A 144,179-nucleotide genomic window follows, 5' to 3' on the forward strand; every position below is an offset into this window, starting at 1 on the left:
GCTCATTCAGCCAATCACACGGGGGCTGTGGCACTGCTGGTGTTCTTCTCAGTATTTGTGTATCTTTAGCTTCAATCCCCATCCTGTATCTGTCTCCTCAAACTGAGATCCTAATTTTTACATGTGAAAAAGTTGAAGAAATCGATGGAGGGCCTATTAAAAAATGCCTCTTCAATGTGTTTAAATGGTTGTCCACCAACCAACTAAAATGTAATCCCAACAAAATGGAGAATTTGTTTTTTGGCCCCATTCTGCCAGACTTTCGGAAGAAGTGCTAGCCTAAGGACACTCCCCCAGCCCCCAACAGAGTACGGTAAAGAAATTGGACACTGCCCTCACCTTCCAAACACAAATCATTCACTGGCTGGCTCCTGTTTTGGGTTGTTACGATCCTTGAAAAAAGATCTACCTCTCCTACCTGTTGAAGCGAAGAAAACGGTGTTTCAAGAATTAATGGCTTCCGGACTTGATTATGGCAGCGCACTTTACGTGGGCCTTTGAGATTACCTTCTCCATAGACTTCAAGTGATTGCAGAATGTGGCAGCGCAAACTTTTCTCAACTTTTCTCCATGAACTCATCTTACCCCATCTGAAGATGATGCAGGATTGAATAACAAAAAAGTTTACAAATATGCTTGGAATGAAAAGCATGCCGAGGTGTCTAGTTATGCAATGGTATCGCCTAACGACTTTCCTGGATGCGTCATCGCCTTCCAACGCCCTTCTTCCTCGAGCAATGAAACATTCTGCCTAGTCAGGCCTTCAAGGCCTCCTGACTGAGACATCTCCCTTTCAATGTACTTTCAAAGCAAATATCGCCCCATTCTTGTGTTCTGAACAGCATGACTGAACAAGCATGAGCATAGCCAATAGGTCTCGCCTTTGGGACCTTATAAGTGTTTAGCCATGCAACAGTTGATGTTGTTGCACCAAGGATATTGTGCTGGATAACTAAACACTTATAAGGTCCCAAAGGCGAGACCTATTGGCTATGCCAATGCTCTTTTAGGTAGAGCCTAGACAGTGCATATGCTGCCTCTTCGAGACATGTTGTATATACTTTGTGGGATTCAAGCATGCCCATTGTGTCCTTTAACCCCTTCGCTGCAAGGCCCCCCCACGATAAGTCTTTTATTGGCCATTTGGGATAGTTTAGGCTTTAGCCCCTGTAACTTTTTGTCCACATAAGTTATCCATGCCACATTTGCAGATGCTAAAGGTAACCAGGGTTTGTGGATTCCTCTGTAAGGGGACCAAGAAATTAGCCAAAATACAGCTAAATTATGTTTTGAGGGGACAAAGTGCTGCAGAAGAACATGTCTTGGTTTTCCCTGTAATTGGTATCAACAAAGGGTTTGCGGTTCTAAAATCACCATCTTCCCTGATTTCAGGAACAGGCAGACTTTTGTCTGAAAACCAACATTTTGCACACAGTTTTGCCATTTTAGTGGGACAAAGGCTATTTTTCCTATTTTTGTGCTTTTAACCTCCTTCCAGTTAGTGGTAGAAATGAATGTAAAACCAATAATGGATCTTGGAAAACTATACATTTCTATAAATTAGACAAAATGCCAAATTCAGCAGGAGGTCATTTGTGTAGATTCTTCAAGGTTTTCCTATTGAAAGTAAAAGTTGAAATAAAAAATATTAAAATTCATGTGTGCCTACATTTTCAACTGTAACTTCTTCTAATTATAGCAGATTTTTAAAAGAAACATACTCTTACATCTGTGGGACCCTAATGGTTGTCGGGAAATAGAGGACTTGTAGGTTCACCAAGAACCTGAGGTACCCAGATCCAATAACTGAGCTGTGATTTGTAATGGTTTTTCATTGTGTACTGGGTATGCCAAAACTCATTTTGTAAAATATAAAGTGAAAAGCAGCTATCAAAGAAACCTATGTATTTTTGAAATGGGAACAACATATGGAGTTTAGATGCAGTGGGTACATGCACATTTCCGAATGTATGGGTGCCTATAGTAGCATGTGAATTAAAGGGCATTTTTGAAAATTACTTACTTTTTACACACTCTTACATCTGGGAGGCAGAATTGCATAGCAATCCAATTGGTAATAAACGTGTTCTACAATGTTGTGTTCCACTAAGTCTCCCAATACAAATTATACCTCACTTTTGTAGGTAGCCCTGGTGCCCAAAACCCAAGTGGACACGTCACATTTTTCCAAAGAAAACTGATACTTTTTTTGCAAAGTGCCTAGCTGTGGATTTTTGACCTAAGCTCATTGGCAGCCTAGGGAAACCTAGCAAACCTGTACATTGATGAAAACTAGATAACCAGGGAAATCCAGGATGGGGGGATTTGTTTGGCTCACATCAGGTTCTGTTACCCAGAATCTCTTGCAAACCTCAAACTTTGTAAAAGAAAACACATTTTATACACATTTCTGTGATGGAAAGTTTTGGAATCTGTGGGGAATCAAACACTTCCACCCATCCAGTATTCCTCTACTCCACTCCACTCCACTCAATGTCACTCTCCTTTACTCCACTCCACTCCACTTCTCTTCACTCTTCTTTACTTCACTCCATTCCACTCTGCTCAATGCTATTCTGCTTATCCCATGCCACTCCGCTTTACTCCACTCTGCTTTACTCCACACCATGCTGCTTTACTCGACACCACTCTGCTCAACTCTACTCAGCGTTACTCCTCTCCACTATTTTTTACTCCACTCTGCTTTACTACACACCACTCTGCTTTACTCCACACCACTCTGGTCAATGCCATTCCGCTTTAATCTGGCATACTCTGCTTTCCTCAACTCCACTCCTCTCAATGCAACTCTGCTTTAATCAGTCTACTTTACTCCACTTCACTCTGCTCCATTCAGCTTTACTCCTCTCCGCTCAACACCACTCTGCTTTACTCCACGTCACTCTGCTTTACATCACTCAACTCGATGTCACTCTGCTTTACACTACTCTGCTCCAATATACTCTGCTTTACTCCACGCCACTCAGCTTTACTCCACTCAACTCATTGACACACTGCTTTAGTCCACATCACTTTGCTTTACTCCACATGGCTTTACTCCACTATACTCTACTTTACTCCACCCCACTCTGCTTAACTCCATGCCACTCTGCTTTAACTCACTCCACTCAATTCCACTCTGCTTTACTCCCCTCCATTCTGCTCCATTCTATTCTTCTTTACTCCACGCCACTCATCTTTACTCCACTCCACTCATTGCCACTCTGCCTTACTCCACTCTACACTGCTTTTCTCCACTCTACTCTGCTTTGCTCTACTCTGCTCTATTTTACTCCGCTCTACTCAACTCCACTCCACGCCACTCTGCTTCACTACATGCCACTCTGCTTTTCTCCTCTCCACTCCACCCCACTCAGCTTTACTCCAAAACACTTTGCTTTACTTCACCCGCTTTACTCCACTCCACTCTGCTTTACTGCATGCCACTCTGCTTTACCTCTCTCCACTCAATTCCACTCTACTCCATAACACACAATCCCATCCATATGATTTCAGTACACTCAATACCATATATTACCTATCCACATAATTCCACAAATCCAATCCACACCACACAATTCCATGCCACACAATTACACAGCTAACTAATCCAATTCAACACACATAATTCCACTACACACCATATACATTCCATAACACATAGGTAAAAGACACTGCCATTTACAATGCCAACAGCTCTAACTCAAACAACTGCAAGAAAGATTGCATTTTCATTGCTTGTTTCACAATGTGCCTAGCTGTGGATTTTGTCCCTAGCTCAGCCGGTACCTTAGAAAACCTAGCAAACCTGTACATTTTCCTAAACTAGACACCAAGGGGAATCCAGGATAGGGTGACTTGTGTGATTCTCACCAGGTTCTGTTACCCAGAATCCCTTGCAAAACTAAAAAATCACAGAAATGTGATCAAAATGTGTTGTTTTTTTTATAAAGTTTGAGGTTTGCAAGGGATTCTGGGTAACAGAACCTAATGAGAGCCAGACAAGTCATCCCATCCTGTATCCCCCTGGGTGTCTAGTTTTCAGAAATGTATAGGTTTGCTAGGATTCCCTTGGTGCCTGCAGAGCTAGGGTTCAAAATCTACAGCTATGCATGTTAGACCCGGCCTCGTGGCATGGCCATCCCTGTCCCCGCACCACATATCCTGACCCATGCACCTCATGCAGCCCCCGAGCACACGGCCTAGCCGATCCTTCCCACCAGAACACACACACACCCGACCCGGACTTCCCCGTCCGTGGCCTTCCTCCTTTCGGCCACACCGGGCCCGCGTGCCCACTTCATGCACCATGATGGCCGCCCGGCCCCAGTGCGACCCTGACCTAGAGGCGCCACTCCGGCTGGAGGACATCGCGCTCCCATTGGGATGAGAGAGGGAGGAGCAGTTTCCATCGCACCTCTGAGCTCCCCTGGGAAGGTGGGTTTCGATCGGCCCTCCAGTCTCCCCGAGGGCTGGCTCCACGCCTGCTGGGTGTCTGGGACTCCTCCCGACCCGGCCCTGAAAGGATCAAAAGACAATGGCAGGAAACCCGACAAGCGACCCCCAGGTGACAAGACCCCTGCCTGCACAGACTCCGGACATCAAAGAGGAGTCGACCTATAACAAGGGGCGCTCTGGGACTATCCGGCAGATTCGCCTTTGGAAACACCTGAGCCCTGCTGAGTAACTCGCGGCTCCCTGAAGATCGTAAGACCTCCGAACTTGTGCTTGAGCCCTGCTGAGTGACTCGCGGCTCCCTGAAGATCGTAAGACCTCCGAACTTGTGCTTGAGCCCTGCTGAGTGACTCGCGGCTCCCTGAAGTTCGTAAGACCTCCGAACTTGTGCTTGAGCCCTGCTGAGTGACTCGCAGCTCCCTGAAGATCGTAAGACCTCCGAACTTGTGCTTGAGCCCTGCTGAGTGACTCGCGGCTCCCCGAAAGATCGTAAGACCTCCGAGCTTGTGCTTGAGCCCTGCTGAGCGACTCACGGCTCCCACAGACTCTCCTGGTCCCGCTGGACCCCGACGATGACAAGCGTATCCCCCAGCTCGAGGATTGTGAGCTGGGCGCCGGGTACGCCCCTGCATTTGATCCATATCCCCAAAGACTGTCCCGCTACCTCCTACCCCCCCGAGACTCTGTGAGCCCATGCTCTACTTGTATATATTTGCCTTGCTGATCATAAAGATCCTACGACTCCGAGTTGATAAAGATTTGTTCTTAAGAACTCACGGTGTGGCGTCTCTTTGTCGTGTGGTGCCGAGTGTACGATCCTAGATACGAGATTCCTCCCCTGAGGAGTCCCCCGCCAGTGCCCGGCTACCATACCTCGAGGGTTGGTCTCAGGATAGTCAGGGCCCCCTCCGGGCTCCTCTGAGGTCGCCTTCTAACATTGGTGGTAAGCGACGGGATTCGGGCCCATAATCTAGAGATCGTACCGTGAACGGCTGACGCACCACCGACAAAGATGGCAGAAGGAAACGCCATGACTCCCACAGAAAACGACACCAGTACCGTGTTCCAGGCGGAACAACTGGAAGAGTACACGCACAGAGAACTGAAGCAATTCTGCAAAGAACTAAAAATCGCTACCACTGGTCTCAACACCAAAGAAGAAATGCAGAAGGCACTGAAAGCTTGGGTGGATTCTGGAGCCCCCCGCCCAGAAGGAGCGGTGGAGCTCCACGACGAAGCTGGACCCTCCCAAAGAGAACGCAGCAGCAACCAGGTGCGAAGCTTCGTACCAGACGGGGGCCTATCTCCGGAGGAACTCGCAGACAGAGAAAGAAGTCGCCATCACGAACTCGAATTGGCCAAACTTAAAATCGAGGGCGAGTTGAAATTAGCCGAGAAAAAGCTAGCAGTGGAACAGATGCGAGTACAAGGAGAACTAGAAGAGAAGAAACTCCAACGGGAACACGAAGGAAGGGGACTTCAACTGGAGCACGAACGCAGCTTGAAGGAAATCGAGCTAAAAGCAAAAAGCGGAGATGCGCGGCCCCCGGGAAACCGAGAGGCGGCCTCCCCGGCGGAGCTGAAGGTCCACATTCCCAAGGATGTGGTCAAAGAATATTACAAAAACGATGACATCCAACAGTGGTTCAGGGCATACAAGGTCGCCATGACCTCCCATCGGGTCCCGCAGAAGGATTGGGGGGCCGGGTTGTGGAGACGATTTCTGAGCGAAGGGAGAGACACCCTGCTCGACCTACCAACCTCCATGCAGACCTCCTACAACCACATGAAAGAGGCCCTCCTCACAAGGTACGGCCTCACCCCGGAGATGTACCGCCAGCGGTTCCGGGACTGCAGGAAGATCCCGGGCACCACCTGGGTGGAGTATGTAAACTTCTTCAGCCGTGCATTCGATGGGTGGATCAAGGGCAGCAAGGTAACCACCCTAGAAGAACTAACCGACCTCATGTTGTGGGAACACCTGGCTGCGAACTGCTTTGTGGAACTACGCCAGCATCTGCTCGACAGCAAGCTCACGGATCCGAGAAAGCTGGCTGTCGAGGCGGATCGCTGGACCAACACCTGGGTCTCCCGGGGCCCCGTAGGAGAGTACCCCCGAGCCAGTCAGGGACCACCCCGCCAGAGAGGGGGGGGGAACCAGGGAGGGCAGAGAGAGTCCCAGTCCAGTCCCCCGAAAACCCAACCTCCGCCTTTCCCGGCGCCCCCACCAGCGGTATCCGGCCCACCCGTGAGACGGGGGCACCGGGTGACCATCACTTGTTTCCGTTGTCAGAGGACCGGGCATTATGCCAACGACCCTGAATGCCCCATGGCCCCACACATCACCCCGACAGCACGCCCCGCTAGACAGATAGCCAATGTAGCACTGGGGGAGGAGGTTGAGGAGACCGTAGAGTGGGAACCCGCCGCCATGGCCCTAGTATCATTAGGAGATAGAGAAATGGTCCCTGGAAGCCTCCTGCCCTCCAACACGAAGAAATATGGGCAGCTCGTAACGACCAATGGCCACCAAGTAGAGGCCCTTCGTGACACCGGGGCCAGCATCACCGGTGTCCTCAGTCATTTAGTCAATGAAGACCAGGTCCTCCCCAACGTCTTTTGCCCTTGTAATTTCCGCTGACAATACGGAAAGTCTGTGTAAGGTAGCCCTGGTGCCTTTTGAATGGGGAGGGGTGGTCGGTAAACTGAAAGTCGCAGTGAGAACCTCCCAGCCAGTCGACTGTCTCCTGGGGAACGACCTGGAAAGTTCCCCCTGGAAACAAGTCGAGCGCAAGACCCACCTAGGGATGATGGGTCTCCCTGAGTGGGTGTGCGCCACCACCCGATCTATGGCAGCCCGACTGACCCCCCTTGGGGAAGTCAAAGACGCCCCGACCACAGAAGACAGGATGGTCCCCGCCGAGGGTCCCCACATCCCCCCACAAGGAGGGTCGGTCGCCAGTGACGAACCCCCACCTTCCGACTCTGCACAGGTCACCGAGTTAGGCGATCTGCCCGAGTTGGCCCAGTGGCGCCACGAGGGGGGCCCCTCCCGAGAGAAGTTCTGCCGGGAGCAAGCTACCTGTCCTTCCCTGGTCGGGCCCCGGCAACAAGCAGAGGCCCAGGCCGCGGGCGACCAAACTGGAACGCACCGGGTGTATTGGGAAAATGACCTTTTGTACAGCGAGCAGAAGTCGGTGGAGCTAGGATCCGCCCGGGTGCTGGTGGTACCCCTACGCTTCCGAGACCTCCTCCTGGGCTTGGCCCACGACGTCCCCCTCGCAGGCCACTTGGGCCAGGACAAAACCTACAGTCGCCTCGTGACTCACTTCTACTGGCCCAGAATGAAAGCGGATGTAGAAGCCCACTGCAAGTCCTGTCCCACGTGCCAGGCTAGTGGGAAGAGCGGAGGAAAGCGCAAGGCTCCCCTCCAACCCTTCCCTGTTGTCAGTACCCCTGTTGAACGGGTCGGGATCGACATCGTGGGGCCCCTGGACCCCCCAACCTCCCAAGGTCACTGCTTTATCCTCGTCCTGGTGGATCATGCCACCCGATACCCTGAGGCCATACCCCTGCGCACCGTCACAGCCCCCGTGGTGGGCCGGGCGTTGATGGGAATCTTTTCCCGTATGGGTTTTCCCCGCGAGGTCGTGAGCGATCGCGGTACGAACTTCATCTCCAAATACATTACGTCCCTGTGGCAACAATGTGGAGTGTCCTATAAGTTCACCACCCCGTACCACCCCCAAGGAAATGGCCTGGTAGAGCGATTTAACCGGACTCTGAAGGGGATGATTGCGGGCCTGGAAGAGCCCCTCCGGCGTAAGTGGGATGTCCTGCTCCCCTGCCTCCTGTTCGCCTACCGGGAAGTCCCCCAGAAATCCTTGGGGTTCAGCCCCTTTGAGTTACTCTACGGGCACCCCGACCGGGGGCCCCTCAGCCTGGTCAAGGAAGGGTGGGAGGCGGCGGCCCGAGGCCCCCCCCCCCCCGAGATGTGTTCCGATACGTCCTGACCCTCCTAAACCAGACTAGGAAGTTCCGAGAGCTGGCCGAGGCCAACCTGGAGGCGAGCCAGGAAGAGATGAAGCGCTGGTAGGACCAGAATGCCACTCTGGTCGAGTTACAGCCGGGCCAGCAGGTATGGGTCATGGCCCCCGTGAAACCTTGCGCCCTCCAGGATAAATGGACCGGGCCCTTCAAAGTGATTGAGCGGAAGAGCCAGGTCACGTACTTGGTGGACGTCCAGTCACCACGGGACCCCCTCCGGGTCCTTCACGTGAACCGCCTCAAGCCTCACTTTGTGCGGACGGAACTGAGCCTCCTGCTGGCCACCGATGACGGGGCCGAAGAGGAGTCGGATCCCCTCCCTGATCTCCTGTGTACCAAAGAGAAGGATGGCTCCGTAGAGGGAGTGAACCTCTCCCCATCCCTCACTTCCCAGCAACGTGAGGATTGCCGCCAGCTCCTAGGGCAGTTTTCCGACCTATTCTCTCTGGTCCCCCAAGTCACCGACTGGTGTGTCCATGACGTGGACACCGGAGACAGCCCACCGGTGAAACACCGAGCCTACCGAGTCCCTGATCGGGTCCGGTCCTGCATTCAAGCCGAGGTCTCGAAGATGTTGACCTTGGGAGTGATCGAACCCTCAGACAGTCCCTGGGCCAGCCCCGTGGTCCTGGTCCCGAAAGCAGCTGCCCCCGGTGGCACCCCAGAACTCCGCTTCTGCGTGGACTACCGGGGACTCAATGAAGTCACCCGAGCCGATGCCCACCCCATTCTCCGAGCCGACGAGCTCATTGACCGACTCGGGGCTGCTCGGTTCCTCAGCACATTCGATCTCACCTGCGGCTATTGGCAAATTGCGCTCACAGAAGGAGCCAAGGAGCGATCTGCCTTCTCCACCCCGGATGGGCACTATCGCTTTCGCGTGATGCCCTTCGGGATGAAAAATGCCCCGGCCACCTTTCAGCGACTGGTAAATAGAGTCCTGGCCGGGCTGGAAAAGTTCAGCGCTGCCTATCTAGACGATATCGCAGTTTTCAGTTCCGAATGGAGTGAGCACCTCCAGCACCTCCGGAGGGTGCTAACCGCCCTGCGCCAGGCAGGCCTCACCGTGAAAGCCAGCAAGTGCCAGATTGGGCAAGGTTCGGTAGTCTACCTGGGGCACCAGGTCGGAAGCGGCCAGGTCGCCCCTCTACAGCCCAAGATCGACGCCATCCTAGCCTGGGAACCACCCACTACCCAAACGGAGGTCCGAGCCTTTCTGGGCCTCACGGGCTACTGCCGGAGATTCATCCGGGGGTACGGCAGCCTGGTCGGTCCCCTCACGGAACTCACGTCCAAGAAACAACCCAAGAAAGTGCCTGCCAAGAGGCGTTTGATGCCCTGAAAGCGGCCATGTGCACTGCCCCCGTCCTCCAGGCCCCCGACTACTCCAAGGAGTTTGTGGTACAAACGGACGCCTCCGAGCATGGAATTGGGGCCGTCCTGTCCCAGGTGAATGACCAAGGCCTAGACCAGCCCGTAGCCTTCCTCAGCCGAAGGCTGTTGCCCAGAGAACAGAGATGGAGCACCATCGAGCGCGAGGCGTTCGCAGTAGTCTGGGCCCTCAAGAAGTTACGCCCCTATCTGTTCGGCACCCATTTCAAAGTCCAAACCGACCATCGCCCCTTGCGATGGCTCATGCAGATGCGAGGAGAAAACCCCAAACTACTGCGGTGGTCAATCTCCCTCCAGGGGATGGATTTCACCGTGGAACATCGCCCTGGTACTGACCACGCCAACGCCGATGGCCTCTCCCGGTTCTTCCGCCTCAGCGAAGAGAACCCCCAAGAAGATGGGTAGTTCTCTCCGGCTTTCAGCTGGGGGGGACGCGTGTTAGACCCGGCCTCGTGGCATGGCCATCCCTGTCCCCGCACCACATATCCTGACCCATGCACCTCATGCAGCCCCCGAGCACACGGCCTAGCCGATCCTTCCCACCAGAACACACACACACCCGACCCGGACTTCCCCGTCCGTGGCCTTCCTCCTTTCGGCCACACCGGGCCCGCGTGCCCACTTCATGCACCATGATGGCTGCCCGGCCCCAGCGCGACCCTGGCCTAGAGGCGCCACTCCGGCTGGAGGACATCGCGCTCCCATTGGGATGAGAGAGGGAGGAGCAGTTTCCATCGCACCTCTGAGCTCCCCTGGGAAGGTGGGTTTCGATCGGCCCTCCAGTCTCCCCGAGGGCTGGCTCCACGCCTGCTGGGTGTCTGGGACTCCTCCCGACCCGGCCCTGAAAGGATCAAAAGACAATGGCAGGAAACCCTGACAAGCGACCCCCAGGTGACAAGACCCCTGCCTGCACAGACTACGGACATCAAAGAGGAGTCGACCTATAACAAGGGGCGCTCTGGGACTATCCGGCAGATTCGCCTTTGGAAACACCTGAGCCCTGCTGAGTGACTCGCGACTCCCTGAAGATCGTAAGACCTCTGAACTTGTGCTTGAGCCCTGTTGAGTGACTCGCGGCTCCCTGAAGATCGTAAGACCTCCGAACTTGTGCTTGAGCCCTGTTGAGTGACTCGCGGCTCCCTGAAGATCGTAAGACCTCCGAGCTTGTGCTTGAGCCCTGCTGAGCGACTCGCGGCTCCCACAGACTCTCCTGGTCCCACCGGACCCCGACGAAGACAAGCGTATCCCCAGCTCGAGGATTGTGAGCTGGGCGCCGGGTACGCCCCTGCATTTTATCCATATCCCCAAAGACTGTCCCGCTACCTTCTACCCCCCCGAGACTCTGTGAGCCCGTGCTCTACTTGTATATATTTGCCTTGCTGATCATAAAGATCCTACGACTCCGAGTTGATAAAGATTTGTTCTTAAGAACTCACGGTGTGGCGTCTCTTTGTCGTGTGGTGCCGAGTGTACGATCCTAGATACGAGATTCCTCCCCTGAGGAGTCCCCAGCCAGTGCCCGGCTACGATACCTCGAGGGTTGGTCTCAGGATAGTCAGGGCCCCCTCCGGGCTCCTCTGAGGTCGCCTTCTAACATTGCACTTTGCAAAAAAGGGTCAGTTTTCACTGTGAACATGTGGTGTGTCCATGTTGCGTTTTGGGCCGTTTCCTGTCACAGGCACTAGGCCTACCCACACAAGTGAGATACCATTCTTATTGGAAGACTTTGGAGAAAGCGCAGTGGGTGGAATTTTGTGGATCCACACAGATCCCAGAACTTTCCATCACAGAAATGAGTTTTTTTAAATCTAAGTTAGAGGTTTGCAAGGGATTTTGGGTAACAGAACCTGGTGAGAGGCACACAAGTCATCCCATCCTGGATTCTCCTTGGTGTCTAGTTTTCAAAAATGTAAAGGTTTGCTAGGTTTACCTATGTGCCGGCTGCGATAGGGCCCGAAATACACAGGTAGGCACATTGCTAAATACAAGACCGTGGCTAGTGGGCTTTCTGCCGTCCTCGGGGAGTATCGGGGGAGTTTGCCCTGGTATGCCCCCGAGGGGGGCAGAAAGACTGTGGCTATTTGTTTCGGGGGTGGGGGCATTGGTATGCTCAATCTGGGCAGCCCCCACGCAGAGAAAAGCCATTGTAATCCCTGGTGCCTAAGGGGCTCTCTGACGCCCCCAGGGGGCAGATCAGAGGCTACTGCCCCATCTGTCTCCTGAGGGGGCAGAAAGACTGTGGCATTTTTTGGGGCATGGTGGGGGCATTGACATACCCATTCTGGGCAGCCCACACCCATGAATTAGAACAATATATATTCCCTGATGCCTATTAGGCTTTCTGCCCCCTGCGGAGGCAGATAAGGGGCTTGTGCCCCTATCTGCCTCCTGGCAGGGGCAGAAAGACTGTGGACATTTTTTTTGGGGTGGGGGCATTGGCATGCCCATTCTGAGCAGCTCCCACCCCTACGAATATAAAATAAAATCCCTGGTGCCTAAGGCGTTTTCTGCCCCCGGGGGGCAAATAAAGGGCTAGTGCCCCTATCTGCCTCCGTGGGGGCAAAAGTCTTTTGCCTTCTTTGCGAGGGTAGGGTGGGGGTATTAGGATGGTCATTCTGGGCAGCCCCCACCCCTGGTCAATAAAAAAGAATCCCTGGCGTCAAGGGTGCTTTCTGCCCCTCCTGGGGGGCAGATTAGGGTCTACTGCCCCCATATGCTTTCCAAGAGCAGGCAGAAAGACTGTCTCTGGCAAAAATCTATGAGGGGAGCAAAGGCCCTTGCTCAAGGGGCTTCTCCCCCCACGGGGCTAGTGGGTGGATCTCTGCTTGGGGATCGCCCTCCTGGGGTGATCTCCAAGCAGGGATCCACTAGGGAAGGGTAGCATTGGAAAGGGAAGATTCTCCCCTTTCCAACGATACCTCTCCCATGTTTTTTGGTGTTTGTAGAGCTGAGTTAGCCCCACAAGCACCGAAACTGAGAAACTGAAACTGAGTTTCAGTTTCATTTTCATTGTAATGACGACAGCGCGCCATACGCGCGATCGTCATTACAATGAAAACACCTAGTATGCTTTTGGAGGTTGGGGAAGCTCTTTCCCACCTCCCAAAGCAAAGAAAAAAGGGAAATCCCTCTGCTGTTTACAGCAGATCGATTTTTTTTAAGTGTTATCATGACGGAATGGTTTTGTCATGAGCACACTGTCACTTATGCTCATGACGGAACCATTCCATCATTAACATAGAAGGGGTTAATAACTGTCTTTGCCTCTGCTTATTTGTATCCAGTCCCAGCATTCAGAAAGTCCAAAATCTTTCCATTTCCACCATAGATTATGATTGTAAATGTGTGAATCGTACCTGGAAGTAGCACATCTTAGATGACCTCTTTATTTTTGGATGTCATTGTAGAAAATGAGGCAGTCTTCTGCCCATCATCTGCTTTCGTTCTAGATGTTCCGCCCACTAAAGTTTCAATATCGTAACAATAAGAAATGTGATTGGTCAGGCAAGGGGGCAAGCTCCATCACTCTATGCTTACATGTCACTAAAATCAATTCAACTATTGTTCGCAAACCCATCCCCTTAATTTGTATTCATAATTTTAGTTCTCATACGCATTCATATTTCTCTCGCAACAATCTATTAAAATTCTGAATGCAAGTCCTCATCGTTGAACTCTTCACCATCCGTTCCCAGAGTATATCACTTGTGTCCTTGGCTTCCGTTCAACATCCAAGTCATCATTCCGGGTTAACTTTCAGTGGACATGCTCAGTCTTCTCATTACTCAGCTTTATTCAGTTATACATGAGAGGCCCAAATGCGCACTAGTGATAAAGTCAGAAAGACAAATATAAATTCGACAACTAAAGTGGTCACACTGTATACCACCCACCTTTTCTCTATTCCCCTTTACTTATTAATACTTTTCTCGCATTAGCGTTAGTAGAATAGCTTGTTTTCATTTCAGCTAAGGAGATGACATGCACGCCAGTCTTCAATACTCCATTTTAGTGTCTTTTGCTCATGCGCAAGAATTTCCCTCCAAGTGAAAGCTCGTCACCCTACGTAGATGTAGTTGATGCATCTGCAGAAAAGATTTCCTGTTTAAAGCAGTTTTAGTCCTTCGTTCATGTTATCCACATTAGTAAACACATAAGCGAGCTTCACTGACCCGCATCTTCATGCGGTGCGCAATTAGTTTAACATGAAACAATTTTAATACATTGTTAGTGAGTTAAAGGAGCGGCGTGTTTGGCAGATGTAGATGGTGTGGGCCTATATACTTGTGTCATACTGTATGACATATGCGCAACACAATCATACAAGTCACACATAATGAGACCATCTATGCCACTGTTGGCCACCTGTACAGTTGAACTACACTGCTGGACCATCACTGTCAATGATGCTCTGGTGGAGCAGGTCTCTACTCATATCAATGAGGCAATGCAAAGTCGGCTTGCATGCCCTTGCATGGCCTCGTAGATATTCAGCAAGGCAAGCCAGAGCAAAGTGCAGCATTAATTCATCCTACATTAAAGATGTGTTTCATGGGCCTTGCAGGGGTTTTTCCCATGCAACACCAATGTAGATTTAACTTTTTCCACCTATCCAAGGATCAGGGACCCTGGGACTGTTTGCAAACAGTGTGCCTCCAAAGGGGAGGTTAAATGAGGATAAAGAATCACATGTCTCTTTGTCATGTCCAATTACAATGTGTTCTGCATTGCCCACATCACATAGGAGGAAATAGCATAGATGTTTGCTTTTGGTGCAGGAATGTGCCCCTTAAAGCATATTATTTAAGGACACTTTACTGACACATGTGCACCATAGAGCAAGGGTGGTGGTGGCAATAGTCACTACTGTGTGATGGCGCATATGCGGACACACCTTGGTTGTGCTGTATGTTAGGATATTGCACATTCCAACCATTTACTTTGGATACAGGTCAGGCCAGCCATATTACAAAATGATGACACCTGTAACTATATATATTTTCACTGAAAAAACCATAGGTTTCAGGGGGTTTATAGTTAGCTGGACATTTCCCTCGTACAAAACCCTAGAAATTCCCCCGTTATAGTTAGTTCAGCTAACTATAACTCGCGCGCCCCCGCAATGCACTGCTGATGACGTCACATATTACATCACTCATGACATGGTCAGTGACATCACTGATGACATCACTGATGACATCTCAAATGACATCACTGATGACATCACTGATGACAACATCCATGTAATAAATTAGTGCATCTTCTCACACCCTAATATAACCTTTGATACACCGACTCAAAATTTCAGACAGCCATTCTCAAAACCATAGATACTCCAATACCAATAACTACATACCCACTCGTTGACTCTTAGGTCTACACACACCTCCACTCACTCACCTGTAGAGTCACTCATACTTACAGTCACTCAGTACAGGACTATCATGTGCATTTATACACCTATATAGACACTCAGACACTGCCAATCATCCATAGACATACTCACACACCTAGTCAATCATGCAAATAATTAATCACACTCCAATTTACTCACCTATACAGTTATACACACACAAGTTCACTTACTCATAAAAATACTACCACATTCTTACGCTCTTATACAATTACTGATACAAGCACACACTCATCCATACAGCCACTCTCACAATCACACACTCTCACATATACCCAGTTGTATACTCTTACACACATATACCCTTCCTTTCACATATGTAGTTACTCACACATGTACCACTGAGATATACATTCAATCACTAACACACCCATACATACACTCACCCAACCATACAGTCCATCACAGATGCACTCTTAAAACCATGCACCCATAGAATCACCGACTCACACATCTATGGACTGAGTCACACACACCCTACCCACACAAACACTCAGGCACCCATACAGATACTCAGACAACCAATCAACAACCCATATAGACACTCATATAGCTATTCACAAAACCATGCAGCCACTTATACACCAACAGACAGACAGATACAGACATTCACACAGTTTAATCACTAGTCTGCAGTAAGATACATTTAATGACTCACTTATAGAGTCAGTCACGCACCTGGAAAATCATCCATTCACACACTTATACACCCACTCATTCTTCCATAGGTCTTTCCCTATATATGTTAAACATACTAAAACTCTACAGAAACACAGACTCACTGGATGATGTCATCAGTGATGTCATCAGTGATGTCATTTGAGATGTCATCAGTGATGTCACTGACCATGTCATGAGTGATGTAATATGTGACGTCATCAGCAGTGCATTGTGGGGGCGCACGAGTTATAGTTAGCTGAACTAACTATAACGGGGGAATTTCTAGGGTTTTGTACGAGGGAAATGTCCAGCTAACTATAAGACCCATGAAACCTATGGTTTTTTCAGCGAATTTCTAAGGTTTTTTAAATGCCAATTCCTAACTATAACGTGCATGAAACCTATGGTTTTTTCAGTGAATTTCAAGGGTTTTTTAAATCTAATTCCTATCTATAATTTATCTCTAAAGCTATGATGTTTAATGATTTTCATTGAATTTTTTAATTTTTCAATTTCAGTGTGTCAATCCCTTTAATTATGTTTTTTTTAAATACTTTTTTATCACTTTTTTTAAACTTACTTTTTCAATTAATTCTTTTAAAAATTAAAAAATATTATTTGTTTTTATTGGGTTTAAAAAAAAAATAATGTTTTAAAATATATTTTTATAGTTTTTTTTAAATATTTTTTAAACTATATTTTCAAAACTTTAATTTTTTTTTTTTTTTCAATTTTTTGGGGATCCGCGCACCCATTGCGTTAGGAACTGCGCACCCTGCGCACATTTCGCAGTTTTAAAAAAAATAAAAAAGGGGGCCCCAGGGGGTCCTTCTGGGACCCCCTAATCAACACTAGAGGGTCAGAGTATTTCTGCCCTGCCCCCTTTACATCTTTCACACACTTATTTACCTTACTTAATCAGCCTCGCTTCTACCGAGGCACAAAATGGCTGCCAACAGTTCCTGGTTTCGAATGTAGACAGACACTTGACAGCCAATTAGCATTCAGCGCCTGATCGGGAGGGGGCGCGCTCGGTTCGGGGAGGGTGCGCTTAGGGTGCGCGTAGGGTGCGCGGATCCTCCGCGGCCATAGACATATCTATCTTTTTTACTCTAATTTTCTCAGGAACTACTGAACGGATTTACACCATTTATGCAAAAGGGACGAGTCTGAACTGACGACTACCTCTTTGCCAAAATTGGTGTAATTCCATTCAGCAGTTCGGGCTGTAGCTGCATCAACCACGTCCTATGGGAAATTGCATGGGGAAAACGTGTTTTGGGACCCCCCCCTTTTTTCTCAGCCCCTGCTTGACGAATCATCATGAAACTTTCAGGATAGGAGCGGACCGGAGCTGGCCAAAAGTTCGGAAAATTTCACGAAGATTCGTTAACCGGCGCCAGACTTATTGGGAATAGAATGTTGCCGATTTCCTATGGAAAATAGGTCCTAACTATAACTACCTACTGGTGGTAATATATATATATATATGCAAATAAATATATGAGCACTATCACTGTGTATGCATTTTGATTCCATAGTCACAGTAAACATCAAACCATTCACATCACACCTGCTACTAATTTCCGCACAGAAAATGTATGTAGCTATGTTTAACAAACAGCATCGAACAACATCTGGCACAAATAAAATAGTGTGCATGCCAACTACCTGTTGCAAATAGTCCTTCATTGCCATCCCCATTGTAGATAGTATGCTATGACTTTGTGTGTGTCTCTTCTACAGCTAGTAAAGTTTAATAAATGTAGGATGCACACCATGTCTTCAACGTAATCCAACTATTCCTTGAATGCGTGCACACCGGAATGGTGCCATTGCCCAAAGACACCCGAGTAAACAGTAGTAAGGAGCGGGGCGACCTGTTGCCCCGTGCCGGTTGCACTGCTAGTTGCGCCACATTCGGCGTTTAATAACTTCTAATTATAATCCAGCTAATGCCAATACTAGACAATATTCATTGCTTTCTTGAGTTCAATATCTTTTTTCATCCACACGCGGTTTTCTATGCTATTTTCCAGGTTTCTACAGTTCTATTTGTGCCCATCCGGACCTCTTGAAAGAACTTGATAAAGGCAAAGTCCATTTAAAAAGGCAGCGTTTATTTTGTACACCCAATGCATTTCGAGCTAACAAGCCCTTCGTCAGGGGTCACTGAAAATAATTGAACATACACTAATCAATAACAAGCATAGTTTATCATCATATTACAATTACCATCAGTTTCATTTATTATGTAAGAATAAAATCGCGTTAGGCTTGTCAATAACTACTATGGGATTCAACATCCATGATATTGTTTGATTTTGCCCCTTGAACTGAGCGTTTAAATATCCCCGTACAATCTTCACCCCCGTTTATCACTGCGCACCTCTAATTTACGTTACCGCTTCAAAATCTCTCTCTGTTTTTCACCATAAACCCTCTTCCGTCTCAGCCCCCACTGGTTGGTTCCCTTACATAAATGTTCCTTATCTTTACCGTATTTTCTAATACTGATCTTATTTCTCACATCCCCGTTATATAATCAACCTCCCAACAGTCGGCTGCAGGTAATCAACAAAACTAAACCAAACAACATATTTGTTCGCATACCTGCCATAAACGTAAGAGACCATCATATCATCATTTTCTCTTCTACAGCTAGCCATTTGTACGGCCTCATACCTGTGGACGATAGTAGAGCCCACACATAGTATGACGACTGTATCCACATGTCAAATCCATTAGGGGATCTCATGTCACACATACAAATGCTACATACCACGCTTTGCCAGCGCAAAAGTGTGTACCTAGTGAGAATGTAGCCACACTTACCCCACAAGGCAAAAATGCAAATGGGACAAGCAGTGATGCAGCCAACCCTCTTGGTGTGTTGCACTCAGATATAACCAATGGCTTCACTCCTCTCAGCACACTCTCAGTGCGTAGATAAAGACACAACACACAGATTCTAAATATGTAACAATTGAGAATCAGAAATCGCATAAAGCAAGGTGAATACAGACAAGGAGCAATGCACAATGCATCCCAACATATGGTCTTCAAATATGATGAGAAAATTGCAAGGGAACTTCATGTCTAAATGCATAGCCATCACCAAACTTCCATTTGCGACACAACCTAGAAACATATTGGGATAGGTCCCACTGGCAAACATGTTTATGACTGTATTACACCCGAGTAATTGTGGCTGGACAAGCTGGCCTTGTGATCCACAAATCGTAGGCTATGCTTGGTGGTAAAGACTATGAGCAATTGCATTGTGCAAGGCCCAGGAATATTCTTCCAGACACAAGGCCATAAATCTGATGTATGTGAACCACAACATGATCTGGTGACTTCTCTCCACTCTTCCTTGCACATTAACCATTCATGGAATAGTTCTAAATGTCCAATGTGAGCAACAGCATGCAGTGAACATGGACACAGATGAGCCAAACTTACATCAATTGATACATCCGTGTTCAGGCTCTACTTGGGACAACTGTCAAGTTTTGGACTGTGCCAGGTGCATGTATGTCTCATCACCTGTTTCAGTGTCAAACTACATGAGTGTTGCATGTGAACACCCACTGCTGTGCACATGCACCACCACCTTCATGCAGAGTGTAGTTATGGTGTAATTTAAGCAACCTTACTATTAACAATATGTAGGGGGTCACACAAAGGCATGCATGGGGATTTAGCATAGCACCATCAGCATGAGTGAGAATCATGTTGCCTGAAAATGCTGGCACTGTCACTCTCCTGTTGGATATGACCCTTGAATATGAATGGCCTAAGCTCAACCAATCATCTGGCGGCATCCATACCGCCACTCCCAGTTGTTTGCATCCAATCACAGCACTCACCTGCAAGTGAAAATATAACCTTCCCAAGTATCTTCACAGCCTCCTGCCTGCACTGTGGTTCACAACTCAGATTGGCAATAAGCTGCTCTGTTGAAGATGTCGGTGCACTGACCCCATGGCAGTGCTAGTTTGTTGCATCCCTGGGGGAAGCTGAAGCAATGTCTTTTGGTGCTAATACTAATTAAGCACATGGGGCACCTCTTGTAAAGTGTGCCCTTGTGCTACTCGAGGGATTAGGCCCTATGCGGAGTATGATCCCCAAAAAGCATGAACTGACATATATGAACACAGTCAACACACATAGTGAACAAATGCACAGACAGTAAGCAGGTCAGCTCCACTATTCACAATCAACACAGCAATCCCGGTAAATGATAACATGCACTGCACGTCACAATAGTCCAAAATACAAACATTTTCCCTATTGCGGTAAAAAAAAAATGACGCATGAGCCGAAAGTTGAATTTTGTAACCGTTGCATCAGCCGAAAATAATGCTTCTCAGCCACATGGGGCCTTGTCAGGTCTTGCCTTATGTGAATTTGAAGCATTGACTGGTAGAGTAAAAAAAAAGGCACATGAGCCTAAAGTGTACATTTTGCAGCCACAGTCAGCTGAAAATGACGCTTCCCAGCCAACTCGTCTGAATGACCGCATGGTGCCTTGTCAGGCCTTGTGTGAAAGCAACGCATTGACTGGTAGCATAAAAAAAAAGATGCACCGGATGAAAATGTGACATATCTGCCCAGGAAGTGATGTCATGGATCTTGCATGCTGCAAACAAGGAAGTGTGAAGTTGCTTTAATTTTCAGGTTAAGTCACAGATTTACTATCTGTGCTTGAGAGTGGTTGTGTGTTGTCTGTGCTGGAGAGTGTTTTGGTGTATCTGGAGCTGGTTTGTTGTGTATGCTGTCTGTCAGAAGCACACTGGAATCTCCATAGAGGCAGATTGTTGCTTTTTTCCCAATGCCCTCCTCCCGGAGCTCACTGCGTAAAGCAGCTTCTCCAGGCCGGGCTAAAGGGGAGTGGACAGAGAAGAGACACTCGTGCTGGACCTGAACTCCTTCTTCGCCTTTCTTAGATGATACGGGAGCACCTAATGCACAGAGGGAGACAACACTTCAATTCTAACATTTGTACCTACTTCTGCCTTCTTCCGCCTTTTCGAACTCTCTCTATTTAATCCTACCAGGTTCAGCGTGAGTATTTGCTTCTCTTCTAATATTATGGAGATCGCAGCTGGGATTGAGGGACAGCTACTTCCTAGTGCACATGGGAGAGAAAAGTAACAGTTAAACTCCCTTCCTCACCTTCTACTCTAATACTTCTATGGGCCTGTCTTCCTACCTTCTCACTACACTGCGACTATCTCATGGAAATGTATGAAATACAATAGTCAGCAATTGGATTAGACTTCTTGGCGAAAATACCATCTGTTCTCTGGCTCCTCGAAGGAAGTTCTAATCTCAAGGTGAATTCTTGAATGAAATCAGATATCCTATGCTCAGCTCCTTAGGATTTTACGCGCAAAAAGGAAACCAGGTAAGGAGAAAAGGTGGGGGGACAGAATAGGGTAGCACGCATGGAAGGAGGGGAAGAGGAGACTGAGCATGTATGATAGAAGACTTGTAACTTTCTTAGTTCTCGACGCAGTCTTAAATTCTGTCTTGTGCTTACTTGTCTCTGGGCGACGAAGATATTCCCACTCGCTCACCTAATGCTCAACGGTAAGCCTACCGGAGCAGTAAGCAGCGGAAAGCTTCTCAGGATCTCGACGAAAAGGTAACCTTCAAACTTCTCTGCTGAAGAGGCAGCTCTAGAAGCAAACAATGTTCTTGTCTAAAACTGCCCAAAACTATGAACTGTGGTTAGAGATTTCTAGTTCAACTTCTTCGCTTCACTTCTGAGAGAAAATGTGGAAACGCTATGAGAGACGCTACCAGCTTTGACTAAACTGTAGCGCAACACAGGAAAAACAGCTTCTTCTCAAGTCAAGGCTCAAATTGAAGTGCGCAGTGGAACGCGCGCGCGCCGAGGATGAAATCTCGAATCACGCGAGATCCACTCCTTCAGTACAAGTACATCAGAGGAACTGGCAAATAGGGCGGCCATCTTAAAGGGGTCAATTCCTGCCTAAACGTTTACCCAGCAATTGCAACTAGAGGGCTTCACAATAACCCTACGATGGCAACCTTGATTCTTCATTACAGAAACAATGTTCACAAAATTCCTGACACTGTCCCTGTCATGCCTCTTAAGTCCTTTTTTTGCTTTCTTGTAGTATATTGTTGTGTATTGTCCTGTGTTCTATTTGGATTTTGTCTTCTGGATTATTGCTGTTATAGGGGTAGTTGTGGGGTTTTCGCTGGGTTCTGTTTTGCTTGAGGGTTTGTTGTTGTTGAGTATGATCATGACTGAAAATTGTGGGGCATGCCCCATGACCAAACAAGAGTTTGGGAGCTTCCTGTGGCTAGTGACCTATTACCTGCCCAACATGGTTGTTAATGGGGGACATCTGATCCTGGGCTATCCCATGGTGGTGCGGTGGCAACGTTGGGTGAGAGTGCGACAACAGATGCAGAGGCTTTCTGTATGGACGGTCAACCCAAACATTGCTGGCTGGATGTGATTGGCAGGGAATATGGCCTACTCGACTACTTTGGCATCCAAGTTGGTAGAGAAGTTGCTAAGTACACATGATTTGTGTGTTTTCCTATGTGGCTCATTTACCCATTGATGAATAGTGGTAACATTAAGTATGGCTCACATGACTTTTGACTCAAAATAGCCATTCCCGATGCAAAAAAGAGAAATGCCATGGCAATAGTTCTGGCACCATCTGTGCACCAGTGCTATCTATGACACTGAGTGGGCCACACAAGTGTTTGTGTCCCTTTAGGGGATACAAATGAGTCCCAGGGAAGCACTGAGCTGATGCACATACCTGTAGCCCATCCAGACAACTCATATGATGAAAAACCAGTTAGTGCCTATGACCTTCAGAGTCGCTTCTTTCACCACAAGCATTTTTCAGGTAGAGCTGTGGTGGGCCATTACAGAACATATGTGACACATAAAAGGGCTTATTTACAAGCCCCTTGCACCTCTGGGACTTTTACCTTATTAAAACTGATGAACTGGAGGAGCAAGGCTCTTGTAAATAGGGCCCAAAGTCGTCTGCAAGACTCTGTGGGAGTGCAATTAACAATGAGGATCAGAGAAAATGCAGATTTTGGCAGGAGTCATTGATGAAGGGGCTGTCCGTTGAGGTAAAGCGGACCACCTTGCCAATAACAGTGCTTATTTAGAAGTCCATAGTGGTGCTAGTGCATCATTTTCATATGTAAAAACAGGATGCGTCAGAGGTGCAAGGGTCTTGTAAATTAGCCCCTTGGTGTGCTTAGCATACACATGCACCCTTGACCTATGGTGCACATACGTCTGCATTGTTGATGTGATTAGTATTGTACTGGAAGGGACAGATCTCAGCACAGAGAAATGCTAAGGTAAAGTATGACACTTTTGAAAGCTCGCAGTGGAAGGCAGCACACATACAATACTGAATGACACATAGTGGTGTGCTGATGATCCTCCTTGGCGTACCTCCCCTGGGTAGTCACACATTAATGAGGTCTGCCATGGCTTACACAGCTTAGCTAACCTGTGAATGTGGCAAAACACATATCACTGGTCTTGAACAGCATTTCCTATGTAAAAGGTATGGTTCCTTGAGGGCTACTATGGCTACTGACTCCGTACCTCGGGAATGCATTGCAAATCCTACATGCTGGCTTTGCATGGCCTCATGGAGGTGTTTTTGAGGTCAGAGCCACAGGAGCTGTCCTTATATATGAGACTATCACTGCACATGCCTCTTGTGTAAGAGACTCAATGTATGTCAGACTGGGGCCCACTCTCATGGTCCTGTATCCAAGGGTATGTAAACCTGAATCTGACAAATCTCTTCACATCCCATACGTTATTGTTCAATTTTGCAAACACAATCTTAGGGAAGCATGGGACATGCTCGAACAATGTCTGGCATTCTGCAGCACTGACAGGTACAGAACTGACTTAACTGAAGGAACAAGTACTGTTAGAAATGGTTCAGGCCAGGCTCACTCCAGGGGGTGGAGACAGCATTGTGGAAGGCAGACACAGTCCATTCAGATGCAACAACTCCTCCCACTACTCTAAATGCAGCCAGGTATATTCAGCCTGGCTATAATCACCCAGGAAAGGCAGGACACAACTCAACCTCCCCTTGTGTCTGTCTAGTCTAAACTAGGGGTGGGCGGAATTTGCGAAATTCACTTTTGCAAATTATCACGAAAATGTTAAAAATCTCCGCAAACACGCAGAAATATCGCGAAGATGCGGAAGTTTTTTTCCCGCCCGTTCGTGGTATTTTCTGCATGGTCGTGGCTCTCCAACTTACCCATGCGGTTGCTCGCGGGTGCGGCCATCTTGTTTTCACTTGTCTCGCGGTGCATGATCGCGAGAAGAAAAACGTGATCGTGCGACGAATTACATTACTGCGGGCGCGAACTGTCGCGAGACAGCCCAAATGGCTACCAACAATCCAACATCTCGTGGAGAACGCGACCGGACAGGGAAAGCTTGTCGGCGAACGCGGGGATTCAGGTTAGGCGATCGCGCGCACGCAAGAATGTATTATTTTACAGCGCGAGCAAGCAAAAAATTTTCGGTAAAATGAGGATTGCGGAAATTTTTACATTTCCGCGCTCACTGCGGAATGCGAAAATGTCAAATTATCGCAATTTCCGCGAGCGGAACGGAATTTTAGCCCAGGCCTAGTCTAAACGCACAAATCAGGTCCTGTCAGTTTAAAACACACACAGCGAATACACAAGTGGCAGAGGCACACAGGATGCTTAAGCAAGAAAATGCCCACTTTCTAAAAGTTACAATTGCTTCATTTGGGTAAGAACAATTGCTTATACAATCAAGGATTAATCGTAAACCATTGTTTTAGGAAAATAACAACATTACTTATGAGAATGAGCTGGAACACATGAGATCAACAATTTATGCAGAGTAGTAAGGGGTCTATTAGGATGGCGGTCAGAAAATCACTCCGACCACCATGGTAGCGGGAAAACACCGCCCGCTAGGACCACGGCATAACCGCCGGGTTCAATTAGTATGCTCCGAAGTCGAAATCTGACAGCATCGGTACGATCGCGGTATTTAACATTGCAGCGGTTGCTGCTGCCAGCAGCACTGCCGCAATGTCCAAAAAAGTATGTCCAGCATATCCCTGCACTGTGTGGCAGGCACTGCACAGTGTCTGCCACCTGGTACAGGGACATGTAGGGGGGTACCATGGGTACCCCCCAGTGCACCCACACACCCCCAAACACATTGGGGGCCTGTAATGGGCCCCCGGAGACATTCTCCGCATGCCTTTCATGGGCGCGGAAAGGCTGGCTACCGCCGGCATCATAATCATGCGTGCGGAGCCTGACCCAGCACCTGCCCCATTTTAGCGGTCCAGCTCCGCCTGCCAGGCAAGCGTGCGGACTGCAACCGGCAGAAAAGTGGCGGGCGGAAAATCTCATGTCTGCGGTCGTCACCACCATTCTAATGGGAGCTGCGGATTTCTTGGTTGCGATCGCGGGTGGATGACCGCCGCCGGCCCGGCGGCAGCCATTCGACCGCCATCCTAATAGACCCCTAAGTGTTTACTTTTTCTCCAAGTCAAAATATTCTTTCATACGGCTGTCAACATTTCAGCAAGAATGAAGTGACAACAAATAAAGTGAAAAATGCTCAGGTGACATTCGTAAATAAGTTTCATTTACACATTGGTGAGACAAGGTCATATACTCTATATGCAAGATATACAAAGGAGGAATTTTTGGTGTGGCCAGAATGGAGATGAGTCAAGTGTCTCTAGCAGATTGCATAATTGCTTGGCAGTTTGAACCCAAAACACCTGATAGGACTGGACCAATATTGAATGTCAACTTTTCAACTCTGACGTGTACGTGATTTAAAAGAGCGTCATGGCGTGTCTTCTTCAGGACAAGATAGCAAGAGGTAGGACAGCCTAAAATTAAATTATTCCATAGGTATCAGGTGTGTTCCAGCTAATAGAATCTGAAAGAATCTGGCAGTGGTACCAAAGTAATGATACTCACCGACTCAATGAGGAATTAATCAATCACACATGTGGTTTCAAAGCGTTGCCTCAAAAGTTCGGCAGAGAGCGACTAAGGATCTAAAATGAATTAAAGAATGGGGATTACATCACTGTCTGTAGGAGGATAGGCTATAGTGTTAGTTGCACTTAATTATAACCTTACCTAATTTTCCCAGAGAATTCCCAGTAATGTTCGGGTATCAATCAACCTGGGCTCAACAGGCAGACGTGTGATGGCACTCAATGGTGGCGGGAGGTTAATGTGGGAATCACACTAGGATCTGAAACTGAAGAGTGGCACTAGGAGATAAAACATCAGAGGAGTTAGAAAAATCTGACTTCAAACACACACGTTCATTAACTGTCCTTTGAGACAAGGTACTATGGCTATTCTGAGTGGAATCTGAGCGATCAGCCACAGTATTATTTGCACAATTACTAGATCAGCTCTGAGGGGACCGCACAAAAGAGCACAAGGTTTCATTCTCCATTTCTAAGGAGGCTAACATATAAGTTGAAAGTAGTCTTCTACCGGTGATTTAGATTCCCACTTGAACTATGGGTTATAGTTTTTTAACAGAGTCTGAAACATTTTATTCCCTTGTTGTAATTCCAGAATCTTCGATTCAAATATATCCTGTGAAGAGTGTAGATCTTTTTCTACAAGGACAGTGGTTGGCTTGGAAACTTCACAACAAGCAACAGAACTAAACTGTGGATTTTGTTCAAACTTGTTACTAGCTGCATGTGTTTTAATAGGTCTTCTCTCTCTGATCAGAGTTTACTTTGAATGTGGTATTTAACAAGTTGCCTTTAGTATCCAGGACTGTGATCTTTACTGGACTACAAGACTGGGGAACATTATTTGAATGGAAAACAGAGGTTATGAAATGCATCTGCTCTTTCTTTGGTTGTGTGGTTGAACATTGTATTTTACAACCACTTACAGCAGACCTGTGAGCATAATAATTCTTGTTCAGCAAACGGAGTATGGTATCCTTCTCCTTTAGCAATGCTGACACAGACATTAAATCTGGATCAGAAAAGAAGATTAAGTAAGGATCTGGCAAAGAGTTGTTTGAATGCCAATGAGTAAAATATTCTAAACGTAAATGTCCATTTCTCAAAAGAGGATTAATTGTTTCAGGACTAGGGGGAACATTTTCAAATTGTAAAGTAGACACTAAAAGCCTCTCATTGTTGGGCACTGGTGAAGTGCCCTGCACAAACGTAAATGATGCACTGGTGTGTTTCTTTCTTAAACTTCTCATTATGACACACCTTCAATATTTTCACACAAATGTAACAGAAGAAACCTCACAAGAGACCCTGGAAATCTGAGTTGGTGATTTTGTCAGGGACTGCACTGGACTATGTCTAGAACAGAGTCAGGGACTTGGGATGGCGACTGGGTAGAAAACGTACACAGAAAGAGGAGCACAGAGCTGCCCAGACCACATAGGAAGTCAGAGGAGAAAAGGGATACAAAGTGGAAGCCTGCATGAAGGAACAAGATGGTTAAGACTCAGAAAGGATAGGCACTCATGAAGTGATTCAGAATAACTACACCCAGGACGAATGTGCAAGACATATATATGAAACAGCATTAACAACAAAGGGGAGAGTGGGGTAAAGCACTCAGGAGCTCCAAACGGTAAGACTGAAGCTCAGTAAGTTCCTCAACCACAATTGCTGTTACAGATACTGACTGCAAATACCCACATATACATGCAAAGGCAGGGTCTGGGGAGCTTATAACTATGGTAACGTTATAAATGTAAATCAAAGACAATACTCACAGTTAATAGGAAACACCACCTAGGTAGACAGCTGTGCCCACGGATCCTGGCGATCAAACAGGAACATGCAAGGCAGTAACAGCAAGGGGGTAGAACTAAAGGCCTTTTATCTCTTATACTCACCGAATACATCCCCTACCACTTGAACTCGCTATCTGTCCTTCTCACCCCCCCCCCTGCAATCCAAAACACACATTATGGAACCCAAGGGCCAACACACCTACTCTATCAAATACCCTCCTACCCTCTCAAAAAAGGCGGCCAAAGGATTTAAACATAATCTCCTAAAAGCACACCCAGAAACCCCAGTCTCTGACCCCTACTTCTCAAATAGCACAGGACACATAGCGAATGACATTATATTCTACACCAAGAGGCGGAAAGCCTTTCTTACCCTATTCTCAACAGCATCCACTAGGAAAACTGCACACGGCATCACACTATCTATCATTCCCTCTCCGTTCTTCAACGCTACTGCCACAATCACCATTTACCATAACGGGATCATACTCATGCAGGCATCAGACCATAACCTTAATATATTATACAATATCTTCCCAATCATCAAAGCGAAGGTTACAAGACCCCATACCACCTCTCATAATCCTACGAGTGTCCCACCACCGATTCGCCCCTCTAGACACTCTCCCTCGGTATCCCATTGCACAAATACACCCACCACTGGTCCTACTATGACCCCTCAGAATAACGGACATCTGCATTATACCGACTCCCCCCCTAGCTCCACCACTATCTCCACTATACCCACCCCGCCTCACACCCCTCTCACCTCATCCACAGCCTCCCCACACACACCCGCCCTTCTGCATACAGCCCACACCAATGCACCATCACGCCCCCACCCCACTATACCCCTCCCCAGTGATTTCCACCCCACAACAATGCAACACATAGAATCGGGCACCCTATTCTCCACCCCTCCCCATGGGACCACCACCCTTCGAACCAACACATGTCAAACCCCGGGACACCACACAAGCCACTACACCTCCTCACTTATCCACAGTTCAAACCTTCAAGATGACAAGCCCCACATCAGACCCCAGACTAGACGAGATCCTACTTTCCCTACAACAAATAAAAGATGACCTACAAACCCTTCATGACCTGATCCGGCAACCACCCAAACCCCAAGCAAAACCCATTCAACAGGCTTGCGCAAGCCCTTCACCTCAGAGACCCCTCAAATGGAAAACAGTACCTTACCCCAATGCATCATCCAGGCCAACCAGGGAAAAGAACACCTTATCACCAAGTGACATTACTTCCCTACTTCACTCATATGAACCTCCATCCCTACCATGTGGACCTGCACACTTAGAGAACACACAGACATGGTCCTTAATCCAACCCATCAACCCCAATGCCTCAAGACTGACAAGACACACTCCCAGAGGCATTGTTGAAAGCAACCTCACAAGAGTACCCACCCCTCATGACCAGACCATCACCCCGACCAAGGCCCAGATAAAATGTATCCTTCTAAACTGTAGATCGGCAGCACGTCATGCCACTGATATAGCCGACCTCATTATACCTAATGAACCCGACCTTATCATCTTAACGGAAACTTGGCTAACTGAATCATCCACACCCATTTTAGACATACTAGTTCCCCCAAAGTACTACATTACAAGACTAGATAGACCAGATAGGACAGGTGGTGGTATTGCCTGCATTCATAGGAACAACCTTTCGGTGAGACGCGCAAACACCCCGGTGCTCTCATCATGTGAATACCTCTGCCTACACATTACGAGCAATAACAAGCCACTTTGCTCACTACACTCTATCTACCATCCTCCTGGCAACAACCTCACCTTCATCGAGCACATGATGGATATTATAGCGACAAATGTAGGACAACAGAATACACAGGTCTTCCTGTGGGACTTCAACCTCCACTGGAACGACCCTGATGATCCAGAGGTCAATAGCCTCAAACTTTTCCTATCCGACCTCAACTTGTCCCAAATATGTGACAGCCCCACCCACGGAAAAGGCTCAATCCTTGATCTAGTAATTTCCAAAGCGGACTCTACCCAGCTAGAATCGATTCTCCCCTGCGACTGGTCTGACCACTACATTATCACCTTCCATATCAAGGAAGTAGTTAAACTACTCTCTGTCCAACCTAAGAGAACGAAAATCTGCAAGAGGAACCTAGATAACATCAATCTGGCTGATCTTGCATCCGCTAGTCACATCATCACGCCAGCTCCGGATGGATCAAACGATGTACAGGATTTGGCCAATCACTACTTTAATTCTATGAACAGGGTTCTCGACACCTTAGCCCCATTACAATTAAAAAGAGTCACCAAAAAGAACTCAAACCCTTGGTATGATGGTAGACTAAATGAAGACAGAAGAGCACTGAGAGCGATTGAAAGACAATGGAGAGCAGATCCATCCTCTACCCACCTCCAACTACTAAGATGCACCAGAAATGCCTACTACAGAAGGATTAGACGCTCAAAAGCTGACTTCATAGGTGTACAACTAGACCAAGCCAAGAATCGCCACAAAAATCTGTTCAAAATAATCAATACTCAGTCTAAGGGTGGCCCCCACTCCCCCCAAGCCAATCCAGATGCAATCCCCAACTGTGAGGATCTTGCCTCCTTTTTCACAACAAAGACTGACAAATTAAAGACAGACTTACTTAATGATCTATTATCCATTACCGATACACAATCAATCCCCTCACGGTCCACACCAAGGACCCCGCTTAACGGTCCCATAATACTCGACCTCAAGAACAATGCCTCCTGGACTACCTTCAACCTCTACAGCGAAGAAACTATCCTAAACACGCTCACCACTCTGAATCCTTCCAATCATTTCACAGACCCCCTTCCAGCATCCCACTTAACGACCTTCATGCCACTGCTAGTGCCCCCATGGACTAGAATCATAAATTCCTCTCTCTTGCAAGGAACCATCCCTGACATCCTCAAAGCTGGTCAGGTAACCCCCATTCTTAAGAAAGTATCAGCGGACCCATCAGACCTAAACAACTATCGCCCAATATCCAATATCTCAACCTTGGCCAAACTACTCGAAAAATGTGTCCACACGCAGCTTAGTAAGTACATAGACCACTTCAACCTGCTCGATCAATTCCAATCAGGCTTTCGATCAGGGCACAGTACAGAATCAGCCCTGACCCACATAATTGATGACGCGTTACAAATACTGGATCAAAACAAAGCATGCTTGCTAATCCTACTTGACCTCTCTTCAGCGTTCGACACTGTCAAACATGACAATCTACCGGACCTCCTGAAGCATAGAATGGGGCTATCTGGAACAGTGTTAAACTGGTTCACCTCCTTCCTCCAAAACAGAACACAAAGATTCAAGATCAACCAATCTTTATCCAACCCCACCCCAGTCACCTTGGGAGTACCCCAGGGCTCTTCCCTCTCCCCGACACTCTTCAACCTGTTTATGGAACCACTCACAGAGCTTCTCAGCCACGAAAATATCCAATATCACATGTACGCAGATGACACACAACTGTACATTAAGATCCAATCTCTTGAAGACATCAAGTCCCTTAACGCAACGCTCCAAAAGACACAGACCTGGCTAGCTAAGAATCATTTAAAGCTAAACACACTAAAAACAGAATTTCTCCTAATCACTCCCCCAACCAAACAACGATCATCCGTGAGTGGATGAAGCACCTAACTGCACTCGACGGTCAACCTCTCATCATTGACTCCGCTAAATCTCTAGGAATAACCCTGGATAATAAGCTAAACATGTAGAAGCACATTAGCACTGCAACAAAAGGAGCAAACTTTCAGATTAACACTCTGAGAAAATTGAAACCCTTCATTCCCGCAAAGGACTTCAAACAGGTGGTTCAATCCCTAGTAATTCCCAGAGTTGACTATGGGAGCGTCGCTCTCTGTGGTCTCCCCAAGGCAACGACCGCTCCTCTCAGAGCATCAATCAATACAGCCACAAGACTCGTTACAGGCACCAAAAGAAATTGCCACATCTCCCCTGACCTGCATGCCCTAAACTGGCTACCTTTTGAGGCCAGGATCCAGTTAAAAATCGCCTGTATGACTCATAAGGCACTACACTACAAACCCCCAAGGTACCTAGCCGAAAAACTGGTACTATCAGGTGGTAACAGGTCTACCAGGAGTTCTAACAACCTTTTACTGAAACCGCAACGTTTCTCCAAGAAAAATACGTACAATCGTACCTTCTCAGGAATGGCCCCCAGGATATGGAATGCCTTACCCCCAGAAACGAGACTCAATCCATCTACGGCTTTTTTCAAAAAAGAAGTGAAATTGATTCTCATGTCCAAATTCACATGAACTATAGCTATCTGCCTTTCTATGTATTATGTATCTTGTATACACATAATTCTGTATTTATATGTACACGTCCTCCTTCTTTCCTATGTTTGCTATGTGAAGCACTCTGATACCCGCAAGGGTCTTGTTCGCGCTATACAAAACCGTCAAAACAAATAAATAAATAGACAAGGAGCGAGCAAGGAGGAGAGCTTAACAGGAAAGGAAGGAAATCACAGGGGACACTTGGCAGAAAGCAGGTCACAAACAAACAAGGCAACAGAAGCAAGACAGAAGAATAGAAAGACAGCAAACTAGAACTGTAATCAAGGAAATGGGAAGAAAGGCAAGGACTGGAAAAGGAAATAAAGAAGGGGAGGCTACAAGGGTATACTAGAATAGTGCTGGATCAAGAGTCCAGAAAACAAAAAAGCACTGATAGCTGTGCCGGAGCAAGAACAAGAATTTAACAAAAGCTCAAGAACCAAGGTACCACTGCAGGCAGTGCTAGTTCAGGAACAATGGAAACTGTGGTAGCTCTGGAACAAGGAATGCTAAGGATCAGGAGTCAAGGTACCACTGCAGGCAGCAGCAGGGAAAACAGCAGCAGGACTGGAAAAAGGAATAACTAAAGCTCAGGAAACACTGGAAACAAGGATAGCAAAAGCTCAGGAAAAACTGGAAACAAGGGTCAGTCTCACTGGTACTTAGCTACAATGACTAACCTTGGCCTGAAGGGAGCTGGGGCTTAAAAGAGCTCACAGTAATCACATGCATCAGGTGTGAGCAGGCTAGCAGCAGCCAGCCACAGGTGAGCTGAATTCCTCCACCCATCCTTGGCCTGCAGGGTTGGAGATGAAGCAGTGAGCAGGGAATTCTAGATAATAGAGTTTCAGGCATGAGCAGGATGGCTTCCACAAAATCCAGCAGGGATTGGGAATGGATGTCAATTCCCAAATGGTGCAACACAAACAATCCACCCTGGGTCAAAATTGTGACAGCGGAGTGCGGGGGGGGTCCCTTTTATAGGACGAATTTTCACACCCACCCTGTGTGGTGTTACCCCCCGTCACTCATTACAACCGGTGGGGCCCCATTACCAATATTTTGTACATTGATAAGATGGCTGCAAGCTCCCTTCACCAGCAGGATGCGTTTGGAGCCCTTAATTTGTTTCCATGTCTCCCTGGAGCCATGTAGACTCTGTCCATTTCCATTTCCGGGTAGGTGGAGCTCTCTCAGACGCTATTTACTGGGCGAACCTGCCCGTATTCCATTCCACGTCCCACTTGCACAAACTGGCAAGGAGGATCTTACCACGAGATAGGTGGTACTTTATTCATCTGCAGTTTAGTAAGACATAGTCTCCCTTCCGGAGCGACTTGAGGGCTTCAATTCTGCCCCCCTTTGATGTACTGCCAAAATGCATATGTCTCAGACAGTTCCCGCCTATGACATCATGTCAGATCATGTATGTACTCCCCTCATGTAGCAGCGAGGGTGTAGCTCTTTTCCCAAGATCGCCAGTTTAGTTAGCGTCTCCCATCTTAGCCCTATGGAGATTGTCTGACTGTCTGGCCTCGCTCCCTGCCTAGCCTTCGGGAGAGAGTTTTTCACAAACGAGGTCTGTAGAGATCGATCTCTCTAGCTAGATCGACTGATCTGTCCTGTGCAACTAGCTCTACACTACCACCACTTTGGATACTTACATCGCAGTGAGGGTGTAGTTTTACCACATTTTTTGACCTATTTACCATAGTCCTTGACCTATTATCCAGTGTTATCGCCAGAATCTTGGCATCTCATTTATCTCTGAGTACAACCCCACAGGCATTTATTTCTTTGCCATCCTGACTCTCCTGTGATATGTGTGTAATCTTTGTTAATTTTCTGTTTTGTTCATTACCACTCAGGACAGCCTGAGATAGAGGTCATTTCATTTAATGTTGATATTGGGTATTGCCATCTCACACCCTGGTATCAATACACGGTCCTTATGGACAGCTATGAATGCATTTTGACACTGTTGCCTACTGTCATACCATTTCTCCTTGTCCAACGGCGTGGACTTGAGTCTGTAATGGGACGTAGAGCAGACATCTGCCTTCCACCCTGAGCATGTGAAGTCAACTTTTTGTTATGTATTTGTATGACTGTACATTACAGTCAACTCCTCCCCCCCTTTTTTTCTGCCCCTTTCCCAATTTAGGTTTTGGAAGTCACCTCGAGTGCGTGTGCCGAGGATGAGTTGCCACGGGCTTCCCTGACAAGACGGGTAAGCACTGAAGGATAATTCTGCTTACCATTCCCGTAGCCACATTTTTGGGCATATTTACAAGCTGGTGATAAACAATTATCGCCGCTTTTGTGGCCGTTTCGCCCGAAAGCGGCGATAATTTTATCGCCTAATTAGCAAGGCCACGCTAACGCGTGAAACCTTGCTTTAGCATCGGGACTCCTAACGCCCAGCTTTGCATCTCTAATGAGATGCAAAGTGGGCGTTCCTGACCTAACATGACAGGAGAAATGTCGCTAAGCGACATTTCTCCTATCATCAAGCCCCACGCTATGAAGCATAGCGGCAGGAAAAGTAGCGATAACCCCTGTTAACGCTACTTTCCTTACGCCTGCTTCAGGACTGACTTAGCCATGATATCCTATGGAAGGTGGATATCATGGCTAAGTTAGTGAGTCCCTATCAGCAAGCTAACGCCACACTACGTGAGATTATCGCTGGGTTTCCAGCAATAATCTCACGTTAGGCATTTAACGTGAGGATTTTTATCGCTGAGGAGATACACGTTGCTAATAGCACGCTATCCCAGCGATAAAATTCCAAGTTACCCGGCGATAATTATCCTCACGCTAAGAGCGCTGAGCGATAATTATCGCTGGTTGTTACTGATATGCCATATCAACAAGGGCTGGCGATGTAATTATCGCCGCTTTTGCGTCCGTTTTTGGGTGAAAAGCGGCGATAATTATATTGCATTATTTACAAGGACAAGCTGTCGCGTGTTTCCTTGATTCAGCTCCTGTTTAGTTCACGCCTCGCTTTGCATCTCTAATGAGATGCAAAGTAGGCGTTCCCTGCAAAAACTAAGGGAAAATGATGTCTAACTGCCCTACTCCGTATTTACAATACGGCCCAGGACACCTATAGCGATGTAAAATACAGCGTTAACCGCTGTTATCGCCGGTATTTTACGTCTGCTATTTTTCATGACTACCCTATCTATGAAATGGGAGGTGGATTCAGTGGCTGAATCCACATCTCCTTATCATCAAGGTTTCTTCTATCGCTGTGGGAATATCGCTGGTTTAACAGCGATATTCCCACATAACGCCACTTTTGATGTAAAATTTATCACCCTGGAGTAACGCATTGTTAATAACGCGTTATCCGGGCGATAAATTACAGCGATAGGCGGCGATAAATATAAAAGCGCTAAGCGCACTTTGCGATATTTATCGCCGTCTGTTGCTGATTTGCCCCCAAATCTGGAGCATTCAACCCACCTTCTAAATACGGTTTTATTAAGATGTTCCATTTAATTCGGGGATGCTTCCCGGCCCAGACGAGCTGCGTCAAAAAAGTGCACATGTTATGGAAAAATGACTTAGACAATATGATGGGAATGTTTGCGAAGAGAAAAGGAATCGCAGAAGGACTATCATTTTCATTAAACCGATGCTTCCTATAAAAGACAATGGTTGTTTGATCCACTTGTCAATCGATCCTGTCAGTTTTTGTAGAGCGCACTCATAATTTTCAGACAATACTACCTCGGGGTCAGTGTGTATCTTTATGACCAGATATCTTACTGGGTGGAATGTCCATTCAATAGGGTACTCGGTATAGATGGGGTAAGTTACTGTTGTAAGGATAAATATTGTTGATTTATGCCAATTATTAAGTAAGCCTGAGTGTTGTCCAAATCGTTCAACCTCCTGTAACATGGGTTTAAGATTGTGGTCGGGATTACATATATAGAGCAATATGTCATTTGAGTAAGCAGCGATGACCAGGTTATAATGCGGGGACCGTATACCTCTATGCCTATTGTACTCGGGCATAGCACATGCCAGGGGTTCCGCCACAAGGGCATACAAAAAGGGGGAAAGGGGGCAACCCTGTCTCGTGTCTCTGGTAATGTCCTATTACTTACCGGTAATCTTCATTACTCCTGGTCCCGTAGTCCTCGTCCCATTCCTTACAAAGTGGAGATTACTATCTCCGCGACAGAAAAAAAGAACAGGAGCATGCTGGGATACCTAACCCACTCCCTCCCGCTGGGAGTACATAAGCGGTACCAGCCCAGCATGCAGCCTGAAAATACCAAGCCAACAACCGGAAGGCCGGCCGCCAGGGAGGGAGGGAGGGAAGTAAGGAATGGGACGAGGACTACGGGACCAGGAGTAATGAAGATTACCGGTAAGTAATAGGACATTACCCCCAGGTCCCTCCGTCCTCGTCCCATTCCTTACAAAGTGGAGAATACCAAAGCAGAGAACCCGGCCTACCGGAACCCCACCAAAGCCAGGGTCACCAGACCGAGAAAAACGGACCCCAACAGAAGCAATAGGGAGCCCACAAGAAAAGCAGGCAGGAGAACACAACCAGCCATGCCTCCAACCAAGCCGAAAAGAACCCAGACCCCAAAAGAAGCAGGGGACTAGCAAGAAAGGACCGCAAACGAACACAAGACCCCCCAGGAAAGCCCGAAGGAGGCCCCGCACTCAGAAGCAAGACCCAAGGAAACCCCCAGAGGGGCAGAAAGAGAAACCACCACCCCTAACCACCAGGGAAAGGGAACCCCGGAGAAGCGGAAGCGCCCCAAAGGAGCAATCCAACCAGGAAGGACAAACAACCCGGGAGAAAAACCACCAAGGGAGAAGCCCACAGCCCCAGGCAGCACCAAGCAGCTGCAGCAAATGGGACAAAACAGCACAACCAGGCCCAACGCAGAGCACCCGAGAGCATGACGCACAGGGAGACACGCCAAAGACCCAGGAAGGAACATAGTAGGGCAAGCCAGAGAGCGAACCCCCCAGAACAGAGAAGAAGGCGACCCACAGCCGGACCAATCCACAAACACCACACCAAGAGGCGAGGGGAATGAAGAGGAGAACGAAGAGGCACGTCAAACTCGGAAAACACCGAGCGCGACCATTCACAGGACCAACCCCAACACATCAGGGGAAGACACCCGCAGAGCCTCAAAGACCGAAGAGGAAAGGACAGAAGGCCCAGGCCAAGAGGCAGGAAGACAAGCCGTCAACCCCAGCAGAGACACCGGAAGGCCGCAGCCAAGGCCGCCACGTCGGGGGAAAAAAAACCCGGTCACAGGAACCAGTCAAAAGGCCAGGACCGAGGCAACCAAAGGCAGGAGACACAGGGACACGAACCCAGGAACCCACCTAAGCAAGGCCAGGGAGAGCAACAAGCGCCACCCAAAGCAGACTCCACACACGGTCAGCGAACAGCCAGGAGAGAACAACCAAGGGCTGAACACAGAATCGGGGAAATAAACCCCAGAACCGGAAAGGAGAAACCCCCACCAACCAAGAGCCGACCCATAGGTCAGGAGGACACCAAGGAACCTCCTAAGGCGTACCCCAAAAAGGGCGAAACAGGAACGACCAACAAGGAGGCCAACAGCCCAACAACGCAGGCAGCCCAGAAGACCCAAGAAGCCAACCGGACAACGGACAAGCCAGCCAGCCCGGAGGCCCCAAATTGGAGCAGCAGAACCCGAAAGGAGAGGCAAAGGGTCAACCGACCCAAACCCAAAAACCCCAAACAAGAAGGGACCAGGGACCGGCACCAAAGCAAGCCAAGCCACCAAGAGAGGAGAAGCAGCCGGGGAACAGAGAGGGAGACCGGCAAGCCACAACTGGCAACCAACACAGAGGTCACAGCACACCAGCCAGGCGCAAAGGAGCAGCTCAGGAAAGAACACAGGACCAACCCGGCACCCAGACCAACAGGGCCAGAACCACCGGCCAGCAATAGGCCAAAAGAGGCCCAAAGCACCAGAGAACGAGCGGCCAGGGAAGAACACAGGCAGGGACCCAGGCAGGGAACCCGCAAAGGCAGGCCCAAAAACAAGGACCGGAGGGAGGAAACACATCAGCACCCCGGAACACCCCCGGCACCCCCAAACCAAAGGAGAGGAGCCCGGAGAAACCAAAGGCGCACAACCCCCAGGGGGAGCGGGCACACACCCAAAAAGGGAAGAACAAAGCACGCAGAGCCAGCAAGAGCAACGGCCAGAGACACCACAGGCCGAAAGCAGGCCGTACGGGAGCGAGAAACCCCCAAGCCCAAGGAAAAGGCCCACAAGGGGAAAACCAGAGCCCCAGGACCCAGGCAAAGCCAACCACCAGCACAAGGCCGAAAAGAGGAGCGGGGACGTAGCAACATGGCCCACACACTACGGGAGGCTAGACCACAACCGGCAGTCCCACCAACAAAACCACTGGCCAAGCCCAAGATAAGGCACGGCGAGGAGGACATCGGGAGCGGCACCCAAAGCATGAAAGAAGGGCACAGGGCAACCCGAACCCATAAACAGGGAGAGGCCCAGAAGCAGTGCACCCAAGAAACAAGGAACCACCCAGGCAGAAGCCAAGGAAGACCCACAACCCCCAGCCACCACAGGAGGCAAAGGAGCGGCAGCGAGAGGCAAACGACCGCAAGCCACAAAGAAGAGACACGAGGGGAAAGGAAACCACAACAGGAAACCAAACCCCATCAGTCAACCCAGCGCACCACAACACAGCACCAGGCAAAAGGGAAGAGGCAAGCAGCAACACCAGCCAGAAAGCCCACCAGGAATGCCCCGGAGTCAACAGCCAACCAAGGCCAAGATCCACCGGAACAGAGGGAAGGCACAACAGCCCCTTCCCCCCCCCCCGAGAACCCAAGAAACAGGGAGTCCGGAAGCAACAAGGACCCAGAAGCAGGATGCAAGGAGCAACCCAGCCAAACACAAGCAGAGGCCAAGCGCAAAGTGGAGGATCCTCAGACGGGGGAACACCGGGGGCCACAGGCCCACCCCCCCCGACCACAACCAGCACGAAGCACACCCACAGGGAACCAGCCGGGGAAGGAGCCCACCAACCCAGGCAGGAATATACGCCGGAGGGCAGGAGAGAGCGGACACAAGGGCACCGGCGTGCCCAGCCGCAACACCAAGACAGGAGCAGGCGCCAGCAGGGAGGGAAGGCCACAGGCCAGGAAACCCCACACGTTGAAGCTCAGAGCACCGGACAGGCACAGGGGGGCAGAAAAAAACAAGGCACCCCGAGCACGGGCCACACCAACACCCCTGGAAGGACGCAAGAAGCGCCCAGCAGCCTGAGCCGCAGGCAGGCACCCAGACAGGCACGCACCAGGGCTGGCCATAAAAGAACAGCAGGAACCAACAGGGCGGACAGGCAGCAGGCTGAAGAATCCGTGCGAACAGACAACCAAGCACCAACCAGGGGGAAACAGAAGCACGTAGGGCAGGAAGGCAGGAAGCCCACAGGACAGAGGAACGAACCAGGACGAACCTCACCAGAAAATAAAAATAGCCCAGGGGAGCAGAAGCGAGCACAGGGGAACGGGGGACAGCCACAGCACCCGCCCGCCCCGGCACACCCCCAGCAGTGGAAAACAGGGAGCCAAGGCCGCAGGCCAGCACAGCAGAAGAGCGCAGCACATGGAAGAAAGAAAAACGGCACCCACCAGGGGGACAGGCCAACCCCATAAAACAGAGACCGTCCCCCAACCCCTCCGCCCAGACGCCATTCAGCAACAAGCGTCGAGCAAGCGGAAACAAGGAGCTTTAAAGATGAGAGAGAAACTTTGCCACCTTATGCCACTCAGACAGAGTGTGCGGGACTCGAACCCTTGTCCTGTGAGACCCTTTACAACCGTAGGCACAAGACTCACCATTGAGCTATAGCTCCTGATGACAGGGAACCCAGAACCGGAGGAGGAAGCACCACCCCCCCCCCGCAGCATCGGGAAGCAAGGCAGGGACACAGCGCAGAAAGCCACGCAACGCCCCCAACCCAGCAAGCAGGAACAGGGAGCGCCAGAAGCCAGCACGGACAAACCCCAACAGGAATCAACCAGCAAACGGTGAGACCAGAGGACGCCAGGCCCCAGAGTAAAAAATCGCCAGGCAGCAAGCACGGCGAGAATACCCCCGAAGCAGCCAAGCAAGACCCCCAGCCAAGACCGCCGAAGCAGCCCACCGTGCACAGCCAGACCCAGCAGGCAAAGCACAGAGACAGAGGAACAAGCATGGAAGAAATCGGAACCGCTATGCGGTACTCACCACAGGGGCAGGAAGAGCACACCAAAAGCGCCCTGCCCCCAAGACCCAGCCCAGGCGCCCTCCAAGACACCAGCGCCGGGCGAGGAAGAGAGCTGCAGCCACCGATCAGACATTGACCCCCATCAAGCATCATCCCTGCACCAACCTCAGGAACAGCAGGGGCACTGGTAGGAAAGGAGGCGAGCAGCACACCAAGGGAGACCAGGAGCACCGCCCGGCGCAGCCCCTGGGCTCCCATCTCATCCACAGCAGCGCGTCTTCCAGCCAGGCCAAGCCGTAGGAGGACGCGCGCGGTAACCCGGAAGGAATCCGGACATCCGGCGCCCCAGCCGCAAAGGTCCGGGCGCCAATCAACGCGACTCCCAGCAAGCCCAGCAGGCCAGGAGACGCGGAAGAGGATGTCGAGGACAGCCCAGCAGCCCCACGAGACATCCAACGAAGAAATCACAGGTAAGATCAGCACGTCCTAATCTGTCGGAAGACAGAAAAAAAGAACAGGCTGCATGCTGGGCTGGTACCGCTTATGTACTCCCAGCGGGAGGGAGTGGGTTAGGTATCCCAGCATGCTCCTGTTCTTTTTTTCTGTCGCGGAGATAGTAATCTCCACTTTGTAAGGAATGGGACGAGGACGGAGGGACCTGGGGGTAATGGCTATTGGTTGTGATAATGTGCCATTAACGCACATGTGCGCCAAAGGTTTAGCATATTGAACCTCCACTAATATCAAGAAAATGTCCCCCACTCCCACCCTTCTCAGAACTGCATACAGGAACCGCCACACCACCGAGTCAAATGCCTTCTCAATATCTATAAATAGGGGAGCAGCTTTGACATTCGGGTCAATTCGCGCCATGGTACCAAAAAGGGCTCTCAAATGACATGTTAGGGAATGCCCCGGCACAAATCTTGTCTGCTCTAGACCTGCCCATTGCGATAGTAAGGGCGCCGGCCTGTTCTCCAAGATCTTAGCAAACAGTTTATCATGTGTGTTGAGTCGGGGTCGAGGTCTGTAGGAGGAGCTTTGGTCGGGTTGTTGCCCTGCTTTTAATGGAGTCATCAGGGTGGCCTCGCTCCCTGATGGTGGCATTATCTGCTCCTTTGCCATCTCTCCAAAGAGATTCATTAGGTGTGGGCGGAGTCTATCCTGATGTGCTTTGTAAAAGGCCATTATCAGGCCGTCCGACCCTGGTGCCTCCTCATTGGGCATGTCCTTCAATGCTGCCACAAGTTCAGTTGGACGGAGGGGGGCCACAAGCCTCTCCCTGTCCGGGTTTTCAGCCATTTTATCGCGATATGAGCCAGACACTCTCCGCCCGACTCTGATGCTGTAGGCTCATGCGAAGTGTATAACTTATTGTAGTAGTTACTAGAGGCCTCCGCTATCTTGGGCGTGCTGCTTATCAATTTGCCCTGTTCAGCATGTGTTTGTGAGAATCACTGTCATTCCTGGTGGATCTAATTAGCGCTGCACCATAGCACTGGGCCTTTCACCCTCAGCATACACCCTAGCTGGGCCATATTTTCCTCCTAACCATTTCACATCAGCGTCTGCCAGCTCATTACATTCGTCTATTTGCGTCCTTATTTGTGAAAGTAGCGGAGGATCCCACTCGCCTGAACCCGCCTCTCTAATGTTTTAAGGGCCGTCTCTACCTTCTGAGGTTGTGTTCTGATCGATTTTAGGACTCCCGCGTGCTTAGAGATTGCCATACCCCTGATATGGATTTTAAATATCTCCCCTATGGTGCACATAGCAGTTACACTACCCAGGTTTTTGGCAAAGAATAAGTCAATTGCCTTACCCAGTTTATCCCGAAAGACAGGGTCTAGCAGTGAGTACTGTGGGAATCGCCATGCGTGCTCTACAGTGCCTGTTACCGAGTGATATACTTATCATGATCGGTGAGTGGTCTGATAGCGTGCGGGCCAGGTGTGCGCAGTCCCTTATAGAGGGGAGCAGCTCACGTGAGGCAAACCAATAATCTGTTCGAGTGTGCGTATCGTGCGCCGAGGAATAGTGCGTATATTCTCTGCCCAGAGGTGAACGGTGCCATCTCAGAGTCCCCCCGCCTCTGCAATACTGGCTCCAGCTCCAGCAGCTGTGACGGCCGTCTAGGGGCACCTTTCCATCTGGCTAAATCTGGATTCTGTATACAATTCAAGTCCCCCTCCCAGTGTCTTGGCATATGTGAGTGCCTCATTCTCCTGTCGTGGAGCGCATGATAACTGCCGCTGGCCGCGTCCCACGCAGGGGGACATTAGCAGGTCAGCCTTCTAGTGGCCGCCATCGGAGCCTCCCCCCCTGGTTCCACCTATCTCAGGATGCCGCGCCTTGGGAGGGGAGGCCCCCCCTATCATTGGCCCTGCCGGGGGAGGCGGGCCACTGGGCGGGCGGGGCCAGCCCTATTTATGCCTCCCGCCCCTGCAGTTCGCCCTCTGCTTCCGGTTCGCTCCTTCCCGCGCGAGATCCTCCCCACGTCGCCGTTTTGAACGTCCTGGTCGTTTTGTCGTCCTGGTCTGGCGTCGGGTTTTTGTGCCCCCTGTTATCCCGGTGAGTGTTGGTCATCCCCTGTCCCCGAGCCTCACTGGCCTGGATGTGTGCTGGGTTGCCTGGTGGGGCTCGGGAGGTGGGCAGATGGGATTGGGACTTGTGCTGAGTGGCGGGGTGGTGTGCAGGGGGCGCCGGGTGTGGGTGCGAGGCCGGGGGGAGGGGCCTTTGTGGTGCGGGGCTTTTAAGCCGTTGGTCTCCTGTGCCGCGCGAGTGCCTGTGCCCTCTGCTTCCTGGTCTGGCGTCGTTCACGCGGTTGTGTCCCAGGTCTAGCGTTGTTTTCCTTGGGCGGGGCAGTGCCGCCTCCCGTCTTTCCCCGATACTGTGTGGCTCTGGGCCCCAATTTTGGCAATGTGTGTGTTATGGGCCCGCGGCCGGGCACTGCCTTTGTGGTGTCTTTGGGGGCCGGGGCTAGCTGTTTGGCTCGTGGGGGGCGAGCGCGGTAGGGAGGAACAGTTTGGCGGTGTGGTGGGTGGTCCGGAACGCTCAGATCGAGTGGGTGTTGCGGGTTTGCTCGGCGTGCGTCCGGTTGAGTGAGCTGCATATGGCAGACGATTGCAGTATTTTGCAGCCGAGTGTCGACTGACATCTGCCTTTGTGTAACGGGCACTCTTGGCGACTCGCCCTTGGGGTGTAAAATTGTTTCGAGTCTTTGGAGGGAGGTCGGGAGGTGTCTGTTGTCAGCGAGGGTTGCCACAGGATGGTCGATTCCCCCGTTTCTGGTTTGTGGCTGAAGTGCTTTAGCGGTGGTTGTTTCTGTTTTGTTTGCATTTTGGGCGGGCTGCACTTTTTTGTCACCCCGTCTTTTGCTGCTTGAGTGACGTTTAGCCTGCGTTGGATCGCGGGTGCGGCCATGTGGATACGTGTGCGAGTGGAAACGGGGATGTTCATGCGTTGGGCGTTTGCCTTGAATGTACGGGGGAGGTCCCTCGATGGAGAGGCGCGTAGAGCGGTGCCTACATTGTCACGGGCTCGTTTCTGACTTCGGGACTTTTGTGCGTTGTTTCAGTGTTTGGTTCCGGATGGTGCCGAGAGAGGGGGTCTGAGCTGCTTGGTTGGCCCTCCTGGTGATGGGGAGGGGCCCACGGCTTGAGGTCGCAGGTGTGCGGTGGTCGCTCTTTCAGCTGGGGATTGGCCGCGTGTAGCGCTGTTGGGACTGCGTGCCAGGGAGGCGAATGCTGGGGGGGCAGAGGTCATCGCTTGATTGCAGCTGAGTTGTTGCTCGCTTGCCACGCTGTTGCTGTTGGGGAATCGCGTTTCATATGGGTTGCTAGCGTTTGGGCTGGGAACGGGACGCGGTTGAGAGGGATCGCGTTCCTGCCCGGGAGGTCGCGTCTGTTCGCGGGTGGTTTGCATCTGGGGAGTCCTCATGCTGGCCGCGCGTCAGGCAGCACCGGATGCTGCGTTTCTTTCATCGGCAAGTACCAGGCCTTAATAAGGGTCCAGATAACTTGTGTGATTCATTATCTTCCTGGTGAGAGATCAGGTATTGGTATAGTGGAGGTTTTGACTTTGGTGTAGTTAGTGCAGAGGGTAATATGCCTGCTGCAAAGAACGCGTGCCAAGCAGATTGCAGAGTGCGTAGGATGTAAATAGGTCAGCAGGTTACTGTGTTCAAAATAGGCATCCTTTTGTTAATCGCAATGTATATCTTAAAGCCCTAATAGTCAACAGTGAACTACGAACGCTCATCCTAGAGCGGCATACACACCGCTAAGCATACATTATTAGAACATTGATTAATGTTGCTAAGAGGGTTAATTGGGCTAGAAATCGACTGAGCTTGCGCTTCTCCATACCAAGCAGCCTTAAACTATACTGCCTGCCAGTAGGGATGAGATGAGTCTCCTACACTTGAGTCCGTTGGCTCAGGTAACATTTCCTATACACAGATTCACATGCATAGGATTGATTGGCTCGGCGGGTTCTGTGTGGGATGCAAAGTTCTCGGACACCCTACACTGGTAGGAGTGGCGCTATATAACTAATTCAATGCATCTGAGAGTGTGGTTACGGAAATGTGGTCGACTGTGAAAGGGGGCTAGTGAGAGAATCTGTGGGGGAGGCGCCAACAACATTCTTGCACAGGACGCCACCATCGCCAAGGCCGGCATCGCCGTGTACCGCGAGAGTGCATGAGTTCGACAACACTTTTACGGCGTGCCGAATTACATTCATCATAACCAGCATAGCGCAGGATACAAACCAGATTATTTCCGGCAACTTAGTATAATTTTCTAGTGATACCCAATGAAACTGGTATATCGGGCAGAAAATAACAGATTTCACAACTTTAGCTACTGCAAATTATGCTTTCCATGCACAACTAGCTAGTGCATGGCCCATTACGATAGGCTGGGAAAGAACCAGGCCCGAAGCCTCAGCGCATGTAATGTAACTTAATGTGCAAGAATATGCAATAAAACTCGAATTATCTGGTTAGTTAAGATAGATCCCGAGAATGCCAGGTCATTATTGACAGTAGGGAGGCCAAAACCAGGAGATGTTGCGGAGATATTGGTCATTTGAAGTAAACAATAGGATTATAATACAATGTGAAAGGAAGCAAAAGCAGGGAGCGTGGGCCGGAAAGGTAAATACGGCAGAGCTAGCAGGTTTATCTATTTTATTGCGTGCTGTAGGAAGGTGAGATTGTCTCAACGAATCACTTGCCAAGAATGCTGTCACTGGCGAAGGGTGGCAGTAACCATTCAGAGACAGTGTCATGAAGCAGCCAGGGACAGCGAGCATATGTAAGTCTGCAGCGTGCGCTTCACCTATTTCGGATATTGGGGGTCCGTAACAAGATAGCACTCACACATAGTTTCAGCATGAGCACCCCCCCTGTGCCAGCCGGTTAGTTGATAGCCCTAGCCTGGACTGACACAGCTAGATCTCTACAGCAGCCGCATGTGTCTCCAAATACCGTAAAATAAGTTCTGTGTGACACCATAGGTGTTTGGCGGCAGTATTGTATTTTCGGTGACTTTCTGTGCTGGCCGGGATGTGCGGGGGTAGCGAGCTTGGTTCTTACTAGATCAAAGTTGGAGACGGGTGGTGTCAGGGAGGGCCTTGACACACTAAGCTAAGTGTGAGTGTGTGGTCCTTGGTGCATGGCACCACCTCTTGTTGTTCAGCTCCGGCTCTGGGGACAGGCTAATTTTAGAGTGTACCACTACAGCATGCATTGAGGAATTCAATCTCATTAAGATTGATATTGCCTGCTGCCCAGGCCGTTCCATTAGCAGTGGGAGTATGGAATAGTCTTTACTGTCGGGCCTCTAACGCTGCAGCGGGCCTACTAACAGCTGGGATAGCCCGCTGCGGCGGGCGATAAGGCTGTCATATGTTTTCCTTTGTGGAAGGGTTTTATTGGAAACATTCTGAATGAGACAAGTATTGGTATAGAGACATGTTGTTAGTTGCAGGTACAGGAAACTGGCTACTTTTACGACTACTTCCTCGAACATAACGGCTTGCCAAAACAGCATGGTTTTCAGAGTCTGATGTAAGATATATAGGCATGGTTGCCCAACATCATGCTCATATTGGTCCCTGTAATGTAATCCTTATTGCAGCCCACACGCTGGTGGGACTACAATCCATGCAAGCAACCTATGGGGCAGTTTCCCAAGCTCGAGATGAGTTAGTCGTCTCTCTTAACTTGACGGATGTTTCATTCCTGAAGGCCCTGAACCAGAGGCCCCCACCACTATTCACACTATTGTCCCCAAGCTTTCCTTCGATTCCTGGCTTCATGTTGAAAAGGCATGGCTTTATATTTCAAAGGTACTCTTTTGCGGGCCACCCGCCAATTTACTAAGGAAGTAGGCCCAGGCTGATGGTGATTAAGATAGTCACATGTGATCAAATATTGGTTAAAGGTTTGGATTTGGAATACCGATGTTATTAGTGTGAGTTCCACGCTTAAGTCAAGAGGCGCTGCTGTCTTTCATCTTTGCCTTGCTATTCGAAAACAGCTGGTGTAATGTTTTCTTTCAAATCAGTCATAGTGGCAGCTTAGTCTATACAGAAAAGTCAGCAGCTTGTGCTGTTTTGAGACAAGCTGAGGGCCTGGGTTTGTGGGTCATACATAACATCTTGAAGGTATTTATTAGTATTTATTTTATGACGGTGACAGATGCTATCACAGTTGTTTGATAGGCACCAGGGCCAGATGACATTTAAGTGCATTGTGTTCTGGGAAGTAAGGATCAGGTCCATTTTAGTAAGCAAAATATGCCCTGGGTGAATGATATCTGAGAGCTGTACTCCTTCAAAAGGACATTGCCAAATAGGCAAGCCAAGGGCACATCAAGTGGTCATGGTGCAAAATCTCGAAAGTCATTTTGTTCTGGAATCAATAGCTCTCGGGGCCATGCAACTGAGCTATAATGGGGGAATTATTTCACTATATGCAATTAGCAGCACTGATTAACCAATAGAGGGGCTTGTTGCATGTTGTGCCCAGTGTGTAGTAAATATAGGGATGCGATGACGTGCTTAGTATGGTACGTAACTGGAGCTCATTACTGCTACTACTGTCATTCTCATTAAACACAACTAGTACTCGTGGTACTGCTATGTGCATCCACACAATAGGTACTCCAGGACGCATGCCCCCCGTTACACACATCTCCAGACAGGACTGCCCCTCCTCCCCCCCCCTCCAATTCTCGGAACAATAGGGGTCCAAACACTTGTGGGGTGGCAGGCTTGGACAGAGGTTGGTGGCGAGCTCCCACATCTTTCCGTAGGAGTATTTTGTAGAGTCCTGGGGCAGGTCACCGGCCGCTTCCTCTCGCGGTGTTTGTTCTTTTAGGCGTGGTCGGGTCAAGTGACGAGAGAGCAATCAAGATTGTAGCGTGGGTAGATAGTGGTACCTATCGGGGACTGGAGGTTGGTCTCGATGGCATGCCGCCATGCAAGGGGACCATGGACCTAGGTCACGTACATCAGGCAGTGACAGGTGAACTGGGACCATATGTACTAGAATAGACATGAGTGGTTCCCACCACGGTTAGCCAGATGGAAGCGGTCATCTTTATTCTCACTGGATACCCTTACTCCATCACTCCTATTGTAAGCTGAGGATGCCTGTTGACGCTGTTAGACCTGCTATTAGTTATTACATTCACCTGCGTGCCTTGGCATGGTTTGTCTCGCAGTTGGGCCAGCTTGGGGTTACTGGCGAATTGTTGGCTCTAGGGCTGAAGCGGGCGCTACTAGAACAGGGCAAGATTGATTAGGCCAGGCAGCATGACAAAGGTCCTTTCGGCACTGGCAGAATGGTGCAGGCTGCGAAGTAGTGCCATTGCTGAACATAGATTTGTCAACATTCTGCTAGGAAATAATTAGCAGCAGGAAGGTATTGAACCATGGTGAGCAATTGGTTGGGGGTTCGTGCTCTACAGGAGCAAGGGAATTGCTTTCTGTTCCATCAGGCTACGGGTACCGTCTATAGCACCTGAAACTTTATAGCTGCGATTTTCACCGGGGGGCTGGCAATGTCTGCTAACTTTGCGGCCAGACACTGAATAGGCAAAGACAGACTTGCGTTGGTGCTATGGGCACTCAGCAGTAGTCAGCGGAGTATCATCACACCCTGGTATCTGTCTGTGATAAATCGCAAGGTTGTGTCTACAATCGAACAGGCACCCTAGGGCAGCTGGGGTGGGAGTGTGCCAGTGCCCGGAGGGTGCGGGTTGCCTGGTTAGGGCTGCCTGTTGGGAGGGAGCACTATACGGATAGCCGCAAGAGCGCGTTTGCAGGCAGAGAAGGCTGAATTGATACTTTTTATGGTAGGGTGCCAGTTGCTTCAGCTATGCGCGTGTTCCTTGGCAGTGTCAGGAACATCCAGAATGCAATGCTGGTGGACAGCCTGGAGTCCTGCTTTTCAGAGGTGTCTTAAGCTCAGGCATGGCCAAGCATGGGTCTGAGGCCGGTGTCTGCTCTGGGGATTCGTGTTAACAGGCAGGTGAAGCAGCAGAACTTAGAAGGGCAGGGGTCGGACCCCTGGTTTCAAGGGCGAGCCGGGTCAGCTCACGTAGTAGCCTGTCCTTTAGTTTGACAATAAAGGTACATTTATTGTGAGTAACGGTAAGGGGTGAACTTCTCCCGCCCTCGAGCACTGCCCGGCAACTATGCAGGCGGTGGAAGTGGCCTTCCCACGGGGGCGATTGGGTCCATTTGTTTGGGGCAAACTCCTGGGAGGCATATTTGGGCTGCAAAGTAGCAGGAGTACCACTGGCATTCCCAGTATTAACATAGTGAGGCATTTATGCTTTGGTTCCCCCCCCTGGGTCACGCTGTCCTGTCTGCTCGCTGGTATGCGGGCAGAACTTTGGGAGGGCTAGGCTTCACATAGGGTGCTGACTGTCGGAAGGTGATGGTCATACTCCGACTAGGGCTAGACTCAGATAACTGAGGTAAGAGGAAGTAGAGTGGGTTTGTCAACTCTTCCCTCCACCCGCGGGCACTTCCTGGCATGAGTGGCTTGTCATAGGTATTGTTCTTCAGCCATGCAAAGGTAACATTGGACCAACGCCTATTTTAGGTTTCGGGTCACTTCAGTCAAAATCTACGGGGAGTTTTGATAGTATGGGGGTACTTGCCTGACGGGGCATGCCGGCTCCGGGCCTGCATGGGCTAAGACTGGTTTGGCTGGATCTGGGGAAGCCCGGTTATCGGTTGCAAATTATTTCCGTTGTTCACGGGTTTCAGAACAGGATCCATAATTTAGCCCACTAAAGCTAGCTCGCATGGGCAGGGCGCCTATAACAGCGAAGGGAGGAAGGGGGTGCTCTGGCAGCGACGGGAGCCTCCCCAGAGCTGTGGCGGAGTTACAGGGCGATCTGGAGGCAGAAGGGTACAGTAAGGGTACCTCTGCGACAGTCGGTACAGTAAGGGTACCCCTGTCCGGCACAGTAAGGGTGCCCGAGCCAAGGTCCGGGAGCCAAAGGAGGTTCTGGGAAGACCGCGACGGCGCCCCGTTAGTTCTTCGGGCGGTTGGGGGTCTGACCAACCGGGGGTGTGCCATAACACGCTCCGCCCCCCGGGGGGCGGGAGTATTAGACAGATCACGTGATCCAAAGGAGGATCTAAAAAGTATGTGCCGCGCTGTCGGGCATCGACCCACCGTGCGTGCTGGCTCGTAAGGCGGGCGGAGCAGCGAGGGGCTGCTTGCCCTGGATCGCCCGTAAGATAACCCACTCTATCGTCATACTTATGTTGTATGAAATAAACCTGCAGCAGTTCTTCACCCATAACAAATGTGTCAGTGTAATCCTTGGGTGACGTCTGTGCATGCGTGTTGAGTGGAGCGGATGATGGTGCGGTCACTATGCCGCTGGCCGCGTCCCACGGAGGGGGACATTAGCAGGTCAGCCTTCTAGTGGCCGCCCGTCGGAGCCTCCCCCCCTGGTTCCACCTATCTCAGGATGCCGCGCCTTGGGAGGGGAGGCCCCCCTATCATTGACCCTGCCGGGGGAGGCAGGCCACTGGGCGGGCGGGGCAAGCCCTATTTATGCCTCCAGCCCCTGCAGTTCGCCCTCTGCTTCCAGTTCGCTCCTTCCCGCGCGAGATCCCACCCTTTCCGCTTAGCCTGCGCGGCGTAGGCAGCGCTCTACTGGAATGTTATAATGTTTTTTCTTGCGTTGCAGGCGGAGTTACAGGGCGATCTGGAGGCAGAACGGTACAGTAAGGGTACCTCTGCGACAGTCGGTACAGTAAGGGTACCCCTGTCCGGCACAGTAAGGGTGCCCGAGCCAAGGTCCGGGAGCCGAAGGAGGTTCTGGGAAGACCGCGACGGCGCCCCGTTAGTCCTTCGGGTGGTTGGGGGGCCTGACCAACCGGGGGTGTGCCATAACACGCTCCGCCCCCCGTGAAAAGGGGGCGGGAGTATTACACAGATCATGTGATCCAAAGGAGGATCTGAAAAGTATGTGCCGCGCTGTCGGGCATCGACCCACTGTGCGTGCTGGCTCGTAAGGCGGGCGGAGCAGCGAGGGGCTGCTTGCCCTGGATCGCACGTAAGATAACCCACTCTATCGTCATACTTATGTTGTATGAAATAAACCTGCAGCAGTTCTTCACCCATAACAAATGTGTCAGTGTAATCCTTGGGTGACGTCTGTGCATGCGTGTTGAGTGGAGCGGATGACGGTGCGGTCACTATTGACGGTCATCGGGATTCTGCCTGTACACACCAACCAGCAACATATTAAACCTGTTTTTGCGACATCTGCCTACACATATCTACCCCCCCCCCTGTGTCCACCTCCTCCTCTTGTAGTTGCGCCCTGAGTTTCTGCGCACCCCTCTAGCATGGGACGGGAATCCGGCTGTCGCACATACACCCTTCATTCTTTTAGGGGTCACTAGCCCGCTGCATGGGGCCGAGTGAGTTTCCTGGAGTGTGGCCACATCTGCGTCATGTCTATGCAAACAGGCCATTACTTTGCGCATTGTTCTGTAGTCGCTGAGGCCCCACACGTTCCGAGACATGAATGTTGTGTGTATTTTGGCATCAGCGGCCTGCATCGTGAGTACAGTTTACATGTATATTGTGATGCCTGGCAGCTGTAGGGTGTGATCGAGTAACCTGTCGCGCACAGATCTTTGAGATAAGACAAATGCTGCTTGTTGACTGCTGAACTAAAATGACTCCACCCACCCTCCCGTGCCATATAATAAACAATACAACATGCTCACATGTAACATCAACATGAACCCCCCTCCCTTCAAGAACATCCCCCCCCCACAACAAACTACCCAAGGAACACTACCCACGGTGTGATACACTCGGGCGGTGGTTACCGGACTGACGGTGTTATCTGATGACCTATGAGCGACCATGCGGTGAATTCCTGTCCAGGCTAGTGGTTTCCAGAGCGATCTATAAATGCAGTACTTATTCATTTCATCAGTCATTAAGGACCGCGTACGGCACATCAACCATACATTGTGCGGGCATCTGTGTGAGTGAGTGTCCGTTATAATTATTGCGCCTGCTTGTAACATGTCTGTCGCTTAGTGGGTTAAGGTACTTGGCTTTTATCAGACCTGTTGCTCAGCCGCCTCCTGCGTGACTCTACCTGCCGCCGCGGGCTCCTGTGCAGGGTTGATGCTTTTTAAGATCCTGCTGCAGCTGTTTGCGGTCACTGTATATTTTTGTCCTGCCTTCGAAGTTCACCCTGAGCCTCGCCAGGTGGAGCATTGCATAGTCAAGTTGAAACTCCCTTAGTTTGCGTTTCATGGGCCCATTTTGCTTGCGCGCTTCCTGCACCTGCGGGGTGAAGTCTTGAAATAGAGCCACTTCTGCCCCCTCGTATTTGAGCACTTTTAACCCTCTGGCGCATCTTAATGCAGCATCCCTGTACTTTAGTATTCTCACAATCAGGGGGCAAAGAGGCGCACCAGGAGGTGGTTTTGGGCCTAGGGAGCAATGAGCGCGCTCCACGATAAACGCCGACGAGAATGTTTCACATCCCAATAAAGTCACAAGGAGTTGCTCTGTGAATAGCTCCATGTTCCCAGTCACAGTGGTTTCCGGTAGGCCCAAAATACGCACATTGTTGCGCCTAGAGTGCGCCTCCAAGTCCTCAGCTTTGTCGCACCAGCGCAGACATTAGTTTACCCATTTGTTTCTGAGCAGCCCCCGTCTCAACTTGTGCATCTTGAGCCTCTGATACTCTGCACTCTGCCATGTCTAGCCTTTCGGCATGTTTATCCTCACGCTCTGATATACGATCCAATTGGTATGACAGGGAGTCTATCTCGCCATCGACTGAGGCCAGGCTCTGCTGCATAGCTGCTAGGTTGTGGCCTATATTGTCCCCTGACTCGAAGGTATCACTCCCTTGTTCTGCGGGCATAGTGGCTAGGTCCTCTTTTCTGGTTTTGGCTGACTTACGTTGGTTGAAGTGAATCTTAGGCTGTGACTTGTGGACCTTCCCCATAGTGTTAGATCTATTGAGTGTTAGACACCCTGTAGTAGCCTGATTGTGTGATCTGTCTAATGGTGGCAGTGTCGAGCGCTATCATACAGCCACTGGTTACCTGGCTTTGCCTGTGCCTCACCGCTGAGGTATGCTTCTGTTACACTGAGGGCCCCGCCCACTTTACAAGATAGCCAGCCAAAGGCCTTAACTATGACACACCCTACAGTTGGCCCCTCACACGTCTTTATTTGTAGGCGCTGCCTCTGCCCTCTGCCCCACTTGCCTGGTCTTTAGAGGTCCACACTCCTAAGCGGTCCGCTACAGAATCAGCCCATCTGCACCGATGCGCGGCTGGTCAGACTGTTGGAGACCAGGGGGTGGTCTGCTTGTTCCACCTGGGCAGGGGCTCACGTCCAACGTTCCTCACAATCTGCCTGCAGGGCTGAAGTCTGTCACTGCCTGGGCCAGCTTCTTGTTGTGCTCCGCCGCAGGCTCACCAGTGCACAGTAGCAATCATGCACATCGGCCCGGGAGACCCCGGTTCACGCCGTCCACAGCCGCTGCAACACTACACCTTATCACAGCATAGTACTCCGGGACACGGCACCCCGTGTCTTCTTACACGCACGTCGGGGCACTGTTATGGGAACCAGAGCCTGTGAAGTGGTTGCGACGCCACCTCAGTCACCCACAGGTAGGCCGCAGTTTTCTTTCGACGGCGTCGGGCGTGGGAGCCTAGCTGGGCTGCCAGACTCCCAGGATTATCTCTCCCCACTTCAGCGACACCCTTAGCACTGCCTATGTGTTTTTTGTGCCTGGATACAGTTGATTCTTGAAGGATATTACGGGCGGTCACCAGAGCTCGCTCAGGCTGCGGCCATCTTGGTGTCAGGCAAGCTCCACCCGAGCCACATTAAAGACTTATAACACAATAAATATCTTTGGCACGACATTAAGGAGTGCTTGTGGAAATGTGTATAAAATCTTTGTTTTAAACACTTGTCTGTTCACAGGGACGACGCTGAACAGCAGACTCTTACAATTAATGCATTAAACCTAATAGTTGGCTGTATCCTTTTATCCCACCAACCAGACGTGGTATGGTGCACGATTCACAAACTCACATTGTTTCACATTTTCACCTGGTCTTGAAGAAAGCCACGTCACCTCTGAGGAGGGCTTTTAGGCTGAAACATGTTGACCAATTGACCACAATAAGACCATGCTAGGTTGAATCTTCCTGCCATGGCCTACATACTACTTTTAATCCTGACCCCTGGATGTCCCATTAAAGTTTATCTTTAACATACAGGCAGTTAGTTTTATCTTCACCTTCACTAATTTCACACACTCCCCTCACGCCCGGCTCATTTGAAGGTTTTAGTATCCCTCCCTAAATTCACAAATAAAACATCCCTGAGCTCCTCCCTCACAGTGAGGGGCTTGTAGCCCGTACTGTTACTAGGTTTGCAGCACGAGGAGGTTCCCGATGATGAAGCAAGTCACCTACCAGTGGGGGAGGGAATTCATCCTATAAAAGGGACTACCCCACACTCCACTCTCACAATTTTGACCCAGGGTGGCTTGTTTGTGTTGCCATATTTGATACAAGGGGAGTCACCCCCTGCCAGTCACTAAACCTCATCAGGCCTTTTCTGTGTGCTTTATTAATTCCCAAATAATGTCCAAAAGGCTGAAAGTCAGTATGTGCATGAAGGGGAGGGCCCTGAAGTTTATTATGACAGCGGAAAGTCCCATAATTCGGCCCACAGGGAAGTTTCTTGTATTCCTTCTTTCAATTGTTTTAGTTTTACCCATGCAGCCATTTGTTTTCAAGATATTCTGCCCTTCTTCATCTCCCTTCTCAGCTCCTTCTTTTGTTCTCTGGTTTTCCGTGTTAGCGAATGTGCAGATGTCTTGGACCCTCTTGATTGTGTACTGGGCGTTGAATTTGTCAACCTGCGTCATACACTCAGTCCAGGCTTTTAGTGCAGTAGGTGATAACGCTATACTGGCCTCCATAATCAGTTTTGCTTTGTCTGCTAATTTTAGAAATAAGCGATGTGACCAGTTCAGTCGTTTTAGGCTTGTTTCTTTGCTTTCCCCACTAACTACAGGTGCTAATTGGCGTCTGTCTGTGTTTATATTGACTGCTATTTGCTGGATTGAGTGTTCTCTGTCCATGGAAAATTTGATTTCAAACTTACTTAGTTGTTATAATAGTGGTAAAGACAGAATGGTATAGTCAATTATTGATCCTGATGTTGGTCCGTAATATGCTTAGTTTGGAGGATTGTCCTCCTACCTTCTGCCTTTGACTACTCTCAAACTGAAATGTTCAAGGGTGGTGACCAGTTCTTTGCCAACTTTATTGGCTTTCATCTGAGGATGGTTTGCTTGTATATTTACTGACCAGATTGTATTTTCTGGTGCTAGCTAGTCATCGTTGTCTGGTGAGTAAATTAGATGTGTATTAAAATTGTTTATCATTATATCCCAGGTCAGCGTGTTACATTTTACTTCAGTTATCTCATATATTATTCTTTTTAATGTAGCAGATTTGTCTTGGGCGTTTGGATGGGCATCAATATTAAACAGGATTATCGACCTTGTCCAATGCTCTTGGTCACAATTGAGTTTATTATCTGTATGTTTGGGTTTGTTATTGGCAGCTGCTCTGATTCGACCATAAGGAACGTTGATATGTTAACCATTAGTCCCCTTTGCACCTTCCAAATCGGTCCGCTTTTTTGGCATCCACCTGATGAAAGGTGTAACCAGGCAAATGGAGTGGACCTGACTGCCAGGTCTCCTGCAGAGCTATGATGTCATATTTAGCCCAGGTTTCTAACAATGCACTATCTATGATTTTAGATCTTGTAACCGCAATATTCCAGGAAAGGATGCTTAAGCATAGCGTCTTTTAAGGGACTTTTTATTTGATTGGGGTTTTTAATGCTGATGCTCACCAATGCCACTGACTTTCTTCCATTGCTGGATGTGTAAGCTTGGCATCTGTACCTGTTAGTCCTTGGGCATTCTTCAAAATCGAGAATACAGGTGTGCGAGTGCTCTGTCTTTGTTCCGGGTTTGCCAGAGGAAGTGGGTAATGCTGTAATATGTGTTTAATAAGTGATATATCTCATAATTTAAATTGATCTTTTACACTAATAATTTGATTGATTATTTCCTCCAATTTCCATGATGTTTAAAGTTATCTCCGAGTAACTATCGTGTTCGTTGGGCAGAAACCTAACTGATAGTAGGTCTGTAGTTTTAAAGTGACGTAGTGTTGGTCTCATCATGTTATATCTTGTAGGTGGGTCACCATCATACACAGATGGTGAAGTGGATGGTTTTAAGGACCCCAACTTCACCAATGAGTGCCGTTGCCAATGCTAATTTTGCAGTGCAAGGATTGAGTGTGATGTCAGATGCTGTGTGAAATGTTAAATTCAATGTGCATCTCCATCATAAAGAAACTTTTGTATAATTATTAGTAGGTCAGGAAGAGTGGATGTTAAGTGTGGCATGTGTTTCAGCCTCTGACTAATGTCAAGGAGAATACATTGGAATCTGGGATGCACCACATAATAGAGGCTTGACAGGGGAGCCATGATCACAGAGACAGACTATGGGAAAACATGTGGTAGTGGAGAGACATATGAACACAGCTGTGGATGTGTAAAACTTGAAATAGATGTCAGTTGCACATGCTATGACATTGGGAGCATGTAATGGGCGGTGGCATGGTCCACCATGGACTTACAACTGTTCAGATAGGAGAGGTTTAATATGCCTCTGTGTATCTAGCGTCCATTGTCATACCACATACCTGTCAAGTGTTCCTTATAGTTAGGAATGTGTCCTGATATGGGTCCTTGCCATATCAGTTACACTACATTGTGAGAAAATACTTGTATGTTGCCGACATTGCACATATCACTGTGGAGAATGCCTATAGAATAAAGGCCATTGAAGGGTGCAGAAGGCACACTATTGTACAGTGAAGGAGACTTCTGTTTCATTCCCTGGGTCCCAAGCATACTATGTACTGATGTTGTGCAACAATTGCCATGCCTTTGTACTTAGCCCTTAGTACATCTGATATGATGGTCCTAGTCACCCTTTGATTGGCAGTTTTCCTTTTTGATTAAACAGAAAACATGATTCCAGAGCAGATGAGGAAACACAACCTCAAGACAGACCGCTACTTCCACTTTTGACAAGCCGCTAAGGCTCACAGTGCGATGAGGAAGCAACATGAGGAGGAGAAGGCTCTGGCAAATGGAAAGTCTTCCCAATGGGACCACCAGCATTGGACAAGACAAACCAAGAAAAAGATGTTCAGGCAGGTCAAGGTACCTCAAAGGCCCTGGTACCCAGCACCTCCACCAGTCTACCCTCCCAACCACCAGTCACTACACCTCAGCCCACAGGAGGGGCTAGCTCATTTGAGCAGGACACAAAGAAGGACCTGTCAGACTGGTGGCACTACTTAAGCATAAGATGGACATGCTATTAGCCTGCTCTAGGAAGTGAAGCAGGCACTGGAAAGGCCCTAACCACATTCCAGCAACAGTGAGCCTTTCTGCTCTTCCCCCTGTACATAGTTTTAATCTTGTTCTTAACAGTTTTGTAGCATAGTTTAGTTTAGTTATTGTAGCCATAGTGTAGGTGTTGTAGTTTTAGCAACTTTTAAGGGGTAGGAACAATTTTAGTGTGTCGGGGTACTTTGTGTTTTTTGCGGTAGGGGGTTGATGTGTTATATATGTGTTACGAAAAAAAATGGTAAGAAATATATAATTGTTTAGGATTCATTGTGTACTACCTAGTTGATGTTTAGGCGTAGTTTCTGTTGTCCTTGTGTGAACACGTGTCTTAAGTGTGTTGTGGGTTGATGTTTATCATGTTGTTATAAATGTTTAGAGTAAGTTAGGTAAAATTAAGGGAATTTTAGATAGTATGTAGCATAACGTAGTGTAGGTTGGGTTAGATTAGTTAGCTAGTGTAGGTTAGGTTGTTTCAGTAATTTTATATTTTCAATTGACAGTAAGTGTCATTGTTTGCTACATCCAGGTCTACATCATGATTTACTGTGTGGGAGTTAGCATGTGTGCTCAGGTAATGTAATGTACATGCATTTGTCTTTGCTAGCAGTGTTTGGCAACATGTGAGAATAGGTGATTTACTTATGGACAGGGAGCTGTACGGTTGGTTTGCATTATCTATCTACAGACATTGTTTAGCAGCGCACATAACAATCATGATGGAAATTGTACACAGTGCAAACAATGTATTCATGTGCGATTTCTCTGTGGGTACATCATACAACATGCTTTGGAGGAATGTTGTGGTCAAAGAATTCACCCAAATTGAAGGTTTTTGAAATTACACACTTATGGCTGCCCCGTGCACACTCACACTTGCAATGTTTACTTGTAAGCCTGATGAAGTTCACTTGCTAGTATCCATAGGTAGTCCCGGTGCTTGTGGTGGGACTCCATTCATCATTAACATTGACTACATGACACCTGTTGCAATTCATGCTTGCAACCTTGAGTAACCACTTGCTAGTCAACACCAACATAGGGTTCACCAAATATGTTTTACTCTCTCTATCATTGTCCCCGACTCTAAATAACACATGTCCCTTTGGCAATTAGTAGGTGTCTTTGCCTCACAGATTGCACAATGGTCAACTTGGTCCAGGCTCCAACAGACAACACACAGGTAGCACTAAGTGCATTTATTTACGTATGCTTATACTTATGCGGCTCACAGGACAGTTCATAGAACAACAACCCCAAAAGATCTTTTTGGCCAGTGGATGTCCAGAGTCAATGGGGATAGCATGTCATGGCACATGTGGAGGAGAGGAGTGCTTCAGTGAGGAGGCTGAACCACAATGTCATTAGGGAGCATAGGCCACATTGACAGTCCACAAATGGTCAGGGTGAACAGGGTGTAAGCAATATGAGGACAGTGGCAGATGATTTTCACTAGCATGTTCATAAGCACAATGAAAAGCAGAAACTGGGTATGTGACACTGATGAATGCTACCAGGCACTTTTTTGTGAAAAAAAAGGCAGTCCACGTCTTCTTCCTCTGATGCATGTGGTGAGGGAAGTGTTGCAGGTGCAGCAGCCAAGAGAGGCACACACATATCATGGGCTGAAGATGTGGATCCCGTGCCTTCAACAGCAATCATCTGTGCCAACACATAAGGCAGCACAGCAACAAGATGGATCTGGCGCTTTTGCAAAACACAAGCAACATCGCAGTGGTAGGCAGCCATGGCAGGAAAGTGGGAGTCCTGCTTATTTCCCCCAGCTGCTTGGCCACCTCGCTGGTGCCACTTTGGCAGTGCAATTGTTCATGCCTCCGCCTCATGACACCATTGATGTCAGCCAAGGACTGCTGAAGGACATGGAGCGCAGAGTAGGTGCCTATTATGGCCGCAGTGTTGTCCCTATTGGAACTGGGGCACCCGCGGACTCCCTCTAGGGTGGCCACCACAGTCTCCATCCCCACCCTCACCTTCTCTACCATCTCTCGCTGGACTCCTACCACCGTACATTGGAAAGTAATCTGTGGGTCCTCGGAGTACGGGGCTCTGGGTGGGGTGCAAGGTGGTACCTGTTGTTTTTTAGGCAGGAAAAGTGGAGACACTCTTCTTGACCCTCCCCAGGTCTGTAAATGGTGTCCCGATGGACACCACACACACACAATACTGTTTCTGGGTCAGTCTCTGATTTCTGATTCAATTAAACTAACACTTATTACAACACAAACAACAAAGCAACAAGCACAAATGTACTGCACCTCCCTCTTTTCCAAGAGTAAATAATTCTAGAAACACAAGGGCATATTCACAAGAAAATGCTGGAGCACGGAGCTGGGCCAAATTTGACAGCGCTGTGCCTTGACATTTTCAAAATGCAGGGATGCGCCGCATTCACAAGAATATGGCACACCCCTGTGTTTTCCCCAGTCAGGCACTAAATGCAGCTGCCTAGCGCCAACACAGGCACCCTTACACCATAGTTCAAGGGTACCTGCTTTGCAGGGAATTATTGTTTATGTGAAGCAAAGGTGTCTGTTCCTGCTTGTAAACAATCACTAATGGCAATTTGTTACTCGTCATTATTTAATGATTGTTTATGTGCAGCAAAGGACACCTTCCTGCACATACAGGAAGGGACACCTTCCTGCACATAAGCATTCATTCATGGCATTTTGCTATTTCTATGTGTGCTGCAGAAAGCAAAAATTTAACTAACCATCATCTGAGTTAATCTATTTTTAGTAATAATTGTTTGACTACATAATATTTATGTTATATATCATTATTCAATTTCTTGAGTCCACATTCTACGAGGGAATCTTTTTCATGTTGACGGGATCCCTGTTAAATTTTGAACCCGGGGTCCTTTATGGCTATGGCCAATAAGCCCCCGTATTTGACACCTAATGACACATTGTATGAATTTTGAAGCTGTACAACAATTTTGATAATGAATATTCCTGGACACATTTGTTATATTTGTAATTCATGCTGAATATCTTATTCTGATATCTTCTTTGTCTGTTTCCCTCTGATGCAGCTTTTCAAAAATGGTTTTAGTATGATTTTGAATTGAATGTTATGAGTTTATGTATTATGGCTCTAGCATTGGTGGATTTATTCTGTCCGTGAGGGTTGTATATTGTCTGGTTTATTTTCTTTACACATTTGCTGATCTTTTGTCATGCTTTACATGTTTATTTATATGCATGTTTTCTTTGTATCCATTATGTTACAGCCCTGTAGAAGGTCACGTCTGTGAAAAAAACGTGCTGTAACATTTCAAGTCTTTTTATATAAGCAAAATGTAGAAGATATAGAAGATGCTTAACTCTGATTTGGGCTTCTTTGCATGAACATTGGCTATTGGTGCACCTTTATTTGTATTGTTTGTTATACTGAGAGTTGTTCACCAAAGCAAAATTATCCTTGATTTAATCAAATACTGTGGTTATTTACTCCCATTCAGGAGAGGTATATATTTTTATTTGAAACCCTCTTTCTTGTTCATCTTTTAGCAACTGGTGATTCACTCCCACTAGTTTCTGACTCTCAGGGCTCATTTCTGACTCATAGTACTTCCTTTACAAGGTCAATTCCTTGGAATATCTTCCTCAGCTTTTCGTCTTTCAGCAAAAGTTTGTCTCTTTGCTTTTCAAAGAACTTTAGCTTGAGCTCAGATCTGAATTCAGACTTGAACTTGCCTCTTGGCGAATTTCATATCTGTCTGCTCAGTCCCCGGTGAACTTCTTCTTTCCAATCGGGGTCGTCGTAACTTTGATCTTCAGCTGCAACTTCTCACTGTTTGGATCAGAGACTAGTTCTTCCTGCCGGCACTCATGCTTTTGTCGTTTGTACAGAAACATCTCTTCATCCTGATCTTTGTCTCGAAACTGGACTTCAGGTCTATCAGACTCTTCATCAGAACTTTCGCTCACCTGAAAATTCACCTCTTTTGTTTGGTTTTGAACTTTTTCTTCACCAGTTTCAGAAAAATCCGCCTGGATTCACACTGCGAAATTGAGCTCAGCCTTGAGCTTAACTACGAGTAAACTGTGTGCCTTGATCATTTAATTCATCCACTGCTTCGACTACTTTCACTCTCATTGTGTGAGCAGCTTGAATCCACTGAGGCACACCCACATATTTCACAGTGATGGTCGCTGTGAGTATCTCCTGGTCCTTTCCACCTCTCATCGAGACTCCCTTTGCGGACATAAATACATATTACAATCCAGTCACAAAAGGCTCACAAAAGGCTCACCTGATAAGAGACAGATTTCAACATACCAGCCAGACCTTTGAAATAATCCAGCACAATAACATCAGTGATTGAAACCATGGTAGTTGATGGAACATGTGCAAGGCTCAATACCTTACCTATAACTTACTTGTGGGGTGATAAACCTGTCTTTCTGTCTGACATACTTTTCATGTTAATCAAAACAAGAGGAAGATTTTCAGGCCACTTTAAACAAGTTGAAACACACACTTTTACCAGTTTATTCTTGAGAGTGCCATTTGCACGTTCCACCAGGCCTTAAGATTGAAAGCTGTACACATGTCAGTCTCAATAAGCATCGGGAGGCCAAATTGCTGAAATAACTCCCTTGAGGGAAATGCTTCCACCCATTAGGAGAACAAGCAGATAATTACTAAGATATATTTTAAGCCATTGCAATGTGGTATTGCAATAAAATCTGCTTGCAAACTCGCAAATGGGCTTCTGATCTGCCAATGTGATTTAGAATCGTAACTGTTCTCTACCTTGTTTGTTTAAATGACATATTAAACATCTACTACAAATATTTTCAGCAACATGTTGAAATTCTGTTTCTCCTGAGCACTTTTTGAATATTCTAACTAAACTATCTGTCACCCCACTATCACAAATTGTTTTGTCTTGTTTTTTGTGTGTCTCCAACAGGTTGGGATTAATGAACACGATTAAGACATTACTCATAGCGCTAAGATGCATTAGACTTCATTGTAGGTATGGTGGGACTATAGGGTGTCTTTTCCTGATTCCCATGTTTCTTCTTTCACTTCACGGTCCTGACGAAGCGCCCTAGGATCCACTAGGGACCCACACAGTGCACGAAACATGTTGACCAAATTGCAAATTTTATTCACTTTTACGGATTGAGAGCAGCAGGAATATACTTGTCCCTCCGCAACATTTGCTTTTAGGAGAGCCTCCTTTCCGGTGTCTTTTAAAATTATCTTCCGGACCCTTGATTAAAACTTGTTTCTGAACACAGTGAAGGTAATTTTATTGACTCACATGCACAACTGTGGCACCTCCTTCAAAAGAACTACAACAAAGAGCCCTCTTGCGGGGTCCATGGGGGACAGCAGTGCCACCCACATGAGGAGCTAAGCCCAATGATGAAGCAAGACACTCGTAAGGGTATGTGAGGGCACTAATTCCAAAAGGAGGAATCCCCTATCCTCATCTAGAGCCAACCTAGTCTACATCCAGAGACCACATCAACACCACCAACCAACCAGAATAGGTTGTCTATCATCTTCTTATAGGAACAGCTACCTCTCAGTGAGTATAACGTATATCCTTGGGAGCACTGGTACTGGACCTTCTCCTTTTTTAATCTGCTCCCTGTCACCGCTCTCAATATTGTGTTGCGAGCATTCAATAAGGTACATGTTACCCTCGATTCTTGTTTCATGACATTGACCTGAGGTATGTCACCCATCATTCTGCTTTCAGTTACTGACCTGAGGCACGTCACCTTTCCTTCTAACTTCTATTACTGACCTGAGGTATGTCAGCCTTCCCTCTAACTTCTAATACTGACCTGAGGTATGTCACCCTTCTGTCTAACTTCTATTACTGACCTGAGGTATGTCAGCCTTCCGTCTAACTTCTAATACTGACCTGCGGTATGTCACCCTTCTGTCTAACTTCTATTACTGACCTGAGGTACATCACTCTTCCATCTGACTTCTATTATTGACCTGAGCTACATCACCTTTCCTTCTGACTTGTATTGCTGACCTGATGTTTGTCACCGTTACCTCTGCTTTCTATTATTGACCTGAGGCACATCACCCTTCCCTTTAACTTCTATCCGAGGTACTGCACCCTTTCCTCTGACTTCTGTTACTGATCTGTGGTATTTAATGATTCCTTTTGTCTTCTATTACTGATCTGCTTTACTGAACCCTTTCTTTCTTACTAATATTACTGACCTGAGATAAATGTAAAAAGAAAAACCGTACATCTGACTTCTACTACGACCTGATGTCACCCTTCCCTCTAACTTCTATTACTGACCTGAGGTATGTTACTCTTCACTCTGACTTCCATACTGACATGAGGAACATCACCCTCCCTTCTAAGTTTTGTTAATGATCTGCAGTACTGAACCCTTACTTTGGACTTCTGTTACTGACCTGAGTACATCAACCTACCTTCTGACTTCTGTTACTGACCTGAGGTTCTAGACCCTACCGTCATACTTCTGCTAATGACCTGAGGTACATCACCCTTCCTTCTGCATTCTATTACTGATCTTAGGTTCCAGACCCTAAAGTCATACTTCTGTTAATGACCTGAGGTACATCACCCTTCCTTCTGCATTCTATTACTGATCTTAGGTTCTAGACCCTAAAGTCATACTTCTGATAATGACCTGAGGTACATCACCCTTCCTTCTGCATTCTATTACTGATCTTAGGTTCTAGACCCTAACTTCATACTTCTGTTAAGGACCTGAGGTACTTCACCCTTCCTTATGACTTCTATCACTGACATGCTGTTGAAAACTAAAACAGCGATATGATTAAGCATTCACTGAAGACATGAATTCTCTACAGTTAACTTGTGTTTCTTGTCTTATGTTGACAAATGTCCGGACTCCATCTTGTATTGTCATGTGTTCACGTGCTTTGCACGAGAAGAGTCCTACCTTTTTGCTAGTTGCTCTTGTAATCTGCCTAGTAACAGTCTATAAATAGTTCCTTTGTCCGTCTGGCGCATGCCCAGACTTGACCACATCTGTTATCAGTTAGTCCTTGCTTGACCATGTTTTCGCGGGCTTAGGAGTGTGTTAACTCCGCCCACATATTAATCCTGTATTGAAAATGTCCATAAATGGTCATTAATTTTGGTCTACGTTGTATCCACCCACTTATGAGCCCCTCTGTTGTGTATAAAAGGGGACTGTGTACGCAAGTTCTTTGTGCTACTCTATGCAATACTGAAGAGTGTTGTGTAGGTTGTAGGACCACCCTTAAGGGTTAATAAACTCTGTCTTTGTATTTGCAGTTTCCGTGCCAACTTCCTTCTAGCTTTTGTTACAGGAGAGCGAACCCTTGTACTCTGCGGGCCTAGCTGGGGCCTGTATTCGTCAATTGGCGCCCGTCACGTGGGGCTCATCGGCGACTCGGATGCTCGAAGGATTGGTCGTGACGAAGGTGAGGAATTTGGCCGGGGATGTGATCACTGCCAGCGCCGTTTTAGTCCTGGCATCCCAAGGTTTTTCTTCCTTCCCTTCCGAGCTGACCATCTGGGTGGCGCCGGTCCTCGACTGAGACCTCTTCTGTCGGTTTGCCGTGTGATAGCCGTTTGGGCGAATTTTGGAACTTGGCAGTTGGAATCTGGACGCTCTTTATTGGTAAGAACCGTTGTATGGTACTTGCTCCGAGCTTTGAAGCCTGGGTTGGCTATTTGAGTTTGATTTGTGATGACCGGTCATATTTTGTATTGATTATTGTGAGAATATATGCGTTGCAACACATATAGGCAGGTAATGTGGAGATATTTCTCCGGAGTTGTTTTAATTTGAACGGTGTAACGTTTAAGTGCCATTTTTGATAATACTGCATATTTTGCATTATTTTTGAGCATGCCTGCTTTTAGCGCACTTTGTAAGTGGTGCTGCTCTTTTGGAAACCGGTTAAATCTTGAGGAATCTGCTCCAGCCCCCCCAGAGGGGACTCCTAATAGGGATATGTATGTGAAGCATGGTCTTTCCTCTATAATGTACAGCACAGTGTGGAGGAAATACACCAAAAAGGATCCTGAGTTACGATGGCCTTTGTATGGATCGTTTGATATGCGTAAGATTGAGTATGTGGAACAGTGTATGTGTAAGCGGCGTGCTCGGCAAGATATGTTTGAATGTGTACGGTTATGGGTGAAGGAAGCACGTGAGCGGGAGAAACGTGAGAAAGCGCTGATTGACAAAGAGCAACGAAAAAATGATCATGTGAGAGCGCAGGAAGCGAAGCGTCGGGAGGAAAGAGAACTGGCGGAGAGACAAGAGAAAGAGCGTAGGCTGCAAGTCTCGGGTCAATATGCTGTCCGCCAGCCACTTTATCCTGTCCTTACTAATCTTGAAGATGATTTTCATTTATTAGATCGCTCTCCGCCCCCTTATGTTGGTGCGTCTGCCCCGAGGTCACAGGATTCTGGATCGGTTTCGGGTAAGGTAGACACGCGGTCCATGTTATCAGTTGAGCGTATGGGTGAGCTTCGGAAAATTTCTCTTCGTGCACTTAAGGGCAAGCTATCTCTTGCTGAATTGTTGGACTCTTTGGAAAAGTGGCAGGATAGAGAGAAGTTGTATTTTGTTGAAACCTTTTCTGATGAAGTGATTACTGCCTTTCGGAAATATTCTGATGTTTTTGAGCCTGATATAGTGTCAGATTCTAAAGCATTACGTAACAGTGTCTTTTCTCCCTCTAAGGTACCCGATGCGGTTCGACGGCTGTTTGCACTACGGGACACGACGTTTGACCTCAAAGAGAAAGCGCGCCAAAAGACAGGGGAGGAGGAGCAATCGACTACACGTGTCGGCGGGAATCAGTCGTCTACCTCCCATTCAGATAAGAGTGAACTAGTGCATGCTAAACCGATGCGAGAGGCGGCACCTTTGTATGTTCCTCCTAAAGGAGCGGGAACTAGTTCAGACATGTCTTCCCCTGATGCTATGGGATATTTCGTGTATAATTGGGTTTATACTCCCTGGCATAGGGCTGATGTTATGGCATTGAAGAATGCATTGCCTGACCCCCGCAAGAATCCAGCGGCCTTTTATGAGGAGGTTGAAGGGGCTTTGAATTCTTGTACTATGACTTTAGCAGATATAGATTTGTTCTTTGGGCTCATTTTACCACCGGATATGTGGCGATCTGTGCGGAAGGTGGATGATCAAGCCGTTTTTAGGGCTAAATGGTCCGAGATTGAGGATGAGGATCGGGAGAGAAAGCCCGCGCAAAAACCGCCCCAGCTTATTTTAGATCTTCCAGCTGCTATCTTGACTAAGTTGAAAACGATTATTCCCCCTAAAAAGATTGACTGGAATATGTTAGCCTCGTGTAAACAGAAGGTTGATGAATCAGTTTCAGACTTCTTTTCGCGTTTTGAGGAAACATTTCATGATTTTAGTGGTCAGTCACTTACGGATGATACGGGTCGACATCTTTTTGTCGATAAATATGTGGCGAATTTATTACCGGGAGTAGCAGCTCGATTAAAAGCGAGTGAAAGTTCTTGGTCCACCTCGTCTCCGGCATCCCTCCTGACTATGGCTCAGTATTATGAGCGTCAGGAACAAGAAGTGAAAGGTCAGGAAGAGAAGAAATCGAAAGAGTTGAAAACAAAAGTTATGTTAGCGCAAGTGTATGGTCCGCCTCGTCGAGGTGTCGAGAGAGGAAGAGGAGGATTTTATGGTCCCCCTTCAGGTCGGTCGGATGTTAATAGAAATCAATGTGCGTATTGTAAACAGTTGGGTCATTGGGCCAGAGATTGTCCGGTATTGTATGCATCTCGTCAGGGACGTGGTCAGGGACCACCGAGAGGAAGAGGGGGCTTCTCGAATTTTAGAGGGAATTCCAATGACCGTGTTCGATTTGAGCCTAACGTGCAGCACCGAGATAGACCTAATGTATTTGATCGGCAAAATCAGTATCAAATGTCTGGGACTGACCGTTCTGGGTACCATGATTCACAGCATGCGTAGGATTGCGTTGGATGGGGGTTGGAATCAGTTGAAGTGCCGGTTGATCAGAGGGGTCCTTATGTTTCCGCAAATGTTCTGGGTTCTACTGATCGGTTCCTAGTTGATACAGGAGCTACTCGCAGTGCGCTGTCCAAACAATTGGTTCCGAGGGCTCCCCCATCTGGCTTAATGGTTACATCGGTAGGATTTGATGGTACACTCTCTCGAAGCCCTCTATCCCGACCCCTTGCATTTCATGTTGACCGACTTTCTGCACCCTGTCCATTTTTGCTTGCTCCGAACACGCCTGACAACATTATGGGTCTTGATATGCTTAAGCACTTCAGAGCTACGATCCGCTGCTCCCCTACTGGAGTACGTGTGATATTAAATGATAATCACCCTCTGACAGAACGGATGTGTGTGGTTGCAGAGGATACTGTATTAGCTTCTCTCCCTCGTACTTTGTGGGCTACTTCGGATACTGATGTGGGACAGATGGTGATTCCGCCTGTACACATCAGTGTCAAGGAGGGTGCTGTGTTACCACGCCTCCCTCAATATCGTATTTCTCAGGAGGGGGAGGAGGCTCTCATACAGATTGTGCAGGATTTGATTAAGGTAGGAGTAGTGGAGGAAGTTCCATACAATGTCTGCAACAGTCCTATTCTACCCGTTTTGAAAAAAGACACGGGTTTATCGTTTCATTATTGACTTAAGGGAGGTGAATAAGATAGTGATACCTCAGTATCCAGTGGTTTCTGATATCACGACGTTGCTTACTCTGGTCCCGCCAACGGCGACCACATTCTCGGTTATCGATTTGAAAAATGCTTTCTTTTCGATTCCTATTCATTCTGATAGTAGGTACCTTTTTGGTTTTACTTTGAATAATCGGTCTTATAGATTTTGTAGAGTCCCTCAGGGTTATACAGAGAGTCCTAGCATTTACAGTCAAGCATTGAAACGACAATTGGATTCCTTTGTTCTGCCTGATGGTGTAGCCCTTATACAATATGTCGATGACATCTTGTTGGCGGCTGACACTCCTGAGCTATGTGAGAAGTGCACGTTATCTTTGCTTTCCTTTTTGGCATCCCACAATCACAAAGTGTCGAGGAAGAAATTGCAATTTTGTAGACCAAAGGTGACTTATTTGGGTCACCTTTTGTCTAAGGAGGGGCGTGCACTCACACCAGATCGTATTCAAGCAATTTTGGGCACGCCAGTACCTTCCACACAGAAGGACGTGCGTGCATTTTTGGGTCTTGCTTCTTTTTGTAGGCAATGGATATTGGGGTTCTCATATATAGTTAAACCATTGTTAGCGCTTTTGACAAAAGACACCCCAAATCCTCTTCCCTGGTCAAACAGTTGTGACATTGCCTTTCAGCAATTGAGACAAGCCCTTTGTTCAGCACCAGTGTTAGGTACCCCTGATTATATGAAGCCTTTTACACTGTATGTGCATGAGAAAGATGGATGTGCATTATCAGTTTTAGTGCAGATGCACGGCGACAAGCAGCGCCCTTGTGCATATTTTTCGGCCGTACTTGATCCTGTTGCCCGAGCATTGCCTTAAGTTTTCGCTTGGTTGCGGCGACAGCTGTGTCAATACGCCAAAGCGAAGGAATTGTGTTATCTCATAAGTTGTTGGTATTAGTCCCCCATGCTGTTGATGCCCTGCTTAACCAGACAAAGACGCTGCATTTGACCAGTGCTCGTTTAACGGGATATGAGTTGACGCTTTTGGCTCCTCATATTACGTTGAAGAGGTGTGCAACGTTAAATCCAGCCACATTGTTGCCGTTCCCGGAAACTCAGTCTGAAGCACAAAAAGCACATGACTGCATTCTTGTGACTGAGGAACAGACAAAGGGTCGTATGGATCTCCAGGATACGCCCTTTACAGATGTAGATGGAGAACTGTGGGTGGACGGATCATGCCTGAAGCTACCAGATGGTACGACTTCAGCAGCGTATGCAATTACCACATTACAAACAATAGTGGAGACAGCACGCATACCGCAGAAATCAGCTCAAGCAGCGGAACTGATAGCATTAACACGAGCATGTGAGCTCAGTACAGGATTGTGTGTGAATGTTTATACAGATAGCCGCTATGCCTTCGGAGTAGCGCACGACTTTGGCCCACTCTGGAAGGAGAGAGGGTTTCTAACGTCACATGGAGCACAGATAATGTATGGAGAGTTAGTTCATAACCTTTTGACTGCACTAACATATCCAAAGAAAATTGCTATAGTTAAATGTAGTGCCCATAAGAAGGTGGTTGATAAGGTTGGAGAAGGGAATGCTTTAGCAGACCGGGTGGCACGAGAGACTGCGATGCAGCCTGGTGCTACTGCAATGTATGTTGTGAAGTCACAGGCAGAAAGATGGCACGATGCTAGGAGAGAAGTGTTAGAGATACAGAGGACCGCTTCCGATAAGGAACGGGAGCAATGGTCCAAAGATGGAGAGTTGGATGATGAAGGGTGTTGGAGGAATAAGCAGATGGATAAATGGAAGTTACCCAGAGCTTTCGTACAGCCTATGGTTCAGATGGCACATGGGCTAGCACATGTCGGAGCTTCTGCAATTGTAAAATTACTCACACGAGTTTGGGAGCATCCGGAGATTGCTAGCACGGCAAAGAGGGTAGTGCAGACTTGTATGATTTGCCTGAAGTATAACCCAGGGAAGGGTACGCAAACTCCAGCAGGAGGATTTGCAACACCTACTGCACCCTTTGAGGTTTTGCAGATGGATTACATTCAGCTTGAGCGCTGTAACAGTCTGAAGTATGTTCTAGTAGTGGTTTGTGCCTTCAGTAAATGGGTTGAGGCATACCCTACGAAAGACAATACTGCAATGACTACAGCCAAGATGCTATTGAAGGAGTTTCTCCCTCGATATGGCGTTTGTAGATTGTTGTGGAGTGATAACGGACCTCATTTTATAGCAGACGTTATCAAGTATGTACTGAAGGGACTGGGAATTACCCAAAAGTTCCATGCAGTATTTCACCCTCAGTCTGCGGGATTGGTTGAGAAATATAATGGTACTTTGAAGCTTAAGATCGCTAAAATCCAAGCTTCGACTTCTTTGACTTGGCCAGACGCTTTACCCCTGGCATTATTGTCAATTAGATCGATACCGCATTCTCGGACTGGTCTCATGCCATATGAGATCGTATTTGGACGCCCAATGAATATTTGGGGTCCACCGAAACCGAAGTCAGTGTATGATGTACCTTGTGTAATGATGAATGACTATCTGGCACAGTTAACTGATAATTTGGTTTCTATTCATCAGCAGGTTCGAGAAGCGCTCCCTGATCGGTCCACAGGTGAAGGTCATAATCTCCGATCTGGTGATCAGGTCTTGATTAAGGTGTTCGAAAGGACAAATAGTCTGGAGCCGAGATGGGTTGGTCCTGAGCAAGTCTTGCTCGCAACGAGGACAGCTGTGCGAGTCTCCAATCGGAAGAACTGGATCCACTCCTTGCACTGTCGTAAAGTGCCGCCTGGATTAGTGGAGCCTGCTGTATTGACCGACCATCGAGAAATCCTGACTGCAGAGAAAGGCCGTGCTGTGGAACCGAATGACACTGAGGAGCTCTTCCCGGACCAAGCGATTCCTGAAGCAAGAAGATATCATCTCAGACCGAGGAAGTGATTTCTTTCTGTGTCAGGACACATTGTCAGAACGGCCCTTAGGTTAGTGAAACGGAGAGCCAATGAGGCAAGGGGGGGGGGATCAGCCCTGCATTAGTGTAGTGACACCCGTCTTGGCCCGCTGGTGAAGAAATCAACGGCTGCCTAAGGGGAAGAGTTCTGACAACCTTTTAGTTTCAGGAAGATATTGACTTTTACTATAAAATGGAGAAGAAGAAGATTTTCTGTGCGACAAGTTTTATTATCATTATAGCTATTGTTGGTTTAACCACGTGGTTTGTTGAGGATGTGACTCCTGCCCGTGAGTTACTTGTTTTGACTACTCCAGTGCCTGAAGAGCACTACTTTTACACCCTTCCGTATCAAGAATTGAAACATCGTCAGTCTTATTTGAACAATACTTTTATCCAGATGTTGCATCATACCCATGTTGCTACAAATGCTACGAACTGTTGGATATGTGGTATGATGCCAGCTCATCAGAAGAAAGGAGGAACGCCGTTCATACCTCTTCCTTTCTCTCATAATGGCTCTTGTAGAGCATGGTACACTTTGCTTTTTGCCACACGGAGACCTACAGTGGGACGACTACTTTTTAGACTCAATAAGGAATGTCATCAAGATAAAGAAGGCTATCCACAAGCTAATGGGACAATATGGGAGTGGGAAGAATATCGACCAGATAATGCATCAATCCCCTATATCTTCACGAACACCAGAGACACTGCTGGGAATGAACACTTTGTGATTCAAGTGGCACAAGCTCAAGCGGATCTGTGTGTTCAAAGTGTTGGTTATATTCCTGTTCGTGTTAGTGACTGTATTATTGTTTTAAACATAGATGGATTAAATAATAGTACTTTCTTAGCTTCCCATAATACGTACTTCGTATGTGGGAATAAAGGTTATTATCGCTTACCAGCCGGCTGGTCCGGAGTGTGTTATGTAGCGTTCCTATTACCCCCTGTATTCTTAGCACCTGCATCCTATCATAAAGATTTGAAGTTATTGAACAATGTAACTGTAAATAGGTATAAACGTACTCTATCTATTGATGATGTTGACCAAACCGACACTAGCCTACAGCAGTATGTTGATTTTAACTTAGGATTGTTTTTCTTCGTTGGAGCTGCCCTAAATAGTAGGAAGGTTCGAAGATTAACAAGAGTTGTAGAGGCTGTAACGAATCAAGCTGCTGCCGCTCTTGGGAATCTTACGGAAGAGTTGCAAATCACTAGAATTGTTGCGTTACAGAATCGTATGGTATTAGATGTTATGTTAGCAGATAGAGGTGGAGCATGTAGAATAATCGGAAGCAGTTGTTGTGTATTTATTCCTGACCACACGCCATCAGTCTATAATGCTATTAATAAATTACATAAAATCGCAGCTGAGATTCATACAGAAAATGGCACTTGGACATTTTCTGGATGGTTTTGGGCATTGATCACTACATGGGGATGGAAAGTTTTACCTGGTCTCTGTATTATTGTAGCAATTCTGTTTTCCTGCTGCATTTGTGTTCAGTGTAGTCCCTTAATCTGTTCTTTGTGTGTGTCATTTTGTATTCCTGATAAGAAAGCTATCGCCAATGTCACCTATCAGAAAACCTTAAACAAGGAGGTAGAGGAGATGATGAAAATTGACATATATGATGATTATCCTAATAAGCCGAATGTCTTCAGTAAATGCTGAAAGGGTCGTCTGTTGAAAACTAAAACAGCGATATGATTAAGCATTCACTGAAGACATGAATTCTCTACAGTTAACTTGTGTTTCTTGTCTTATGTTGACTAATGTCCGGACTCCATCTTGTATTGTCATGTGTTCACGTGCTTTGCATGAGAAGAGTCCTACCTTTTTGCTAGTTGCTCTTGTAATCTGCCTAGTAACAGTCTATAAATAGTTCCTTTGTCCGTCTGGCGCATGCCCAGACTTGACCACATCTGTTATCAGTTAGTCCTTGCTTGACCATGTTTTCGCGGGCTTAGGAGTGTGTTAACTCCGTCCACATATTAATCCTGTATTGAAAATGTCCATAAATGGTCATGAATTTTGGTCTACGTTGTATCCACCCACTTATGAGCCCCTCTGTTGTGTATAAAAGGGGACTGTGTACGCAAGTTCTTTGTGCTACTCTATGCAATACTGAAGAGTGTTGTGTAGGTTGTAGGACCACCCTTAAGGGTTAATAAACTATGTCTTTGTATTTGCAGTTTCCGTGCCAACTTCCTTCTAGCTTTTGTTACAGGAGAGCGAACCCTTGTACTCTGCGGGCCTAGCTGGGGCCTGTATTCGTCAATGCCATACTGGACACTTTTGTCTGACTTCTGAAAGACCTCTAGTTCCGTACTGACTCCTTTCTACTTCATTCTGCCCCCTATCTGCACGCCTTAGTGAGACCTCTATTAACGACCCAAGGTACTTCACTCTCTGTGCTGGCATCAGAGGGAATAGTAATAAGTTTGTAAATAAAAAGTGACAATATTACTGAGTGACGGTGCTAATCCTAAACGATGGTGGCAAATCTTCTATGTCACACCTTTAGTCAAAATCTGGCCTGATGCTCCAGATTTTTGGGTGCTAATATGAAAAAACACAAATGATGGATGAGTGATGGTGCAAACCTGAACTTGAACTAGTGATTAGTGAATAATGCAGTTAATAAACATGAAGTCAGGATGAATGAGTAATCGTGCAAATCAGAAGGTGCATTAAGGGTCCCTGGGTGATGGGGCAGATCTGGGCACCAGTAATGTTGGTAATTTTTAACAGATGCAGGCCCCTCTAGCCATGATGGCGTCCGCTCAGGCAGAATGCTTGTGCTGTACAATGGTGGTAATTCCTAACATACTGTAGCACTCTTCTGAGAATGGTGCACACAAGTGTTGTAAGTCTTGCATTGTTGTAATGTTGGATGCATAATTAATAAATTCTTGCCATAACAGTGGTCAGTCCTAGTGTAAGACTACGACTGGAATGATTGTGGTAATTGGTGTCATTTCTATAGCACTGTTGCTACTGCTGTCTGAGACTTGACCTGTAGGACTGGTGTAACCGGTTTGCATGCCTCCTTGCATTCACTTAATAATCTAGTCATGCACTCACCAATTTATCCAGTCATTCATTCATGCACTCTCCTATTCGAACAATCAATATTGTATTATTTCCACATTGATCCACTGATCCATCCACACAACAACAGACACACACTCAAGATTCACTGAAGGATGCTTGTTATTTTTATGAAACTTGCAGAATAATAACCTTTTAAAATTCTTGTGGTGATCACTAGTGAACATAATCATCAGCTTCTTAGTTGGTCCCAAGGAGACACTGGCAGGCGCGTGCTAATGATGGTGGATGTGCACATGGAGGGATATAAGGGGTGGAGGAACAAGCTGCTGGTGGTTCATCTCCACAGCAGGGATGGGCCCTGCTGGGCTGTAGGAGTCCTACTACAGCCCTCTCCTACTGTCAGCTGCCAGGGAGGACACCCTACACAGATGCACTGCTCCTTGGGTACCCTGCTCTGTGGGCACCTCACTTCCTTTCCACAGGGGCGAGACTCTTGGATCAGATCTCAGTGGTGAGGTAAGACATCCCCACATCATTACTAAAGGGCTCAGTCTGAACATCTGTTTGTGATGGTGACACTCTGGTGCTACATTAAGGCCACTGCAGGCAGCTGCCTTACTGCACCCCCTCAAATAGAAACTGTCAGAATGGAAATGTCAAAGGTCCCTGTAGGTAGTGGAAAAGGAGTGCACAAATGGTAAAATGTTATTTTATCTGGCACTCACAAAATATCTCACTCCACATCTGGCACCAGCGCCAGGACACCTACTTGGTAACCGTGCGCTTTATAAATCACCATAACATAACATAACATTGAGACATTTAAGGAGTTAAAATCCATCATCTTCATTTAAACCTCGAGGGCAGTGCGGGGCCCCCCAACCTCCTTCCAAGACTCATAGACTTCACTATGAGTTTTGTAGATTCCAAGCCCTGTCAGGACTCTGAGAGACCACACTAGTGAACCTCTCAAGACCCATCCACACACTACACCGCTGTAGTGTGCTGATATGTGTGTTGCACACTCAGGGATCTCTCATTGATGTGAGCAGCAGGTCATTCAGCCCTAATGCTTTTTTGAATTTTATTAATTAATGTTTAGCATGCGTTATTCCAAATGCCAGACTGCAAAGTCCAGAACTCAAAGTAAAAAAATACAAGGTTTCGAAGAGCTATTCAGAACAATTATATTGTGAATTCAGCTTTCTGGTGCACACAAGAAACTAAACTGTATCTTGAGCTCCGATCAAGCGTCTTACCCCTCAGCACACACTTTACACAAGCTAGCAGGCCTCCAACCTGTGCCCTACAGGTGGCAATAACTCTGCACCCACTGATCCCAAGTCGTAGGCGAAAACTGCTTTAGGGGCAAAGGCAAATCACTCAAAATGATATATGTCTGAAGGTTCAACAACAGGTGCCCAGCGGCCAAGTCACAGGTCTGCCAGTTCTAAGTCTGTGAACAAATGTGTAAACTGCACCATGCATTGGTGCCCTTAACATAACTGTCTACTGAACGTCTGCGTGCATCAAACTGCACCAAACATTGCTCTCTGTATCAGACTGCAACATGCACTGCTGTCTGTATCAAACTGAGCCATGCATTAGTATCTGTATCACACTGCACCACACACTGATGTCTGTATCACACTGCACCAGGCACTGGTGTCTGTATCACACTGCACCAGGCACTGGTGTCTGTATCACACTGCACCACGCACTGGTGTCTAAATCACACTGCACCACGCACTGGTGTCTGTATCACACTGCACCATGCACTGGTGTCTGACTCAAACTGCACCATGCACTGTTGTCTGCATCACATTGCAACATGCACTTGTGTCTGTATCACACTGAACCACGCACTGGTGTCTGTATCACACTGCACCATGCACAGGTGTCTGTCTCAAACTGCACCATGCACTGCTCTCTGTATCAGACTGCATCATGCACTGCTGTCTGTATCAAACTGAGCCATGCATTGGTATCTGTATCACACTGCACCACGCACTGGTGTCTGTATCACACTGCACCAGGCACTGATGTCTGTATCACACTGCACCACGCATTGGTGTCTGTATCACACTGCACCACGCACTGGTGTCTGTATCACACTGCACCACACACTGGTGTCTGACTCAAACTGCACCATGCACTGTTGTCCACATCACATTGCAACATGCACTGGTGTCTGTATCACACTGAACCACACACTGGTGTCTGTATCTCACTACACCATGCACAGGTGTCTGTCTCAAACTGCACCATGCACTGCTTTCTGCATCACACTGCAACATGCACTGGTGTCTGTATCACACTGCACCACGCACTGGTGTCTGTCTCAAACTGCACCATGCACTGCTTTCTGCATCACACTGCAACATGCACTGGTGTCTATATCACACTGAACCACACACTGGTGTCTGTATCACACTGCACAATGCTCTGGTGTCTGTTTCAATCTGCACAATGCACTGCTTTCTGCATCACACTGCAACATACACTGGTGTCTGTATCACACTGAATCGTGCACTGGTGTCTGTATCACACTGCACCACGCACTGGTGTCTGTCTCAAACTGTACCATGCACTGCTTTCTGCATCACACTGAACCACGCACTGGTGTCTGTATCACACTGAACCACGCACTGGTGTCTGTATCACACTGCCCCACATACTGGTGTCTGTATCACACTTCACCACGCACTGGGATTTGTATCACACTGCACCACGCACTGGTGTCTGCATCACACTGAACCATGCACTGGTGTCTGTCTCAAACTGAACCATACACTGTTGTCTGCATCACACTGTAACGTGCTGCTGTCTGTTCAAATAGAACCATGCACTGGTGTCTATATCAGATTACACCACGCACTAGTGTGTGTCTCAAACTGCACCATGCACTGGTATCTGTATCACACTGCAACATGCACTGGGATCTGTATCACACTGCACCATGCACTGATGTCTGTATTACACTGAACCATGCACTGGTGTCTGTCTCAAAATGCACCATACACTGTTGTTTGCGTCACACTGTAACATGCGCTGCTGTCTGTATCAAATTGAACCATGCATTGGTATCTGTATCACACTGCACCACGTACTGGTGTCTGTATCACACTGCACCACACAATGGTGTCTGTATCACTCTGCACCACGCACTGGTGTCTGTATCACACTGAACCACGCACTGGTGTCTGTCTCAAAGTGCACCATGCACTGGTATCTGTATCACACTTCCACACGCACTGGGATTTGTATCACACTGCACCACGCACTGGTGTCTGCATCACACTGAACCATGCACTGGTGTCTGTCTCAAACTGCACCATACACGGTTGTCTGCGTCACACTGTAACATGTGCTGCTGTCTGTTCAAACTGAACCATGCACTGGTGTCTTTATCAAATTGAACCTCGCACTAGTGTCTATCTCAAACTGCTCCATGCACTGGTATATGTATCACACTGCAGCATGCACTGGGATCTGTATCACACTGCACCATGCACTGATGTCTGTATTACACTGAACCACACACTGGTGTCTGTCTCAAACTGCCCCATACACTGTTGTCTGCGTCACACTGTAACATGCACTGTTGTCTGTATCACACTGAACCATGCACTGGTATCTGTATCATGCTGCAGCACTCACTGGGATATGTATCACACTGCACCACACACTGGTGTCTGTATCACACTACACAAAGCACTCGTGTCTGTATCACACTGAACCATGCATTGGTATCTGTATCACACTGGACCACGCACTGTTGTCTGTATCAAACTACATTATGCATTACTGCCCTTACAAAAACTTCCATGCTCTGCTGCCTGTCTCAACCTGCTTTCTGTGCCAAACTGAACCATGCACTGTTGTCTGTATCAGATTTTACCATGCACTGATGCTTATATCAATCTGAACCATGCACTGTTGTCTGTATCGGATTGTACCATGCACTGCTGCTTAGATCAATGTGAACCATGAATTGGTGTCTGTCTAAATTGAGCCATGCACTGTTGTCTGTATCCGATTTTACCATGCACTGATGCTTATATCAATCTGAACCATGCACTGTTGTCTGTATCAGATTGTACCATGCACTGCTGCTTAGATCAATCTGAACCATTAATTGGTGTCTGTCTAAACTGAGCCATGCACTGTTGTCTGTATCAGATTTTACCATGCACTGATGCTTATATCAATCTGAACCATGCACTGTTGTCTGTATCAGATTGTACCATGCACTGCTGCTTAGATCAATCTGAACCATTAATTGGTGTCTGTCTAAACTGAGCCATGCACTGTTGTCTGTATCAGATTTTACCATGCACTGATGCTTATATCAATCTGAACCATGCACTGTTGTCTGTATCAGATTGTACCATGCACTGCTGCTTAGATCAATCTGAACCATTAGTTGGTGTCTGTCTAAACTGAGCCATGCACTGTTGTCTGTATCAGATTTTACCATGCACTGCTGCTTATATCAATCTGAACCATGCACTGCTGCTTAGATCAATCTGAACCATGAATTGGTGTCTGTCTAAATTGAGCCATGCACTGTTGTCTGTATCCGATTTTACCATGCACTGCTGCTTATATCAATCTGAACCATGCACTGTTGTCTGTATCAGATTGTACCATGCACTGCTGCAAAGATCAATATGAACCATTAATTGGTGTCTGTCTAAACTGAGCCATGCACTGTTGTCTGTATCAGATTTTACCATGCACTGATGCTTATATCAATCTGAACCATGCACTGTTGTCTGTATCGGATTGTACCATGCACTGCTGCTTAGATCAATCTGAACCATTAATTGGTGTCTGTCTAAACTGAGCCATGCACTGTTGTCTGTATCAGATTTTACCATGCACTGATGCTTATATCAATCTGAACCATGCACTGCTGCTTAGATCAATCTGAACCATGAATTGGTGTCTGTCTAAATTGAGCCATGCGCTGTTGTCTGTATCCGATTTTACCATGCACTGATGCTTATATCAATCTGAACCATGCACTGTTGTCTGTATCAGATTGTACCATGCACTGCTGCTTATATCAATCTGACCCATGCACTGTTGTCTGTATCAGATTGTACCATGCACTGCTGCTTATATCAATCTGACCCATGCACTGTTGTCTGTATCAGATTTTACCATGCACTGCTGCTTAGATCAATCTGAACCATGCACTGCTGTCTGTCTCAATCTGAACCATGCACTGTTGTCTGTATCAGATTTTACCATGCACTGCTGCTTAGATCAATCTGAACCATGCACTGCTGTCTGTCTCAATCTGAACCATGCACTGTTGTCTGTATCAGATTGTACCATGCACTGATGCTTATATCAATCTGAACCATGCACTGTTGTCTGTATCAGATTTCATCATGCACTGCTGCTTATATCAAACTGAACCATGCACTGTTCTCTGTATCAAACTACATTATGCATTACTGCCCTTACCAAAGCTTCCATGTTCTGCTGCCTGTCTCATACTGCTCCCTGCACTGCTGCTTGTAGCAAAACATTCATCCTGTACTGTTTATTGTGTTACACTGCAAGATACACTGCTGTCTGCATCAAACTCGAACACATACTATTGTCTGCGTCAAACTGCAAATTGGGTTGTATCTCTCAAACTGTATTGTGGCCGGTTATATTTAGGATTGACTTTGGGTGGGAGTAGTTGGTGCCACGACGATGAGAGAGTTAGGTGTTTCAAGAAGGTGAGTGAGGACCTGTTGATCCTTAATGAATTGGTGGGAGGTTTGGGCTAGATTCCTCCCAATAATCTCTGTGAGCGCTTTCTTGATATTGCGCATGCGGTCATTATGGACTTAGTAAAGCTAAATAAAGATTGAGAAGTTACTGGTGGCCAGGAATGGATCTGATGGTGGAAAGGGGTGTATGCGAATGAGTGAAATGCTGGGATAGTGATGAGTCCAAACACGTGAGGACGCCACTCCTGATTTTGGAAAGAAATTCCAGTTTGCCTATGACAAGAGATGGCTTTTGGCCTCCCGAGTCTGCTTGCATTTGGTTTGGTGCCAATGTATCTGCAGGATCAAGTCTGATTTGCATATGGCTGGGTTTAAACTGAGCAAAAGCACAATGGATTCAACCCAGATCAATTGACTGGGGGTGAGCAGTTGAGAGGTTTCGGTACTCCGTTCATCATCTTGTTGTATTTGCTATGTTTGTCCTATGTGGCCAAGGGTATGCCCTCGATTGCTGTGCTGCTGGATTCAAGCTAGCCTGGTTGATGAGGGATGATACCCCAAAACCACACCCCAGAATGCTTGTTTCATGTCCAAGGAGTATCTGGACTGGCAATACGGGCTGGACTATTCCCACTGATTTGCATATAGCTGGGTCCAAACTGGGGTGTCGTGGTGAGCAAAAGCACAATGGATTCAATCCAGATCAGTTGATTGGGGATGAGCGGTTGAAAGGTTTCGGTACTCCGTCCATCATCGTGTTGTATTTGCTATGTTTCTCCTATGTGGCCAAGGATATGCCCAGACGTGGGCCCCTTGTTCGCTGTGCCACTGGATTCAAGCTAGCCTGGCTTATGAGGTGTGATACCCCAAAACCGGGTCCATAGAATGCGTGTTTCAGGTCCAGGGAGTATCTGGCCTGGCAGTTTGGGCTTGACTGTTCCCATGAGGAGCAGGGTCAAGACCGATTTGAATATCGCTGGGTCCAAACTGGGGTGGCGTGGTGAGCAAAAGAACAATGGATTCAACGCAGATCTGCTGACTAGGGCTTAGTGTTTGAAAGATTCAACACTCCGTCCATCATCTTGTTGTGTTTGAATGGATTTGTACTGCAGATGGCCAGAGATTCATGTTGTCAGGCATTTTCTACTCATTCGCTCATCAAGCTCATGAGTCAAGTATTCTGCAGGGATAGTAATCCAAAGGTGCTATTAACAGACAATGGGTTCAGCTGGTGGGAGATTTTCTAAATCAGCATGACATTGCTCAAAAGACACCTTCTTGCACCATCTGCCAAAACATCTCATGATAGAAAGGTTCAAAATGTGTAAATATCAAGAGGTGTTGGGAAGGACCGGAAAAGTGAGATTGTTGGAACTGGCATTTTCTGGTTGATCTCTAAGCCAGCGATACCTACCTCTGCCGTCAGGGGTGGATGATTAGGCACACTGTGTAACCTGCACTCAACCTTGGGTAGCTTAGCACTGAGCCGTCAGGCTATCCACAGAGGTAATGTGTAAAGCATTTGCAAAGTACTCACTCACCATAAACAACCTGAGCGCGCAAAATAAACTTTACACGTGATGAATGATGTAAATAACGTTTGTATTCAACACACACATAATAATCAGCATGACATGAACTTCAAGTATTTCTGGGCATAAATCCCATTTGGAATTATTTCTAGCACTACTAGGCCCAACTGGTTTCGTATGACACCGGCAATATGCACACTTGGGAAAGATCCGATTCTACCCCCCAGCACCCTCATGTCCACCCTTGGCCCACTCTAATAATTATTATATATCAACACCACACAGTTAGAGAGTGGAACCCGGGTCACAACGATATCAGAAATATATGCATACACTAAATTATAGCACTTTTTCCCAGCACTGTGGGCTAAGGCCGCGTGGGTAAATTCTATGTCAAAGGTAATACGTTTCTCGCAAGAAATCTTGTACACGGAAAACCGCATGCCGGTGTTGTCAATCACAGGTAGTTCACCTACTGTCACTGCCACACACACTGACTCTGCACTACTATGCGGAGCAACGGATATCTGGCAGGTCTGTAGGGAACACGCTTGCACAAATACACACCCAGCACCCTAATGCAGTGCCACTGATACCCAGCAAGTCAATTGGTAACACACTGCAGACCCGCAAACTGACATGCAATTCAAGATAAAAGTTTATTATGACAAATACAGCGCGATTGCTGATGTTGTGGTAGGTGTTGGTACTTGGGTGGTACTGGTAACAATAAAATAAAAATGCCTGGCTCTCCTCTTAAATTGTTTTAATTGTTCAAAGGAGTTGTAACATTGCAAGATGGATATATCTGGAATTTGAATCACATTTTTTTGTCAAAGAACCTCATGTGATCATATTTATTTTCCTATTGTAGCATTTTGTGTGTGTTGATATCTCTTTCAATTTTTTCATTCCTATTTATTGATTTTGTTGTAGTGGGGTGAGGGTGCTTTTTAAAGGGGAAATTGATGACCCTGTCTAGTCTTTCTCCTTGGACTGTGACTGCATTCTGATCCTATAGAAGGTGTGACTGGGGATGTGGGATTGTGATGCTATGAACTGCTGCAAAGGCTGTATGCTGTTACTTATTCTGACAGCTGTTGGATGATGGGTGAAGCTTTTATGTCACAATCAACTCAAGACTGCAATCATCTATTTGTGATTCTTTGAAACCTAGTTAGATGTGGTCAAATGGTCCTGCTGGAGGAGTATGGAGGTTGTTGACCTGCAGTGCAGGCGTGAGAAACTTAACAGGTATGCCATTACTCTTGAGCAATAAAAGGGAACCAGGGAGCATATCAGCCAGGACTTGCAGCACTTATCATCCAGGAGCCGTGGTATAATCAGGATAGGTTTGGTAGAAATGCTCTTACGTATTAATATTTGTGCTGTCACTGCTGTTGGAGAATTCAGGGAGTGAAATACGGTTTTGGATAGTAAGAGGATAAATCATGAGAGTTACTGAAGAGACGTTGGTAGCATAGCTGCTGATCATACATTCTCTTCCAAGAGATTACAACTTACCTGTGCCCTGTTTCTTGTCTGGAAGACAAGTGTTTTTGGACCACTGGCCTTTCTATGGACCTGTGGATTGCCTAGAAGGTAAGTAAGTAAGTTTATTGTACAGTTAATTAAAACCATTACAAACGTAAGTTGCATATCAAATTTTCAACGCGACAGTTTGAATCAAGTGTAGGCCGCCATTAAAAAAAATACATGAAAATTGGCCCCCCTAATCCTTTGTGGACAAAAAATGCAGACTGTTAATCATTATAGATGTAAGATTAGCAGCAGAGCAGGACCAATCAACCTCTTTAGACGAATAGAGTGGTTGGAGCAGCGAGAAGCAGGTGCAGAGGAGTGCAGCGGAAAGTGCAGAGTGCAAGAACGACTTAGTGACCAAGTGCAGGGCGGCCAGGGCTGACCCGCTGAGGGTCCTTAAACTATCTTCTTCATTTCAGCACAGAGTTAATTAAAACCTATGTACTAGAGTGAAACAAATACGTTCTTATAACACCATTAAAAGGGTAGAAAAGACTGATTGTGTAAAATGGAAGTGGTTTCTAAAAAACTCTAGAGTCCAGACAACTAATTTGAAAGTTCATTGCTAGTGTTCCACAGCTTAAAGTCCTTGGGCCAGTTGCTGCAGTGGAGGCAAACATAAGAGCTGCCGTTCAGAGTTAGTTGTTCCATTTAAAGTGCATAATGAACGAAGAGTTCTCGGTAGAGTAGAAATACAGTCTTAGTCATATGCAAAGAGGATCAGGGTGCTGAGTTCAGCCGTACTGCAGGTGCAATGCCGCCTCCTAGGCAGTCAATTTGTTTTTTGAGGCTAGATTCTTCGGCGATTAGGAATTTTACCAGGTGACAACTTAGTTGGACGTCGTCGCCGGAGAAGCTTGCAAACACCGCTTACTTACAGCTTCCTATACGCGAACAGGTCAAGTTCACAGTCTGTTGTACCATCACCAAGGCTTTATTCAACCTTGGCCCTGCCTATCTCTCCGAGAAATTCACACCTTATCTGCCTTCTAGATCCCTCCTCTAGGGATCCAAATCTCTTCTTGTGGTCCCTCGAGTCAAGAAAGCCAGATTGGGTGGGAAGGCTCTTTCCCATCTCGGTCCCTTATACTGGAACAAACTCCCTCTGCATCTAAGACAATGTTCAGACCACCTACAATTTAGAAAGCAGCTTAAAAACGCTCTTTTCCATCTCTGATGTTGCAATTCAGCCTCATTTTCTGACGCCTGTCCAAAGCGCAGAGATATCCTTTCGGGGGTCGATTCAGGCACTACGCAAACAAATAAATAAATAAATACAGGACCGTATATGTTTCTTATCGAAAAGTGGTCTCAGGCGGGTCCGGCGCTCCCATGTTAATTCCCTGCATATAGTGATAAGATGCACTATGTCCTCCTCTCCTTCCCCACAAAGTCGACAGGTTGCTGGCTTCCGAGGGCGTAGCCACGGCGGCAGTAATCCTAGGAGGAATCTCCGAAACTTCCCTTTGGTGGTTTTAGAGAAGCTAGTGTGGAGGCATGCTTGAGGTGAAGCTTTGCTATAGGACCGTATGGTGAGCCAGCAATGTGCTTGTTCAGTCAGGGAGGCTTTGTCTTGGATGAGGTATTTTTTTTAACTATGTTGTTTACTGTTTTTTTTAAACTTGAGTGAAGGTGATTTGCTGCTTTTCTTGATACGGTTGGTCCATTGGAACTATTGCCACCAAGTGAGCATTTTGTTTCGCTATTAGTGAATTGCACATACAAATGGGTGGTAACCAAGTGTGTTGCTACAGTGAACACTAGTATGGGACTTGAATTTCAAAAAGATAACTTTTCTAGTGAAGTTTTTCATTATTTATTAAGAACGGACACTGGGGTGTGACTTGTGTCTCATAAAATGCTGGTGTTTTTGACAGATCTCTAACTAACACACTGCTGACAGGTCTAACACACACTTAAAAATGGCATTACATTTTCCACAAGCCAATGGTCTTGCAGAATGGATGAGCAGGATGATGGAATGTTGTGCTGAGGGGGCAATTGACAATAAGTTATCTGCTACAGAGGAGTTGAGGGAGTCTTAATGGGAACAACATATTAACCCTAATTACTTTACTTCAGAATCTCCATTTTATATGCTTAAATTCAAAGTACCACCTTAAAATGTACTTGTGCCTAGGTGAATTGGGAAAAGTGGGGAAGAATTTTGTTCCCTCTGATTTCTGTTAGAAAGAAATATTAACAGAAGTATAAATCTAGGAGTGATGTGAAGAATGCTGTGAAGAAAGAACTGTGGGCAGTTGAAGACTTAAGAGACTTGTTTCACTATAGAAGGATTATCTGAGCTCATGGGTCCTTTCTGCAGCCATAAAGATAAAGAGAAAGTGTTTGCTCCTGACTCTGGTGATTCATGGACCATGTCTAGATTTGTGAGATATTGTGATGTGTTTTCTTGTTCTGATTCTATCACAGCCCTTCCTGGAACAGGTTGTATAGAATCAATGGGCCTATTGATTCAGACTCTAAGGAGTAAGTTGAGAGTTCTGCTCCAAGTGATGTAAATTCTGATTTGAAGCGACCAAAAAGTCTGTTTAAGAAGAAGCCTGTGTGGTATGATGATTTCCAGACGTGAAGTGGAACAGTTGTACAAGTGTTTCTAAGATATGTTTGTAATGTGTGTTATTATTTATAATAAGTTATTTTTTGATGTTGTTGTTGTGTTGCTCTCTCGCACTGCATATTTTTTTCATCTTGCCTTACTATATTTAGCTTTGTTGTTTCGAGGGAAGACGTGTTATGTTGATGTATTGTTATTTGTTCTGTATCTGCTGTGGTGGAAGTCTGGGTAGGTTATAAAGTTCTCATTGGGGGAATGGATCTTGACGGTTACTGAAGAGACATTGGCTGCATCACTGGTGATCTGATGTTCTCTACCAAGGGATCAATGACATGATATCGACACTAACAATATTGATTCAGAGAAATATCAGAAAATAAATATTGTTCACTAAAATATTGCCTTCTTATCTGCACCTAATGAAAAACATGAATATCGATAATCAAAATATCGCTGTTAACAATATCTATTTTCACTTAAATCTACAACAAAACAATCAGAAACAAAAAAATTATAGCCTTTAAGTAGACATATAAATTGTCCAAAAATCAACACACAATATAGACTACATTTATATCATCAAAAACAAATAATATTTATTACAAAACATACAAATATCAACATTTTAAGTTTCTAATTAAAACAATTAAAACAAAAAATTAATTTGAATAGCATTATAGCCATTTTATAATACTTCAAAAAACAAAATATTATAAAAAAAATATTTCCTACCACTACTAACATTTGCACACATTTCAAAAATAATTTTAAACATATACATAAAAAATAAATCCAAACTAAATGAAGAAATTCTAAATATATATTCAACATTATAAGCATTAGCTATAAAAAGCCATAACTGAAAACAAATGAGGCCTGGGAGAAGTTTGCAGAGTTTTACTCAGCGGAACACCGCAAAGTGACAGAAAACTCCATTATGTTCCACCGAGTTCCACCAGCGCAGAAGTCTATTAAGTCGTACTGCTTGCACTAATGTTTAGCACCAGGAGTTTGTCTCTCGCCATAAAATGAGAGCTAATGATACTACATTTCATTCAGAGGGTGCTGCTGCTTGCTGTTGCTCGAGTAGACATTCTACGGCACAAGAGGAAAAACCTCTTGTGATTATTTTTGTACAGAAAGGTTTCCCTTCTGTACAAAAATATTCATCCCCGCAACGCAGGCACCCTTGCACCATGGCGCAGAGGTGCCTGCGTTGGCGCACTGCAGCCCATTGTGCGCCGGCGCAGGGGAAAAGGACAGGAATGCGCCGTATTTTATAGATAGGGCGCATCCCTGCCCTTTTCTTTTGCCGTAGGGAAGCACAGCAGGAAGGCCTGCTGAGCTGCCCTACGGCAAAACCTCATAAATGAGGCCCTAAAAGATTAAGGCTTAGATGTACAAAGCCTTTTTGAAGGCGCTAACGGTCTGATATGCATAATCGAGCCATTTGTGACCATAAAAATGCTTTTTGGTATGTACAAAGTCCAAATTGTGGTCCAGAAACTTGTTACTTAATGACAATTTAGGTTTTAGGATTTGTTCTTTGAAAGGAGCTTGTTTAGGGCATCACTTCCTAATACCGAATCCAAAAGGTGTGAACAAATGTTTTGCAACCAAAATGCAGTTGCAAAACATTTGCAATTTACTGCCAATGGAAACTTGGTGGTAACCCATTCGCTGCTCACTGATATAATATCAACCCCCAAAATATCCCCATACAAAATATTGTGATATCAATATCGTTTGAAAAATATCCTCATCCCATATTTAGGATTAAAATTACAAACATATAAAAAAATATATAGTTGTCATTAATATAGTTGTCTTAAATATGGTGCTTTTACATATATATATACATTTAAATAGTAATAATTAAATATATTAAATATTAACATTAATATAATTGAAATTAAATATATTTAATGTTTTTTATATATGCAAAAAAAGAAGCAGAGAACTCTGGGTAGTTCTCAAGTTTAGGTAGAAAGCAGCTCCAGTATAGAGCACTCGGAACACCAGCGACACTCTAAGTTTGCTCACCTCAAATGTCTGCTTTTCTATCAAGGTCTTTAAACTTAGGCAATGTCTGGGGGATTCAAGGAATACATAGGAATCACACCTGGGTGAAAGGATGATTGCCCGGGTAATATCTGGGGGATTACAGGAGTACATAGGAAGTGCCTGGGTGATTTTATAAGTGCATGGTTACTTCTTGGGTGATTACAGGACTACTGAGGTAGTGCTTGAGTAAATAAATAAGTGAAACGGTAGTGCCTGGGTGATTTCATAACAGCATGACTACTGGCTGAATGATTACATAAGTACAGGGGTAGTGCCTCCTCGATAGAAGGAGTGCAATGGTTGTGCCTGGGTAAATATATAGGTGCCTATGTAGTGACTAAATGATTCAAAGAGTGCATGGGTAATACCTTGGTGATTGCATGAGTGCAGCAGTAATTGTGGCAGCCTGCTCAGCCATCCCAGATGAAAATCGTTTTTTGATCTGTACTGCTGACGGATAAAATCCAGAAACACGTGTGTCCAGATATGACAGCACTAATCTGCACCAACTTTGGTGGAACACTCCAGCAAAATACCAAGTAATCGTGCACTACAAACTGCATTTACCATTTGAGGTGAGCAATCTTAGAGTGTCGCTGGTGTTGAGAGTGCTCTATATTGGACCTGCTTTCCACCTAAACTTGAGAACTATCCAGAGTTCTCTGCTTCTTTTTATGCGTCACTCTACGACTGAAAGGGAATTGTTTTGACTTATACTGGGTGCTCCCTCGTGTCTGGACAAAGCTGTACCTCTCTGAAGAGCTCTAATGAGAGCAAAACAAGTGTCAGGGGTTGCTTTCATCCATTTCAGGTTGGCTTGGGTGGTATTTAACAATCCAAAACTATAATACTGTGCCTGGAGTTGTCAAAGGCTTTGGCCATTTTACAGCTCGGCATGGATAGCACTGTGCTAATCCTATGCTTAAAAACATTGCTGTCGAAATGGTAAAAGACTTTGTCCCTTTCTATCTTGGCATGGATGGCACTGTCCTATTCCTACGTTTAAAAGACTTTGAGGTGAGCAAACTTAGAGTGTTCTTTCCGCACGTTTTCCTTCTTCCTGCAGTTTTCTTCGTCTTTGAGAACGTACGTTGCTTTTTCTTCATTTCTTTTTTTTCATTCTGTGCGTTTTTTCTTCTTTCTTCACATGTCCTATCTCTGTAGGCATAGTTAGAAATTAGCATTTAAAAAACCTTTGAAATTCACTGAAAAAAACCATAGGCTCAGGCACGTTATAGTTAGGAATTAGCATTTAAAAAACCTTAGAAATTCACTGACAAAACCATAGGTTTCAGAAACGTTATAGTTAGTTGGACATTTCACTCATACAAAACCATAGAAATTCCGGTGATAGTTTGTTCAGCTAAATATAACTCGCGCCCCCGCAATGCACTGCTGATGACGTCACATATTACCTCATTCATGACATGGTCAGTGACATCACTGATGACATCACTGAGGACATCATCCAGTGGCTTTGTGTTTCTGTCATGTTTAAATTTGTTTTATATATATATGTTTCAAGCTGTATTGAAGAATGAGTGGGTGTATACGTGTCTGTATGTAGGATTTAGTAGGTACGTGACTGACTGTATAAGTGAGTGATTAAATGTGTCTTTCTGAATGCATGGGTTAGTGACTAAACTGTGTGAAAGTCTGTATCAGTCTGTCTGTTATTGTGTAAGCTTCTGCATGGGTTGGTGAGTAGCTACATGAGTATCTATATGGGTTATTGATTGATTGCCTGAGTATTTGTATGGCTGCCTGAGTGTGTGTGTGGGTGGGTGGGAGGTTTATGACTCTGTGCATAGATGTGTGAGTGGTTGATTCACTTGGTGTATGGGTTCAAGAGTGCATGTGGAAACAGCTCTATGGGTGGGTGTATCAAAGGTTATATTCAGGTGTGAGGAGGTGCATCAGATTTTCACGTGGATGTCATTTGAGATGTCATCAGTTATATCATCAGTGATGTCAATGACATGTCATGAATGATGTAATATGTGATGTCATCAGCAGTGCATTCCGGGGGCGCGAGTTATAGTTAGCTGAACTAACTATAACTCCGGAATTTCTATGGTTTTGTACAAGTGAAATGTCCAACTAACTTTAACGTTCCTGAAACCTATGGTATTTTCAGTGAATTTCCATGTTTTTTTAAATGCTAATTTCTAACTATAACGTTCCTGAAACCTATGATTTTTTCAGTGAATTTCAAAGGTTTTTTAAATGAAAACGTGTAAGTCTAATGTACCTCAATCCTATGTTGTTTTCATTTTCTATATATATATATATATATATATATACATATATATATTTAAAAAAAATTGTGAATAATTTTTAGTTAAGAAAACTATATTCATTCTTTTTTCATATATATATTATACAGAAGTCGCAAACCCTTCACGCATCCTACACGATGGCTGCGCGCATTCAATTCCTGTAGACATTTTGAAAAGTCGCGCTGGGGTCACGACTTTGGCATAATTTGTGAAGTATGAAATATCTTTAAATTAATTTTAAATAAAAGTTTTCCTTTAAGTGTTTGTCTAAGTTTATTAAGACAAGTATTTTTAAAGTATTATTTTCAATATAATTTCGAGGAAAGTAATGTTACGGAATGCGCGGTGTAGCCGCATAATGTGCATGACATCTCCCCATGCGTATTTCCGGGGTCGTGCCGTGATCGTGCTGAGATCGCGCCGAAGTTGCAACTTCTGCGTATTTTTAAAGTTTAAAAAATGGCTATAGAAAGTTTGAATATGATATTAGACTGAACAGTTTTGCTAATATACTTATTAAAAGTTTATAGAAATTTTTATTTATAGTGTATAATGATATATATGATTTTCGCCGGTGCTCGAAGGGTGCGTGAGGAGTGCGCGCATCCTACAAGACTTCATGTCAGCAAACGAAACAAGCATTTGCAATGCATCGGTCTCGCCTTTGGGACCTTATATGTATTTAGCTATGCGTCACTTTGGCCTGGTCGCTGAAACATCTACTGTTCTTTAATATGGAGGGAAAGTGAGCACCAAACTGCGTGATACGCCAGGTATGTTAACACATGGAGAGAAATATTGCCTTTCAGCGGCAAATTGTATAGTCCAAAGCTATGTTTTTAATATAGAATCTGGGCCTTCAGTGGTCATATCACTTAAAATACAAGATTTGAAAAAAATATTACTATCTACTGGTGCTTGTGGAAGATAATTACTATGGACCAATCTCTGTGTGGGCAGAAGGACATGGAGGAGGGAGGTAGTATGCGCAGCAGGCAGTGTGTGGAGATTACAATCCAACCGAACAGGGTGGCAAGGCTCAAGAAAATGGTTCTCAGAAGACCTTAACTATTGCTGTCGAAGTAACTCTGGAAACCAGTCTGGTCCAGAAATTCTATAGCGACGTTCATGTTATAACCACTGTTTGTATTGATCACCTAGGAAGGACAATACAGAAATAAATAACAGCAGGAAACCAACGCATAGAGGACGATGCACTCGTAATCAAGGCCCGTCCTTGTCCAGCTAAAGAGGCTGGATCATAGCCAGTCACGCCAGAGGCCAGCGAACTTCAAATCTACATGGCTATGTGCATATAATGCCCACAGTGTGGATAGACCACCATTAAAAGACATGAGCTAAGGATATCGCCATGGTAGTTACCACTAGTAGAACCAGCGCATTGTGGACAAAGCGCTTGTAGTCGGGGCTTATCTGAATGAAATATAAATGGCCAGAACATGGCTGGGGCATGTGAGTTGGGTGAGCAGCATGCTAAATAACCAGAGCATATGCATGTGCAGCTAGGGGGTGGAAGCTCACTGTACAGAAAACTGAATGTGGACAGTGGGAGAGGAGTGCTCGGATGTAGAAAAAGATGTCTAAGGGTGGTGTGAACAGACACCGTATCGAGTTCCAGCACATGGTAGCGTGCAAAACATATCAGGCTCTAAGAGGTGTTAACGGTCCCCACGTGTGCTAATGGCACTCTGCCCGGGCAGTGGAGTACTTCTGGGGTTAGCCGCACCCCTGAAGCCTCAATTATACACCTGGCTGCCCGTCCTGTCGGGGTTTGGGGTGGGCAGCAGGGCACGGGACATGTGTGAAGGAATTCTTCCTGGGTGTTGCCTAAAGCAACATATTTAAGGGGAGAATGAAGAATGGAAAAGGTATATTTTTTTTACCTGTTCAAAATGTCGAGGGTTCACTGGTGATGGAATGTATCAGATTGAGCAAGCTGAGAGTGTGAGAGAGCTTTAGCAAGAGTGTGTTTGTGAGGGTGAAACTGTGAGAGAAGGGATGGGTGATTGAAAGCATGTGCACGAGAAATGTGTGTGCGAGTATAAATTGGGTGCATGCGTTTGAGAGAAAATTTGTGCATGAGAATGTGTTTGATAGAGAACTTAAAAAGCATAAAATATTTATGTCCCTTTAAAAGCCCAGTTTGCTCTAACAGTGACCTGAAGGTTTCTGAAATGTGGCAGCCCGTTTCTTGGTTATTCCACACCCAAAGTTAGCAGCCCCCCCATCAATCTAGGAGACCTAAAATAAATCTTTTATATATTTTCCGAAATAAAGTTGGCAGGTGATTGCAAGAGATTGATTGCACTAAACATGCTACTTTTCGGAATGTTGTTCCGGACCTCGGCGCTACACGGTTGGATACTACACTTATAAGCAAGAAACTTGATGGGGGTGTAGGAAGCAAAGAAAGGAAGGTAGTACAGATAGAAAGAAAGGAAAATAGAAGGGAAAGGAGAAAATAGAGAACAATGGAAGCACAGAGATGCAAAAATGCCTTTGTGTTTAAGTGTAAAGTAATCCTAGCTCTGAGTATTGTGCGTGTTAGTGTTATATGAACAATGGCAGCCCTGGCATTTGCCAAACAAAAACTTTCCTTTCACAGAAGCAACAATAGTGAGGCGCAATGAGAAATGATGATGAGAGATGGGGACGGTGGGTGAGAAAGGTCTGGGGCAAAATTGATTCTTTTATACATCTCACCACCGACCTTTGATTTCTTGAGTCGTCTGAGCACCTCTGGACTCTCCTGCCCCCCAGCCCTGTTTACAAGCAGCCGGTTCCTTCCCCGGACTGACAGGTTTCTTTTTACTTTGGGATATTGAGAACTATGGCGTCGGAGGAGTGAGTGAGGCCACAAGGGGTACGGAGCGCATTGTTTAGTACTGAGTTCTTGCTGACTTTTCAAACAGCAGGTGCCGTGAGAAATAAAGTATTTTTTTTAAAACAAGGCCCGTGAAAAGGCAAGGGCCTTTTGGCGTACCTAGGTGTTTGTTTTAAGCAAACAAGGCCCGTGAAATGTTGTTACTGACGTCCTCATTAATAGTTTGACTAAATATGTTTTTCATCTGGAAAGTGTGACAGCTCTTATTAATGCACCCCCTCCCCTCCTGTTCCCATTCCTGCCTACAGCATAGTGCCAATATCGGCAACTGTTGTCACCTAACACATAAGTATATAAATAAACCACACAACACTTTTGTAAATGGAGAAATATTGCTGCAGGTTTATTAGCATAACCAATATGCAAACATGGTGGGTTATCTTACGGGCGATCCCAGGCAGGCTACCACCTATGCCGCCTGCCCGTCTGATAAGCCAAAATTACACCGTGACAGTCGCCAATTGGTGTATACCAAATATTGGGAGGGGCCACCCCTCCCATCTGTGAGCCACCAGTCCGCTTGCTTACTCACACCCCCCCCCCCGTAAGAGGTGGGCGGAGCGTCCATGGCAGCCCCCGGTTGCTCAGACCCACAACCGCCCGTAGGCTAACGGGGCGCCGTAGTTCTTCCAGGGGACAACGCTAAGACATCCCTGGGTATCCTGGCTTAGCACCACGCTGTGCTGCTGCATGAAGTACCCCTTGGTATCTGCAGACTCTGGATCGCCCTGTAACTCCTCCACAGCCTAGGGAGTGACCACCGTCACTACCAGGGCCCCCCCACCCAGGCTGCCCCTTCTTACTTACAACCCGCAGCTGCCAAGGCTCCCCCAGGTCCAGTAGAAATAAATCTATGCCTAGAGTTGAGAGGTGCACCCCATCTCCCTCCAGACACCCTGTTGACTTGGCATTTAATAGATTCCTGATGAAGCCAAAACCTCTTTGCTCCGTGAAACTGCGCATGGCGCGATTAACTTTCCTCCGTGACACCTCGATGGCGTCCCCTGAGCGTGCTCCTCTCCAGACCGCCCTTGCTGTAATTTCTGACCACCACAGTTCGCACGACCCCAGCATATTGCTCAACTGGCAGAAAGTGTCCCTCATGTCTTGGAGCAATGTTCTCCTCCCTAGTGTGGTCAAATCATTTCCACCCAGGTGTACCACCAATAGATTCGGCGGAGGCCACCCCCCCCGAGTCCCTGCTTCAATTTCCTTGTCAATTCACTCCAGCGCATGCCCGGGAAGCCCAACCACGTGATGTCCTTGGCGAGGAAGCCATTCCGCCACTCTCTGACCTCTGCCCACCGCGCCAGTCTCGAGATGATTGAATGGCCAATTACCGACACCTTGCTTCCTAATAAATAAAGAAATGATGGTTTGAACGTTTTTTTTTTTTTTCAATTGCAACCGTTACTACACAGCACAATACATCTAACATATATACATCTAAATAAAACAGAAAGTAAATGGCAAGTGGAGTGGCCTCAGCCTCACTCCAAGTTCAAACTTGTACAATTTCTGAGAAGTGCCCCAGGCCCCAGCCCTGCGCTCCCCGCCTAGGGCCGGATGTATCGTTTGAAGCACTGAGACTCCCAGCGCCCCACCTTCTTGATACTTTCCGCTGACATGCCCCTATTCTAAAGGAGTGGCTGCTGAATTTTTTGGTCCCGTCTGCCTGCCCTGACAGCCGAAGGCAATCCTGCAAGATGTGGTTGACTTGAAACCTAGTGACCGGGAGACCATCCGGATGCACCAGTAGATATCCTGCCCCCCGCGGGCGAAGTGCCAAGTAAGCTCTGACCCAGGCTATAGGACAATATCTTGCATCGCCCAGGCTGCGTACCACGATCAACCTCCCCCGCCCGTGTTGGTCAGTTTTGGACTGCCTAATGAATATATTGAGACAACCAAACTCCAGATCTACGTCATTCACGTGCAAGGCCACCCCAGAGGTGTCTGTCTTCGATCGCGCAACCAGTTCCCCAATCCTGAAGGCCCCAAAGAAGGCCAGGGCGAAACAGGCCGAGAACAGGGTAGCTTCGTACCCCGAGTGGGTGGCCCTGACCATGCAATCGAGCATCCCTTGGAGGATAGGGTACCCAATAGGAGACCTGGTGTCAGGTGAGCGCGAGTTCGTCCTAGCCCACCCCTGCAGAGCTGCTTTAATCACAAAGGCTTTGGTGGGGTCGAACTGCCCTCTTAACTTGGCATGGTGGCTAATGGCGGACAGGTGACCCACGATCCATGGATGCGATTTACCCCCATCCTTGGCCCACAGAAGGAATTGTTGAACTCTAAGTTCCATGGCCGCCTGATCCTCTTCCCATGCCCCGGTGATCGCACAGAATTTCGCCACACAGCTCCTGTAACGTTTCGCCGTCCTAGGGGCTAAAGACCGTTCCCCCAGTCCCCTCATCCGAAGTCCCACTTCAGCAGCAGCCACAAGTGTGGCGGGAAAGGGGTCCCCTCTTCTCTCACCCTCGGCCAGGCTTCCCGGAAGCGGTGCCACTGAAATCGAGAGAGAGAGTCAGCGGCTACATTCAAAACCCCTTGGATGTGCCTAGCCCTGCACTCCACATTGTTTTTTAGACACGCCCTCACTAGCTCTCGCAGCAGGCACAAAACCAGGGGGCAACTAGCTGACTGGGTGTTGAGGGCCTTCACCACTGCTAGGTTATCTGACCAGAACAAGACTCGTTTCGCCGCCAAAGCCCTGGGCCATAAATGGAAGGCTATCACTATTGGGAAGAGTTCGAGAACGGTGATCTTGGACGTGATCTTCTTCCTGTGCCACGCATTTGGCCACTTCTCTGCACACCACTCCTTGTCCATAATCACGCCGAACCCTTCCCGGCCTGATGCGTCAGAGAAAAGCGCTAGTTCAGAGTTGCTGGCCCAGGGATCGCGCCAGATAACCGACCCATTGAAGTTGTCTAAGAAGTCCGCCCACATCAATAAGTCCTCCCGCATGCCCCTGTTCATCTTGACCATGTGGTGTTTCTTTTTGACAGAGGCTGTGGCTCTAGCTATCCTCCGCGCAAATACCCTACCTGAGGGGATGACTCTAGCAGCAAAATTGAGTTTCCCCAGGAGGCTCTGGAGGGAACCCAGGGAGACCTTCTCCTTCCCTACTGTTAACCCAATCTGATGTCTCAGGTCACGCACCTTGTCTTCTGGCAGCCTGGCTTCGCTTGCAACAGTGTCCAGCTCTATGCCTAGGAAGGAGAGGATCTGCGCTGGACCTTCTGTTTTCTTGGGGGCTAAGGGAACGCCGAGCTGCCGCATCAGTACCTGAAATTTTGTGAGGGCTGCCTTGCATTCATGGGTGCCATCCTTCCCAATGAATAGGAAGTCGTCTAAATAATGCGAGACCCCTGTCACCCCGGAAGAATGCTGAAACGCCCATTGCAGGAAGGAGCTAAAGGCTTCAAAGAAGGCACAGGAGACCGCGCACCCCCTGGGCATGCACTTGTCAAAGAAGTACAGGCCATCTATCTTGAAACCCAGCAGGTGTTGGCTGCTCAGGTGCACTGGTAACAAACGGAAAGCTGACTCAATGTCGGCCTTTGCTAACCAGGCTCCTTTGCCAGCCCTCCTGACAAGGTCCAGAGCCACGTCCAGCGTACAATATGACATAGAGCAAGCGCCCTCCTGGAGCCCATGGTTCACCGAGTCCCCCTCCGGGTATGATAGGTGGTGGATCAGTCTGAAGGACCCTGGATCCTTTTTGGGTACCAACCCCAACGGAGAAACGACAAAGTTCTCTAGCGGAGGCTCCCTGAACGGACCCGCCACCCTCCCCAGTCCCACTTCTTTCTGGACTTTCGCGTGCAAGACCTGGGGGAGGACTCAGGCGGATTTGAGATTATCCGCTATAGGACAGGGAGCCTACGAATGGGATAGTGAAACCTTCAGAAAAACCCTTCAGTGCGCTGTCAGTAGTGTTGGGATACTTCCTGAGAAGTTGAAGCATGTGGTCAAGGTTGACTGGAGACGGCCCCTTGCAGGCGAGGGCTGCGGACGCGCTGGGGGGTACTGGGAGAGGGGGACCCTTGAGGCTGGAAAGAGGAGGGGGCGAGCTGCTGGGCGGCACGACCGGGCTGAAAATGGGGGGGAGGGGGACGCAGCTGAGGGAGGCTGAGCTGTCTCAGGTGGCCTGTTTGAATGTGTCAGCCGGCTTCTTGTCCTGTTTGGACTGGCACGTGGTCGCAGCATGACGGCCCCCGCATTTGCTGCACACGTGCTGAAACCGGCACTTGCTCCCCCACGAGCATGCGCCTGCATTAAATAGGTTGCATGTCCCTGGGGAGACTCTCTTGCCTCCCCCCCTGCCACCTCCCCTGCACGCCCCCCGAAAGGACTGCCTAAAGGGTTTAGGGTTGGACTGACTGTTCCCTGGCTGAGCACCCCCTCCTCCCGTACCCTTAGACTGGGCGACTGTGCTCTGTGTTCCCCGGGAACCCATGTGGTCCATCCACAGCTGGACTTCCTTCTGGTCCCATTCCATTTCTGGGCATATGGCCATCTTTTTCCTGAAGTCCCGGTCGTAGTTGAGCCACCCTTCTCCCCCTCACTTCTGTGCCTCAGTGTGAATCAACCGTTGGTACAAGACCAGAGCCTGGCCTTGCTCTGGAAATTTTTCCAGAATGACTGATTGTAGGATGGAGAAAGCGGACAGCCAGCTGTCTATGGATTTCTCTGGCCATTGCTGGAACCTGATCTTCTTATCATCATCTTTCCCCCCAAGCCTACGCACGTCTTGGCCGTGCTGGCCCAACAAAAGTAATGAAAATATATCAAGGAATTCGCGCCTCCAGATGAATTCTTTCACTGCCATGGGCACTTACCATGACAACGAGGTGTGCCCCGACAATAACGGGGTATGAGTGACAGCCTTCTTAGCTGCTGCCAGCTGGACTAACACTGGCGAAGCTGCGCTGCCGAGCTGCGTGGAGGAGGAGGGAACACCCGCAGAGGGGGTGGTGACTGCCAGAGGGGTGACGGCACTAAGTTGGCCAGCTGGCGACTCACCCCCAGCAGACTGCTGTCGCTCCCCCCCTGACGGTATGTGGCCTGGCCCGATGGGCCCTGCAGGTGCAGCCTCCCACCTGGAAGCCACCTCTGCTCCTGCTGTTGCCCCCTCCGCACTCTTGCCTGTGATGCTGCGGGAGGCACTCGCCACCATGGTCAACTCAGGTGCCTGCCGGCCTTTCCCCTGTGGCGCCCAAACGTTGGCTGCCGAGGACACGTCCCCTCCCGCACCGTCTGCAGGTGAGAGTCCCCCGGATGATCCCGCCCTCGAGAAACCAGCTCTGACCTCCTCCATAAAGCTCTTCAGAGTGTCATTGAGCTTACCCAAGTCTTCCGTGGTGGCAAAGTTAGCTTGAGATGGGCTGACGCTCGTGAGGGGGGCAGGTCCTACAGACACTGGCTGTGGTGCGGGTCCGGTTGCACCTCTGGGGGTAAGCGCCGGGCGACTCCTGGGTGGCGGCGCGTCCGCGGGGAAGTCTTTTACAGTGGCCCTGCGAATCCGCTTGGACCGGGACGGCCCAGTCTCGTCAATCGGCTCCTGTCCCGTAGGAGGACCTCCGGACATGACCCCAGAATCGTCCGGGTTGCTGGCCTTCAAGAGGTCCGCAGCCCATGCCAGGCCCTTGGACTTGGCCAGATCAATGATGGCCACTATCTGTGCGTCCTGGAAGGTGCCCTGCTGAGTTTCCTCTACCTGGGATGGCATCAAGAAGAGCGCCGGGGTACCCTCGCTATCCATCCCTCGGGTTTTGGTCCTAATCTGAAAGAGAAAACGATCATGAGCTGCAGCCTGCAACAACGTGAACAGGCACACCACACCCTCAGGTGTCCCTTCTGCGACGTCCAAACCCGCTCTTACTTACTATCCAGATATAGCTAGCGTGACTGTCTGGTCCGGACCCAGGGCAGGCCACCACCTATGCCGCCTGCCCGTCTGATAAGCCAAAATTACACCGTGGCAGTCGCCAATTGGTGTATACCAAATATTGGGAGGGGCCACCCCTCCCATCTGTGAACCACCAGTCCACTTGCTTACTCACGCCCCCCCCCGTAAGAGGTGGGCAGAGCGTCCATGGCAGCCCCCGGTTGCTCAGACCCACAACCCCCCGTAGTTCTTCCAGGGGACAACGCTAAGACATCCCTAGGTATCCTGGCTTAGCACCCCGCTGTGCTGCTGCATGAAGTACCCCTTGGTATGTGCAGACTCTGGATCGCCCTGTAACTCCTCCTGCAACACAAAATAACAGGTTAGAAAGCCTAACCCCTCCCCCTTGTACCTCCGGGTAAGCGGAGGGGCGGGCAAGGCGAGACGTCGAGGGACAAGAGGGCGAAGGAGGGGCAGGGACAGCATAAATACCCCTACCCCTCCCCCCCTCCGCCGGAAGTAGTTTTGCCGGACGTCTTCCCTGGCCGTCGCCCAGGGACTAGACCGGCTGCCCCAGTGCCTTCCTGTGGCACTAAGACGGCCACCCTTTTAGGGGGGCTGCTGCGCACCCCCCCCGGGCAGCCTTGCACATGCCTGAGATCCTTGGACCTGGTGCAAGAAGATCCTGGCGGAGCTTCCTTTTCTTGGCATTTCCTCTTTGAGGCCCGGCCGCAACCTATGGGGGCGGAGGATGAAGCCAGATTAAAAGGAGTAAGGTCCCTAGCTCCGGGGGCTGCTGTGGTGGTTAGTAAATGGGTGGGGGTCCCGGCGCTTAACACATATAGGCTGCTCCTCCTCGGCAGAAACTGGCACATGTGTACCTAGACAGCAGGACACTCCGACCGCCCAGCACAGAGGGGCAAGGGAGAAAGTCCGGAATGGAGTCCGATGTCCACTTGAGAAGCTGTCCGAGCACGGAGGGGAAATGAAACTTCGGTGTGTAGCAGCAGGGCGAAGACAAATTAAATCAACCCACAGCCACGCTGTGAACTAAAGAAAGACACATACGAACCAGTTATGTATAGAAATAAAATGTAACGTGGGTGCACGCGCAGCTGATGAAGAGGATCATGCATGATGAAATCTTAGCAGCCACTGTAAACAAAACAAAAGAAGTGAAACACTGTCCCAGTGCCGCTGAGTATTTAAAAAGTATAGTTAGCACGCGGTAAAGAAGAGGAAAATATGCGAAGAGCTATTCAATATTACACACCTTCCCCTCCAATTTTGAGTTAAAATATGGGGCTTGCTTATCTTACCCGCGTCCTGGGAAAGTTTACAGATTCTTCCTCTCCCCCTCGTCTATGGCTGGCTGCGTGCCGGAACGTGACGAAGGCGGACGTTGAGTAGGAGGCCAGTGTTGTGAAGGGGGTCGGGTACACTGTTGTGGGTGGGTGGGGGTACTGCAAAGGGAAATAAGTCATGTGCACAAGCGCTGCGCAAAGTAAATAAAAGTGCCTTAAATCCTAAACTCCAGCAGCGACTTTGGAGCGAGGGAGTGGTGGTAGGGGCGGGCTTAGTGTTGTGAGGGGGTGGGGATTGGAAGCCATGGAGATGCCAGCTACAAATGACATTCCGGACGAATCTGGAAATGGGAAACAAGCGACACAAAGGCGGCAAGTTGTCCCTGTTGCGCATGTACTATGGACAGGTCAGGCAAAATAAAGTGCTAATTCCACCAACCAATCCGATAGCAAAACAAGCATTTACAAATGCAATAGGACTCATATTTACACGAGTCCTATTGCATTTTAAATGGAAGTGGGGGCGTTGAAGTAGGCACCAACGGGAGTGGAGAGGGGTTGTGGTGGTGGGGGGATAGGTCACAGACTACAAGAGGGAACGGGGGAGGCAGTGGAAGAAAAGAGTTTTAAAAGTAAAGGGGCTGAAAGCCATGTAAGGAGAAAAATGACGACATGGCCGTCAGGAGGCGGGACTATCAAGCTGAAAACCAATCAGAATACAGCATTTATGATTGAAGCCAATTAAAATTATGGCAGGAAAGTGGGCAGAGCTTCCCCCACTATAGTGTATACTGCATGCCTCGCAAAGCGATGCAGCGCATGCGCTGCCCCTCTAGTCGAGACCAAAAAAGGAATCTGATTGATTGAAATCAACTTCAAAATCCATCCTTCTGATTTTTCTGTTACTTTTTGTCCTTGATAGAGAGAAGACCTGTTTCTCGCTTCTCTTTATATTGATATACATTTTTTGTGTGTTTGTTTATTTTTAATACAACTATGGCTTCTAGTTTTGCCGAAGTTGATCCACTTTCAGTAGAGGAAGAAGAATAGATGGTGCAGCAGAAGAAGAAAAGAAAGGAAAGCATTGTTTGGTCCTTTTTTAGTGTACAAGAGGACCTGCAATGGATGCCGCTTCTGCCTCCCGTACCCTGGAATGGCACGGTACGCTCATACTGCGGTGGGACGCACACTCGTAGACCTCTCATGGCACTGCTCCACACTTTGGGGAGGACGCTTTCCATTAGCTGTGTTTTCTGATAACGTGTCGCGCCGGCCCCGTCCATCAACAGAACTCCTTTAGATCAAAACAGACTCTTCCACTCTCTCACCGGAAGTGAGATCAGGCCATGCGGGCACTTTCACAATACAACAGCCGGGAATGCACTTTTCGGTAAAAAAACACATTCCTTCCTCCTAATTTATCAAACAAATGACTCACTGAATAACAGGGGCCAGCTTTGATCGGGAAACAGCCGTTACAATTACTTTTTTACTTCGCAATACCATTACAATGCATACATTACCACGCATGAGTTGTACATCGTGAAGTTATTACTACGCATTTTTTTAGAACGCATGGTCATTTACCATGCATGCCTTTAGAACAAATTTCATTGTAAAGGTATGTATGGTAAATGACCATGCGTTCTAAAAACATGTAGATGATCCATGTCGTTGTAAGGAAACAGAGGCTGTTCCGTTTCCTCACAATGATGTACACCGCCCCTCAGAGACGACATGAAGCAGGAACCATGAGGAGAGAGGAACCATGAGGAGGGAGAGGTAAAGGGATTGGGCATGGGGTGGATGTTACTTTTCTATTGTTTAGGGTAGTGCAGTGGTGTTTGGGTAGTGTAGGGGGTGCACTGGGGGTACTGTTTTAGGGTTTAGGGTAGTGCAGTGGTGTTTGTGTAGTGTAGAGGGTAGTGCTGGGGTAGTGTTTTAGGGTTTAGTGTAGTGCAGTGGTGTTTGGGTAGTGTAGGGGGTTGTGCTTTTGGATAGTGTTTTATGGTTCAGGGTAGTGCAGTAGTGTTTTGGTAGTGTAGGGGTCATGCTGGGGGTAGTCTTTTAGGGTTTAGGGTAGTGCAGTGGTGTTTGGGTAGTGTAGGGGGTCATGCTGGGGTAGATTTAAGGTTTAGGGTAGTGCATTAGTGATTGGGTAGTGTAGGGAGTCATGCTTGGGGTAGTGTTCTAGGGTTTAGGGTAGTGCAGTGGTGTTTGTGTAGTGTAGGGGGTTGTGCTGGTGTAGTGTTTTAGGGTTTAGGGTAGTGCAGTGGTATTTGTATAGTGTAGGGGGTAGTGTTTTAGGATTTAGGGTAGTGCAGGGGTGTTCGTGTAGTGAAGGAGGTCATGCTGGGGGTAGTTTTTTAGGGTTAAGGGTAGTGCAGTGGTGTTTGTGTAGTGTAGGGGGTCATGTTTTAAGGTTTAGGGTAGTGCAGTTGTGTTTGGGTAGTGTAGGGGGTCATGCTGGTGGTCGTGTTTTGGAGTTTAGGGTAGTGCAGTGGTGTTTGGGTACTATAGGGGGTCGTGCTGATGGTAGTGTTTTAGTGTTGTCAGACTAACCTTGTGCCAGTTGATTCCACAGAAGCAGAAGAGTATTTTCCAAATCCCCCCGCAATTTGCCGATTAGGAAGTTATGCCTGCCTGCAGACCACGGGGGGAAGGGGAATATGGGAAGAGAGAGAAGAGAGAGACTGCCTCAAATCTGGTCTGTTCTTCCTACACCTCGCAGGAGCCTTTTGGGTCTTCCTATCTCGGGGTGATGTAGTTTGGTTAGTACTTGTAGAGGGCGACACAAGCAAACTCACCATATACAAATTCTTCAATTGAACATGTGATATATATGTGTATAATGTCTAGTTCTTGGGTACCTTTCTATACTGAGACAATTGCTCCTCTCTCTGTAAAAATGTTTAAATAATGTTGAAATAATGATTCTTTCTCGTAATATGTATTGTATAATTATCACCAGTCTCTGAGTGGCTACATGCTGAGAAGGTTCGTGAGGAAATAATAAACAAGACCTTACTTCTAGGTTCGGATTTTAGCTCTGCAGAGTTGGTCTCACCGGGAAGACAAATGTCAACTGGAGTCAATATTCTGGAAGCGCAGAAAGACGAGTTACCAGGGAAACTGCTGAAGGTCTCATTTTCACCCAAAAAATATCAAGAATAATTATGGCAAGAGGAGAGAAACCCCTCGGTGTGCACACCAAAAACGCCCCCAAGTAGGCGGAACAGAAACTGAGGACTATCAAAGTGTTTTTGAGTTCCTGTAACCAAAAATAACCCAGCGCTAAGGAAGGCTGCTAAACGCTGAGAGGATTCAGTTGAAGTGCGCAAATCAGCGCTCGAGCGCCGGTGAAGCAATCAACAAACATCAGGGAGAGAGGAAGCATAGACCTCTGACCTCTCTCGCTGACGTAGCCGCCATCTTGGAATTCCACACTTCTTCTTAATAGAGAAAGTCTTCAAGAGGAGCGCCAGGAGAGATCGAAGGTAGGGCAACTGTCGTATCCAGCGTGGGTAACTCCAAACCTTATGCCAAACACTGATCCTAGGCCTAGGGAGGGAGACTACAGCTAGTATTTTCCTGACAGTACCCCCTTCCAAAGAGGGTCCCCCCAACCTTGGCTTGTCTGGAAATGTCTTGTGAAATTCTGTAACTAGTCTACGTGCATGGACATTGGAAGCTGGTTCCCAAGATCTTTCCTCAGGACCAAACCCTTTCCAATCTATCAAACATGACAGACGACCTTTCACCAATTTAGAATCTAAAATTCTGTTCACCTCAAATTCCAAATCTGAACCTACTTAAATTCTAGGGATTGGTTCTTTGACACGCAGTTGTGGTGGGTTTCTTTTAATTAAAGACACATGGAACACAGGGTGAATTTTTATCAATGGGGGCTTTTTTAGTTTTACTGTTACCGGTTTAACCATCCTGATCACCTCAAAGGGCCCAAGAAATCTGTGTTGAAACTTCCTATTTCCCTTCAGGCGTAAATGGCGTGTGGAAAGCCAAACCTTATCCCCCTCACTGTATTGTGGATTTTTCTTTCTCCTTTTGTCAGCTTGTTTCTTGTAGGCCATTTTCGCTTGACTCAGATTTTCCCTAGCTGTATTGTAAACTGCATGTAATCTTTCGGTCAAATTTCCTACTGCGAGAACTGAATCATCTTTCTTTCCCACAAACACATTCAGGTTCTTTCCGTAATTTAAATAGAATGGAGAAAAGCCAGTGGATGAGTGGACTGCCGAGTTATATGTAAACTCGGCAGTCCAAACCAAATCCGGCCACTCCCCTTCTTGATCTTGTAGGTACAAACGCAGTTATTGCTCAAGTTCCTGGTTTACCCTCTCGGTCTGACCGTCTGTCTTGGGATGATAACTGGTGGAAAATCTGTGGTCAACACCTTAGTGAGTCAGGAAGGACTTCCAGAAACGGGACACAAATTCGGTACCTCTATCTGAGATAACTACTGAGGGAACCCCATGAAGACGAACTACATGTAGAGTAAACAATTGGGCCAAATCTGGTGCTCGAGGAATGCTCTTTAATGGAATGAAATGGGCCATTTTAGAGAAGCTGTCCACTCTTTTATTGCTGCGTCCCACCATGCACACTGCATTACCCGCCCTGGGTATGTGGTGTGCCTTTTAACAGGGCACACACATGAACAACACCTAAACCAATAAAGAAAACACCTTTGCCTCGCATGTGTAGGAAGGGTGCACAGGCTTTCCCACTACAGTACAATTGGAAAGTGCCCAGAGTCCTAAGGCCATGAACAGAGAGTCAGCTTAAACCAGGAGGACAAAAAGCTAAATGTTTTCAGGAAATCCCCTGTCCAACAGTCTTTTTGTTTTGTATTTTCTTTTCTTGTATGTTTTATGGGTTACACTCAAAATTAACTCTTTTTTGATTTGCCTTGTCATGTGATTCCTTATCATGCTTAGTAGGTTTGAGGCTGATGATCTCCAAAAACTGTTGAGTAACTAATACTGGTACACTAAGATGTACCCTCGGTGAGTTATCTCCTCTGAAGGTCAAGTCCTCAGTTAGACACAGGATTTACTATGTCTAGTTTATGAAGAAGGAACTCAGGAGCCCCTCCCACAAGAGTTACACATTAGTGGTCATGAGAGTGTGATAAATATGTAATTTAACTGCAAAGTAGATTTTAAAAGATCTGAGAATGAACTACAAAGTAGCCAGTAAAAGAATTAACATAGCTGCCCCTTTCCCCCTAATCAATTACAAAAAACATATTTTCTATCTTATTGGAAGTTGGGGAATCCACATATACCAGTCAATTAAAAGTGCCACCTAATTGTTACCAACTTGCTGTTTATTTCTTATAAAAGATTTCCTTTCTTGCATATTCTTTTGGAAGTCGGATGGTCAGTATTCTATCCTCTGGTGTGGTTGCAGTGCGAATTTCACCTATTGGGCCCGATTCACATAAGTAACATATTTTTAAGCTTAAAAGAAATTCTGATAAGAAGTGTCTGAGAAGGCACAGATCAGCCGGGCAAGACTCCAGGAGGCAGCGCCATTGTCGGAAAGACTTGGGTCAAAGTCGCAGTGAAGATTTCTACGTTCGGACTTAGGACCTGATTTAGATCGCAGCAGATGGGTTAAATGCTCACAGCGGTGTCATATAACTCGTCAGCTGAAATATAAATCTCATAGGATATAATGGGATTTACATTTCAGTGGACAGGCTGCTGCGATTGAGGAACCCGTCTGCCGAGATCTAAATCAGACCGTTAGTCTCTGAAATGGAAGTCAACAATCTCTGGAGGGACGAGGCAGAGGCCTGTAGAAGACATTTCCATGAGGCTGGATACCCCTTTGGTGAAGGAATACTGAAAAGAATTTGTTGCTGCAGTGACGAACGTAGCTGGAGAAGCTGCAAGTCGTTTCGACTACCGATGCACCTCCTGGTTCTCAGACCAGTTGTTGTCCAAAAGTCCTCAGTTTTGTGATTTAGTCATATGGCCACCTTTAGCTCCACAGCCGGGGGTTCAGGAGTGATGGGACACTTCTTGTGGGTTCAGGTCTTACTCAGGCTGGGTCTAGGTGTGGGTAAAAGATGGTGGAAGCCTCTTGTGTCCCTGTGGCTCTGAACAGGAGGCCAGCAAGCTAGCCCTTGGAGTCACTCCAGTGGTCCTGAGTGCAGGTGAGGATCAAGGGCTCAAGAGCAGGGCTGGCCTCTGTGTTACATGTGAGTCCAGCCACTCACCTGAAATCCATGACTGTCCACAGGGGCAATGACTATTCCCCAGTCCTCCTAGAACACCTCTCAGCGCTGCTGGAGTAAACAGGAGCCCTGGCAGGTGTCCCAAGAGGGAAGGGGATTTGGATGAGAAAGAGAGAAAAGAAAAAGACACAGCTACTCTTCTACTGTCACTGGCCAGTCAGTATCGAAACTCTGAGACTGTGAGAGTGGCGCCTTTTGTACCTTAGGAATAAACAGGATTGATTAAAATTAAACAGTATTGATAGTGTAAGTAAAAACTATATATGTATATCTATTTCTGCTCCACAACCTTCAATTACCTCTATTAATATAGGTGTGAGAAACTGGTCAAACATTCTCTCATTTCGTGGATCTAGGGACCTAATTTGCATTAAACATGACAACTGAATTTTCTAAAAGACACAAAATATATATTGTAGTATACTAACAAAAGCCAACTATTCAGTATGTTGTGATATGCCTTCATTCTGACACTCTCTCACCTGAACATTTGTGAAAACATTGTGATATCAAATGATCACAGTGGTAATTGTCTCTGGTGCATGGGGAGACTTGTTAATTTGGGTGCTACAAAGTTCCAACATAAATAACCTAAAAGCAAATATTAAATAAGGTAAAAATTTCAATGTCAATGTTGTCCGCAAAACACTACTGTCGCCATAACACAATGTCAATGTTGTCCAAAAAAACTACTGCAGCCATAACATTGAGTGAAGAGTCTTTGCTTTTAAAATAACTAAACAAAAAGGAAAACAGCTTTTTCCAATGACAGAAAACTGGCAGTTCAAATAATAAAAACACACTGAGCAGGCCTAGGGATTAAATAGAAATGTTCACTTAGCTTTTAAAGTTCTGAATTCTGTTTCTCTGTAAGCAGCTGGCAGGAGTCCTTGAGAGCTTCCTCCAATGACACACAAACTGAAAGGTCAATTACTAAAAACACACCGAGCACGCCTTGAATTAAATAGAAATGTTCACATAGCTTTTAAAGTTCTGAATTCTGTCTCTGTGTAACCAGCTGGCAGGAATCCTTGAATATTCCAGGAACAGGAAACTCGATCTCAGGTAGCAGAAGGAAAGAATTCACAGCTAACTCTAGACACGGTGACAAAAGTCAAGCACTGAGTGCTGAAGGAAATGTCTATTTACAGCTTCTTGACAGGGTGTTGCCGGGCATGTTTCACAATGTGCTTGACAACATTAATATTCCACGTGTCTAGCACCTGTCATGCTCCACAGTCTTGCATGCTTCCCAAAACATAGAAGCATTTCCTATTTGCCTGAAGTTCATGCTGCCAGTGGAACAAAACAAGCATTGGCAGCATCACTAGAATAATGATAGCAACACTTAAACAATGAAAACCAGGACCACAAGAACACACTATATAATAACAAAGTGCATTGCCCAGACATGAATTCACTCATGATTAACTGCACATATACCACTGACTGCAATATGATTCGTATGGAGGCCCCTAGGATGTTGACAAATGACGCAGGCACTGAAACCACCAGTGCAGTATGCATTCCTGACAGTCCTCCCTCTCAAAAATCCTGCTACTAGATGTGGTTTCAAGGGATTTTGTTGAAGGAATGTTTGGACTAAATGAGGGGCATGAACAGCGGATGCAGGCTCCCATGAGTTATCCTCTGTTCCATAGCCTTTCCATGCCAACAAATAGTATAAGACCCCCGTACTCGTTTGGAATCAAGAACTTTGGCCACTTCAAATTCCCAATCACCATCTATTTTTACTGGAGGAGGCGGTGGACCCTCATGGGTGGTGGGTACATAGGGTCGCAAGAGGGACACATGGAACACAGGATGGATTTGGAAATCTGAAGATAGAGCCAATTCAACAGTAACAGGATTAATAATTTTAGTTATAGGGAAATGACCTAAATACCTTGGATGCAATTTACAAGACCCTGTAAGGCGTAGGTTCTTTGCTGAGAGCCATACCCAATCTCCAATTGCATATTGAGGGGCGGGTTGTCTATGCTTATCAGCCTGTCATTTTGTCTGTTGTTGGTATGATACTGAAAGTTGCTTTACTTGGGTCTGAATATGCAATAACTGTTCATGGTGATCTTGGACAGCTGGAACCTGTTCTGTACTAGATGTTTGTATTATTGGAAGCATTCTGGGATGATAACCAAGTAAACAATAAAAAGGAGACACTCCAGTAGCAGAATGGGTAGTGTTATTATAGACAAATTCTACCTCAGGTAATGCTTTGTCCCACTCTGTGATCCAAGTGGTTACATAACAACGTAATATCTTTTCAAATGCTTGGTTAAGTCATTCCGTCTGTCCGTCTGTCTGTGGATGATAAGCAGTGGATAGACGGACGTCAATGCCCATAGACAAACAAAAACTACACCAGAACCTGGAGATGAATTGTGGGTCACGGTCGGAGACCATGATAGTTGGTAAACCATGTACTCAGACAACTCTTTTGCAGAAGGCATATGTTTTAAGGGGACAAAAGGTGCCATTTTTGTCAAATAATCCACTACCACACATATGATAGAATATCCATTGGATACGGGCAGGTCTGCGACAAAATCCATACTTGAAGTGTGCCATGGTGCAGGTGGTATAGGCATCGGTTGTAATAACTCAGCCGGGCCAGCATGTGATGACTTGTATTGCATACAGGTTGGACAGGTTTGGATGTAGTTTTTTACATCAGACATCAATGTAGGCCACCAAAAGACCCTTTGACATAATTTCAAAGTCTTTTTGAAACCAGGATGCCCAGTTAGTATGGCATCATAATTCCAATACAACACAGTGTCTCGTAAATCCTGTGTGGGGATGTATAGACATTTTTTGTAATATACTAATTCCCCTTTGTGAGTAGTCTCAGGGGGAGCAGGCTCTTTATGTTGCGCTTTTTGTACTTGTGCTAAGAAATCTTGAGGGGCACAGAGAGCAACAATCTTATGATCAGGAATGATTGGGATAAATGGAGTTGATGAAACCTCAGGGCTGGGGTAACTTAGTCGAGATAGTGTATCAGCCTTTTGTTGTTCTTTACCAGGTCTATAAGTGATAATAAAATCATGGGAGTTTGAGAAATGGGAGGCCCTCAAAATTGCCCTTTCTAATAAGGACATGAGGGGATTTTGGAAAATTATTGCCAATTCGGGCAACAAGGACGAACGATCCCCAATCCTACCGAATATCGCAGCATCTGCCTGGGAAGCCCATTTTAAGTCATTGTACTCAACTGGAGATGATCTGATTCTTACGGAGGGTCCTCTTCAGTTAGCACAATTTGACTCTTTAAATGAAATAACGGCCCAAGAAGTTGAGGGTGCTATCAAAACCCTCTCTACATCTAAAGCACCTGGCCTAGATAAAATCCCCGGGGACCTATATAAAGAAGAACCCTTGATCTGGGTCCCTTATTTATGGACCTTATTTAACGCCATCATGAAAGGTATGAACGTCCCAGATACATGGCTAGGAGCTGAAATATTCCCCATTTTTAAAAAAGGATCACCGTTGCTTCCTGCAAATTACAGGCCAATCAGCCTAATAGATGTAGCACAAAAGCTGTTTGCTAGAATTTTACTTAATCGTCTGCATTCCTGGATGGAAGAGATGAATATCTTGAGCGATTTACAGGCAGGATTTAGGAAAAGGGTGTCAACTGTTGACCAGCTCTTAAGGCTGCAATTATTATTCTGGAAGACAGGATCAATGGAGGGTGGCAGCCTCTATCTGATATTTGTCGACCTGAAAGCAGCTTTTGATATGGTCCCAAGGGATAAGCTCTGGGCGGTACTGCACAAGCTGGGAGTCCCCTTGGACCTATTAGCTATGATCATTAGACTGCACACTGGCAACTATGCGCAGGTCCGATATGGTAAGGCAGGCCAATTAACCGCGCGCTTTCCAGTCAGGGATGGGATGCGTGCTAGCCCCTACCCTGTTCTGTCTTTATGTTAACGCTTTGGTTAATCATATTAATAAAACGGACCGTGGTGACTCCCCTAGACTTAATGGTAGAAAGGTTCCAGTCATGCTATTTGCAGATGACACCCTTCTTCTATCTAAATCCCCGATGGGCGTTCAACGTGTTTTAGACAGTTTTTTAGCTTTTTGCATTGACCATGGGCTCGAAATAAACATTTCAAAAACTAAATACATGGTTTTTAACCCAGCTAACACAACCCGGCCTAATCCCACACTCAATGGAACAACTCTAGAAAGGGTCTCACTATTTGATTACCTAGGGATCACACTTTCTGAGTCCTTTTCCTGGGCTCCCCAACTAGACAAAGCAGCTATGCGGCTTGCACAACTATCTGGAGCGATATTAAGAATGGCTAAATATACCACACACAGGGCCCCTGGCCCCGCAGCAGAAATCTACAAAGTACAAGTAAGAAATGCAGCTCTATATGGGGCAGAGTTGTGGGGCCATTCTCAGTTGAAAGGTCTTTCTCTATTAGAGAACAAGTTTATTAGACTTTTATTGGGCCTACCGCAAAGCACCCCTCTAGTACCGCTACGCCTTGACCTGGCAATACGACCAATAGATGAAGAAGCTGGCCTACGTCCTTTAACATACTGGCGAAGACTTTGGCTCACAGATGAGCTAGGGTCCTATTGTCGTGATCTCAGTTCAATAATTGCAGTTAGCACTTCAAAGAAGTTTCCCTGGCTTGTCTATATTAAGGAGATGTGCTATAGGATTGGTTTGCCTGAACTCTGGACTAGCCCTGGGGTATTCTGTTTGACGCTCTCTCGTGCTAAACTGGTCCAGGTATATAGGCAGCATAAGCTAAGTACATTACAACAAAACACAACTCTTGGCAGTCTTTCGAGGCAGTTTTTGGTAAATAAAGACCAGTATATCTTTGAATCATTCCTGAATGAAGTGCACCCATTTCTGGCAAGGAAACTATATATCCAATTTAGGATGGGCACCTTACCTCTTAGGGACTTTACTAAGAACTGGGCCAAACAAAGAGAAAATATTTGCCCAGCCTGCGAAAGGTCGCCTGAGACAATAATTCATGTACTGTTTCTTTGCGTTGCATATAGAGCCCCCAGGAAGTATTGGCTCATTCCTCTATGTAGGAACTTAGGATTTACAAGATGTACCGAAGCCTATCGCATCTTAGCCACTGACACAAGTACTGTTGTAGTGTTTGCTGTTTCACGTTTTTTATATGCAATGTGGATTAAGCGTCTTAAGTACTAAAACTATTGTATGCTGCTATGTATATTTTCCATGGTCTATTTTTAAATCAATTTTTTTAATGCCTTTTATTATGCTCAAGTTTGCTTTTTATATGTATTTTATGCAACTTTTATGATCTTTTGATCGAAATAAAGTGTACAAATGGAAAAATGGATAATAAAATCAAATTTGTTAAAGAACAAAAGCCAGCAAAGCTGACGTGGTATTAAGGCCTTTACGTTCTGATAGAATTGTAAATTACGATTGTCTGAATTAATAGTGACAGTATGTCGAGCTCCCAATAGGTGATGTTGTCATTCTTCAAAGGCAAGCTTGATGGCTAACAACTCGCGTTCTGCCACCGTGTAATTTTGTTCAGCGGGTAAAAGATTTTTGGAAAAATAGGCCACCGGATGCAGGTGACCAGATTCAGGATCTCTTTGGGATAAAACCCCTCCTGCAGATATTTGCGATGCGTCGGCTTCAACATAAAAGGGTTGAGAAGGATCTCGGTGATGTAAAATAGGAGCCTCAGTAAAAGCTTTTTTCAACTTCTGGAACGCATCCTCTGCTGCTGAAGACCAATGGAATTTAACTCCTTTTTTTAACAGTTGGGTAATTGGTGAGACAGTAGTGGAAAAATTGGGAATGAAACGCCCACAAATGTTTGCGAAACCCAGGAATCGCTGGATGTCTTTTAGGTATCCTGGTGTTTCCCATCTCAGTATAGCTTGTACTCTAGTTTGATCCATAGCAATACCATTGGGTGAGATCACATATCCCAGGAATTCAATACTGGTGGCATGGAAAACGCATTTCTCTAATTTTGCGAATACATGATGTTCTCGCATACGCTGTATGACGGCCCGAACATGCCCTATGTGTTCCTCAGTTGAAGGTGAATAAATGAGTATGTCATCTATGTAAACAATTACAAAGATGTCCAAAAAGTCCTGCAACACTTCATTGATGAAGAATTGAAATGCTGCAGGAGCATTGCACAATCCGAAGGGCATCACTGTATATTTAAAGAGACCAAACTTGGTCCGAAAGGCCCTCTTCCATTGGTCTCCATTTTTTACTCGTTTAAGGTGATATGCACCACGAAGATCTAATTTCGTAAAAATGGTTGAATTGCGCACCTGATCCAATAACACTGATATTAGGGGAAGAGGAAACCTGTTTTTGATTGTGACCTTGTTCACTGCGCGGTAATCTATACAGGCGCAAACTTTGTGATTCTTCTTAGGGACAAAGAAGAGCGGTGAACTGACAGGGGAGGTGGAATGTCTTATTTCATTAATAAATCATCCAGGTATTCCCGTAAATAACGGGTTTCTGGTTCAGATAGGGCATACACCCGACTACATGGCAAGGTTGCTCCAGGGAGCAAATCGATGCGGCAGTCGTAAGACCGATGGGGTGGTAATTGGGTCGCCTGTTTTTCTGAGAAAACATCATGAAAATCCTCATATAACTTTGGTAGACTGATTGGTTCAGGCTTCTCAGCCTCTGTAGCACCAAGCGTAGAAGCACAATGTAACGGGGTGATGGGTTGTTGTCTATTAGTATAACAAGCATTCCAGCAATGTGGGGAATCTAGTGTGACCGTGTGTTTTGTTCAGTCGATTTTTGAATTATGTAATTGTAGCCATGGAATTCCCAATGTGGCTTTGAAGACAGGAGTGTCTATGAGGTCAAACTGAACATGTTCAGAGTGTGCATCAGAATAAATCACAGTCAATGGTTCTGTGTGATGCAAAATTAAGCCGGAAGACAATTTGGACCCATCAACAGCCCGTACTGGTTCAGGAATAGCCTTTTGGACGGTAGGGATATTTCAAGTTTTTGGCCAGTCCTATGTCTACAAAATTCCCTGTAGCCCCTGAGTCTAATAGAATAGGGATGACGATCCTTATCTGGGCAGCAAAAAGCAGTGTCACAATCAAGGTTAGATGTCGTGGTGTGGGTGTCATAGTATTAGCCAAATAATGACAAGAGGCCGTACTGTTAGACATGCTCGATAGGAAGGCCTCTATCTTTATCGGGCCAGGAAGTTTCCCGACTGGCTATTTTCCTCAACAGAAGATAAACTTTCAGTAAGACCTATTACCTTTTTTGGTGATCTTTTGAAAGAACACTCTCGAGCAAAATGCCCAGACCTACCATAATAAAGGCAAAGATTCTAGCAACGTCTTCGGTCTTTTTCTTCTTTGGACATGGGTCCCCTGATGCTACCGATTTGCATCGGTTCTGTGGAATCAGAAGCTGAGTTAGAACTAGGAACCTCTTTCTTTTCATGCTTTACTATGACTACTCGTGTTGATTCTCCACACGTTTTTTTACCCCTTCGTTCGCCAAGACGGTGGTCCCATCGGACCACCAAATCAATTAATTCTGCATAGTCAGTGGGAGGATCAGCGATCTAAGCAAGCACGTCCTTTAGCTCGTCCCGAAGGCCCCAATAGAACAATGACATTCTCTTTTCCTCCAGCCATTCAGTTTCTGCTATTAATCTTTGAAAGGATGTAAGGTAAGATAGCAAGTCCTTGTTACCCTGACGTAAATTCAAGAGTTCATTGTCGCTTGCACGAACTGATGTTTAGCAAATACTTGGCATTGTCTCCTTGAACCTATCAAAATCATGCAGTATCATGTTGTTTCGTTCCACAAATGGAATTGACCACGTTGTCACGGTACCACCAAGATATGACAGAATGAATGCTACCTTTGCAGTATCATTGGGGAAGGCAGACGTCCGGCAAAGAAAATGTAACTGGCATTGATTCGTACAAATATTGTATTTTGTTTGATCTCCAAAGAAGCATTCGGGAGGGGCTAAAGGGACAGGCGTAGGTGTGTTAACTGTGACTTTCACTGGTTGAGCCCCGAAATGGTCTGTGGAAGTTGGGGAAAAATTAAAGCGAGGAGAATGAATAACTGGTTTGGATTTGAAGGAGTCATCCTCCCAGGGATTACCTCGTAGTTTGTATCATTGTAGTTCACACTGCAAGGTATGATTTTCTTGTTTTAAGGCTGTTACTTCCTGTTGTAGAGCCATAAAGGCTCTGGACAACTCCTGTACAGAGGGGGTCTTCTCAGTAGGGGAATCCATCGCCCAGGCAGACGTAAATGTTGTGGCTTGGCTTTATGTTACATGTGAGTCCATCCACTCACCTGAAATCCAGGACCATCCACAGGGCGATAACTATTCCCCAGTCCTCCTAGAACACCTTTCAGCACTGCTAGAGTAAACAGGAGCCCTGACAGGTGTCCCAAGAGGGAAAGGGATTTGGACGAGAAAGAGAGAAAAGAAAAAGACACAGCTACTCTTCTACTGTTATGGCCAGCCAGGATCAAAACTTTGAGACTGCAAGAGTGGCACCTTTTGTACCTTAGGAATAAACAGGATTGATTAAAATTAAACAGTATTGATAGTGTAGGTAAAAACTATATATGTATATCTATTTCTGCTCCACAACCTTCAATTACCTCTATTAATATAGGTGTGAGAAACTGGTTACACGTTCTCTCATCTCGTGGATCTGGGGACCTATTTTGCTTTAAACATGACAACTGAACTTTCTAAAAGACACAAAAAATATATTGTATTATACTAACAAATGCCAACTATTCAGTTTGTAGTGGTATGCCTTTATGCCCAGACGTGGGTCCCGTGCTCACTACGCCACTGGAGTCAAGCTATCCTGGCTGAAGAGGGGTAAAACCCCGAAACCGTTCCTAGGATGCTTGTTTTCGGTCCAGGGAGGACCTGGCTTGGCAGTTCGGGCTGGACTGTTCCCATGAGGCACAGGGTCAAGACTGATTTGCATATGGCCAGGTCTAAACTGGGGTGGCATGGTGAGCAAAGGAATGATGGATTTAACCCAGATCTCTTGACTGGGGGTGAATGCTTTGATTTGTTCAGCATTCCGTCCATCAAGTGTATGTCTTTTGCTTTTTTGCCCTAAGTGTGCCGGGTATGCCCTGACGTGGGTCCCGGGCTCACTGTGCCACTGGAATCAAGTTATCATGGCAGATGTGGGCTGAAAGCCCGAAACCGGTCCTAGGATGCTTGTTTCTGGTCCAGGGAGGACCTGGCTTGGCAGTTCGGGCTGGACTGTTCCAATGAGGCACATGGTCAAGACTGATTTGCATATGGCTGGATCTAAACTGGGGTGGCATGGTGAGAAAAAGAATGATGGATTTAACCCAGATCTCTTGACTGGGGGTGAATGTTTTGATTTGTTCTGCATCAATTGTGTGTCTTTTGCTACCTAACAAGAACAAGCAAAAACATTATCTTTAACAACAGCACCAATTGGGAGCAATGAAAGTTCACAACATGCAATAACAAAAATGTGATCTACATGATCACTTGCTGATGCGGTCTCCATTACATTGCGATGACCAAACGCCCTGTAAAAGTACGCAGCTGCGAACACAGGAGCAATGTTAAATGCAGAAAAACTACAACCAAGATGTCCATGCATTGCATTGAATAAAACCACACGATATTGGATCTGCAGTGGACAGTAATCGAACAATTTGATACAGCAGGACCTCTGTTTGAGAAGGCACAGCAATGGGTTTTTAGCATGGGCACCCACATAGGGGTCCTTAATGATGAGTTACCATAGGGATAAATGAGATGATTCTCTTATAACCTGTACCAAGTAGTGTATCCTAGGTCTACCACTAAATTCACATACAGTAAGCAGATGGCGCCTTTAAATTCAGCTAATACATCTCATAGGACCAGCCTGCTTTAACATTGATAATGTGCAACTATGTCTTGGTTTAGGTGAATGAAGCACCATTTATTATCAAAAGGTGCACTCACAAGCTGATATATATACCCCATGGTTTCACCGTGATACCCTATCACCCTTGGCATATGTTTACCCCTTTTTTAATATTTCAAATATTTGGGAGCACAGATGTAGCAACAATACTATCTACTAGTATTCAGGGGCAACGTATTCCATCAACAAAAAGCTGGCCAAAAATAATGGGCAAATAAGTAATGTACAAGGTTAAGGTTTTGCCTTAATCGACAACACCCTGTCCTTTCCCTGTTAGCAATAATAACTGTTCTACTAAAAAAAATGAGTAGGTGAAGTCAGGGAGCAAGACACATTGGGTAACTTCCCTATGAGCGACTATAACTTTTTTTTAACACAAATCATTACAGGTTAATCACAATAATAATAAATAATTTTTATTTTATGTAGAAATACGTCGCTGCATTCATTTTATGAAATGTAATAGGAAGGCACAATAATGTTCCGTTTGCAGGTAACAAACGGTCTTCCCGAAATATATTCCTACCAGGAAATGGTTCCATTTGAAGGCGGCCATCTTGGGGAGTTTTACTTTCTAGCAGTCAACAGCACCCGGAAGCATGGCTCTCCCGCATCTGTACAGAATTGCCTGTCACTGATTGCAGCTAGCTCCGGATACAAATACCGGGTCTCTGCGAGCATTCAGTGTTCGACGGAGCCAAGGGCAGGTATTGTTTTATGGGTGAGAAAGATGTGTTGACGTAGTAAGTAGGGCACAGCCAATAGTTTAGGCAATCATACTATTGGCTTCTACTGGCCTCAACACCAGGACAGATAATCATTTCTTTGTACCAAGTTTCTAAATCAAATCTTTTTTATTTAAACCAACAGTCTTTGACTACAAGCGCTCCTCCCCTCCCATGTTGATGCTCATGGGGTCCAATTAGGAAACATATAATGTACGTTTCTCTACCATTTTCTATCATCAATATTGAGGAGTGAAAAACAACCTTCACTGCCTTACATTTTTTAGACTGATCGGTATTTTTTATAAAAAGTCTAAGGTCTCTGCACAACTGATGAAAATACGAGCGTGTGTGTTTGCTTAAATATTATGTGTATCGTTATGTCTTGTATGTAATTTTTTTTAAACAGTGGGTTGTACGAATCACATGATTTACGCAATATCGCGCATGAAGTGAAAAATTTATCAGAGAGAAGAAATATATCACAATTTTTCCCTCACACAATTAGGGTGCAGATAAGTAATGATAATATCAAAGAGCACCTAGACTACTAATTCTTTTTGCTTCTATCCTTCTTGATTGGCAAAGTTAAGAATTTGTATATTCGCTCTATTAATTAATATTACCAAGTAGGTATCGAATGAATGTCTTGCACAGAAGTATATTACGCAGAAAAACCTAATAGGCTAACAGCACTAGTCATTAGTCAGAGTGGTAACAGGGATCATTGTATTTTGTCCTAAAGAAGAAGCTTAGGGGTAGGCTTCAAAACATGTCAACCAGCGAGTGAGCTACTCATTAAATCTTTATTCCCTCCTTCTTTCCCCGTTTTTTATCAATACCAGCAATAGGGAGCATTAAAGTTTAGTTTTTCCAAAAAGCCAGGTATTTTTTAAACTCACTCTTTCCTGACCCTTCCACTCTCACAGCAATACACATAGTTTAATTCACTCCAAAGTGCTCCCACGTATTCGTCGGTCGTAGCACGCCTCGTCCCGAACCCAGTCCAAACTCTCTTCCATCCCAGCCGCAACAAGTCCCTCCCACCAGAACATCTGTTTTTAAAAGGTCTAAAAAAGGGGCACTTAGGATGTCTGTCTGGAGCTGGTCCAGACTCTGCTCCAAGGTGTTGAGTCAGCTCCCAATGGTTTCCAGCCACTGCAGGATATGGCGCAGCAATTCCATGCTTCTGCCAGTGTGGGATTGGGTGTCAGCAGTTAGCTGGTGGCGGCACAGGTGATGGGAGGATCGGAGAATAGACTCTGAGGGGGACTGGCTGCACTGGGGCTGGCTTAGAGGCATTTCTTTGGTCCTCCTCCTCCTCCAGGACAAGCCACCGGTATTCTTGATGGATACACTCCAGCCTCTGTTGTCATAGACGGTCAGTTATCTCCTACCTGTTGGGTTCAACAGGTGGACCAGCAGGAGTAACTATATAGAGAAAAACAAAAAGAAAAAAGACAAATTGTAAATAATTTTTTGTGCAAACAAATGTTTAAAATACTGGGTGGCACATTAGCAGTACATTGCTAGTCCCCTAGTGTGACTGGAATTCAATGTGATTACGATTAGGCGAGTCACAATGCCAATTTTGTTTTACCCACCTATGTTTTGCATAAAAAGCACTAACTGTGTGGCAGAAACGTATTAAGGCAGAATAACACCAGATTTAAAAAATAGCTATTTGATTTTTTCATCTTCTTAAAGCTTTTCAAGTAACTATAAACAGACACTTTGAGTGTAAAAATAAATTACCTCTCATGAATAAGTTTGTTATAATGCACTATGGAGTACAAGTTATTTGTTGTGCTAAGATACCAGAGCCTTGCTAATCATTGCTTTTCAGTGCATCGGGTATTTCGCTACTGTCTGTAGCTAGGGCAACTGTAGTTGACCATGATCTATTTTTAATTCCAATGACCCTGCTCTTCTCCAAATACATTTTTCATTCACCCAACCGACTCAGGGGAACCAGATGCATAATAAATAAGATACTGCTTCACACATCTCACATTTGAAATGCGTATATTATCCTGTCTGCCGCAAGTAGACGTTAGGGAAAATGATGGACTCGACTACAGGGAAATGAACCAGCTATATGCATTGTATTTAACACTTTCATCAATGTGAATTCCATGTGCCAAACCTGACATCAAACTAAGCACTTACTCCCAATTTACTCACTGTCCTGGTCCAACACCACATATTATTTCCAATGAATACATTTGCTGGGCAGTAACCAAAGAACGAATACTTGACTTACTATGCTGCAGGGTAGGAGAGAGGGGTTTAGCAGGTAGGGCAAGGCTTTTTTATATGGAATAGAGGGGACACTACACTGATCTCCAATTCAACATCTTCGGATTATTCAGTCACTGTACTAGTAAACGGATTTCAAAAGGTGTAAAATAAATATGTCATGGAAAACCTTTAAATATTATCTGGTATCACTTAATTTCACATGATTATAAAATCAAATGTGGCACATGCCAATAATTTATTTACCAAATTTCTGGTAGGCTGTGATGGAAGAACTTAGTAAAAAAAAAAGGATTGAAGTACTAAGAGGTAACGCAGTGGGCGAAGGGAAACAACACACCTTGTGGGTTCGCTTTGTAAATATTGAAAATATTGTAAATGTTGCAATAACTGAAGAAGACGCACAGTGCACAGCCAACACTGCAGTCACAAAGTGAACCATACTGCACTTCGGTCATAGGTTGGAAAATGCCATAGGTGGGCAGAGGGCTGATGAAGGATGGATGGGATACATCTGGCTCAGTTAATGAAATGAAATGAAAAGTGGCATTTATAAAGCGCAAACTGTTGCTCCCAAATTAGCGCTACCAGATAACGAGCTTCAGCAGTGAAAAGTTAGGATCTAGATGAGTGCAAGATGATGTTCCATAGATCCAGTCACAGATCTGGGTTGAATCCATCATCATTCTTTAGCTCACTTCGACACCTCAGTTCAGACCCAGCTATATGCAAATCAGTCTTGACCCTGTGCCTCATGGGAACAGTCCAGCCCGGTCCTAGGATGCTTGTCTTCTTCGCCAGGGAATACATGGCTTGGCAGTTCGGGCTGGACTGTTCGTATCAGGCACAGGGTCAAGACTGACTTGCATATAGCTATGTCTGAAAAAGGGTAGCGAAGTGAGCTATAGAATGATGATGCATTTAACCCAGATCTGTGACTGGGGGTGAGTGTCTGAAATGTTTTCGCGCTCCGGCCATCATCTACTTGTGTTTACTTTGTTTGCCCTATGTTGGCAGGGTATGGCCAGACGTGGGTCCCTTGCTCTCTTTGCCACTGGATTCAAGCTAGTCTGGCTGATGAGGGCTGTTAGCCTGAAACTGGTCCCAGGATGCTTGTTTCTGTCCAGGGAAGACATGGCTTGGCAGTTCGCGCTGGTCTGTTTCCATGAGGCACAGGGTCAAGACTGATTTGCATATAGCTGTGTCTGTACTAGTGTGGGGAAGTGAGCTAAATAATGATGATGGATTCAACCCAGATCTGTGACTGGGGGTGAGTGTCTGAAAAGTCTCAGTGTTCCGTCCATCAACTCCTCATGTTTGCTCTGTTCCTGTAAAAGCAAAGGAACTGTGGCTAGGGAGAGGTCAGCTGATTGGAGGTTTCTCTTGGGGGCATGAAGAAGAGGTGGTTGCTCAAGTATTGAGGTCTGATGTTGTGGAGGGTCTTGTAGGCATGCATGAGCAGCTTGAAAGATATTCTTTTTTTGACAGGGAGCCAGTGGAGTTCGCAGAGGTGTTGGGTGATGTGGTTGTGCCATGGGATATCAAGGATTAGTCTGGCTGTGACGTTGTGGATGGACAGGAGTTTGCAGAGGAGTTTTTTGTTGATCCCGGCATTGAGGGTGTTGCCATGGAGTCGTGATATATCCATTTGAATGTTTTATGTAGTATTCAGAGGGTGTTGAAGCAAGTGGAGGAGACAGTGTTGATCTGGCAATTCATAGTGAATGATGAGTCCAGTATGATGCCGAGGTTACATGCATGGTTTGTCGAGGTGGGTGGGTTTCCCAGGGCGGGGGCCACCAAGTGTTGTCCCATGCTGAGGGGGTGGAGCCGAGGATGAAGGCTTCTGTTTTCTCAGAGTTGAGTTTCAGGAAGCTGTTCTTTATCTTTTTGGAAGTTGTGCCTGGTGATGTCAGTTTCCTTGGTGAGGGAAAGGATACTTTTGGTGTCATCGCACAGGAGATGATGTTGAGCCCATGGTTTATGATGATGGTTGCGAGGGGGCCATGTAGATGTTGAAGAGGGTGGGGCAGAGGGAGTATCTTGGGGTACTCTGCATCTGGGCTTTGTCGGTTCTGAGAGGAAGGGCAGGAGTCTTATTCTATGCCTGTGAGGAATGAGCGTATCCAGTCTAGGGACTTCACTTGGATGCCGGTGCCGTTGAGTCTGGTGCCTAATGTTTCGTAGGAGACGGTGTTGAATGCTACTGATAGGTCCAGGAGGATGAGTTCTGCCTGGTGGCCTTGGTAGGTGAGGACACGGATGTGCTCTTTGACAGCAAGAAGGGCAGTCTTGGTGCTGTGGTTGTTGTGGAATCTGGATTGGGAGGTGTCTAGGATGTTGCTGGCTTCGATGAAGTATGCTAGCTGGTGGTTGATAGCCTTTTCGATGATCTTGGCTGCTAAAGGAAGCAGCAAGATGGGCCTAATATTCTTGAGGTCCGTCGGGACTGAGGAGGATTTATTTAGGAGGGGGTTGACTTGGGCGTGCTTCCAGTTGTCAGATAATTTGGGGGTCTCAAGGGAGCAGTTGATGGTTCGACGTAGCTCGGGTGTGATTGTTGTGGCGGCCATGTGGAAAATGTGTGGTTAGCAGGGGTCTGAAGGTGCTCTAGAGTGGATACTCTTCATGGTCTTTACAGTGTTTTCTGTAATGAGCACAGTCCAAGTAAGTCGGGTCCATTGGATGGTGTCACTGGGGATGGGGGTTGAGGGGTGCAGAGGTCTTGGTCATCAAAGTTGTTGTAGATCGTCTTGATCTTCAGGTGAAAGAAGACGTTGAGCCTGTTGGAGACGTCTTGTGAAGGAGGGATGTCTGTTGTTTCACTGCTGGGTTTGGCAAATTTCTGTATGATGGAGAAGAGTTTCTTGGAGTTGTGGGCTTTGGAGAGGATTCTGTCTTTAAGGAAGTTCTTTGTGGATTTGATGAGTTGGTGGTGTGTTGTGGTGGCTGTTTTGTAGGCAGTGTGTGTTTCCGGAGTTTTGTTGCTTCTCCACTTCTTCAAGACATCGACAGGAGCGTTTGGATTCTTGGAGTGCATTGGTAAACCAGTTTGCTTTCTTGTTGAGTCGTCTTGTTGTCTTCTGGAGGGAGGTGAGGCTGTTGTAGCAGTTGGTGATCCATTGGTTATGGTTGCCTGCCGTGGTGTTGGCCTCTGTCATAGTTGGGGGGTAGAGTGCAGGTGAGGGTGGAAATGAGGTGTTCCTCTGAGATTCCACTTGGGAGGCAGTGCACATACTCATGTGCAGTGGGTTTTCTAAAGAAGAAATGGATGCAGTGGTGGTCAGTCCAGAGCAGTTCTGTAGTGTAGCTGAAGGAGATGCTGTTTCCTTCTGCGAAGATGGGGTCCAGTGTGTGTCCTGCTGTGTGAGTGGGGGCAAAGACAAGTTGCTTAAGTCCTATGTTGGTAAGGTTCTGTAGGAGGGTGGTGGTGTTGGGGTCATCGTGGTTGTCCAAGTGGAAGTTTACTTCTTCGAGTAGTATGAAGTCTGTGGAGGTGAGGGTGTGGGGTGCCTTGAGGTCGGTGATGATGTTAGAGAAAGGAGCGTGGGGATCAGGCAGTCTGTAGACGAGGTTTCCTCAGAGTGTCATTCCAGAGTTGTTTTGGCTCTGGAAGTGGATGTGTTCCATGGGGGGCAAGGCATTGTCGGAGTCGGTGGTTGTCATGCAGAGGGAGCTTTTGTGAATTATGGTGATGCCTCCTCCTTGGCGGGTGGGGCAGTCTTGTACAAAGTATAATTTCCTGTATTGCTCGCTCTTCCTTGGAGGGTGTTTTTGTCCCTAACTTACATCCCATCCCCTGAATAGAAAATAGTAATTTTAATTATCTGACAAGGGGAAAGTTTGCAGAGAAGAATCCCCCTCACAAACAATGTTAGCATAAGCAACCGGAAAGCTAAGGAGGGCACACATAAGGGGAAAAAAAAACAAAAATAAGGAGAAGTGCAGCAGAGAACTGCACTCTAGAGGAGATTGACGACCTACTAGAAGAAGTAGAGTCGCTATTAAGCAATAAACACAAGCCAGTTAGCCCACATAAATCTAAGATTACTACATTGTATGGGAAACAAGAGACAAATCCCCAGAAAAAAATCAGTCGAAGACCAGGTGAAACACTAGCAACTATCAGAATTCCACCCCAAGAAGCAGTAATCCCCCTGCCAGCATCATCAGGACAGTTTGAAACAGAAACTGACACAGAAAGATCACTGTCAGTCAACCCTGTAGAACTAAAAATTTCAGAAGATCCATACTGCTCTGATAGGGGTACATAGGCTATACCAATAATTGTGTGTAGTAACAGATACTCACCATTAGCCCTAGTATCGACACTACTTAGTGGGAGCATCCCCTCTCCAACCCCCAATCTGATTTCAATAACGCTCCCAAACCACAATAACCAGAATAACCAACAGGTCCAAAAATCCCACCATCTCTTCTTACTAACGACTCTGAAACATTGGGTCAAAGGGCTCAAATTAATGTCTCTGCTCAGATGGTAACTGCATTAGTGCAGAAGTTAGGAGCCCTGGCAGAGGAAGTTGCCTTACTAAAAACACAAATTAAGAACCTTACCTCACGAAGTATGCTGGAGAGCCAGGCACACTCAGAGGAAGTGCAGGGCCCCAACAGGAATCAGCTTGATGAGTCCAATGCTGCCAAAACCTCTAGAACCCTGATGCAGCCTTATAGTCATGCATTAAAATCAAAGAGTGTTATGAACACTGGAACACAAGAACTCACCCATGCAGTGGGGAAAGTTTATGGGGGGAGGACTCCTGGCACTATGGGAGCAAGGATGGAGAGAGGGGGTGTACGGAATAACAAGGGTGATATTGGCCAAAACTACTTGTATAAAAACGTTACTACAACACATTTACAATGTGAGGGGCAATTCAATTATCCTACAGACCCTATGATAACCAGAAAGGAGCATGATCCACAGAGTGAGCAGTTAAAATAATGTCTAGGCCATAGAAATCTAGTTCTTAGGCAGAACCACAATAGTAATGTATTCAATGACAAAAACAGTCAGGCAGACCGGACACTACACATGATCAACGTCTCTAAACTGACCGTCTTGTCCTATACGGAAGACAAAGAGTCATTAAAAAAACAAGGCAATCCACAGGATTAGATCCAAGAGTGAGTGGTTATCAGTAATATGCTCCAACATCATAAAAGTGGAACGTCTAGTGAGCAAGCATGAACTCTATGACACCATTATCCTTGTCTTTAAATCTAAAAGTATAGTGGACAGGCTGTTAGCAATGGATCTAAGAGTACCTCCAAACTCCAACTCTGCGGTGAGGTTCAAGTTAAATAGATCTAGAACTGAGACAGTACGTTAGAAAATGCTTGTAAAAATGAAAAATCAACTGCGCCCAAAATGATCATGAAGCAGTCGACTGACTAGGAACTAGGGAACTGGAGTCATGCATTATATTAGGCCCTCCTGTGTCTGCAGTGAGCCCCAAAGAAATGCCAAATGAAAATCCCCAAGTGACCACTGCCATAAAGTACACCAGGGTACTGTAGGAGAAAAAGATGGGATCTTGGATGCAGTAGCAATTTACTCTAGCACCCAGAATGGTAGTTAGCAATAAATACAAAAATTGAAATACCTGGTTTCAGGAAACATAGCAGGGGTGAGGAACAAATTAATAGACTTAGAATGGCAAGAATATATGAATCAATTTGATTTCTGTCTATTACAAGAAACATGGGCTTTGGATCCACCCCACAAGCTGGGCTACAGGACTTTCAGTATCAATGATGTCCCTTCCTCGAGAGGTAGACCATCGGGAGGTTTAGCCATATGGCCCAAAATCCCCTTGAAGATAGATATTAGTCAATTTGAATTATCATCTCCAGACACCTTAGTGGTAAAAATAAAAACACAAAAGAAAGAAGACATACTCCTGATGAATGTCTGTAGTAGACCAAAAGCAGCTAGCTCTGAATCCCCAGTATTGGAGAAACTGGACAACTTTTTAAACACTATTGATCCTAGGAGTCCGTAAATTATAGGTGGGGATCTTAATTGTGAGTTTGAGCCTGTGGTGGGCATAGAAACTGTCTTAGAAGAGGAGGGTATGGCAATAGGTATTCCACCATTTGAATCCGTAACTTCTGTTTCTTTCACAATGGCGGTAATGCAACTGGCTCAATTGGTTTCAGGGCAAGGACTAAGGGCCTGCAATGGTCGGTTGCCATCAGACAGCCCGAGTGCATATACATTTAAAAGAGGTACTTCCGGGAGCAAAATTGATTATATATTAGTGAGCACTAATTTATGGCATGCTCTACAAGTGGATCAAAGAGACAACAGTGAACATTTTCCCTTGTGCTTGATAATGGAGAGAATATTCTCTGAAACATGGTCATTGAGGACAAATTACATGAAGGAAAACCCTCCGTAAAACTACTGGTCAGCAATAATCGCAGGGCATTAAAGTGGTCTTCCATTGCTGGAAATCCCCAAACTTTGGTAAAGATTTACAAAATGTTTGCAGATATATTAACCCTCTATATAAACACTCTCCCACATGATATTCCAATTTTGCAAATACATTTCACCCTGGCCGAGACGCTAGAAATTGTCGTGAGTAAAATCCCTTACAGGAAAGAATTACCTAATATCACCATGCACTCCTCTTCCAATCCCTGGTTCACCAAGGAACCGTGTGGCAAAGCAACAATTGATGCAGGCCGCTCGGTCTAACAATATAGCAAAGTTAAGAGCCAGCAGGTCTCACTATGGGAAACGATTAGCTCAGGCAAAAAAGATTAGGAGGAAGGTAACTGGAACAAATTACTTGTGGCAGCAAAAAAAAAGGACCATATGGGATTTTGGAATTTGTTAGCCCAGGACAGCAAAGCGGGAAATACTAGTTTGGACCTCTATTGTGATCCAGGTACATTGTATAATCATTTTTTGACTTTATACTCGGATACTGGCAACGCCAAGGGAACAAGTACTGGGATAGCCGATTGGCATGGACTAAATAGCAATCCCTACTTTACCTTGGACAAGACAGTGACAGCAATAAAAGCGGTTAGGCCCGCGAAAATCCCAGGTCCGGACAAGATTTCAGTTGACCTGTTGAGGCATGATATTAAGGATTGTGCAACCTATGTAAATTTACTTTGCAATTCTGTAGCCGCAGGTGCACCAATAACTAAAGCATGGAAGGGCACAGAAATAATTCCCATCTTTGAGAAAGGAAACCATCAAGACCCCGCCATTTACAGGCCAATTAGCTTAAAAGATACCCTACACAGAGATACATGCCAAACAGATACTACTTAAGCTTAACACCTGGCTAGAAGAAAATTATATTATGTCCCAATATCAAGTTGGGTTTTGAGTGAGAATAAGCACAATAGACCAGGTCCTTAGATTGTTATGTAGAATATGGAATTACACCAAACTAAAGGGAGGCCACATATACATAGCCTTCATAGATTTGAAGGCTGCTTTTGACCTCAACTCTAGGTGCTTCCTCTGAAACTCACTAACAATCCAGGGAGCACCCAATGACCTTCTTTCTCAAATAATATGACTTCATATAGACAGCTATGCAAAAGTTAGATGGGGACCCAGAGGCGAACTTACTGAGGCGAATCCAATAAAAAGAGGAGTAAGACAGGGATGTGTAATAGAACCCATCCTTTTTTCATTATATGGCAACAATGTTGTGCAACATCTCCAGGGATGTAAGTAACACTCACCAGTGGGGTGCTAGCATCTGCCTTACTCTTCGCAGACAACACAATATCACTATCTCTAATGCCTGGGGGCCTGTAAAATCCTTTAGACAGTTTTGGTGCTTCCTGCATGGAAAAAGGTCTAGAAATTAATACAAATAAAACCAAATATATGGTTCTAAATCCGCACAAATCATTCAAGAAGAACATCAAAGTAGGAAAACAAGAATTGAAATATGTACCAAGCTTTAATTATCTGGGTATTACCCTTGACACACAATTGTCGTGGATGCTGAAAATGCTCAAATGCAGGTCAACTCTGGTTCAAAATTCCATGGCAATTATGAAAAAACTTCCAAAAAGTACATCTAAAGCAGTGACGCCGGCCCTAGATATTTACAAGTGTAGGGCACAAACAGCAACCCTTTGTGGTGCAGAACTTTGGGGCATTAACAACCAAAAGAAGCTCACTGTGGAAGAGAATGAATTCATAAGGATGTTATTGCAGCTTCCGGTATGTACACCCATGATTCCCATAATTCAAGATATAAAACTCAGGCGAATTGAGCCCGAAGCCGTATTAAGACCTTTGTTACTCTGGGTTCGTCTGTGGTCCATACAAGAGCGCATAACACTGTAAGGATGGCCTAATTGAGAGATTGGGACTCAATCACAATGTAACACTTCCACGGCTCTGACATGCGGCAGCTCGGTTTATAAGTCACATTTAAATAGTTATTGGGACAATCCTCCATCATTGTCACTCCATTCAAAAAGACCTTGAAAGATTCCTATTGGATGTATATCCAGGATAGCATACATCTCAGCTCAAACGTGGGAAGGCTGACCATGCAGTTCCTTTGTTTGAGGGTTACATGGAGGAAATTCAACCCCAACTAGCGAAATCCTCATAGATGAAGTTTTGCTTCGATGTGTTACAGACCAAATTTAACACACCCAAGAGGCTGAGTAAAAATTCTAATGATAAGGAGGTAATTTGCACTTTCTGCACACTAAATGCTGTATCAAAAGATAAGCACATGCTATTCTCCTGTCCAGCATACCCAAATCCCCGGAAAGAATGGTTCAAACCTATTTGTATTAACATGGGACTCCTACATTTAGGAGCATTACGTATTTTAAAAACATATATATTGCAGCAAATAGTTTTTAGCCTTAATAGATATTTGTTTGCTATAAATTTAATACGAAAAAGAAATGGACTGAAATTTTTAATTATAAATGACTAAATTTAACTATATATTTTAGCACCGCACACTTTGTATATAATCCCTTGTTTATGTATTTTATGTCTTTGATATTGATATTGTGATTGATGCATTAACAACTTATCATCTACATGATTGATCTTGCACCTTTCTGTCTTTGAATAGAATGGGCACTTGGTTTACAGTGCCTAGAAGTAGAGAATTCCAGGAAATGAAGAAAGTGATCAATGCATTTGCACTTTATAAAACTCACGGTTGTTCACCTATTCAATTTCCAGGGTTCTCATATGAAAACAATAGCTTTCTTAGGATACTCCCTCTAGGATATGCCACTCTAGGTTTGTTTGATACAATTCCATTTGGTATAGATGTGGAATTGAGTAATGACAGTTCTTCCTCAGAATGTTGTAGACGTTGCTACAGTAGGCACTGCATTGTACAACTAATATGACTTTGTTTTCTTGTCTTTTTTTGTTGACATACATATTTTTTGGAAACAGGGTTTGTTTTCTATCTAGTCCTTTTGCTCTAATTTCAGTTTTAATTGAACACACATCAGCATATCCTTTCTCTTTGAAGTTCTGTTTTATTTCCTTCACATTCTTGATGAAATTCAGATCTTGACGGCAATTACGCCTTGCCCTGACCATTTCACCCTAAGGTATGGCTACTATCGTTGCCCTAGGGTGGGAGTTGGTAGCATGTAATAAAATATTACAGGATGTTTATTTTCTGAATATATCACTTTGTATGGTGCTCTGATCAACATACAGTTTTAGATCAAAAATGTCAATTTCCAGTTTTGAGTATTTGATGGTTCGTTTTACATTAAACATGTTCTCATTAAGATATCTGATAGGTCATCGATATTTCCATTCCATATCAGCAGAACATCACCTATGTGTCCTCCATAAAAAAAAAAATTATTGCACCAGGTCCCCAGGGAAGCTCCACCTCATACAAAGCCACTAAAATGATTGCATAGGACATAGCAAACCTGGAACCCATTGCAGTGCCCTGATTTTGTAAAAACCAGGTGCCTTCATGTAAAAACACATTCTGGGTCAAAACTATTGAGGACATTTCTAGTAATATCATAGTGTGTTCTAAATGGTTGGCATTGCGATTGTAAAGAAAATGTTTTTAGTGCCTGAAACTACAGTCCAACCTAATACAGGTGTAGAGACTCTCTACATCCATAGTCACAAAGGTAAGATCATCAATACCCCATTCAAAATCCTGAAGCTTACACAATACACCTTTACTATCTTTCAAATATGAGGGGAGATTGTTTACAAATGGTTACAAAAAAAACATTAACATATTCAGCAATATGTTCCATAGGTACGTCATTTCGAGAAATGATTAGTCTTCTCAGTAGAAATTGTGCACCTTTGTGAATGTTTGGCAAGATCTAGATACAAGGCTATTTGGAATGGTGTGCTTGTATGATTTTGCACTCTAAATTGCATACAAAACATGACTTATGCCAATCCACAAGCCTGGTACTTACGTGTCTCTCAATCTGGGAGATAGCATGTTATCTCTATTTTTAATAACATATTTCATCACATAATTGTCCATTGATCTGCCCAAGATAGTCACACAGATCCATCAAGAAAATACCCCACCCCTTGTCTGCTTCATGTATTACAAGGTTTGGATATTCCCTTAGCGATCTCTAAAGTTCCTGGTCTATTCTAGTCATGTTAAAGTGATGACTGGGGGGTCATTTTTGACAGAAGATCTCCTTTGTGAACTAGATTAAGCAAATAGCCTCCTCAGTCTTCTTTTGTTTAAAGATTCTGAGAAAAAGTCTATCCTTTATCCCCTCTAAGCTCCAAAAATTGATCATGTCACCACTGTCTAAATTGGAGTACTGCAATGGATTGTATTTAGGCTTAAAACAAAAAATGACATAAAACCTTCAGACCCTACAAAAAGCGGCAGCCTTTCTCATTTTTAATCTCCCCAAATTTCATTCAGCTTCTATGGCACAGGATCAACGCCACTGGCTACCTGTGAAAGAAAGGATTGCGTTCAAGGTCTTGTGCACCTTTGCGGCTCTACACAGTATTGGTCCAGTTTCCCAATTCCCCAACAATCTAACTAGTATACATCTCCTAGACTGTTATGTCCGGCTTGAATAATGTTGTGGTGCCCAATTTCAGACTTGCCTGTTTGGGTGGCAAACGATTTGTGGCCAATACAGCTAAATTGTGGAATTCCCTACCAATTGAATTGAAAAATAAGAAATTGACATCAGCCTTTCCGTTTTCTGATCCAGGACGAAAGGTGATGACAAAGTCAAAGTCTGCAAAGTAAAGAGGCCAACGCAGCTGACGAGGTGTGAGAGTTCGAGCAGATCGCAAAAATTTAAGGTTGCGGTGGTCCGTAAACACAGTTACTGTGTGCTTTGTCCCCATTAAATATTGTCTCCAATCTTTGAAGGCATCCTTGATTGCCAGGAGTTCTTTTTCTGTAATAGTGTAGTTGCATTCCACAGGATTGAGTTTGCGGGAACGATATACCACCGGGTGTAACTGTCCCGTGTCCTTGTGCCTCTGAGAAAGTATCCCTCCGATGGCTAGGTCCGATGCGTCTGTCTCCAAATAAAAAGCCTCACAGGGATCAGCATGAAGCAACACTGGTGCTGTGGTGAAACTGTCCTTCATCAACTGAAAAACCTCCTCTGCTTCTTTGGACCATTGGAACGGAACTCCCTTCTTCAGAAGACAAGTCAGCAGAAGTATCTTATTGGTAAATCTATTAATGAATCGTCTATAAAAATTAGAGAATCCGATAAAGCTTTGAACCTCCTTGACACAAGTAGGAGACTTCCAATCTGTTATCGCCTTTACTTTTTGCTCATCCATTCGAACTCCTGCAGGTGATAACACAAAACCTAAGAATTATACTGTATCTCTGTTGAAAAGGCATTTTTCCAATTTAACGTATAGAGAGTTCTCTCGTAGGTGTTGTAAAACAGCTCTGACTGTGGTGTTCTTCAACCGTGTTAGAATAAATCAAGATGTCGTCTATATAGACTATAGCACATCGATCAATGAAGTCACTTAAGACATCGTTGATAAAGTACTGGCAGGCCGCTGGTGCATTACACAGACCGTATGGCATCACAAGATACTCATAAAGGCCAAATTTGCTTTCAAGGTCTTGTGCACCTTTAAGGCTCTACACAGTATTGGTCCAGTTTCCCAATTTCCCAACAATTTAACTGGTATACACCTCCTAGACTGTTACGTTACTCCGGCTTGAAAAATGTTGTGGTGCCCAATTTCTGACTTGCCTGTTGGCGTGGCAAAGGATTTGTGGCCAATACAGCTAAATTGTGGAATTCCCTACCAATTGAATTGAAAAATAAAAAATTGAAAAACTCCCAGACACTTTTACAGCTCGAGAAAGCATCCAAGCTGTGGCTCGTCTAAAAACACAGCTCACTTGGGATACATCCTGACTCGCTGATCGCTGATATGTAACACAGCGCCAAGACACCTTCGGGTATATGAGAGCTATACAAACTTAATAACATGTCTGCATTAATGGCTGCATTGTGTTTGTTCCCCAATTTGTCCAAGTCTTGAGTCACCCTATTAAAAAAAATCATCAATGACTGTATTTTGAAAACTGGGTGTGATATATTTAGGACGCAACAACTATCAATAGTTACATCCCTCTGTATGTCTAGATTTTTGGCCACTTGTAAAAGGCCGCTAGCACCTTACTCACCATTCAGTGATGCAACTAGATGTATATCATCAAGATCTCTTATTGAACATGTTGAAACATTAGTGCTTTGAGATGCAATGCACGGCACAGAGGGATGTTCGCCAAAAGTGCATTTTTAATCTTAATTTCCTCACAAATGTATACAGGTTTAGATGAGTATCAACAAAATCGAATGTTTCAGTGGGACAAAAATTCAGGCCTTTACTGATAACTAATATCTCATGTTCAGTCAATATCTTGGAGGACAAATTGATGATACTTAATTCATTCAAAGTCTGAGGGCATGATAACTCAACCATGCTGCAGCTGGCAAAGCTGGGGGGTACTTCACGGTCACATGTTGATGAAGCCCTGGCACTAGGCGCTAATAAGTGTAAAAGTAATTGTCAATAAGCAAGCAATTATGTAACTTACCTGTGCCCGTCGCTGCACCGCTACTCTCCCTCCAAATGACTTTCCTCCCGCAGCAGCACTGGAGCCAGCGTCACTGGTAGTCTGTGTGGCTAGAATAGAACATTATACATATTTAAGATGCCAGATATGCCACCCCTTAAATACAATTCCAATACTGTCGTACTTTGATATTTGGGACCGCGTAGGAGACAGGGCCCTACCCCTGTTTATTCATGTATTAGCAAACCGCGATTGGTCAATGCGGTATTTACAAGCGCTTTGCATAACGTCCCATTGCCAAATGCACTATGTATACGTTATTATACATTGACTCCGTGGGTTCCATCTTGGAGCGGTGGCCATCTTAATAGTTGCCCTCACATAGACAAACACATTATAAGCAAGTACGGGCCTTTAGAATACATGTACTTTCTGCTTGACTTCTCCATGACCTGGGCAGCTGGTCTCCGCTGCCCCAGGTCAGTCCGGTCTCACGAGCTCCCCATCCTCCGGCCACCTGTGATTAGCATCAAGGCATGACACACCATAAAACCTTTTTCATCCCACACAAGCCTCCGGCTAATCTCTTTCACACCTGACTGTTCCTGCTTTATGGCCTGTTTTTCTAAACAGGAGATGCCCGTGTTCAACTAGGGCCTGTTGATATCTGATGTGGGATCTGAGCCTTGCTGGGTAAATAATTGCGGGCTGGCTTAACTGGAATGTGGGATGGTCATCATGACTCTGCTCTCTTTCGTTTGTAATATATACTTTTGAATGACCATACCATAAACTGAAGAATGTGTGCCTGAAGCACAAGAATCTGTATATAAGGGAAGACTGTTTTTTGTTCTGGAGACTGCCTCATTCAGTTGCTAAGGCTTCTGTGCGACGTAGTCTCACTCATTTGAGTTTAATAAAGATGTCTTTTCATATTTCAGCTTCTGTTGCCAAGTTCTTTGTGATATTATCAAGATATGCAGAATTTTATAATACCACATCAGGAAGTACTCGAAGTCATAGGGTGCTACCCCTAGCACCTCTGGGGTCTCAAAAATTGGAGTACTTCAGTTTGGCGCCCACCAGCTGGGCCTCATCAGAGAAGTGACTTTCTGTGGGAGTGATCTTGTCAGGAGACTGAAATCTACTGGAAGGACAGAACGGGATTCTACCAAGAAGGTACTCTGTGCACAGGGATTCTGGAGATTCTTTGATTGTGTAGTCCGGTATATTTCTGCTCTTCCTGATTTTGATCCTCCACATGATGTCACTCAAAAGGTGAGAAAAAGAACCCTTTTGGCGTGAGTATTATAAAAGACGTTTGGGCATGTAGAACTTGACAATTAGAATTTGGATAACCTTTTGATTATTAAGAATAAGAATTAAGTATAAGTGGGTCGCTCCCAGTCCTTTGGTTCTTTGGGTCTTTAATTTGGTTATCGCAATTACCAAAGCCGAGGGGTTGGTTTCTTGGTTTCTGATTTGGTCATTGCAATTACCAAAACAGAGGGTCTCGCATATTTGCGAGTTTATTGGTAGAGATAAACCCTTGAAGTTTGAAGCTAGATTAGTGAGCTATAAGATGCCTGATCTTAGCAAATTGGGAAATGTAGCTTTTGGTTTGTATAGGTTTGGATATGCGAATTGCAATTTGTGTAGGCAGGTAATGAGGAGATATTTCTCCATTTGGTTTTGATTATAATACTTGCGTTTTCCGCAGTATTTTTGGCATGCCTGTTTGTAAGCTCACATGGAAAAATGTGTTGCTTTTTGTTTTAAAAGGTACCATAGTGTGGGAAATATCTAAATAGGTTAGATTTAAAAACATATTTCTTCCTTGGTGATTTTGTATCCCCAGGGAATTAAAATATGACATAATACAAAACAAGGATCCTTCGTTCTGCGCAGTTTCACGAATGAAGATATGCACAACGATTTTGTGTGGTGTTCTGCTAGGCAGAGCTAGTGAATTGAGCGCATTCACTACTTCTTGGACATGCATCTGTCTGTGGGGCTGTTCATGCAGCCTTTTGGAACACTATTGAAAAGCGTTGCTTGTAAATATGACCTACAACAGTATTTGCAAATGGTTTGTTTCAAGTATAGTCCGTGAGCTGTTCTTTCTTTCTGTCATGCGTATTGATTTGTAAGTCAACTGTGTGTTTAAATGTCTGTGGTTTTTTTATCATTAGTGCAACTTCTGTAAGTAAATTGCGACGGCGCTATTTATGAAAAATGGCTAAAGCGCGCTGTATTGTCTGTTTAACCCTTTTCTGTTTATGTCTGAAATGAGCTCAATATGTGTTTGTGGGTCTTCTGATGTTTCCAGTCTGTTAAGTAAATTGTTGGTTAATTAATATCAAGTACAAACTTAGAAAAGGAATCCAGAAATGAACCATGTGATGTGCTAAAATAGCTATATGGTGCTCTTTAATTTATAGAATGAGCAATTGTGCACATATACAAAACTGCCGTTAAATGCTTAAAGGATAAAATTAGAAACACATTCAATAGATATAAATCAGGCCCCCAAAAACGAAATTATCTATTTTTGCAAAAGTAAATAAATTTACATCATTTTCCTTAGATGCATTGTATTAGATGTTCACAGGCAAACTTTTCAGCTGCAGTATATTTGATAGGAATGCTCCTTCAGCCAGCACTTTCCCAGTTAAACACGGGTGGAATTTGGCAGAACCGTCCTTTTAAATGAAAGTGGCGCAAAAATGTGACGCGCTTCAAATTGGGCTTATGCACTTAGGCTTGTGAGTTAAATGTGTCCAAAATGATAGGCAAGGGATGCAGCTTGTTTTTTATACATGGAATTATCACAAAAACGAATAATTGGGATTTTTTAAAAGAAAATTATTAATCATGGGAAAAATTATTTTAAAAAAATAAGTGCTTTTCAAAATCGTTTTTTGATATTTATAAAGCTTAATACTCATACTATGACCTCCTAGCATTAAAATTTGATTTAAGTTGTGTTGCATCACTAAAATGACAAGCATTCGCGCGTACAATTTTCCCTTGGCGCAGGCGCAAACAAGCTCATTTTTATAAAGTATAAGTTATTATTTCCAATGCCTGACTCATGGGTTATGTAATAGACATTCTGGTAATGCATATTATGCAAGAAAATTGTAGGATATTCATTTTTTAATGCTTAAAATATCAAAGTCGAATTTGGGTAAAAAAAACTGTTTCAATTGCATTTTCTTTCATTCAGAGTACTGTTTAAAGTGTCTCAGGCTTCAGTAAATGCATACGTTTAGGTTTTGATATATATTTACAGGTTGTGCCTTCTTATGATTCAATGAGTCAATGTGCCAGTACAAAGGCTTGTTTTAATATCAGGGTTGAAGGTTCTAACTTTAGCTGTGTCTGTCACGATACTACTGAACACGCTATGAAAAACAAGACCTTTTTAAAAACTTGGGGAAATTAAATAAAATATGGTGTCGCAACCCGCAACTATTTGATGTTAATAAAAAACGGCCTTAATGAAGTTAGCACCCACACAGAGAAAGAGAAATGGAGAATTGTTTTTTGATGAAGTAAATAGAGGATGTTTGTGAGCAGGTACGTGATGAAGTCAGTAATGATAGAGGGGTGGAGAAATGTAGAATTACGGTTATAGGAGCTAGGTAATACATAGGAAGGAGAAGAACAATTGGGAAAATAGAATGCCGTGGAGGGAAGAGAGATGATGAAGGGGAGTAATAACGACATGAAGAGTAGCGTGAGGAAGGTTGTATTGACGAAGGGAATAAAGAGGAATGTGGTACCGGTTTGAGTAAGTAGGAGGGGAAAGATGAGATTGCAGGTTCTAGCAGTAGGGGTGAAAATATTGTAATTACCTGGCGGGAGGCACTGAGTTTCATATGCTAATATGAAAGCGACAAACAGAGCTTGAATAAAGGCAAGTGACTAAATGATGAAGAAAATATCAAAACTCATTGCGAATACAATTCACAGTGCCAGTGGACTGGGGCAGAAAGCGGTCTCACTTGCTGGAGTTCAGTCTAACTTTAGCTGGGCCTACTGAGACGTTCATTCATTTAAGGTTGATGAAATGTATACCATTGCATAGGATTGCAACAAGCATTTATTCTAAAAACCGGTATGTGTGTTATTAAGTTCTGTGAATTTTTCACAGTACATGTAGTTTAACAATCTGGGAATAGGGATAATTTTTTAGCGCCTAACAAGGAGAAATTATTTTTCAAAATAGAGCGAATTATTGCAAGTTAGGAGGAATTAGGAAGGCCTTCTGGCTTTGACGAATTCAGAGTGTCAGAGCTGGGGGTTGGGAGAGCTGCAGAGGCTGGCTCGGTCACGCTGCTGAGATGCTATCTTTCCCGTAAACAATGGAGTTGACATTTATGACCTTTTAAATTAGGGCCTTGCCTCTGTGGAATGCAGAATGCCCTTGCTACACGGGCCTCTAAAGGTGGGGTTTCTGGTTTCTCCATAGCATCACTAAAACTAAAGAACTTAATTCCACCGGGAAAATATAGCAAAGGGGTTTTCTTTGAAAGTCCAAACATCATGTTAAATGCTTTGCTGATACATTGGTGCTCTAAAAAAGAAAATAGAATGATGCCTGCTATAGTTGCTCTTCTTTAACAGAAAACGAAGTGTTGCATTAAGTCTTAGACAGACAAAAAGATTCTAAAATGTTTTTTTAAGGCTACATGCCTAAATGTGAACGAATTGCTATCATGACTTGTTCTTGCTGGTCCTGTATGTTAGAAGAGAAACAGTAGAGTTATGTTTGACAGCAGATTTCCATTGCCTGGTGATCTACTGTCAAAAAGGAGGGTAAGTATTTTAAACCTGACAAATTAAACAGGCCCAAATATTGGGTTTTGGGCTGCAGTTTTACAGCGCATAAAGTACATGACATGGTGTTGTGTGTCACCGCTTTTTACATATGCTATTGTTTTGTCTATGCTTTTTTGTGCTTGATATACAGCAAGTATATCTGATGGCTTGATGTTTTGTGCGTTTTTATTATTTTTTGCATGTTTTCGTTGTTTTTGTTGCTGCTTTTTATACTATTACAAGTTTACCTGTGTTGTGAAGGGGATGGTCATGACAATGCCCATCGCTACGCAACAGTTGGTTGAACTTGTTCTGGTTACTAAATTCCACAGCTAATGATCTTTTCATGCTGTGAGAATGAGAGACAACACTTCACCAGTGCATGTCTAAATTGGCTATAATGGTATTACAGAAAACTAAAAGAGATCTACAGGATCAAAGTGTGTCACCTGTCACCTGTCACCTGTCACGTTATACTGCCCTTCCCTTAAAGGAACAGGCAGCCCTACATTTATGTATCCTTGATTGGACCTAAGGATGAAATTATAGATCTGTGACTCAAGGTGGCCTAATTTCTATATTACATGAGGTAATGGTGTCCTGTCTCCTAAGTAGCATATGGCCTTTGCTTCTTAAAAGGAAACTAGGTTTTTATTTTTCCCTGCAGAAGGAACTGGAACATTAGCTAAGATTACCGTATATGGTGTAGTCGCCAGCGGTAGAGTTAAAACGTATGTGACTTTGGCCTTTTGTGTATCACCCGTACTCTTGGTGATGTCACATGCCTGACTACCACCCAAGTGAATTCTTGTCCTTCCTATAGATTTTTATTTTTTATTGCTTTTGTTTCTTCCCTGCCCAATGTCGCATTATGCTTAGTTATTGGGGATTTTAGTTGTGTCCTAGTTCCAATTCCCTTTTCCGTATTCCTTTCACCAGTCAGCCCATTTATTATTGTAGGTGTATTGTTCAGGTACATACTTCCAGACTGCAGTGATGCACCAGGAACCCCCATATTATGTACAATTCCCTTTTGCATGACCAGACTGGTTTCCAAGAATTTTCCTTAGGCCTGCTTCAATGTTTTCCAGCCTGACTGTCAGGATAGCGATAGACTGGCTAACTGACTCAATATTATAGTAAGACAAGTTTTCCATACCAATAGGAGATATCTTGCGTTTACCCTTTTGAACACGACAAATTTTCAATGTCTATTTTTTAATGTGGTTTTTACCCTTTTGTTCCTGCTGCTTTAATTTTTGGTGGGATCAGAAGTTTCTAATCATGCAAATATCAGGACCCTCTAGTTCTTGTCTTTTGTTTTCATATCTGACTATTAGCCTGTGTATTGCCTAGTGCACCTGATGTGAAAGGTTTCTACATTCCTATGATAATCTGTACCATGTGATTTCTCTATTGAAATGTCCTAGATAAGAATTTAGAAACACTTATATGTAATCATTCAGGAAAAAAAATGTGTTTGCCCTATTAGACAATGCCACCATATGTGAAGACATCCATTTTAGATAGAATTCTTGTGTAGTTATCTACCCTTAGATGATGGAGGCTCTCACACGGAAACCCAATTGAAAAGCTTAGAGGCACTGTTTTGCCTACTGCCTTTTTATTTGTATTGCTTCCTGAGAAAGACAGTGTATTCTGGACCAAAATTGTCCCATGGCGTGTGGCCACTCCTTTTGAAGGACCGCAGGCCACCTGTTTACAGTCCCCTTGTTATACAACAAACTGTTTAAAGCATCGCACTTGCTTCATCAGAAGGCGTTCAACATCAGAAAAGAAGGAGGAGCTGGTTTTGCCACAGAACCAGAATTCCAGTGCAAAAGAGCGCCTGTCATGTGCTGGTAACCTCTGACAGTGTGCAGTCCCTTGAGCCCCTGGGCCTGAGTTTTTGGCCACACACACGCCCTCTTTTCCTTTGCTTCAATGGAAGTGCAGTGCACCGGCGGATCCAAGATTGACAGAAGGCACTACATTCCAGTGCCCATGGAAGAGCAGCCTGAGCGTCCTCTGACACTGAATGACGAGTGTTGGAGTCTGAGAATGGTCCCGAATCTGCACGAGATGACCTGTGCCCTTGATCAATGGAGAGCACACTACCTGTAGTGCCTGCCGCAAAGGAAAAATACTGGCGCACTGCCTTGAGACATTGAGACTTTTTTCAGAGTGAGCTGTGGGTGTTTGCCAGGAGGGCACTCCAACTAAGCAGTACTTTTCTCATGAAAGGCTTGAATGAAGAGGCCCATGCAAAAGAAAACAACAGAAGAAGATTTGATGGACAATAGAAGCCTGCCAGAGAGGCTTTTTGAACGGACTCTGGGCATAGGTGGTTTCACGAGAGGTTTCCGTGTGATTGTATAGACTATGTGTTAGAAAACTGTTTGTTTTGCTGGCATTGTCTAGTATAAGCAGAATAAAATCCATTTTCTGTGGAAAGGTGCCCCCTTTTCACCTCAGAGCATTGATGAGGGTCACCACTGTTTCACCTGAACATAAAAATTATTATTTCATTTGTAATAGTGGTCGCTACTTTCTCCCGTTGTCTATATATTCTTAATAACGTGTTTTCTAGTGTTTTTTAAACACGACGTTGTCATTTATGGGTGGGATTGATTTTCTCTACTCATTGACTTCTGCACCCTCTGCCCCACCTATGTCTTTTCCCACTACTGTTTCTTTGCACTCTTTTCACCCTTTTCCTGAACATGAGCAGGTTAAAAGATCAGAATTCGTAAGCAATTCTTCTATACAGCTTCTGCATCGACACTAGTTAGTAGTAAACATCACTAATTGTTGGGGGTGTGATCTTATGCCACCTAGATAAAGGTATTCCTTATTTTGTCCTGCCATATGTGGCCTTTGTGCTACTACATGTGTCCCGTGAGAGTCGCTAAGTAATAGGATGATGCTACAGCAACATCTCCATGACTTCATGTCTGTAGACCTGGACTAAGATCAGTATGAGTATAGTGATTGCCTATGTAAGGGCAAAAGGAGGGTCTGTCGTACTTTGATATTTGGGACCGCGTAGGAGACAGGGCCCTACCCCTGTTTATTCATGTATTAGCAAACCGCGATTGGTCAATGCGGTATTTACAAGCGCTTTGCATAACGTCCCATTGCCAAATGCACTATGTATACGTTATTATACATTGACTCCGTGGGTTCCATCTTGGAGCGGTGGCCATCTTAATAGTTGCCCTCACATAGACAAACACATTATAAGCAAGTACGGGCCTTTAGAATACATGTACTTTCTGCTTGACTTCTCCATGACCTGGGCAGCTGGTCTCCGCTGCCCCAGGTCAGTCCGGTCTCACGAGCTCCCCATCCTCCGGCCACCTGTGATTAGCATCAAGGCATGACACACCATAAAACCTTTTTCATCCCACACAAGCCTCCGGCTAATCTCTTTCACACCTGACTGTTCCTGCTTTATGGCCTGTTTTTCTAAACAGGAGATGCCCGTGTTCAACTAGGGCCTGTTGATATCTGATGTGGGATCTGAGCCTTGCTGGGTAAATAATTGCGGGCTGGCTTAACTGGAATGTGGGATGGTCATCATGACTCTGCTCTCTTTCGTTTGTAATATATACTTTTGAATGACCATACCATAAACTGAAGAATGTGTGCCTGAAGCACAAGAATCTGTATATAAGGGAAGACTGTTTTTTGTTCTGGAGACTGCCTCATTCAGTTGCTAAGGCTTCTGTGCGACGTAGTCTCACTCATTTGAGTTTAATAAAGATGTCTTTTCATATTTCAGCTTCTGTTGCCAAGTTCTTTGTGATATTATCAAGATATGCAGAATTTTATAATACCACATCAGGAAGTACTCGAAGTCATAGGGTGCTACCCCTAGCACCTCTGGGGTCTCAAAAATTGGAGTACTTCAATACTTCACTATAGATCAGTTACCCCTGCAGTATCTTCTAACAAAACTATTACTCCGGGCATCTAATATGTCCATAAAGTTAGATAAGCCCGGGGTGAAATAATGGTCAATGAAAGACATATGGTGATGGTTCGCAAATTCAATGGGATTGGGACCTCGTAAATGGGAAACTGCTGGTATACTGTGTACATAAATGAGCCAGTACTCAACATAGGGCATGGAGGGGAGGTGCTGTGATACTGCCCATTCTCTTGTATACTCAACTGTAAATAAAGCCCTCTGAACAAACATACATGGTGAATATTATTTATAATACTAGCTTACTTTGGGCTGCAATCTTCATGGAAAACAGTAGAGGACCAAATGGGTTATTCGTAGTTTTACTCTTACTCTTAGGAGAGAGGGAAAGATTACGAACATAGCAGAAGATAAATGAACTAAAAACTAGAGATGAGAAAAAGACAGCTACCAAAAAAGAAAATCATGTAATATGAGGAAAAAAAGATAAGTCTGGAATAACAGGAAAGAAACAAAAATGTAATCCAATGTGTTTTTTTATGAGTAGGGCCATATACTGTCCTTGTCATTACATCAAAGTAAGACAGCAGGTAACAGTGTCAGAAAAGCTTTATTTCTCACCAGCAACACCAGCCTCCTGGCAGCAACTCCAATTCTGGAACACTCACTGAAGAAATACTTTCACCTTATCCTGACCTATTGGCTATGGCATTGTGTGCTATTGTGTGAAAGTGCCTTTTGACATGAGTAGCTAGTACTTTTTGCCTGGAACATGATGAACATGATGAGATTCAGACTGGAAGTGCACTGGGTCCCTGCTAACCTGGTCCCCAGTGCCAGAGCTCTTTCCCAAAATTGTACCATTGCTTCGCAATTGGCACAACCTAACACGTCTATAAGTCCCAGGTAGGTAATACTTCTAGTATCTAAGGCATCGAGATTGAAGAGGGTCCACCAGGGCTGCAGCATGAATTATGCTCCCTGGGGACCCCTGACCAAGATGATGCAAACTGCCATTGCATGCTTGCATGTCTTGGTGCCGACAAAACCGAAGAGTCAAAGTGGTACACATCCCTGTGTGCCATGCTCCCAGTCAGTAAGCCACCCGTACAGCAGGCATTCCAGCCCTAAGACAGGGTTACACTCTAACCTAAATATGGAAACATCTGCTTGAGTAGATAGGACCCTACAATCTACAAGTTAATGCTTGGACATTGCAAGTGTGCAGGGAAACCATAGAGAGAGCATGGGATGGACACTCAATATAACGAGTTCCTCTGCTCCATGATGGCTTCACTGTACGCCACGATGCTTGGTACCAAACATCTCATCTTAATAAATCCACACTGATGTCAGTGCTGGACTTATAAATAAATGCACAAAGCAGACGCCTTAGAGGTTTCCCCTTAACGCCTATCAGCTACTAGTACGACTACCACTGGTATCAGCCAGCCTGACGCCACTAGAAATGTTTCTGGCCTCTTGGGGTGGGGGCCTTCACTCTCTGAGGCCGGGAACAGTAACTGCTCTAGTATAGCCTTCCAGGAAATGAAGAAAGTGATCAATGCATTTGCACTTTATAAACCTCACGGTTGTTCCCCTATTCAATTTCCAGGGTTCTCATATGTTAACTGTATCTTACAGTGCCTTATATTGTTATTTTAAACAATGATATTTACATCCAGATTGATTTTAATAACTCAAGAATAGATGTTAGGTAATAACCGTGTAACCATTATGTTTGGATTCACATATTATACTACGCAGTCAACATGGCATGTGTTCGATATGCATGAAAAGTTGGAATTTATCACTTTTATGTTTTTGTTTTAAATCGAATAAAGATTGAGTGACTACATGTGTCAACATCTGTCTCTAAAATTGATGCCTCATTGAAATGAATGACCATGATCATAATGTCAATGTGGGCTCCCAAGGAAGAGGTGCTTCACACCTCCTCCAGCCAGCAATTGCCTTCCAAGGTGGCAAGCTTCAAAGGCAATGCTGCCTCTGAAATGCGACCAGACTTCTCCAGTTAGGGGAGGATATCAATTACCCGGACCTGACCCCACTTTTGGTGGGAGGACAGCCTGGAAAATTAGTGGGATTAGGAGATGTGCCCACATTCAGCCAGCGCTACCTCTAAGGTTGGGCAGGTAACCTGGACCCTATTTTGAGTTTCCTCTATCATGAGTTAAAGATAATTAGTAAATTAATGTCAGCGTTGTGCCATCTTTCCACTTGAAATGGCCACACCCATAAGGGTAGCACTCGGGTGGATATCATATAGGATGTTCTGAAAGCTAGGATAAAGGGGAAAACTTCAAGGTATGGCTGGAGATCTCAGAAAGCGGCTAAACTCTATCTACAGAAAGTCTAAGATAAATTAGTGGACGCAGAGACGCAATTGGTCAAAGCTATTATAAATGGGGGAAAGATGGGCCAGGTACAAACTAGGGTAGCAATAGCCAAATCTAAAATTTTAGAAGTTTCAACAAAGAAAGCGGCAGGGAAATACGCAGCGTGGAGATCCAAAATTTATGAATGTAGTGAGAGAGTGGGATATTTGCTTGTGGTACGCGCTAGACCGAGGGTGACACAGGGAGCAATCCTTGCAATTAACGATCCTCAAGGTGGCTTAGTCTCTGAGGACTCAGACATTCGGGCTGGTATTATCTAGCAGAGCTGTCGGGGGTAAGGCTAACTAGGGAGGAAAGAGAAGCATTAAAGGTACCCATTACGGCTGATGAGGTTGCAGATGTCATTAGCTCCTTGGCTAACGGGAAGGCGGCGGGAACCGATTTTATTCCAGTGTAATTTTATTAAAAAATGGCTCCCTGCTTACTGGAATTATTGGTTGATGTCTTTCTTAAAGCCCAGTCTGGTCAAAGGGCGCCCGACTCATGGGGATCGGCCAACATGGTGGTCTTTCCCAAAAAAGGAAAATCGGTTCAGGAGTTGGGGTCTTTAGGCCTATAACGCTAATAAACAGCGATG

The sequence above is a fragment of the Triturus cristatus genome, chromosome 4_1 (genome assembly GCF_964204655.1).
Source record: "Triturus cristatus chromosome 4_1, aTriCri1.1, whole genome shotgun sequence".
NCBI classification, from domain to species: Eukaryota; Metazoa; Chordata; class Amphibia; order Caudata; family Salamandridae; genus Triturus; species Triturus cristatus.